Below are 144,179 nucleotides of genomic sequence, written 5' to 3'. Positions count from 1 at the left end.
ATTTCTTGAATTTTTTAAAAAACCACTGCTCCTTTCCTTTTGGATGAGGAGGCAATAGGGTCTTGAGAATCACCAGGACAGCCAGACTCTGTTAGTTTACTTTCAGGTGAATACATTAGGTTCTGGGTAGATAGGCAGAGCTACTATACACTGTGCCTAAAACATCACAGTGGAAAGGTGTATGTGTGTTTGTTGGGGGTGGAGGGGCCTGGTCCTGAGATTTATCAAGCCTGCCTTGTGGGTACTGACTTGACTGGTTCATCTACTTTAGGGACGATGAGAATATACTCCCCTGCCCCAAATTATATTTTATCCAGGTGACATGGTGTCTGACACTCCATCTGTAATGGTTAATTCCTTTGGCTTTCTTTCCTGCTTTTAAAATGAACATTCTCTTGGTTTGTGCAAAACACTAAACTACTTTACAAAGGCAGATACGCTAATGTAGGAAACTGCTTTGTTTTCCTTTGGTTGAAAACAACTAGTGGAGCTGCAGGAAGCTTGGAAGTTCATCAGTGGGAATGGAGGGAGACTGCCAAGAAGGTGAGGGGAAGGGGAAGGGCCACACACACAGATTTTGTCCACTTGGGAATTTTTAATGGGATTGACCCTACCACTCAGTAATAGTTAAAAATGAAACAAAACAAAAAACAAGGGTTTTGAGTGTTGTTTGAATCCAAGTGTACCATTTCAGTAGTGGAACTGAGCAAGACTTATAAAGCTGGCGTAGGGAAGGGTGATTAGGATTGCAAACATAAGCATGAGGTGTAAATCATGACATTTATTTCGGCATGGAAGCCAGATCGTTGTTTGAGGAACACCTTTCGAAATCCAAATGTAGAGGGCAGAAAATGGTGTTGGCTTTTTACACTATTTCTCTCTTCTTGAGGTAAGTTAGAGAGTTGAATTACGAAGCATTAAAAGATCATTTTTTTTTCCCACATTCAATTTTCTTCTTTTCACTTAGAGAAAACCTTTTAGGCCAAAGACCATTGGAAGTGGCCCTGGTTCCTCCATGTTTAACTCACTGGCCCCTAATTTCTGCTGGACCTTCATTTCAGTCGACTGTGTTTCAGGAGGGAAGTGATTCTGGTGACCTCACTGTAGGGAGACAGGAGCCTCTGGCAAGTTACCAAACTGCCGGCCTATTCTCATGAGCCAGGCTCTTTGCTTTGGCAGAGGAAAGCAGTGCTGTTGTAGGTCAACAGTCAAATGTGTCCCGGAAGTTGTTAAGTGCGTGGGGCATTCTAACCACTGCTGCTGGTGGAGAGACCTGGCTGTTGCCTGCATCTCCCTTTCAGAATGTGGCCCTGATGAAGCTCTGCAGGTAGAGTTCTGGTTTCTAAGAAGGGTACAGGGCCTGAGGACATGCTGGTATTTCTTCCTTATGCTGCTGCTGAGGACACAGAGAAGGGTGTTCTGGCCAAATTAGCCAGTTATTGGTTCCCCAAATAACTTTGGTTTTAGACACCTGACTTGACTCTGTGAGTGAGTGGGAGGCTGTTTTCTCTGACTGTTTTTGCATCTTGGCTTTCATGTCTCTACATGAACATTCAGCCCACAAATTTCTGTTATCTAATCAGGCGCATCAGTCCGTGATGGAGATGAGAGGGGAGGAACACCCCTTTGACTCAGATTTTGCACAAACAAAATTCAGTCTTGTTGGCAATGGCAGGAAGAGCACCCACGGCTGCTCAGATCCGATCTTTCCCTGACAATCTGCAGGGCAGTGCAAGTGGGTGAGGAGTTTTTATGGCAAGATAAGCAATGCAAGGGCCCCGATTTGGTATACTAAATAAAATTAAAATGTCAATATTTACACATGACCTTCAAGGCTCTTACACTCTTGCTTTCTTAGTATTCAGTACAGACTGCATTTTCTTTAGTCCGTTACCAACAGCTTGGAAATTCAGTTAGAGGACATAACCCAAATGTTCTCCAAATGTTGCTTCCAAATGGTCATCTTGAAAAGTGCTGTTTTAAGGCATGCAACCTTTCTGCACCGAGAGAGGGCTGTCGCTCTGCCTACCCAACTGTAGGGGAATTATCCAAAGATTAAAACCACTGATGATAAAGATAGTGCCACACAGCATATTTTAATTTGTTGATAATGAAAGCACAAGAGGCCTTTTTACAGGCTTCTTGAAGCCTCGCTATTGTGTATTGCACATTCAACCCCGGCTTGCGTGCTGACACAAACAAATAAACGCGATCATAACGGTTGAAATGTAGTTAGAAACACAATTGAGAACATCTGTATTGTAAGCAGAAATAAATTAGAAATACTGAAGTGTTTTGTAGCTGTGAAAACGAAGGAATAAAAAAATAACCCACAGTACCTGGATTAAGCGGGTATAAATAATGTATAAAGCAAAAATCTCATTACCCCCTGTGTAAACTCCCCCCCAGTGAAATATATTTTATGAATGTAGTAACACTGTAATAACCAAAGCATTTGTTTTTCCCCACAAACTTTCCATTTCATAACTGTGAGATTGTTTAGATTTACCGGTTTGGGCCACGACACCCCTGAGTTTACCGGTTTTGGTCTCTTCCTTGTGACCTTCGGCTCCAGGATGCAGCGCAGCTCCTCACTGCACTATTTATCAGAATGTTGCTCTGTGCGCTTGAAAGTTTCCCCAAACAGAGGTACATAAAAACAAACAGAGGTGAAACACAAATCCCCTCAGCCCTGGAGGAAAAGGCCTTGAAGCTCTTCCAGTGCAGAGGCCACACAAAGGACAGGCTCCTACCTGTGCACATCAGCCACGCCTGGGGCGCCTCCTGGAGTCCAGGCTGCTGGCAATGGAATTCATCATGTTGGTGATGTCACTATAAGTAAAGTCGCAGCTGCCAGCTGAGCTATGGGGCACTTTGAGGGATGGCCAGAAGTTTTCTCCTGGATGCCGTCTTCAGCATACCCGGGAACCAGAGAAAATGCAATTCTTCGCATGCCCATCTCACTCCTGCAGCCTGGGGTCCCTCTTCAGTTTCTTTTTTTCTTTTTCTTTCTTTTTTTTTTAATCATAAGCACATAGTCAGGCTCTGGGACATCATGGAACCCAGCAGCCTGCTGAAAGGTGAAGCACAAGTCTAAAGTCCTGTTAGGTATGAAATCCAGCTCTCCTGGATTAGGCAAGGGGAAAACCACATCTTTAAGATATACTAGGACAAGAAGTAAAGTATAGAGAGCTGGCTCAACGAAATTTTGTGTATAATAAGAGCCATCCGATGACTAATTATCACCTGTCTCAGAGACCTCATGATTATTTCTGAGCTTTAACCAATGAATTAATGTGGGTTCTATCTGGCTCTTCTAATGTCTTTGGAATGGTTCCTCAGGGAACCACAGCTATCCATACAGATAACAACCTGAATACAAGCCCATTGCCCGATCAGGTGCTGCTCTTACTTGCATGACTTGGTTCTATTCTTGCCCAGTCCCACTGGGATAGCAGTGGTAGCTAAACAGCTAAGCAGAGTGACCTCATTAGATTCTCCTCTAGTATAAAGTCACATGTTAACTAATTTTTGGACTCATAGTCAGAAACTTGTAATTTTTCCTCATTTTGGTATGCAGCTATTGCACAGTGGGGGAAATATGAGTCAAAAGACTTGCTCTTACATTCCATCTTCCCCCTCATTGCCTGGGTGTCTTTGGACCAGTTAATCTTTGAGCCTCAGTTATCTAGAAAATGGGGACACTACTGCTTTATATATTTTTTTTAGTGGGACCAAGATAAGGTAATATAAATAAAGGGGCTTTATTTATATATTGAACGGCATGATGTTATGATTACTAAAAGGAAATAGCTATTCTACTTGCATTACAATGTGGTTTGAGGATCAAATTCAATAAAATATGTGAAGAGGGCTTTGAAAAGTAGAAAGAGCTAAGCAATGCAAAATAAGTCACTGCACTTGAATGTAATGGCTGGTGTCATGTCAGCTGGATTAACTGTGGTCACTAGTTCTCATATACCCATTTGCTAGAGTAGCTGAGTCCTCTGGACTACGAAAAAGGGCACAGAAGCTACAGATAGGAGATCTGGTACTATCTTTACCACTACCTTTTTATTGTGAGCACCTCAATCATTTTGAGATATTTGTCTCATTTCTTTTACTTTGAATATGCAAAAACAACAGTCACCTCCTAATATGGCTGTTGGGAAAACATAACTGAAATGGATTCAGAAAATAGCTTTTAAGGACAAAGTTATGTGAAGGACATAAATTGTGCATGAAGTCTTTCAGCAATGAATAGGCACATCTCCACATACCCCAGGATCTTAAGCTGATAATGTAACAACAAGAACCTATTGAATCAGGACAAGGTGATGGTTCTGCTCCTGTGGCAATCTAGGTCTCAGAATCTGGTATGCAGGCAGGGTGTAGAGAGCAGATTGCATTTTCAGGAGAAAGGTTAAGCTTGAATGTTTTGGACAGGAGGTGGTTAGATGCATTTTTAAAAAGTCCTTGAATTTACCTGATGATTTTTGTGTCCTTGCGATGGTTGTAGCCCATTCCAGGATATGAATAAATTTAGCAACACAAAGGAGGTCATTTAAAAATCTTTCCCTCGGATGCTCCACTTCCTCTTCCTTCTAGCTTTCTCCTCTTCTTCACTAATTTTGGCAACCTGCGAGGCTGCCCTTTTGATCACTGGCAGTTTAGAATAGTGATAAATGGTTTTGGAAAATGTTTTGAAACTTTTATAGGAGAGTGGTAGAAAGATGGAGGTTTCTAGAAAACCCTTAATAGAAGAGATCCATTTTATTTAATTATTTATTTATTTTTAGTTTTAAAACATTATTTTATTTTGAATGCATTTTAGACTTTAAGAAATTGCAAAAATACTAGAAAGTGTTATTTTAATCCCTCACCCTGCTTCCGCTTATGTTGACTGTCTCTCATCATCTTAATACAATTATCAAGAATAGAAAATTGACGTTGGTACAATATTTTTAACTAAGCTACAGACTGCATCTGATATTCACCAATTTTCCTGCAGATATCATTTTTCTGCCACCCGAGTACTAACCAGGCCCGACCATGCTTAGCTTCCAAGATCAGAGAAGATTGGGTGTGTTCAGGGTGGTACGGCCATAGACCCAAATATCATTTTTCTGTCTCAGGAGCCTATCCAGGACCCCACATTGTATTGAGTTGTATTTCTCCCTAGTTGACTCCAATCTGTGACAGTTCCCTAGGCTTTCCTTGTCCTTCATAACTTTGGCACTTTTTGAAGGATACTGATTGTTACCAGTGGAAGGTATCCGAGTTACCGGCGGCAAATCCATACGGGTCTGCAGCAACCTCAATTCTTGCCCCCTCAAAAGAAATAATTTGACTGAGGGGCATAAAGCAGAAAAAGAGATCAAGGCAACTTTCAGAGTAGGAGCGGGAGTTTATTTAAAAAGACTTTAGAACAGGAAAGAAAAGAAAGTACGCTTGGAAGAGACCCAAGTGGGCATGTGAAGGTCAATTGTAGTGTTTAACCTTGATCCTAGGACTTTATAGGCTGGCCTCTTTCCCATGATTCTTCCCTGAAAGGGGGCTGCCCTCATGCACAGTGCCCTCCTTACCCTTGGGAGATGAGCATGTGCACTGTGTTTAGGAAGTTGTATGCATGCCCATTGGAGGCTTTCTTCCCTTTTCTCATGGCATGACCCTGGAAGGCCATACTCTGCCATTTTATCTCCTAATGCACATGCCTGGGAAGTTGTGTTTCCCTAGTACCTACATTAAGTTCACACTTTAGTGCAACAGGTGTGGACAATCAGGAAATGGCCTCTCCCTGGCACTGGCTGCCAATTTATCACTTTTAGAGAGGCAATGTGATAATTGCCAAACCATCACCTGACATTTTTAGTGGGTGGGGGAAGAGCCCTCTCCTGCCCTGCTTATGCCTGTCTACCTATAAATACACTGATTAGTAATTTGGTAGAATGTCCTTCATTTTAGGTTTGTCTAATGTTTTGTCATGATTAGAGTGAGGTTATGCCATTTTGGCAAGAATACCGCAGAAATGATACTATATCCCTTTTCAGCACATCATGCCAAGGGATTCATGGTGTTGATATGCCTTATTAATGGTGATATTTACTTTGAGCACTCCATTAGGTTAGTGTCTGCTGGTTTCTCCATTATAAAACCACCTTTGCAAAAATCATAAGTTAGAAAATTATGACAGTGAAAGAGATCTGATCTAATTAACCCCCATCTTGCTTTTAACCTCCAAAATGCCTTACTCATTTCTGGGCTTAGGCCAAGTTAACTTTGGGAGAAATTTAGTTTATAGTTTAAAAGATTATATCCCTTCCTTAAAACTAAACCACCCTGTGTAAAGCTGATGAAAGACCACCAGGTTAGGAGGATGAGAGGAACCTGAATTATGTTAACATGTCGATATAAATGATTACCAGCTGTTATTCCAGAGGTCACAAGATTTGCAACTTCCCAATTACTCGTGCAGATAACATCACTATTGTAGAACCTAAGATTGGCCTTTTGAGATGACTTTTCAGATTTTTGTGTTTCTGAAAATGGATGGCTCCACCCAGACCCACCAACTGGTCCTGGCTCCATCCAGAAGTGGACTTAGCAGCTCATGAGGACTATTTTCCACACCCCTATGATTGCACCCCCAACCAATCAGCAGCACCCATTCCCTAGCCACCCCCCTCTCCTAAACTATCTTTGAAAAACCATAGTCTCCAAATTTTCAGGATGGCTGATTTGCATAATAATAAAACTCTAGTCTCCTGTTTAGCCAGTTCTATAGGTGTAAAACTTTCTCTATTGCAATTCCCCTGTCTTGATAAATTGACTCTCTCTGGGGAGCAGGTGGGAAGAACCCATTGGGTGGTTACAACTATACAGTTACTGTATTTCTCTTTGTAGCTGATAAGTGTTTTGAGGGAGATACTTTGAGTTTATTCAAATCCTGTTTATTGTTCTTGATTTTTTTTTTTCCATAAAGGATCAGATACCTGTGTGTTTTCTTATATCTGATTTCTTACACAAAGAATCACATAACCCAAAATCACATCTTTTGGGTTTTGGGTTTTGTTGTTGTTTTTTTTCCCTTACTTAATATGTCATGGAAAGCACCCCATATCCACTCTAGAGACTTTCCCCATTCTTTTATACATTTGTATAGTACTCCATGTTATTGTACCAGCTTAGTCAAGCACTCTTCCATGTATGGGCATTTAAGTTGTTTCCAGTGTTTTGCAATTATAAACAATACATAATGAGTAAGTTTATGCATATGCATTTTTGTATTGTCAGAGATACATACCCTAGAAGTGGGATTGCTAGGTGAAAAGGGAAATGCATGTGCACTTTGGTTAGATATTGCCTAATATCCCTCCAAAGGGGTTGTACCGATTTGCATTTCTAACAGGGAAAGTGCCCATTTCCCCATAGCTTCACCAACAAGCCTTAACAACAGAATGTGTTCTCATATTTGTTTTATTTTCACCAATTCAATAAATGAGAAAGGGATTTCCTTAATTATCAGTGAGTTTAAGCATTTTCTGCATGTTTAAAAGCCATTTTGAATCTTTGTCTTTTTTTTCAAATGAATTATCTGTTTATGCCTTTTTCTCATTTTTACCTTGGGATTTTGTCTTTCAATTTTGAAGATTTTTTTATGCATAAGGAATATTAGCCTTTTTTCTCTAGTTTATGTTACAAATATTTTCTCCCAATATGTTAGTTGTTCTTTGATTTTGTTTATGGTGGTTTTTGTTACACAAAAAATGCAGTCAAATTTAGTAATCTTTTAAAAAATTGCCCCTGGATTTTAAATCATAGTTAGAAAGCCTTTCCTTACCAAGGCTAAATAATAATACAGCTATTTATTTTCTATACTATGTGGTTTTAGTTTTTATATTTACATCGCTAATCCACTTGGTGGTTTACCCTAGTGGTCTGAGGTACTACTTTCGTCATATACTAAATTTCCATATATATTTTGGTCTAATTCTGGACTATTCTCTTCCACTGGCTTGTCTATTTCTCTATTTATGCTCCAGTACCACACTGTTTTAATTATCCAGGCTTTAGCAAATGTTTTAATTTCTGATAAGCCTAATCACCACAGCTTTTCTTTTTCAGTGTTTTTCTACCTCGTTCTTGCATGTCATTTGTTTTCGTATGAACTTTAGTATCAAAATCTCTAACTCCAGAAAATAACCTGTTCGTATTTTGATGGAATTGTATTATATTTATAAATTAACTTGGGGGAAGTGGTATTTTCATAATGTTGTAATACTATCCAAGAACAGGGGGATGTCTTTCCTTTTATTCAAGTTTTTGTTACTGTCTGTTAGGAGTGTTTTGATATTTTCCATGTATAGGTTTTCATACCTCAAGTTAAATTTATTCATAAGTACTTACTATATTTTGATACTATTTAAATGGTGTTTTTTCTACCATTATGTCCCCTGTTTATTGTTTGTTTATATGAAGGCTATTGATTTTTATGTTGATTTTACATCCTTCTTCAGTCAATTATTTTATTTTTTGAATTGGCTTTATTATTGATTCTCTGGGATTTTTCCACATATATTATTATATCATCTGCAAATATAGAATTTTACCACTCATTTAGTCACTCTTTTGCCTTTCATTGATTTCTCATATCTAATTGCACTGGCTAATATCTCTAACAGTAGCAGAGATAGTAGAAATTTATGTATTGCTTCTGATGTTGGTAGAAACATCTCTATTGCTTCTCCATTAAATAAGATAATGACTTCAGGACTATGAACCCCCAAAATTTGAGGCAGGTATCAGTTAATTTAGAAAGTTTATTTTGCCAAGATTGAGGATGTGCACCTGTGACACAGCCTCAGAAAATCCTGATAACATGTGCCCAAGGTGGTCAGGGCCCAGCTTGGTTTTATACATTTTAAGGAGACATGCGACATCAATCAATATATGTAAGAAGTACATTGGTTCTGTCTGGAAAGAAGGTGACAACTCAAAGCAGGGAATAAGCTTCCAGGTCACAGGTAGATGTGAGACAAATGATTGAATTCTTTTTCGTTTCTGATAAGCCTTTCCAAAGGAGGCAATCAGAATATGCATCTATCTCAGTGAGTAGAGGGATAACTTTAAATAAAGAATGGGAGGCATATTTGCCCTGAGCAGTTCCCAGGTTGAATTTTCCCTTTAGCTTAGTGATTCTGGGGGGTCCAAGATATATTCCTTTTATAGGACCAATCATCATGTTGAGCAAGTATCCATCATTTCCTACATATAGGAGTCGTTTGTGTTAAATTTATCCTACATATAGGATAAGTATGTGTTAAATTTTGTCAAATGCTTTCTCAGCATTTTCTTGGTCTATGGAGATGATTATATGTATTTTTTCCTTTAGACATTATTATGTGTAGTGGGATGAATAATGGCTACCCATAGACATTGGGTTCTAATCCTGGGAACTTGTAAATGTTACCTTATATGATAAAATTTTGGCAGACGTAATTAAATTAAGGATCTTGAAATGAGAAAATTATCCTGGATTATCTATGTGGGCCATGTAGGAGGATAGAGTGAGATTAGACAAACACATAGAGGAGAAAGTGGCATGAAGATGGAGGCAGAGATTGTAGTGTTGTAGACTCAAGCCAAGGAATGCTAGAAGACACCAGAAGCTAGAAGAGGCTATCTTCCCAAGCCTATGGAGAAAGCATGGTCCTGTCAACACTTTATTTATTTATTTAATTTGGACAGAGTCTCCCACTGTCACCCAGGCTGGGGAACACTGGTGGAATCACACTCTTTGCAGCCTCAACCTCCTGGGTTTAAGCAGACCTCCTGGATTTAAGCAATCCTCCTAACTTAGCCCCCTGAACAGCTGGGACTGCAGATGCATGTCACCATTCCTGGATAATTTTTAAAATTTTTGTAGAGATAGGGTCTCACTATGTCGCTGAGGCTTGTCTTGAACTCAAGTGTTCCTCCTGCCTCAGCCTGCAAAACTGCTGGGATTAAAGGCGTGAGCCACCATGCCCAGCCCCTGTCAACACCTTGATTTCAGACTTTTCACCTCCATAACTGTGACAAAATAAAATTTTGTTGTTTTAAACCACACTTTGTGGTAATTCATTACAGTGGCCATAGAAAACTAATACAGGTTTTGGTACTAGGAAGTGGGATGCTGCTGTAACAAATACCTAAAATGTGGATATGGCTTTGAAATTGGTTAATAGAAGGAGGCTGAAAGAGTTTTCAGGTGCATAATAGAAAAACCCTAAACTGTGTTAAAGAGACTGTTGTTAGAAATAGGAATGATAAAGCACACCAGCTGAGGACTCAGAAGAAAATGAAGAGCACATTATAGGATACTGGAGGAAAGATGATCTTTGTCATACAGTAGTAGAAAAGTTAGCTGAATTGTGACCCATGGTTGTGTGTAAAACAGAACTTGAAAGAAATGAACTTGGATATTTACCTGAGGAGATTTCCAGACAAGGTATTGAAGGTGTAGCCTGGTTTCTTCTTGTCATTTATGGTAAAATGCCACAGGAAAGAGAAAAATTGAGGAAAGAACTGTTAAACAAAAAGGAACCAGCACCTGATGATTTGGGAAATTCTCTGAATTGCAATCAAGGTTGCAAATGATGCTAAAAGGGAGAAGTTCACTGTTAGGAAGTGTGATCTGGAGAGAAGGCCAAAGGTGTGGCTGGACAACCTCTTGCTAGTGTTGAAGAGATTTAGGTGTATGAGTTGTGGATTCACTCAAACATCTCAGCAGAATCCAGGAATAGAGATGGTGTTATTCAGGAAATTTCTGTGGAGGACCCTCTTGTTTCATGGTGGGAATGTCTATAATGCACACAGGAAACCCACATGGTTTTTGGGAATATTATAGTAGTAGAAGCACTCCCAGCTTGGACTACAAATGACAAGGACAGAAGAAAGTTAAAGAAGGTTGTTGGACTCAAAATATTATATAGGCAGGAAACAAGCTGATAAAACTACCCAGGTGCAAGCATATGCTAACTCTCAAGAAAAAGGATGACTCTGAAGGTGGATCTACAGGCACAGTGGCTGCATCCATGGGTGTAGAGGGCAGAGCAGTGGGTGCAAAGGGTATGTCCTTGGGCCACAAAGGATGATTATCCCCAAGCCTTAAAACCTAAGAGATTTCTTCATGCTGTACTTCAAAATTGCTTTGGAGTTGTGACCACTTTCTTTCTTCTATTTTCTCTCTTTCTGAATGAGAATGTCTATATTATCTTATGCCTACTCCACTATTGTATTTGAAAGCAGGTAAGTTGTTTTATAGTTTCATGATAGAGAGGAATTTTGCCCCAGATAAATTATACCCAGAGTCTCACATATACCTGATTTAGACAATGAGATTTGTAACTTTGGAGCTGATGACATTTAGATGACATTTTGGACTCAAGTTGAGGTGGTGATGGGTTGAGAGCTTTGTGGACTTTAGAATGGGGATAAATGTATTTTGCATGTGAAAATATTTGCGTATTTTCCAGAGAATGGAGTGTGGTAGAATATTTGTGTATTTTCCAGAGAATGGAATGTGGTAGGCTGATAATGGCCCCAAAGATAGGTCTACCTTGTTACTCTTTGAAACCCACAAGCATTACCTTCTTTGGACAAAAAGGGTCCTTGAAGATGTGATTAAGTGACGGATTTTGAGATGGATTATCCTGAATTATCTGGTGGGACCTGAGTGCCATCACAAATGTATTTCTAAGAGATGGAAGGAAAAGACTAGACACACACATAGAGGAGAAGGTAATATGAAGATGGGGTCAGAGATTGGAGTGAAATGGCCATGAGCCGAGCAATATGTCTTGGTCTATTTTGCATTACTATTACAGAATATTTGAGACTGGATCATCTATAAAGAAAAGAGGTGTCTTTAGCTCATGCTTCTGGTGGCTAGAAAGTCCAAGAGCATGGCACTTGTGTCTGCTCAGCTTCTGGTGAGGGCAGTGAGCTTCATCAAGACATGGTGGAGAAACAGAAAGTGAGTAGGCACGTCAAGGAAAGACCAAACAGAAAGAAGAATCTCACTTTATAACAACCCACTCTCTGGGGAATGAATCCATTCCCATGAGAGTGATAACTCATTCCTGCAAGATCGTATTAATTCATTCATGAGAGATCTGCCTCCTTGACCCAAACATCTTCCACTATGCTCTACTTCCCAATACTGTCTCACTGGCAATTAGACCCTAACTTGAGTTTTGGTGGACACAAAACACATCCAAACCAAAGAAGAAGGTGAAAGAATATGATAGGCACCAGAAACTAAAAGAGGTAATAAACAGATTCTGTCCTATAGCTTCCAGAGGGAGCATGGCCTTGCTGGCACCTTGATTTTGTATTTCTGGCCTCCAAAACTGTGAGAGAACACATTTCTGTTGTTTTAAGCCACCAAGTTTGTGGTAATTTATTATTGGCCATAAGAAACTAATATATAATGGTATATGATATTAATGGATCACCTATTAATGGGTCACCTAATAATGGATCACCTAATCACACTTGCATTCCTGGCATAATTCTCACTTTATCATGTGTATTTTTATCTTAATGTGTGTTGGATTATATTTGCTAACATTTTGTTTAGAATTTTTGCATTGATATTTATGAGTGATGTTCTGTAGTATTTCTTGATATTTTCTTTATCTGTTTAGGTATGAGTATTATAGTTGTTTCATAAAAAGGATTAGGAAGTTTCCCTTTATTCTGAATGCTTTGGAGCAATTTATATAGCATTGGAACTAGCTGGTATTTAAAGGTTTGGTAGAATTCTCTTATGAAATCATCTGTGCCTAGTGATGTTTTTGTAGGGGGAGTTTCTTAATAACTTTTTCTATTTCTTATATGGAAATTTATCTGATTTGTAACCCTAATGAGATCAATATGTATTTTTCTAGAAAATTATCTACTTTAACTAGGTTTTTGAATGTATTTGCATAGAAGTCTGCAAATTAGACTCTTACGATTTTAAGAATTTGTTCTCTTTCAATGATGTTTTCCTCTTTTCATATCTTATTTTATATATGTGTACATTTTCCCCTTTTTGGATCAAGTTAGCTAATGGTTTACTTATTTTGTTAACTTTTTCACAAAATCAGGATTTTGATCTTTTAACATCTACTTAATACCTATACAGCAATATAGGCATATCGACTTTTTTCCCTTCTCCTATAGTATTTGTACTTTATCACAATACACAATAGCTGTATTTTAGTCTTTCACCTCAGTTCCAATCTTTTAGTATTATACATACATGTATATATATTTAATTGCTTGCTATCAGTCCTATAGTTGCTTTGCCAGGTATCATTTAGTTGAGTGAAATTCATTTTTAGTAGATTCTTCAAGAACAGTTTATGGGTATATAATTCCATAAATTCCTATATATTGAAAATTGTTATTTGATACTCACAGGATAGCTTGGCTGCATATAAACTCCTTTGCTCACAACTTCTTTCATTGAGTTTTTAAAAAATGTTATTCTATTGTTGCCTTCTTTGTATGTTTGTTTTAAAAACTCTGTTGCTAGTTGAATTTGTTTGCCAACATAAATTATTTGTTCTTTTTGCCTGGAGGTATTGAAGATTTTATCTTTGTTTTTGAAATTTAGTAGTTTTACTAGGCTATGTATCAGTTTTGATCATTCTAGGTTAATATTTGATCATTCGAGGTTAATAGTCCCAGGTATCAACGGAGGCTTTTCAAATATAGTCTCAGGCCTTTTCAATTGCTTGGATTACAATTTTAAAGAGTAGCTGTTTTTTTTTTTTTTTTTCCCTTCTTTAAAGAATGCAATAATACGAATTTTTCTGTTTGCTTGTCTTCTATTTCCACCATTTTTTCTCTGATCCTCTTTATATCTTCCTTTATGTTATTTTCATTTTCTTGGTTGTTTCCTGGCCTTTCTTCAACGTTCCTTATTAGATTTTCTTTTGAGTCAGTTTTCCCTTGGGTATGTTGTAATTTCTCCTTTATTTCTGAGGTAATATTGTCTTTTCCTTTGCCTTCTTTCCTGAGTTGTTTTTTTTTTTTTTTCATTCCTCCCTGCTTTTTGTCCATTTCTGTTCTTAGTATTTGAATTTCTAATTTGAGGTGGTTTTTCATATCCACAAATGCTTGTTAGGATATATATAATTCAGTTTGGAGTATAAACTTAAAATTTTCTTCTACTTCATGTTAAATTTTCCTCAGGTGATTTGTGTGAAAATTCATTCTGCAATTGTCCTTTTTGGATTTTACTTGTCTGTTATTCAAAAACACATTGTCATATTGGAGTATTTTACATGATCTTGGTTAAATGGCACCCTTTTCTGTTAGTCTAGTGAAATTCTGGTACGTTAGCAGGTTTTCGTTTGTTTTGGTGGTAGTGGAGGAATTGTGAGTCCTCCAAGTTTGTTGATCTATTTTTTTCTTACAGGAATCTACATTTTTCATTTTGTTCTGCTTTACTAACCAACTTCTAAAGGGCCAAAATGTATATGAACAGGTGCTCAAAATGACTAATCAGAAGGGAAATGCAAATTAAAACCACTATGAGATAATCACCTCACATCCATAAGGATGGTGGCTACTATCACAAAGAGAACAGATAACAAATGTTGGTGAGCATGTGGAGAAAAGAAAACCCCAGTACACTGTTGGTGGGAATGTAGATTGGTACAGCCATTTCAGTATGGAGGTTTCTAGAGAAGTTAAATATAGAACTGCCATATGACACAGCAATCACTTTTCTGGGTATGTACCCAAAAGAGATGAAATCATTGCCTCATAAAGATATCTTCACTCCCATGTTTATTGCAGCATTATTCACAATAGCCAAGATATGGAAACAACCTAAATGCCCATCAAAGGATGAATGGATGAAGAAAATGTGATCTATATGTGATGAAATATTATATTGCTTTAAAAGAGGAGCCATTGCCATTTGCCAAAACATGGATGGAATTGAAGGATACTATGCTAAGTGAAATAAGGCAGACCCAGAAAGAAAAATGTTGCATGATCTCACTTAAATGCGGAATATATATTAAAAAGCACACACAAAGATAGAGGATAAAATGGTGGTCACTACTCGTGGAGGGGGGAGAGGAAGTGGGGAGATGTAGGTCAAAGGACACAAAGTAGCAGATATGCAGGATGAGCCAGTCTAGAGTTCTAATGTGCAACGTAAGGTCTAAAGTTAATAAAATTGTGCCATATTAGGGATTTTTGTTAAATATATTTTAGCTGCTCCTATAATGTACAAAAAAGTAACTATGTAACATGATGGATGTGTTAATCTACTTCACTATAGTAACCATTGTATCTCTATATGTATCCTGTAACATCATGTGGTAAATCTCAAACATAAACAATAAAACTTACTTTTTTTTTTTTTTAAAGGATCCCTCTTTCTCCTTTTTCCTTTTTCCCTTTCTCCATGTCACAGAAGCTGTGTGTTTGGAGAACTGTCCCTTTAAATCATGCTTACTCAATTCAAAAGGGTACTGTCTGTCCCTTTTAATTGTGTGCCTGGCCCTTTAAGTAGCTGCCTGCCCTTTAAAAGGCACACACTTTGAAATTCTATTCCTGAAGTCCTGCTCTATGTAAGCTTTCTGGTGCCCTCTCCAACTCTCTCTAAAGTGCTCTTGCCTGTGTACCTCCTCTGTCTTCCTAGCAATTTTTATTGGTAGGCCTCAGCTTGCAGGAAAGCTCTATAAGTGGAGAAAGGGAGGATTTGTTTCTTTTTCCTTTTTACTCACTTAAAAAAATACACTTGGCATTCTCTCCAAGCAATATTGAGAGTGTGGTTTTGCATAGTACTTTCATAGTTCTGAAGCAATTTTGTATCGTTTGGTAGGGTGCAGTGGGACTGGGGAGGGGGGCTGCGGGTTGGGAGGTTACTTACTACACACCTGTTATTGTCTTCAGCTACTTGAAAGTCTCCAAAGAATGCATGTTCATATGTTAAAAGAGCAATCTCATCCATTGCAATGGCTTTACTTATCAGCCATACAACTGATGGTTTTCATCTATGGATTTTAAACCCAAACTTTTTTGTGAGCCTCAGATCCATATATCCAACTATAATCACACAATCTCAAGCTCACCATGTTCAGAATTCAACATTTTTCTTTCCCCAGAAGCCTGATCTGCCCTTTCCCCTCTCACACATTCTGTTTCTTGCTGATAAGTTGCATGTACCACTCAGGGACACAAGTCAGGAATTTGGGAGTCATCTATAGTCATCTATCTCTCTCACCCATACATCTAATTGGTACTTAATAAATGATATTGGATAAACGTCCTTATAATTTCTGGAAGAAGATGAAAAACAAATTTCTCTCCCTTGACATCACCTGGCCTAAGGTTGGATGAGGTGTTCTTTGCTACTCAGATGTAAATCTTGCTAGTGATGGAAGTAACAGCACAGAATGCTTATAATTTAAAAAGGCATTTATAGGAACGATAAACTTCTTATTAGAGTCTAAGATCTTGGAGGCAGGTACTATATCTTATTCACTTGATAATCTTTCACAAGTGACAGAAAGCCTAATAAAGGTCACAAGGATATTTTAACTAAATAAATGATAAAATGAATGAATGACTATCACCTGTGAAATAGAAAAAGAAAAAAGTGATCAGAAAGGTCATTGAACAGAAGCAAAGCAACTCAAAATCCTATAAGCATTAAGAATGTTACAAAAATGAGCGACGTGGCCACTCAGAAACTTGGGTAAACCAGGAGATCTAAAGGGGGCTTCTTACTCATTTTTCATGCATGCACCTGGTGAAGCCTGTGGACCCTCCTCAGAATAATGCTTTAAAATGCATAATACAAAATACATGTAATTACAAAGGAAACCGATTACATTGAAATATAATTATCAAAGTATTAAAAAACACTCAAATGGGTGATGTAGTAATATATGTGCTTCCTTATTAATGCATTAAATAACAAGATATGGCAGACTAATAACTACCATATTTTCAAGTAGCCATGGATATAAGCAATTTTTCAAGACAGCTGAAAGCACTTTAATATGATACAAAAATATTTGTGATTTCTGTTGGTGATACAGTTAAGACACTGCTAATACCATACTAGTTTCTTGCCTATATTTATAGTTGAATAAAATGCTAAATTCCAGTTAGACATTGGTAAAAATAAAGATGCGATATATTTTTTCCCATTCAAGTTCATAGCCATCTAAATTCTATCCACTCATTTCCATCCATCCTTAAACTCCAGGTTAACAATCGCTGGTTAGAAGGTGCAGCTGCTACTCAATGCTCTGATTACAGCCATCTAGAACTGGGAGCTCAGAGGCCTGTGAGTCCTCAGATTTTTGTGACCTCAGACCTAAGCCCTGAGGTCCATCATGTTACATTCTCTCTTTAAGAGTTACCCTTATGAAAAAAAAAAAAAAGACCAGAATGTGAGGGTTGAGTTGTCCCTTGACAGGCAGAAAAGTCTATTTTGCCCAGGACAAAATGGATTTGCATTTTGTAAAGTTAAAGGTAATACCTATAAGCCATTCTCCTCAAACACTAGTCTGAAGAAGCTCTCAGAGGCCTGGGCCATGATGGAGCAGAATATAGAAGGTGATGGAAGAGGGCTGGAACCTGGAAAATAAATTCTACAACCTGTAGATAATTTAAAAAAAAGGTGGGGGGGGGTAAGTACTTGCCCCTGGTTGATAGAAAATGTCACAAACACAAAAACATAATAAAGCTGGGTCTGAGTCCTTGGTGCCTTCCCTTCATGATTAATGATTGGTCTCAAATAGGATGGGTAAGGGAAAGTGAAGTTCCTCTTGAAGTAGCTTTAAAAATGCCACAGCTTAAAAAAATTATTGTAACATCAATTTAAGAAAAAAAAAAACTCTGCTAAAATGTAAAGGTCAAGAAACATTTGGGTGTTTTTAAATGCTGTCTTGAAGAAATTCTTATAAAGGTTAAGATGTCATGTAGTTTCAGAGTTATGGGCATGGGGGGAGTCCAGCACAAAAACAGCACTACCTCGGGGCCCTTGGTGACTGTGACCCACGCTGACAGTGGGCAGGGGCAGCTGGCAGATCACAGTGTGTCACCATGTCAGTGGGAGAAGCCACGCACGGCTCTCTCAGAGCCTTTAAAGAAATGGGAACATGTCCCTTCCAGAGCTCTGTTCTGACTACCCGCAGGCCTTAAGATGATCTGCCCCTCATACTCCCAAACGGCAAGGTGTCTCCTGCTGCCAAGACCGGCACTCAACACAGCACTTAAAATCACCCAGGTGAGGGAATTCTGAGCGCCTGCTGTTTCTCTTGCCTTCTCTCACTGTGCCCTGAGCTACTCAATTCTTCAGCAGAAGTTTCAAAGATTTATGGGGGATGGGAGAATCCCCTGACTTCCACATATAAAGTGTCTGGAGACATTGCAGAGGTTTCCATGACTCCATGCCTAAGTGTTCTGGGAAAAGATGTCCACTTGGTCTCAGGTGTTCTAGTTGAAAGCGCCTATCAGGCCCCTAAGGAACAGTCTCTTGGTCAAGGCAATTCTTCCCAGGGAATACAGAGTAGAGTGCCTACACACCAGTGCATCTGAGCAGCACTTCACCTTATGGGGCTTGGGGAGTCTCCTGATCACTGGGTAGCAGTGATTCTCCACCAGTCCCCATGGACATGATAGTCAGATCACCTGGAAGATATCCACTTGTATCTCTCAATGTGGTCTATGGAGCAGAAGCTTTAGCATCACCCAGGAGCCTGTTAGAAATGCAGAACTGGCCGGGTGCGGTGGCTCATGCTTGCAATACCAGCAATTTGGGAAGCCGAGGCAGGTGGATCATGAGGTCAGGAGATTGAGACCATCCTGGCTAATATGGTGAAACCTCGTCTCTACTAAAAATGCAAAAAATTAGCCGGGCATGGTGGCACGCGCCTGTAGTCCCAACTACTTGGGAGGCCAAGTCGGGAGAATCACTTGAACCTGGGAGGCGGAGCTTGCAGTGAGCCAAGATCGGGCCACTGCACTCCAGCCTGGGGGACAGAGCGAGACACCGTCTCAAAAAAAATAAAAATATAAAAAAGAAACGCAGAACCTCGGGCCTTGTCCTAGACTTACTGACCCTGTCCCGGAGATATGTATTTCCATTCAAAGTCTAAGGAGCACCGCTTGCTCAAGATCCTTCTGCATCCGAAAGTGCATGTACGTGTGTGGGTGCACACAGGGGCCAACTCTCCCACTGGAAATTGCTGCTGAATGATGAGAGTCGGTCATAGCCTTCAGAAAAGGATGGAAAGTATCATCATAGAGGATTCTAATTTGTCTTGCTGACACCTATGAAAGGAAGCAAGAGCAAATGTGGGTAGTTATCCTAGTGAGACAACTATCCACATTTACCTGGACAATGTAAGTTCTCTGAAGAGCAAATCAAGTCATTTGACCCATTAGGTCACCTGTCTCCAAAATATTCCTTGTGACACTCACTGATCTTATGTGGCAGGGCTGGACCCAGAGGTAGGTGGGCCAGGCCTTTGCAAAACATAACTTGCAGGGCATCAGGAAGTGATTCTCAAAGTGCTATCTGAGTGACTTACTGAGTCTGAACTCCACCATCAGAATTGGTCATTTGGGTTAGCTTTGGATTTTTTGTTAAATATTGAGCCTACTATTGCTGCTCAAACTGCTTCCCCTCATGTAGGTGAAGTGCTTTCTCATCTCTCTCTGCTTGTGTCTCTCCCAAACTCTCTTCCAGAGCCAGCTCAGTTACCCTGACACTTCCTCCGATTACTGCATAGTCTTGTTTCTGATTATACTAATTTTATATTACATTCATTTGGCTCTGAAAAGATACTCTTGTCTTCTTCTTCTTTTATTTTTTTCTTTGCAGCTCCAGCTCAAAGAAATCCTCTATCTTATTATAGTTGGCCCTCTTTATGCGAGGGTTCTGCATCTGTGGAAAATACTATTTTCGATCTGTGGTTGGTTGAACCTGCAGGCATGAAAGGCCAACTCTACTACTCCATTTTATATAAGGGACTTGAGCATCTGCGGATTTTGTTATGGAGGCGTGGTGTCCTGAAACTAGTCCCCCTCAGATACTGTGGGATAACTGTATTTCATATAGGCTATCTTTCCAATTAAATTTGCAAGTCCATTGAGGGCAGAGGCCTATCCTATTTGTTGTATCCTAGCCTTCATCTCAGGGTACTGTATCTAGAATGGGGTCCAATAAACTTTTCCTTTTTTTTTGACAGAGAGTCTCACTCTGTCACCCAGGCTGGAGTGCAGTGGCACAATCTTGGCTCACTGCAACCTCTACCTCCCGGGTCCTCCCGGGTTCAAGCGATTCTTGTGCCACAGCCTCCTAAGTAGATGGAATTACAGGGGGGTGCCACCATGCCTGGTTAATTTTGTATTTTTAGTAGAGGCAGGATTTTGCCATGTTGGCCAGGCTGGTCTCGAACTCCTGACCTCAACTGATCCACCTGCCTTGGCCTCCCAAAGTGCTGGGATTATAGGCATGAGCCATTGTTCCAGGCCCCAATAAACTTTTAAAAGTATATATTAATAGTATCATTATCAGTTGTTAATGGTTCTGTGTGCTGGTGTTTTCCACGTGCTGGGCATTTCCCACACATCGGCTCACATGATCTTCACAATTATCCTGTGCAGTTCCCGTCATCCCCATCCTGAGAGGAGGAGATCAAGGCCCAGGGACCACAGGGGATTTGGCAAAGTCACAGGGCTAGGGCAGGGCCAGGCCAGATTTGAACTCAGATGATCGGCACTGTCTATGCTCTTTTCATTAATATTATGGGAATTAATGTTCCCTTTGCTGCCTGGTGAGAACACCTCAAATAAGGGTGCTAGGAGGAAAAGGCTGATTTGGGAGAGGGACAGAGGACTAGGTCCCAGTGAGAAAGCATTGCATATATCATATCAGGAAAGTTGTTTATTTCTCTGCATCAGTTTCCCAGTCTCTGAAATGGGAGTGGTTATCCCTAAGTCACTGGAGATCCAAAAAAACTCAACAGACTAGTAGGGTTCAGGAAGCAGCAAGGAAGGAAAAGGGCACTGCCTGTGAATTCTGACCTCGGGGACAGTTCTGGGAGTTGGGGTCCTTAGATGCTCCCTTGGGGGAGGTTTTGTTTACAGCCAACCCAGTGCAGGGCTGTGCTTTTGTTTGTTTGTTTATTTATTTCTAAAAGGGATAGAGGCTCCTCTAGGCTGGCTCTCATACCTGGAGGAGCACACAGAGGTCTATCTCCCACCTTATGACATCAGAAAGGGCAGCTTTACTCCTCACCCTCAGAGCACGGAAGCTGGAAATTGCTCCTTAATGAAACTACTCGTGAGAAAACTCTCGCTAAAGGGGTCTGGGTTACTTCTTTGACACCCACAGCAAAAACTTTTGCTTTTTTCATAAATCAAAAAACGAAACAAAACCCTCCCAAACTATGATATTCTGGCTTCAGGAAGAAGTGGACCTAATGTAATTCTTCTCTCAATCAATAGTCAATGAGGGATTTTAATTCATGAACACAATTAACATGATTACTATGACCCCTATGGAGTCATTGCATTTTATTGCTCATTGCATGAACTGGATTTCCATATTTAGGAAGGAAAGCAAATAATATCAGGAATCTTGTGTAGCTACATAAAATTCTTTCCTAAATACGTAGTGCTTTTCTAAGGGTCCTTTTTGACTAAGTGATTCAACCTAATGTCAAAATGTTTTACAGATATATATTCATCCCCCCAATTAAAACAAATGTTAAGTAAAAGGAAACAAAGTGAAGATGTTCAATGTTTCTGTCAGAGCTGACCACGCATGTAGTCTTCTTTGAACTGGCCACAAAGGGAGATTCTCACTATTTGAGCAATTCTTACCATTAGAGCAATTTATTTGGAATAAGGTATTGTCTCTAGAAGGAATTTATTAAAAATACAGGTTATGTGGGCCTAGTAACACAATTCCCACAATAACCATTATTCTAGCTGCATGAATTACTTTATCAGATTAATTAGCTGTCACCTATCAGACAATATGGCTCTGAGGAAATAAGACATATTTTAATGGACATCATTGTCTTAAATATGCAGCAGTTCTATGAGACTGGCTGGCTTGCCTGGGGGCCTGTGCTGGGGGTCTGGGAGGCTAGAAGACCAAAAGTCACTGAATAAAAAGAAGAAGCAGAGGAGCGAGAAGTGAGGGGAACAGTAAAATCCAACTTCTAGTCTCTTCACAATTTTGCCTCATGTCACCCTAGTCTTATTTAAATGTTTTAATATACAAATGACCAATATGGTCTCTTTTTTTTGGCCCATACCTCCAAAAAATAAGTTACTTGTACCAAAATTAAAAGTGAAATGATCCCCTGCCCATTCCTTTCAGGAATGTTCATCGGTATCTTGTTCTTTTCTCTGGGCACACAGCTGAGCAGAATTTCCCAGCTCTCTGTGCCTAAGTGGGGGCAAGCAACTGAGCGCTGGACACCAGAGTGTGGCCATATAACACTCCACACTGATTTCTATCTTCCCTCTTTCCTCCCCTGAATGCCCAGAAACCAAGGACTGCAAGACACAAGAAAGATAAAGGAAGCCCTTGCCAGTGGAAGCCTGGGTCCCTGTGTTACCACTTGGAACCGGATTGGTTTGTCTTAGTCTGTTTGTGCTTCTATAACAAAATATCACAGCCTGGATAATTTCCAAGGAACAGAAATTTATTTCTTACAGTTCTGGAGGCTGGGAAGTCCAAGATCAAGGTGCTGGCAGGATCAGTATCTGGTGAGGGCTGCTGTCAGCTGCCTTGTTGCTGCATCTTCAGAAGGGATAGAATACTATGTCCTCACTTGACAGAAGAGATGAAAGGGAAAGGGAATGAACCCACTCCCTCAAGCCCTTTAAAAGGGCCCTAATCCCATCCATGAAGCCCTGCCCTCATAACTTAATCATGTTTTTTTTTTTTTTTTCTTGAGACAGAGTCTCTTACTCTGTCACTCAGGCTGGAGTGCAGTGGTATGATCTTGGCTCACTGCAACCTCTGCCTCCTGGGTTCATGCAATCCTCCTGCCTCAGCCTGCTGAGTAGCTGGGATTACAGGTGCCCACCACTACACCTGGCTAATTTTTATATTTTTAGTAGAAACAGAGTTTCACCATGTTGGCCAGGTTGGTCTTGAACTCCTGGCCTCAAGTGATCCGCCTGCCTTGGCCTCCCAAAGTGTTGGGATTACAGGTGTGAGCCACTGTAACTGGCCTTAATCACCTCTTAAAGGGCCCATCTCTTCATGCTATCCCATGGGCAATTAAATTTTAGCATATGACTTTTGGGGGATACATTCAGACCCTAGTAGTGGCTAGCCAGGAACACCCACCTTGGACTTGGCATTTGTGAAAAACAGAACTTGATTGGGCTAAGCCATTGAGATCTAGGGATCTTTTATTGTGTCATGCAGTATTATTTACCTTTACTACTACAACTTACTATATTGGTGTTTGTCATCACTCTATTGCAGGATACTTAAATCTTTTGTGCAAAAGAGGACTTTAAAATGATTTTTAAAGAAAGAATAGGGGCCGGGCGCGGTGGCTCACGCTTGTAATCCCAGCACTTTGGGAGGCCGAGGCGGGCGGATCACGAGGTCAGGAGATCGAGACCACGGTGAAACCCCGTCTCTACCAAAAATACAAAAAATTAGCCGGGCGTGGTGGCGGGCGCCTGTAGTCCCAGCTACTCGGAGAGGCTGAGGCAGGAGAATGGCGTGAACCCAGGAGGCGGAGGTTGCAGTGAGCCGAGATCGCGCCATTGCACTCCAGCCTGGGCGACAGAGCAAGACTCCGTCTCAAAAAAAAAAAAAAAAAAAAAAAAAAAAGAATAGGATATATATCAGTAGCTTCAGTTTGCTAAGGACTTTCTATCAGACACTTTAAGTGCTTTGCATTCTTATTAATCTTCATAACAATCTTTGGGGGTAGATTTACTATCCCCATTTTACAGATGAGGAAATAGACTTAGAAAGTTTATTGAAGAACTTGCTTCAGTCAGACTGCTAATGAGTGATGGCACTGTGATAGTGATCCATCCAATCGCGTTCACACTGAGCTCCTTATCAGTGTGTGATTCTATTCTTATGGTTACTCAAGGAAAACAGGATGAGGCCATGGAGCGACACGGCAAGATCACGCCATGAACTGAGGAAAAGTCCTGGCCTTTAGAGGAAAAAATTATCATATCTCTCTGCTCACAAAATAGTTGAGAGAACGTTTTCTTTATCTCCATTCCACACCTAAAAAATATGGAATTGATTTTCTGTGATTTCCCTTTTCTGCCCTCCATTGAAAGCCTTGATTATGCCCCAGTTTTCTGCAAGGATAAAATTCTTACTGCTGAGTTATATATTCTGCAGATGAGGAGGTTATAACTAGGTTTCAACTGTGAAGCATTTATTCCTCCATTGATACATGTGTATAACTCCCATCAGGGGAACACTTTTCTTAGAGGAAAAAATACTTAGTTTCTATAGAGGCAAAACAAGGAAAAAGGTGGACATGACGTGTGGTAAAAACAAGCACCCTGAAGGGCGAGGGAAAAGAAAGAATGAAGCTAAGTACATATAGTTTATGTGTTGTTGTTGTGGATAGGGAATGTTGAATTTCAAGTTTTCTTCTTTAAGCAGAGAATTCAGAATTTTGCCTGACTGATCGCTATCATTATTGCTGTCGTTGGAATTCAACAAGAGAATGCATGTGGAAGGGGCTTCATAAGACAGTGGTGCACCACACATGAAAGATACTATGATTATAGCCTTTATTATTAGGATGGTGCAAAAGTAATCACGGTTTTTGCCATTAAAAGTAATGCAGAAACTGCATTGTGATAGGATGTGGCAAAGTAGAAGTAGGTGGTAGCTTAGAACATAGGCCATGGAGGCAGAGTCTGGGCTTAACACTTTGGTGCTGCTCTGCAACAGTTTGGTCAAGTTACTTAAACTTTCTAAGCTCCAGATTCCTTCTTTGTCAAATGCAGATAATGTTATCTTCCTCATTGTGTTTTGAGAATGACACAGGATAATACGCATCTGTGAAAGGTTACTTGTTTTAAGGATGGTGATGCTGACTCAGACACGAAAAACAAGGAAACAAGTGAGTCAATAATAAAAACATACAGTTACTTACATGCTTTTATTACATAAGTTAGCATCAGTTTTATGGATTGGAAGGATAAAAACAAACTCAGAAGGAATCCTACAGAGATTTGGCTAGGCAGTGACTCAGAGAGCAGGTAGATAAGGCTCCCTGCGGAGTTGGGACTTGAATAGTGGGGAGGTAGAAGGAAACCACAAGTGAATCCAGTCATTTTGCATGAGGTTCAGTGTAACTTCAGATTTGGTTCAGGTTTCAGTAAGCACCTGCTCGCCAGAGAGGGAGTGAGGCTTCCATAGTACTTGGCTGGAAGCAGAAATGGGCATGTAGGGGAAGACATGGCTCATTGTAGGCCTGAGAGACCGAGAGGACGGTTAAGACAGTCTGATGAGATCCGCTGGAGGTTCAGGGAGGTCCCAGACCACACTGGGCTTTCCCTGTAGGCCAATCCTTCATGTTCCAGTTATTGAACGCCCATTCTACTGTAGGAACTGATCATAGTTATTAGAGTTCAGAAAATAAAGTTTCCCTGTTATTTATTCTGGAATTTGTCTTATCCTTTCAATATTCTACAAGTCTCCCACCAGTCTGCTAAAGAATATCACTTCTCTGAGGAACAGAATGGTCTGCTTCTGATACTAAAAGTAAGATGTTTGTTTTTGAAGCAACATAGATTCAAATAGGGATAACAATTCTTTGTGGAAAATAAAAGCATTTTTATATTTACTTGAGTAAACAGAAAAAATAGTGCAATTGAAATGATTTCCCACCTGCCAAACAAAACAGTTTTCTTTTGTAAGTCCTATTCCGTATACGAGGGTGGTCAAAGCAAAAGGCTGCACAAAGGGAATAGTGATGAATTCAGCTAGTGCGAGCCACTGTGCCTGCCGACAGCTCACTCGCTCCATTATATTCCACTGCGGCAAGAGCAAGTCACCCTGCAACCTGGACTGACAGGCTCAGCTGCTTGGCAAGAGTCAGTTCTCTTCTCAAAGAGCCATGTTTTTCCTGGGAGTTAATTTGTGGGCGTTTCATGTTGGTTGAATTGGGCCTAAAGTCAAAGCAAAACTTTGGAGAAGCTGTGATGCATCCCAGGTTAAACCAGAACTATTTATTGCAGCTTCCCTTTTTGGCCACGTAGTTCTTGTCCTACAGAGTGGCTGGGATTTTCCACTGAAAGTATCTGCTTATATCTTGGGAGGTGGGTCGTGAGGACCTCTAGCCTTCTTCTTTTCCTGTAGCTCTCTTTGGATGTCTGGACAAGCTGACCCACCAGTGCTCCGCAGGACCAGCCACAGGCAGAACGCTGCAGGACATGAAGTTTGCCTTTTACAGCCCCATACCTGTACTATTTTCACCTTTCTCAATCCCTAGGGCTTCCCAGACCTACCCAGGGGCTTCTGGCTATGGTGCCTGGCTCCTTCGCTATGACACTAAACCTAGGCCCGCCTTGATTTTTAAAAATATAGCAACAATCACCACCACAATTACCATTTATTGGCCCTTTGTTATGTGCCTGACATTATGTCGCACGTTGTATTCATATTTTTCTCCATGACTATGTGAGCTCAACAGCTATAAGAAGTGGCTATACATGCAGTGAATACCTTTGGTTCCCTCTCTGTCTCCTTGCCTACTCCAGGAGGTCTCGTGCAGGCCAGTTGGCATGACAGCTGTGTCCCTTTGCCTGGGGGGGTGCCCTCGCCTACTGACAAGATGGTAAATTGAGGGCTAAGCTAGAGGTGCTCAATCCAAGAGTGATCCTCAGCCTTTGAGGGGTAGGAATTTCTGGGAAAATTTATTGACTTCCTATTCCCCACGGTGGGACAATTCTGGGGTAGGTCCCCAGGTCTCCCAGAGGGTCTTCAAAAAGATGGACAGCAGTGGCCTAGTGGTAACCTCATGGCAACCACTTCTATTGGTTTGTCCCCTGTCCCTCCTGTCTCACCGATTCCCTCTCATTGCTCTCTGGGATTTCTGCCCAAACTTGTTCTCAATCCTTGTGTCATGATTTGTCCTTGAAGGAATCTCCACCAAGATACTGCACGATTGTCCTCCCAGAACAGGAGAGAAAGAGAGCTTGGGGAGGCTGACGTGCATGAGGACATGTAGCTGGTGAGTGGCCAGCAGGACTTGAATCAGGACCATCACTTATGTTTCCATCAGAATCAGTCTGGGCATATTTTTCTAGTTAGTTAATCAAAATTAATTAGTGTGTAGCTTTTTTGAAAATGATTTAAGCCTTTAGAACATATCCTAATACTTCCTTCTTCTATCAGATCTATTTGTCCTGTATCTCATTCCACTGAGACTCAAGATTTAACCAGCAATATAATTATATACAAATATAATAAATTAATTAATATTGCAGCGCTATAGCTGAAAGTGATGAAATGTAGTATGCCTCTAGATGTATTCATACTTTACACTAGACTTTTCCAATTGCAGTGCCTTAACTTAAGGGAAGAACTGTTAGTAGAATTTCAGGCATCTAAGTAGTCAAGGAAACCCCTCTCCATGCTCTCCAGTGGACTTTTCCTGAGCCCCTTATACATCTTTCCATTTGCTAACTCTACCTGCTGACACTGATGCTTTACCTAATCATCAGTGGGATTCCTCTTGAATTGGAAGGCAAAGTTCAACCCTGAATGTGTGCTGGCCTGGTTCCTTCTCAGTGACAAACACATGCAACTGTCTCTTCCTTACCTCTCTGGCTCATCAGGGGACATGGAGGAACTGTTTACGTGCCTTGGTTTCCTAGCCTGCGAAAGGAAGATAACCCTTGCTCCAACATGCTTTTCAGCAGGTGATGTGAAGATAAATGTGATAACGTCTACAAAGTCCTCCGAATTCTTGGGATGAAAGGCGCTATGTAAATGGGACACAACCCTATTATGATTAAAGTTTAATGCAGCAGCTCTCAGGCCTATACAGGGAATGCAGTCTGGCTGGAAGGTAGGATTACCGAGTTGTCCCCTCTAATCATTGTCCCCATGGATTCACCATCCAGCAGCCTCATCTTAGAAATGCCCATCCTTTCCGTTCATTCAATTTGGTTTTTATTTTCAAGAGACCAGTTACACAGTTACGTTTTGCCCTTCACATTCTTCAGCTATGGGGGTCAGGTTTTAGAAATCACATATGTACAAACATACATCACCACCTAATTTATGACCCAACTCCTGGAGGGCCTGAGGACTAGATCAGCAACTAGACATTCAGATATAAATTCTGCACTGAAAACAATATTCTTGAACCTCTGCATGTTTGTGTGTGGCCTGAAACACAATCAGGCATCGGCCATTTTCTTTTCTTTTCTTTTCTTTTTTTCTTTTTTTTTTTGAGACAGTCTCGCACTGTTTCCCGGGTTGGAGTGCAATGTCGTGATCTTGGCTCACTGCAACCTCTGCCTCCCGGATTCAGGTGATTCTCCTGCCTCAGCCTCCTGAGTAAATGGGATTACAGGCACCCGCCACCACGCCTGGCTAATTTTTTGTATTTTTAGTAGAGACGGGGTTTCACTATGTTGGCCAGGCTGCTCTCGAACTCCTGAACTCGTGATCTGCCTGCCTTGGCCTCCCAAAGTGCTGGGATTACAGGCGTGAGCCACTGCACCTGGCCCAAGCATCACCCATTTTCAAAACAACAAGCTATACAGTTTTCCTTTCTGTGACAGAATTGGAGCTACTGGATTTCTCAGTAAAAGCAAAACAAAACAACCATAGAAAAATACCACCGTCTCCTTCTCAAATTAATTCTTTCAGTTTATGCTCCTAACTCCATAAAAATGTGGTTTAGCTTTTGAAGTTTTTATTAATATTTATAATGCCCTTTTGGTGCCCTTGAACCACACAGAAATAGAGCCCTGATATAAATACCTATCTTCTAGGTGGATTGTGGTATACCTAAACTCAGCCATAAACTTTGAAGTTTTTATGTATTATATATTTGACTTTGCTTTGTTTCTCTTATTTCTTGATGCGAAAGTTTATATTTTAAATACTTTTTAAAATGCAAATTTTAATAGCTTATATTTTATTTTCAAAAGTAATGCAGGCTTGTAAAAATATACCGACATGGATATAGAAACGAAGGGAAAAAAACCTCTTCTTCCAGACATATGTCTAAAATCCTGTTGCCAAGGGTAAATCATGCACTTTAAGTCCTTTTAAATTAAGGCCTTGTTAGTTTGAGGGATTGAAATTGTCTTAAGAAGCTACTAACTAGTCATATTTCTTTATTTCTAAATATCGAAGTAAAAAAACTGTGAAAGATTTCAAAAATACAGAAAGCTATACGAAATTATAATCACCCATAAGTCTACTGCCAAAAGGTAATCAAGTTGTAACATTTTAGTGTACTTCTTTCAATATTTTTTCTCTGCCAATATGGCAGAGATGGTACAATGGTCCCTTCAATCCCTCCATATTATATTGTGACAATTTTCTAATGTTAAGAGACATTTTGTCATTGGGCGCAATGGCTCATGCCTGTAATTCCAGAACTTTGGGAGGCCAAGGCAGGAGGATCACTTGAGGTCAGGTGTTTGAGACCAACCTGGCCAACATGGCGAAACCTCGTATCTATTAGAAATACAAAACTTAGTTGCGCATGGTGGCACGCACCTGTAATCCCAGCTACTTGGGAGCCTGAGGCAAAAAATAAACATTCTTTCAAAAAAACATAATTTTGAATGGCTGTAAAATATTCCTTTGCAAATGCTTCGTATTAAACTTTTTCCAGATAATGAGAGGGGATATTTAGCCCTCTCACCTCATGTTTTCCTTGTGAGGGAGGGGCTCTTCTTCAATGACCAGGAAGGAGACATATAAATGGAACCCTCGTTTGTCAACTCTCTGAATCCCCTCCCTCCTTCCTTCCAAAGGCAGAGTGACTCCTCTGGCTGCTGAGATGGAAGAGGTGTCAGTTCCGTCACTCTCCACAGCAATCCTGCGACGCCCTGAGGCTTTGTGTTTCATCTCCTTGGAATGGCTGGTTGGGCCCCACCATGTGGCCAGCTTCTCTGTCTGTCAAGACTCACTTATTCTGGCATGTTCTTGCTCCTGCAGAGGGCAGGCCTGCAGTTGGGGATGGAAGTGTTTAATTCTGAAGGAAAAGTGGTAGGCTTGTAGCCACAGGTTGAGCTGCTTCTCTAATGTAGTTTAGTCAATCTTTAGGATTATAGATAGATGTTCATCAGCTGGATTCCTGTATTTGTCTCTCAACTTGCTCCTGACTTAGATGAGGGGAGATAGTGAGTCAAGAGAAAAAAATGTAATGATTCATAGTTATAGCCCTATATCTCAACTAATGTTACTATAGCTGACATTTATTTAGTATTTATTCTGGATCAAGGTGCATTTCCTCATATAATTCCCCCAACAACCCTGTGAGGTCATGGTATTATTGTTATCATTTTACAGATGACGGAATTGAGGCATGATGAAAGCCCCTCGCAAGTGAGGGAGCTGGGATTTGCTCTCTTGCTCCTCGCCACTTCACTCTATCGTCCTTCATCTATTCTACATCATAAATAACACATTAACTTTTTGCACATTAATTGTAGCTTGACTTGTAAACTCTACCTGATGCTGTCTTCTATAGTTGAATAAGTCTGTTATTTTTTAAATAATATTTTATTGTAGTTATTGAATGTCTTTTAATATCATTTATAATGACTTTTGGGATATACAGATTTTTATTTTTATGCAGTTAAATCTATTCTTATTTTCCTTCATGACTTATTCCATCTTGATTTTGTGTTTAGGAAGTCTTTGCCAACCCGATAAGTAGATTTTCACCTATATTTTACTTTAGATTCTACGGTTTTATTTTAAAAGTATAACTTTTACCATCCAGAAACTGTTTGGTATAAGAGAACTGTTCTAAGTTTTTTGTTTTGTTTTGAAGAAAAAAAAAACACACGAACAGTTGGCTCAACACCATCCTTTTTCCAAACCTGTTTCTGGTTTCTGTTTTTCTCCATTGCACTACCTGCTAATTTTTCTGTAATCTCACTCTGTTTTTATTTGTTTGTTGAAGTTTTTACTGTAGCTTTATGGCATATTTTAATATTTAGAAGGTTGAGTCCCACCTTGTTACTCTTTATTTTTAGAAACTTGTTATCATCATGTGATATTCTTCCACATACATTTAAAAATTATTTTATCAAGTCTTTGCCCTAAAATCTTAATGGGAATATAGTTAGAATCTAGTTTCATCTGCAACTCAGTTTGGAAATATTTAATATCTTTATAGAATTCCTTTTTTCCATCTAGGAACATGTAATTTATTTATTCTTAAATATTTTCTCTTGCGTGTCTCAGGTACTGAATTTGTCCTCATGAATGTGGCATTCTTTCTTGTTCAGGTTATTTCTATTATTTTATATTTTTGGAGGCTATTGGGAATAGATTCTTAAATAGTTATTGTGATTTCACATTGTTTGAAACAACTGGTTATTGTTGGCATATGGACAATGTGGACAATTTTTTAAAAGTATTTTTGTTTAGTTTGTAGTTTCTTTATTGACTTCATTAATTTTAAAGTTTTTCCTTTGATCCTCCTGAGTTGTCTGTGCATAAATATATCATTGAAAATAATGATTTTCATTGCTTGCAATTTTTAGATATGTTTCATTTTTTTTTTATTGACTGGAACTCCCAGAATAATGTTAAATAACAATTATAATGAACATCCTTGTTTTGTTTAAATTTTAATGGAAATGCATACAGGGTTTCACTGTAAAACATGACAGTTCTTGGTGCTTTAGAATAGATATTTAAATAAATAATATTTCTATTTGTAAAAAATGTTTTCTTTTTAACAACCAGGACTAGATGTTGAATTTTATTATATTATTTTTCTTTATCTTATTATATTTTCAAACATTAAACCATCCTTGCATTTTAAGAATAACATTTAATGATGTGTCGGGAGACAATTCTCCATGGGTCTCTCACATTTCTGTACTCCTTGTGAGCAAAGGCACTGACTGCTCTTTGTTTGGGAGTATGTTTTCAAGGATAGAGGCTTTTCCTCCATAACAAAGGGTAGGTTTGCTTACAGACTTAAAAATATAGTGTCTCTCCCTGGTGCAACAAACAGACATTCTTACTGGTCCAGTGTAATAAAGTCTCCCTCTGGAACAGTGGGCAGTGGGCAGATGTTTATTGCCCATTTTAAAAGATTTGAGTTTCCTGTCAGGAGATCGAGACCATCCTGGCTCACACAGTGAAACCCCATCTCTACTAAAAATACAAAAAATTAGCCAGGCGTGGTGGCAGGCGCCTGTAGTCCCAGCTACTCGGGAGGCTAAGGCAGGAGAATGGCGTGAACCCGGGAGGCGGAGCTTGCAGTGAGCCGAGATCATGCCACTGCACTCCATCCTGGGCAACAGAGCAAGACTCTGTCTCAAAAAAGAAAAAAAAAAAGATGTGAGTTTCCTGAGCTCAGGCTTCCTCTCCTGTAATGCAATCCACTGAACGTGCAGGTGTCCACCTGGTCCCATATCACATGGCCCGCCTGAGAATGTGTGGGCGAGGGGTCAGGAGCAGTGATGAACATACTGATGCTCATGTTGTTTCCTGTGTATGCCAAGAGCAACAAAATCCTTTGTGTCTGACCCTAAAGTCTCATTTCTTCTGCCACATGAAACTGTGGTAGGCTAACTTGTTAGCTTGCAAGTAGGGTAAGATGTCAGACCCTTTACAGTTGTTTGTTTTTTGAAGACAGGGTCTCATTCTGTTGCCCAGACTGGAGTGCAGTGGCACAGTCATGGCTCACTGCAGTCTCAAACTCCTGGGCTTAAGTGATCCTCCTGCCTCAGCCTCCAGCGTAGCCGGGACTACAGGCATGCACCACCATGCCTGGCTAATTTAAAAAAGAAATTATTTTTGTAGAGATAGGGTCTTGCTGTGTTGACCAGGTTGGTTTTGAACTCCTGGCCTCAAGTGATCCTCCTACCTCTGCCTCCCAAACTGCTGGGATTATGGGCATGAGCCACCACATCCAGCCAGTTCTTATTGTTTTAACACATTCAGTTTTTTAGAAATTTACTTACGAATTTACATCTACCTTCATAAGTAGTATTGGTTTGTAATTTTTTTCTTCCACACTGTCTTTATTAGCTTATTATGGTTATGCTAATGCTACAAGGAATTTGTAAGTTTTCCATCTTTTCCTGTATTGAAACAGTATATATGATGTGCAAACTATTCCTTTAAAATTTGCAAAGACTAAGACTGAGCGTGGTGGCTCACACTTGTAATCCCAGGACTTTGGGAGGTAGAGGTGGGAGGATCACTTGAGGGCCGATGGCTTGAGTCCAGGAGTTCAAGACCAGCCTGGGCCACATGGTGAAACCCTGTGTCTACTAAAAATACAAAAATTAGCTGAGCATGCTGGTGTGTGCCTGTAATCTCAGCTACCTGGGAGACTAAGGCAGGAGAATCACTTAAACCCGGGAGTCAGAGGTTGCAGTGAGCCGAGATCATGCCACTGTACTCCAGCCTGCGTAACAAAGTAAGACCCTGTCTCAAAAAAAAAAAAAATTGCAAAGACTAGTAAAATGGTTTTGGCTTAGAAACTTAATTGGAATTATTTTTTCAACTTTTTTTCTATTGACAAAAGCCTATTCAGATTTACTACTTATCAGGTTAATTTTAGCTATTTATATTTTCTCAGAACATAAGTGAATTTAAAAAATTTAACTGTATATAATATTGTTTTATCATTTTAAAAGTCTCTCATATCTATAGTTATATATCATTTCTCATTTATTTGTTGTTGTGAACTCTCTCTCTCTCTTTCTGTCTCTCTATTTTCTCTGGACTTCCCAGAATTTGCCAGAATACTATAATTTTTAGTGTCTGCTTTCATTAATCTTTGCTTTTATTTTTGCTGGATTTTTTTTGCCTTCAAAAGCTAACTTCATCTTTTGACCTCTTAAATTTAATTCAGCTTAATTATTTTATGTTACTCCTGCTTTAATAAAGCAAGCACGTAAATCTGCTTTTTCTACTGAATAGTTTTAGTTCTGTCTTATAAGATTTGATGTGTAATCTTCTAATCATTATTTTTTGAATAATCTGTAATCATAATTGTTCTTTTCTCTAGTCCAATAGTTATTTATATGTATGTTTTCTAATTTACAAATAAACACTTTCCTATTTTAAATTCTTGTTACTATTTTCTAGTTTATTTAGAATGTGGGCTGTGTGCTTTTCCTTTATGGGATTTTATCAAAATTATAATTTTGTTCTATTACACCATTAACTTCCAAAAATATTCCAGAGATGTTTGAAAAGTACATGTACTCATGTAAGTGTAAAAATTAAATTATGACAATTAGACTAACTGAAACCTATTAGCTAAATCTGCTTTATTTTAGGCCTACTTGATTTACCAAGGCATGAAAACACTGTCTGAAGATGCCAATTGTGTATATACCTATTTCTCCCAATACATTGAAGAGCTCTGTACTTTAATACTAGTTTCTAAGTACATAATGGTTTCTACCTATTATACTTCGATTGTGAAGTCTAACTTTTTTGGCATTCTAAATTTACATTCTTTGTTTTATCTAGTGAATTTTGCCTACACTTTGCCTTTTTATTTACCTAAACCTTTTTATTATCTTTTTTATTTACATAAACCTGGTAGATCTTTGCTAATCTTTTTACTTTTAAGTTATACATATAATTTTTAATCCAGTATATAGCTGGAATTTTTTCCAACTCAATTTAAGAATCTTGATCTTTTAATAAATAACTTTAATATATTTATATTTATTTTCATAACTAATATTTTTGCTTTTATTTTTTAATCTTAAAAAAGTTTTTTTAAAATTATTAAAACAAATTTCTGTGGGTACATAGTAGGTATATATATTTATGGGGTACATGAGGTGTTTTGATACAGGCATGCAATGTGAAATAAACACATCAAGGGGAATGGGGTATCCATCCCCTCAGGCACTGATCCTTTATCTTTTGAGTTTCAAGCAATCCAATTACATTCTTTAAGTTACTAAAAAATATGGAACTAAATTATTATTGACTACAGTTACCCTATTGTGCTATCAAATAATAGATCTTATTTATTCTTTTTATTTTTTTGTACCCATTAAACATTTCCATCAGCCTCCCAACCCCCAACTATGTTTCCCAACCTCTAGTAAGCATTCTTCTACTTTCTATGTCCATGAGTTCAACTGATTTGATTTTTAGATCTCACAAATAAGTGAGAACTTGCACTGTTTGTCTTTCTGTGCCTGGCTTATTTCACTTAGCATAATGACTTCAAGTTCCATCCATGTTGTTGGAAATGACTGGGTCTTTCTTTTTTATGGCTGAATAGTACTCCATCTTGTATAAGTACCACATTTTCTTTACCCATTCATCTGTTGATGGACACTTAGGTGGCTTCCAAATTCTAGCTATTGTAAACAGTGCTATAACAAACAGTAATGCAGATATCTCTTCAATGTACTGATTTCCTTTCTTTTGGTTATGTAACCAATGGTGGAATGGCTGGATCTTATGATAGCTCAATTTTTAGTTTTTTGAGGAACCTCCAAACTGTTCTACATAGTGGTTGTACTAATTTACATTCCCACCAACAGTGTATGAGGGTTCCCTGTTCTCCACATCATTGCCAGCATTTGTTACTGCCTGTCTTTTGGATACAAGCCATTTTAACTGAGGTGGGATGGTATCTCATTGTAGTTTTGATTTGCAATTCTCTGATCGTCAATGATGTTGAGCACCTTTTCATATGCCCGTTTGCCATTTATTTGTATGTCTTCTTTTGAGAAATGTCTATTAAAACCTTTTGCCCATTTTGATTGGATTATCAGATTTTTTCCCATAGAGTTGTTTGAGCTCCTTATATATTCTGGTGATTAATCCCTTGTTAGTATTTCCTCCCATTCTATGAGTTGTCTCTTCACTGTGTTGATTGTATCTTTTGCTGTGCAGAAGCTTTTTAACTTATATCATCCTTTTAAATCTTGTTTTATGCCTTCTCTCTCTCTGCTTCTTTGAGGCTGCCTTTTTTCTTTCTTTTGGTATATGAACTAGGTTTTCTTGTTCTTTTTCCTCTTATGATGATTGGAGTATTTTTATTTACCTAAAATTTTAATTAACATACATAATCCCACATTTCTCAAATCATGCCAAGAATGAAACAATCTCTTGACTTCTTATTTTGTTAAATAATAAAATTAGCATATATCAACTGTTTTTTTTAATTAACTGTGCTCATAAAAAATAATTTCATTTTCAGGTATTTGCCATAGGACAACTCTGAGATCTTTGCTTAATTTCAGGAGCTAGCCAATATTGCTATAATTATAGAAAATGTAGCTAGAAAATTTTAGATCCTCAATATCATCTCTTCCAAATGCAGTATTACAGTAATAAAGCCACTGAAGCCTTGAATAGTTTAAGACTTGTTGTAGGTCCCAAAACTAGCTAGTGGCAGGATTAGACCTAGAACTCAGATCTCCTGCCCAAACTAGTACTATTTCTACTGTATTAAATATTTTATGAGCGGCTATTGAGACAGTGAACTAGCTTAAATTTATCTGGGGTTAGCAAAGACATGGATAGACGAAGAGAGCTCTGAACATTAGAGAAAGGAATGATGGAGGAAGTCAGGAGTATCTGATTTTGAAAGGGAGATAATATATGGCTTATGACTTCAAAGGAAATAAATATAAAACAAAACACAAGCTTTTCTTGCCTCCCTCTGTCACCTCAGAAGGGGTTTGGAGTTGGTGAAGAAATTCTGCAATGTGATCATGAGTCTAAGAAGAGGACTTAGGTTGAGTCTATTTGGGTTATTTGGCTGGTCCTGTGCTCTGGATTTTCCTTCTGTTCACTTTTGAGTTTTAATAAGAAGCCATCTGGTAAAATACTTTAGACTTAGGATGATATTTAACATGTAGAGCAGGCTGGTTTAAGTGAATACCCAACCACCAAATAATAAGATAAGAAAATAACCCAAACAGCATCATATTTTAATGTTTCCTGATTGACATTAAGATGCTGGTTAGTTATCTTTTAGTCTAAAAATGTAATTTTGGAGGAACATCAGCTCAGAAAATCTCTGGCATAAGGAAATAGGTCAGCTTTTCTTCCAACATGAAGGATTTCCAAATTCAGCCCAGAAAACTTAATAAAATGTACCTAAGGGAAGTAGAAGACAGTGAAACTGGAGTTCAGCTTCCATGAACATGGATACACCCTTTGATCCCTATGTTTCCTATGACCCTCTGGGCAGAGCAATCAGACAGCTAGTCATCTATGTAGGATTCAGTTTATCATTCAGCTTTTGTCTTAACAGTATATAATAAACACTTGGTGAAGTTTTGAGATTAGATCTCGAAGAATGCCTGATCCTTGTGGTTTCTAAAGCTTATATGGGAGGGCGTCCATGTGTTTTTAAGGACTGTATTGCTCTTACATTTCACCCCTTTCCTCACATGTCTTTTTCTGTCAAGAAGTTGAGTGTGGTTGTAGATTATAATTTAATAATTGTCCAACATTCTGTAGACAGAGTTGTTAGCGCCATTTTGAAAATAACACTTGAAAAATAATTACTGAGGTTCACACACAGAATTTTTCTCTAAATTGGCAAATGATTTCTGTGCATTTACCTGCTGGCTTGCATAATCCTTAAGTTTTAGAAATGGTGACACTGGACTGTGCCTACATAACCTTCAGCCCTTTACAGATGGTATTGTTGGTCCTTTGATACATATATGTTTACTGTGATGGTCTGGGTGATATTCATGCTTTAATGCTTTAAAATATGACCAATTCCTTTCTGACTGGTGGCATCCCTTCTACACTGACTTCAGGTGGGTTTGACAGTGGTAAATAGCTATAACTCATTTCTTCATTTAGATATATTACTGTTTTTGTCTTTGGACTCTCTTCAATACATTTTGCCCCTCATGTTCAATTTTATTACCTGTTTAGGAATCATGTCATGATCCCAGCTCAGTAAATCTATCTACTAGGATACAAGTTTGGTGTTCATGTACTGATCATGTATTTGGGTCTTATTGATCATACTTTTTCTGACTTTGGGGTGATTCTCAAGTTGAATGTGATTATCCCTACTAGGGATGCCACTACTAAGTAGGTTAATTCTACTGCTTTCTAGACTTTTACTACAGTTTTAAAACTGATGCCATGACGACAGCATTCCCTTTTCTACAGGAAAATAATCTGTAAAGATTTTTTTTCCACCTACACACCATGTAATAATATATGGCCAAGAAAGGCAAACTTGGTGCGTTACAGCTCTGCCTTATCAATGAACTTACTCCATGGAACAGAGGTCATGAGGCAGGCTTTGGTCATCCTCTTGGTTTCAGGGCATGGTTATTTTGCCAACCCTGCAAAGTGGTCTGAAGCAGTGATTCCCAAGCCTAACTTCTCTCCTGAAAAAGCTGGGAAGTGTTCACAAAATAGATCCTCCAGCTTAAACCTGATTAACTAAGTCTGATTCTCAATGTTCCTAAAATCTAAGCTTTGAAACAGCTCTTTAAGCAATAACAGTGTTGTTGGATAGTGAGAAAAACTACTGCTCTAGACGCTCTTGAATTCTGCATGTGTATATGTGCATATGTGTTGGAGGCATTAAATAGTAACACCTTAGAATCAGAAGGTACCCTTCAAGCTCGTGTCTCACTTCATGGAAATGATGCAGAGGTATTTGTAGGTTAAGGGACATGTCTAAGTGCACATAGCTAGTCAGTGGAGAATTGTGAAAAGCAAAGGAAAACAAAAGCCAAGTGTCCTGATTCTTAGTCCAGACTCATTTTCTCTAAATTAAGCTATCTTTGATATTTTCATAAAGTGCGACCATTTATAAGTTCAATAATTTTCCCAAGAGAGATAAGTTAAATATAAGTTAAATGTCTTTTTCTCCTGAGCATTAGAGCATAAAATGGAATTTGAAAAGCAATGAGTTAACTCAACAATACAGCCTCACAACATTAGTAGCTGACACATGTTAACTGATTATTGAAAAAGTCATTTGTGGCACAGGTTGACATAAGCTGGTGTATTGAGAGAGCCAGAAGAACGGTGTGTAACTAGCACAGGTTTTGGAATCATAGGCCTCGGATCAAATCCCGGCTTAACTGTGTGATTCTAGACAATCCTAGGCCTCAGTTTGTGCATCTGTAAAATAGGTGTAATATTTTCCTTTTATGGTTAATGTTAGGTTAAATGAAACATGAATACATGAATGGAGCCTGGCACATAGTAACTACTAATGATTAATCTCTTGTGCTTATTAAATGCCAGCCACTTGACAGATTATTAAAACTCACACCAACCCCACAAGTGAGTACTGTAATTATTCCCATCTTAAAATGAAAACTTGAGACTCAGCTATGTTCAGTAACCTGTCTGGGGTCATGCAGGTATTTAGAAATTGAGACTGGAGCTCTGCGCATCTTAAATTTCTCAGATTCTCCTCTCTTATGCTATCTTTCAATAAATGACAGCTGTCATTATTGCCCTCATCCTCACCCAGAAGCCAGTATAATTCAGTGGCTAGGCACATGGCTCAGGTTTGAAGTTCAAGGAGCTGGATGTTTCTTTCCTTTAGATAAATGACAGCCATGTGACCTTGAGTGGGCTCCTCAATTTCCCTGTTTCTTGGTTTCCTCATTTGTAGGATGAGGATGATAATCTAGGTTATAGGGTTGTTGTGAGGATATCCAGTAAGCTCTCAATACTTCTGTTGCTTTTTACATACTAGCCAGTCTAACATGCTAAATGAGAATGAATTCTGGGTCTTGTCTTGCCCATGTTTTTGAAGCTTCTACTAAAGGTTTTTATTTTTTAGCACTTTCCCTGAATTTCAGGTGTGAGTGCAGTAAAGGTGTTGGCTGAAGGCGGATGGAAACAAACATTAGTTACACCTTCAAGATTTCTCCAGTCAGAGTTTGGTCTTTCCTCTAGTAGGTGGTAAACCCTCTTCAGTTATATGGCCCTGAAAATCCTTGAAGCTCCATATATTGAAGGGAAAATGGGCCAATATCTGAACAGCATCTCACCACCCCTCTTGTGATGTGCTTGGCAAACATGCTCACAGAGACAGGGGCTCCGGATTTTTGGAGTTCTGTCTGCTCTGAAGAATGGAGCCCAACTCCAAAGAGGCATTGATAGTGGGAGCTGACGCACAGATGACTGTGTGGCGTGATAGCCGAGATACTCGACCTTTCACTGTGTACTGTCCATTCAAATGAAAGGTTAGAGTTAAGAGCAGACACTGCTAGTTCTACCAAGTGATAATTTTTTGTATGCACTTGTGCTCGTGTGTTTATATGCTTTTAGCTTTCTTTTTGATAGTAAATATAAGAAAAGACCTTTCAAAGACTATACATGCTAACTTTCTGAGAGGGAAGAACTATCATTAAAAACATAAACATCTGAGTTCAGTAACCTGAAGTTCAGCAAGTTTTCCAGTCTCAGCTTTCCTAATAAGAAATAATGCACATGTCTACATCTGTGCTTTCATAACACTTTATTCTGTGCTACAGAATAAAGTATTTTAACACCCCTTTCTCTCTCTCCTTTATGCACAGTGTATTTCTCATCATGAACCAAGATGAGGCAGAACCACAGCCCAGGGGTAGTTTCCATTTCAAGCTAGCTGTTTTCTGCATCCTCCCACCTCCCTCAAGAGTTGCGGGCTTGATTGAATTAACTAATACCAGTTGTGCTTTACATATCTGAGTTAAAATATATGTGTTACATGTCAAGATTGTGCTAAAATGTATTATTGAAATTTTATTAACAAGCATTGCTTTAATTTAGTACTGAAGAAAGTCTACGTTTATTGGACAGCAATTTTATACCTGCATATGAATACCTGAGTATGCAGAAGAATCAGATATGTGATTAGCCAAACTTACAAAGGTGATAGAAACTAGGTGATTATTTAAATTGCACAAACCCCTTATTTTACTTAAGTTTCTATAAAAGTAATAATGTGTTACATTTGCTTAATGAGAAGTGCTTTGCAGATGCCTTTGACATATATTATCTGATTTGTTCCTCTCAAAATTCTTATGAAATAAGGGGAGAGTGACTATTGTCTGCACATTTTAGGGATAAGAAAAAGAGAAAGCACCCTTAGCACATTTGAAATGTATTACCTTTACAAAAAGGTAACTCATCATCACCTCTTTAGAAACACAATTCAATGTGGAAAGTATGCCTACCTCTGTTTACTCATATGCATGTATAGTTAGTGTCCTGGTTATCTCTTGCTATGTAACAGATTATCCTAAAACTTAGTGGCTTAAAACATCATTTTATTATGTCTCACTATTTTTTTGGTCAATAGTTTGAATAGGGCTCAGCTGGGTGATTCCTTTGTTCCATGTGGAGTCAGCAGAGATAACTTGATCGTACCCAGCTGCCAAATGAGCTGGTCTGGAGATTCCAAGATGGCTTCGTTTACAAATTTAGTGATGGGGAAAGCTGAAAAGCTGGTCTTGGCTGGGACTGGCAACTAGAGTGCCTACATGTAGTCTTTCCAACATGATATTAGGGTAGTCAGGGGCTCAGTGTTCCAAGAGAACTTAAGTGGAAGTTGTTGGTTCTTAAGGCCTGGATCCAACAACTGGCCCAGCATCACTGCTGCCATTTTCTGTTGATTAAAGCAAATTGTGGAGCCCACCCAGATTTGAGGGGAGGGAATATCTGCCCTACCTCTTAATGGAAGAGTATCAGAGAATTTGTAGCAACCTTTAATCTGTCACAGTGCACATTTTGGCCATTGATTATGTTCCTTGCCTATGCAAAATACATTCACCCTTTCTAAGAACCCCCAGACTCTCAACGCGTGATGGCATCAGGACCCAAGGAGCATCAGGATCAGGCTCAAGATGCAGGATCTTGTCATCCAAATCAGGTCCACACATGGATGAGACCCTTCAGGTATGTTTCTTCAAGTATGTTTCCTCTCGACCTGTGAACTAAAGAAACACGTTATTTGCTCCTCCATCCCCAATACACAACGTTGAGATGAAGGTAAGAAAAATGCAGTTGGCATTCTCATTCAAAAATAGAATGAAAAGCAAAAAGCAGCCCCTAGTCTGTAGTATTTCTGAAATCTTACTGGTCACATGTCCACATTCTTTGATTACATCTCAGTCCTGCTTCCTAGGAATTATGCAGTAATATGACGCAGTAATATGACAAAGTAATATAACTAATTATTTAACGACAATAATTAAACATTTCATTTCTAAGCTCACCTTTTTCTATACAATATCATACATGCATAAAACAAATCATCTGTCACTTTTCGCATTCCTATCAGAGACCCAAACCCAGCCAAATCCGTCAGTTCATTAGGTATATCTATTCTATTGTCTAGATCACAACAGGCAACAGTATTGTCAAAATTTCTGCCACTTCATAACCAGGGTCACTTTTTCTCCAGCCTCCAATAGTAATTCCTATACTATCTTCCTCTAAGTATTCACTAGAAGTCTCCTTCAGGTTTTTCTGTTCTCATTAACAGTGTCCTCAAGGTATTTGCAGTGTTTGCTCATTGTCTGGTTCCAAAACCATGGCCACATGTTTTAGATAGTTATGGCAGGACTCCACTTCCAGGTATCAAATTGTGTTCTTATTACCTGCTGCAGCATAGCAAATTACTCTAAAACTTAGTGGCTAAAAATAACAATCATTTTATTATATCAGGACCTTGTTGCTCGGGCATTTGGGCATGGCTCAGCTGGGTGATTCTTCCACTCCATTTCAAATTGACTGAGGACACTCAGTGGTTTTCAGCTGGTGGGTGGGCTTGTCGGGAGGGTCAGGATGGCTTTCCTCACATGATTGCCACTGGCTAGAAGGTAGGGCTCAGCTGGACTTGTTGACTGGAGTGTCTACACATGGCCTCTCTAGTAGGGTGGCTTTAAGGTAGTAGAACTTCTTACATAGTGATTAAGCGTTTCCAGAGAGAGTGTTCCAAGAGATAGAAAGTGAAAGCTACCAGTTTCATAAGGCCTAGACTTGGAATCTGGGCTGGCTTCACTTTTGCTATGGCTTTACTGGCCAAACAGTCACAGAGGCCACCCAGATTCAAGGCCATGGGATATAGACCCTATTTCTCTGTGGGAACAGAGTCAAAACTTTTTAATATGAAAGAAAAATAATGTTTAGTTTTTCATCTTGAATTGCTTACTAGTGCTTACAAGGCTGGCTGACTCAATGAACTAACTCAGGTTTAGGAATTAGACATTCGAGCTTCTGGTTCCATGTCTCCCATTGCTTGGCTGTGCTTGAATGGAGGTAAATAACCTTTAGGCTTTAGTTTATATCATAAGCAAAACGGAGATGATGATAACTGCTGGCACCTGCTGGTTCAGGGAGATGTTGTGCCTCTTTTTATTTTTTTTTAAATCAGTATTCAAAAAGTATTCTCTAAAGTACTCTAGGAAGTAGAATAATAAATTGCCATGACAAATTGGACCATTACAAATTCACCACATATGTTTTTATTAAGAGAGAAAACTGGGTCTCAATATTGTGTAACATCAACAGGTATACGTAGGAACTCTAGTACTCACAGAAGTCTCACACCCCAAACACACCAACCTGTGCCATAGCATATGCTTCCTCTGTCTTTCCTGTGTGCCAGGCAATGTATGTTTTCTCACTGAATCTTTGCCACACTTTTTGGAGAGTTAGGTGCCATTATTAACATGTTAATCATGTTTTCTGAAACTTTTTTTTTCCTGGAGTTTAAATTCTAACACATCTTTTGCATACTTATACTTAATACATCTTAAAGAATCTAGTGAAACATTTAGTAGAGTCTGTAGGGGTTTTGTTTAAATTCTATGGAAATCATCCCTTTTTATTTTTATACAAATATTCTTGCAAAATGAGATAAAAGCAGATTTATGAAGACATCAAGATGACATAACTAAGATGAGATACAAAATAAAAGCAGAGGCATTAGCAGAAGCTAGTTTTACTCATGGAAGCCAGAAGGAGGATGGGGTGGTTGGTACCCTGGGAGGAGACATGGGCTGGGAGCCAGGGCATCTGGCCCTGCTGTGCCATTAGCTTGGAGCTAGGTGTGCAACCTCAGAAAGCTTATTTCCTCCTCTAGGCCAAAGGTTTCGTGTCATATGAGAGTATTAAAGTACATTAACTCTAAAGCTATCACAACTTTAACATTCTCTTATTATTCCAAGTAAAGGGGATGAAACACTAAATCAACATTTCCAGGCATTAAGAAGGTGATTTGCAAAAACATTTCATTTATTCTTTCAACAAGTCTTTGTTGAGCCTCCTATGTGCCAGGCCTTATTCTAGGTATTTAGGGGTACAGTAGTTAATAAACACTCCCTTCCCTCATGGAGCTTACATTCCAGGTTGGGGGATACAGACAATAAATAATCTCAGTATGTCAAACATATGATATGCCAGACAATCATAAGTGCTTAGCGGAAGATAAAGAGGGGAAGGTGGGTACAGCATGCTGGCTGGGGTTTACAACATCAGGTAGGCTAGTCTGGGAAGAGTTCACTGAGTAAAGATCTGAAGGAAGTAATGAGCCATAATGACTTTGCTTCCTAGTTCATGGAGAAAATGAAAGCATTTTCAGGGAGAGGAAACAGCCAATGTAAAGATGTTGACATCGAAGCATGTCTGATGTTCTCAAAAAATAACAAGGAAGCCAGTATAACTGGAGTGGATGGAATAAATGAGGAGCAGGGTACCCGGAGGCATCAGAGAAAAGATTCTGGGAAGATGTTGAGCAGAGAGTGCCATTTGACATTTTTTAATCAAATAACTTTATTGCTATATAGAGAATAGACTAGAAAAGGTCAAGGACGGAAAGTGGAGGACAGTTAGGAGGCTACTGCCCTAATCCATAGTCTGATGGTGGCTCAGACTATAACAGCAGCAGTAGAAACAATGAGAAGTGATGGGATTCTGGATATATTTTGAATGTAAAACCAGTAGGATTTGTTGGATGGTTAGAATGGAGGTATGAAGAAAGAAGACTCAAGGAAACTGCAAGGAGTTTTGACTTAAACTAAGAGATGGGGAAGACTGTGGGAGATGCAGTTTTTGTGATGCTGCTGTAGGCTATTAGGAGTTTAGTTTAGACATGTCAAATATTAGATGCCTGTTAGGTATCCAATCCATGCATGTATCATGTCTTATAAAGACATGAGTGTGGGTTTCAGGGGAGAGAGCCAGGCTGGAAGTACAAATTTATTACAGCGCTGAGATTGGATAAGCTTCCCAATGGAGTAAGCATAGATTAAAAAAAAAAAAAGACAGGTTCAAGGACTGAGCCTGGGGAGTCAAACTGCAGAGATGAGAAGAAGCATCGAGGGAAACAAAAAGGAGTGACTAGACAAGTAGTAATAAACCTGAACAAGCAGAGAGTCTGGAAACCTAGTGGAGGAAAAAAAGTGTTTCAAAGAGGAGACAGTGGTCGTGCCCAGTGCTACTGATTGGTTGCCTAAGATGAGGACTGAGAAATGACCACTGGCTTAGCAAAGTAGGGGTTTTGGTACCTTGATGAGAGCAGTGTCTGCAGAGAGGTGCAGGTGAAAGCCTGATTAGAGTGAGGTCCAGAAAGAGCAAGAGGAAAGAAATTGGAGACAGGGGTTATGGACACTCTTTCAAAGAGTGTTGCTGTTAAGGAAATGTGAGAAAGGGGAATCGCTAGTGGGAATTTGAGTCAAGAGTCTTTTAAAAAATATGAGAAAACAAGGTGTTTGAATGTTGGTGAAAGTGATGAAATAGAGAAAAAATAGGTAAAGTAGAAGAAATAAAAGAAAATCACTGGAATCGTGTCCTTCAATAGATGAGTGAAATAAGATGTAGTGGCAAGCTAAAGTTGGTTTTGACTAGACACATGGCTAGGAGGAAAAGTTGAGCAGATGGGCACAGATGCAGGAGAAGAGGAGATGTTGCTGGAGGCTGATTGGAGTGTGCTTTTGATTGCTGTTATTTTCTCAGTGAACTAGGAAGCAAAATAATCAGCTTGGAGTGAGGATGACAGAGGCATTTAGAGATTTGAGAAGGGAGGAGTAGGCATGAAACAGTTTTCAGAGGAGTAGGAGAGTTAATGGACTATGGAAATATTGTATGTTTGCTGGAGAGTATTAAGGACATAACTGAGGTCAATACAGAACTCTTTGGTCTTCTGAAGTCATCTATGGCCAGTCCTTTTCAAACTGGCGTTCTTAGAGCAGGATATTCCTTGCAGCACTAACTGAGAGGAGAGGAAAACCTGGAAGTGAATAAATGTCCTAAGATGCAACTGTTGTAACATAGCCACTTCTTCTAGAACACCACCAATATTTCCTTGGGAAATATTGAGATTTCTTTCCCTAACTTCTTTCTTCCTTTCTTTTCTGGTCCCCTTCCTTCTTTGTGCTAAGATACAGCTAGAGTGGTTGTGTATGGGTTTCAGGGAGCAGATCCACTTCCTGTACCTGATGAGTTTGTTTTACTGTTGTATTGGATAGCTTTTTCTATGTTATACTCTGGTAACATACAATCACAAGTTCTCAGTGGCTTACAACCATCTGAATTTATTTCTCTCCCTTGTTACATGTTGGCTGTAGGTTAGTTGCAGCTCTACGTATCTTGATTCTGAAATTGAGTCCCTATTTAGGTCGTGCTATTCTTTGGGCAGAGGGAGAAGAACAATTGTGGAGCCACACGATGGCTCTCAGTTTCTACCAGGAAGTGGTAATTGTCACTTTTGCTCACATTTCACTGGCCAAAGCAAGTCACGTGACCGAGCTTGATGTCAATGGGATGGGAAAGTATAAGCTTCTTTTAGGGAGGAGAACTTATAATTTGGAACGATCATATAATTAACTGCAACTTTTTCCATGTGTGGCAGTAAAAAATCATCCTCAAGCAAGACAGTGGGGCAAATTATCTCTTCCCAACCATGATCAGCACTGAGCCCTCAGGAGTAACCCCAAGGTGACTTGACACTTGGTATGAATTTCTGGGTGCAATTTTATGTCTGGCCCTGTGGGCTAGATTATTTAGCTCCAGAATTTAGAAACTATCTTACCTTCAGGGAGGCAGGTCATGTATTTAAACACATATATTTTAGTATTATAGTATAATAATAAAAGCAGCTATGCTAAATTTTACAAAGTACATCTTATAAGCTGGAAGAGAGAGGCCCATCCAGATCTGTCTTTGGAGACTTTCTTAAGTTCTACATACTCAAGATCAATTTTATAATAATATAAATATAATAGGAGAAAGAGCTCTGCTTGCAACTCAGTAAAATAAAAATTCAGAGATGATAGGAAATTCCATATTTATTCTTGGTCTAGCAGAAGGAATTTTATAGCTTGAGAAGGAGCTGGGATATTTCTCTAAGACACTGTATAACCAAATCTCGGGCCTATGATTCACCACTTCCCATACCAAGTATGGTGCCCTGCAAAATGCCACGGGTTGTTCTGAGTGATTGCCTCGCCATGGCGTGATAGACATGAGAAACTCAAGACGAGCAATGAAAGTATCATGACTGACACAAATACCAAGTATGTTGGCTTAAGTATTTTCATGTTTCTTCTGTTAACACAGAAGAGACCAGGTTCTGCTGCTGTGTGTTTAGTTTCATTTTAGTGAGACTTTTCCTCTCTGTTTATGAATATAGGATTCTGACAGCTGACAAATGACATTCCAAGAACTTAGCCAGAGCTCAAATTGTGCACTGTTGTGGGAATTTCTCCTCATAGATTTGTCCAACAACTCTGCTCTGGAGAAAATGCTCAGGTGATGCATTCCCAGTGGTAGCTCAGTTCCCATCAACTCACCACCGGTGCCCTCATTAGGGTGTTTTTCTTTCTTCAGGTACTTGTTTTCGGTCCATCTTCACCTCCCACCACAGTGCCTTTAGTGTCCGTGAAGGGGACTGGATAGCTCTCCCCTGAGACTACCCTGGGTTTATTTTTAGCACAGGCAGTTTGGACAAATTACTTTCCCTTGCTCACTGCACCAGGACTGTCTTAACTCTGACACAGAATTCTGGACCTCTCACATTGGATTGGGAACGAGTGGGTAATCCATGCCTTCACTTTAGAAATGGAGGAATCACATTACAACGGGCATAAAAAATTTACCACGAGTTACCCAGACACCCAATTGAAAGAGCTTTTCTTTGGTCTGTTGGTCTCAGATTTGTAAGTTGTTTAACAGTGTAAAAATTGCAAGTTAGTCTGACTAAATTGGACAGATTGCAGGTAAAAGCCCCGCTCCCTAAATCCCAATTGATCCCCTGAGCCATCTGTACTCCCTAAAAGTGTTATTATTACTTTCAAGCTACATGCTCAAAAATTATTTCCCTTGGGAACACACACCTAACCCAGACAAAAAGATTACTACTTTTTTTCTACTCATTCAATACCCTTTGTCCCAGCTATCTTGTTTGTTTCTTTCTTCCTATGTCTCATTCAACATTATATTCACATGCTATGATCTCCCCAGTCCCCTGTCAACTATTAGGTTGAACCACATGAAATTGCCAATATTCAGCTGGTTTTGACCAATGAAGGTGGTGATTTCATATAATTCAAGCAAACCCTATTAGAATGAGGTAGCAAATTGTGAAAATTCTCATGCAGAACAATGCGAGTTATTGACCAAGTCAACTACGGCTCCATAATATGGAATCGAGTTGGATGTGTATCCAAGCTCTAATACAATCTATTGTAAAATGCAGGCTAATTAGCATATTAAATGAGAATTTAATATTTGGAATATTAAAAGGGAATTTCAACTTCTGATAGGGAAAAAATGTATAACTGATGTGCACTCAGGTATGTTAATATGCCAAGATTCTCTGTGTGCAATGGCTGTGACCACTACTCAAGCATATGCAACTTGCTCAGGTCTTTGAAAACTAACTCTTTACATACTTTCTCTCCTCCACCACCCCCAACTTCCCCACTCTCTTTCTCTGTCTCTAGTCTGTCATGGTCAGACTTCTGAAAAGAGCAGTCTACACTCACTTTTCTACATTCTCTTTCTTACTCATCCTGTAGCTCACTGTAATCTGGTTTCTGTTCCCAACACTCCACTAAAACAGTGTCTGCCAAGGTCACTAATGAACTTTGATTGACAAATTCAATAGAAATGCTTCTGTCTTTCTCTTTCTTAACTTCCTTGTTGCATTTAACAGATGTGCCAAGATTTGCTTCTTAGTATTTCCTCTCTTTCTCTGTCTTGCATGATCTCCCTTTCTTTTGATTTACAGATATTTTCCTCAAACCAAATTTTCAGCCTTTTGAGGGCATAGGATTTGTGTCTTATTTAGCTGTGTATCCCAGGGCCTAGTTTAGTATAGCCTCTGCAAGGTGCTTATCTGTATTTGTTGAATGAATGAGAAACAATGAATTAGTGAAATGACAGCACTTTGTTAATTATTAGTCATTGCAAATATTTAGTTTCTCTTTGGTTTAATCCCTATTTCTAGCAACTTCTCTACCTGACTTACTGCCATACATATTTTTAATAATGTATAGCTGGAAGGGTGCCACAATCTTCATGTTTTCATCTCAGAAATCCTACTTGATAGTTGGAGGCAAGGTAGGTAAGACTGAAATCCCTACTGGTTCCTTTTCACATGGCTTCCTCTAATTCTGAGCACTTATAATATGCTGGGCCATCACTCATAAATTTTAGTAACTCCTAGGAAAAAAGATCTCTGTGTCCTTTTTTTCTTTTCCTCCCCAAAACATGTCACTTTGAGATCCAATAAAGTGTATAAAGCAAAAGGCCACCTGTTGCTTGCTTGACATACGACCTGAAAAACGGGGGATAAAATCTAACACAAGACTCAAGGAGAACAAAAGAAACACGCCAATAGAAAATATGATACACACACACACAGTTTATGCAAGTTTAATTTCTGTTGTTTTGGTTGGAAAACAGCTGCAGGTGTCCTCTAATTATAACCCCATTTTCACAAATATCAACTGTCATATTTAATCTGCTGTATTCACCATATAGCCTACTGTTGCAGCACATTTCTTTCATTACAAATTTAGTAGCAGAGTTTCAAATGCTCAAACTAACATTCAGGCTAGTCAATTAACGCATTATTTACAAGTTAAATGTTATTAAAAACAGGTTCTTAATTTGCTAATGATTTACTAGACCCAAGGCAATATTCCATTGTTTTTGTTGTTGTTGTTGTGGTTGAAAATGGAAGAACATTTATAACAGTTGGGATGGGAGGGATGTCAGGGATACTTTGGCCCTTTCTCATCAATTTCTGAATTTCTTTTCTGCGTTCTTCCTTCTTGCGTGCTGTGTTCGATGCCTATATTAACCAGTTGAAGCATGGTTGAGAAGAAAGACTTATGAACAACAAGACCAGCATAAATACTATTGTGAGGAGTGTTTTAAAAAATCACCAGGCAGTTTGGAAAGACTAAATACACATGTTCCCCATACAATTCAGCATATTTTGATTTACAGTCCCATTCCAGCAGCACAACAGGTTAAGAAGGTTAGAAGTCAAGGAAATTAAATGTTATTGGCATTCCACTCTTGTCAGACTACACACACTGAATATATGTCTTTTCAAATACACTTTGAAAGAGGTTAGAGTTTCTAAGGTTCTAGGGCCTCAGAATCATCCCAACAATCTGGATTTTGTTCTTTGTTTTAGTTTTCTTCCTCTTTTTTGTTTAACCTAGATCATGTTTTAAATCCATACCTTTCATGTTCCATAATGTCACAATACTTATTTATGAAAGATAATATGGGGGGGGGGTTGAGCTTTTAATGAAAAATAATTCAGGTTCCATGAAGCTAGTTACCTCATCTTTATGTTTTTCTCTTCAGCTGTTTCCTTGGCCTAGAGGAATCCATTTTCTCCTCCCCGCTTTTCTCTTAAAATTTTTAAAAAACCTAACCTTCTTAATAAAATCTTGTTAAATTTAAGTGTAGCTCACAAGAGTCATTCACTTCTCTGAATTCTATTTATTCAATTTTTCGTTTATTTATATTATTATATCATATAAATTTAAGTAATACAACATGCCATTTTGATATATATACATATGGTGAAATGATTACTACGGTCAAGCAAGTTAACATAGTCACCATCTCACATAGTTACCTTTCTTTTTTTACAGTACAAGTACCTAAAATCTACTGTCTTAGCAAATTTCCAGTATACAGTATAATATTATTGACTATGGCCCTCATGTTGCACATTGCCTTCTCTGAATTCTTACAACTCTTCACAAGAAAGTGTTATGTAGTCACTCAAATTTATATTGCCCTGTATTTTCCTTACATGTAATTGTTTCTCTATAGGACAAGCTATAGAGTCAGAAAGATCTGCTATGAATTGATGGTGTTACTTAGGCCAAGCTATTTCTTTTCCCCAAGTCTCAACTTTTCTCATCTCTTAAATGGAAATAAAAACTTGTATTGACTAGTTGTAAGAACTGGTGAAAACATGCGTGTGAAGAACCTGGTTAAATGGTAGCAGCCTGATACATGGCAGGTCCTGTTGCCATAATGAAATAAGATGATATATATAAGTTGCCAGGTACAGTGCCTGGCTCATGTTTGGCACTCAATAAAATTTAATTCCCTTTGATACAATGAATACATCACAAGCATTTCTTGTTTTCATTTTTACTCAGAGTAAAGTTTTCTCAAGGGCAAGGACTAATTTTTTTTTCAAACTTTTCAGTTTGTGTGAATTAATGTTCCATCCTCTGTATTTTGGGAGGTATTCTGCATATCTCTCAGGAAATCCAGATGGAACTGAGTGCCTGCTGCCCACATCAGTAACCCAGGTAAGGCACTTTTTTGTTGGGTCTTCTTTGTTTCTCTTCTTACTCTCCCTATTCTCACCAATCCTGGGATCACCTTCCAAATAGACTACTGGTATCCAAACCCTTGTCTCAAGCTCTACTATTGGAGGAACCCAAACTAAGTAAGGGAAAAATTCAAATGACAGAGAAAGACAATAGTGTGCAAAATAGCAGAAGAACTTTCAGAGCTGTCCAAGGCAGCTAAGACAGGAAAATGTCAATGGAATAGGACAAGAATAGAATTCATTCATTCACTTATAAAAAAAGGTACTTATCGAGCACCTAGTATATACTGAACATTCTTAGGCCTTAGGGATATGGTAGTGATCAAAACTGGCAAGGCATTTATATTGTAGTGAGGGAACATGCAATGAACAAGCAAATCAACATGCAAAATCATATCAGGGAGTGAGAAGAGCTTTGACAGTAAATGGCATAGTAAGAGACTGTGTGCAGGAAACGTAGCTATTTTAGACAGTGTGATCTATTTAGAGTGAATAAAGGCCTATCTGGGAGGGTGATACTGGAACAGAAACCTGGTCAACGTGATAATGACCCACCTTTTGTCCACTGCCTACCTTCTCCTGAAGTGCAAGGAGAAAAAATCATGTGTGCTTGCCTGGGTATGGATAATAAGACAGGATCAAAATGCTGCTAGTTAGAAGAATGGGATGCGCATATTTCTCAGTGTCTGATCTTCCAGGCTGAGTGCTGGGCTACTCCAAAATGGACCTTAGGACTGGACATATGCCTACAGCTCGTGGGTAAGGCCTTTCTGTAGGAATACCTCGGGGGATTTCATCATTTTATCCTTCATTAAAAAAAAATCTTTTCTCCTTTCTTTCTTGTTCGGAGTATCTTTTTCTTCAGTTTCTCAGATGAAAAGAATGCCTTTATTTATATAAGACTTTATCCCATTTGATTCCCACACAACTTTGTCCATTAAGTATTTTTATTCTTTTTTATAGATGAGGAAACTGGGACTTGGGGGCTTTGCTTGAGAGAGCTGGGACACAAACTGAGTATTTTGGCTTCAAGTCCATGATTCATTTCAATGCTGAGTCCACTGGCCCCTTAAACAATCTTCATCCTTTCCCTGCCACCCCATTGATGGCAACAGGATTTTTATAAGCTGATGATCTTCACCTACAGGATCCCATTCCTCTGACGTTTCATCAGTGGGCACAGGATCAGATCTCAGTAAATCTAGAAAATTAGAACTGGAAAGTCTGAGGATAATTCTGTCAAGAGATCTTACGTATTTAATGTTCTAACTTAGTCCAAGTGCTATACTTGATAGTATTTTCTCAGTGCCACATTAAGATAACAAAGATTTTCTTAAATGTAATATTTACCTTTAAGTATGTACTAAGGTGGCTGATTCTTAATGCTCCTCCTTTTGAGAAAACTTAAGGTGAAATTGAACATAATTGCTCCTGATCCATTTCACTCCACCTAGTGGGCCTTTTGTTCGTTTGCTTTTCTTCCAGGACATCCCACTTGATTCTGAATCTGTAAGACTCCTTCCCTCAGTGATGGATCCTCACATCTGGGGGAAATCATAGACAATTTCTTCTGTAGGGCGAACTCTACTATACAGTTTTTGATGTCAGGGTGAATACTTCCTTTGGGTTGCAGTCAGAAACTGTAGATTTTTAAAAATTTAAATTTCATTATTCTATATCAGTATTCTAAAGTATATACAGAAAGCTATTGCACTGTTAAGGAGATGGCACTTAACATTTTGGAAATTTAAGGTGATGAATGTCCATATAAGACTATCTCTCCTGGTATAAAGGTTGACAACGCTGAACATTTTTAAAGGTTCTTTTTGATGTACAAAGTGCACCAATGAGTACTTTTTAATTCTTACAATAATTCTGGGTGAGTTAGGTATTTTCCAATTCCCATTTTATGCTTCAGTAGCCCTTTGTACTTCTCCTTCAAAACACTTTGCTCACTTGTAATTATTTAATAAATTAGTTGTAATTATTTGTTTAATGTGCAGGAGTTACAAAAGGCAAGCTTTAGAACAAGACAGACCTGGTTATGATTCCTGGCTCTGAAAGCTGTACACCCTGTAACCCCAGACAGGTGTTTTAATGCCTCGCTGCCTCTGTTTCTTCCTCTGTAAAATGTGAACGATAACAGTATTGGCCTCATGCTTTTTTTTGAGTTTTAAAAGTAATAATGTGGACGAAGATCAGTGCAGTGCCTGGCATGCTGAACCCATTCCATGACTGTTAGACGTAGTTGTTATGATTCGTATTAATCCACTTTCACACTGCTATAAGGAACTACCTGAGACTGGGTAATTTATAAAGAAAAGAGATTTAATTGACTCACAGTTCTGCATGGCTGGGGAGGCCTTAGGAAACTTACAAACATGGCGGAAGGGGAAGCAAGGCACTTCTTATATGGTGGCAGGAGAGAAAGAGAGAGAGTGAAAGGGTAAGTGCCACACACTTCCAAACAACCATATGTTGTGATTAATTAAAAAGTACTCATTGGTGTGCCTTGTATATAAAAAAATATACACTCACTATCACGAGAACAGCAAGGAGGGAGTCCGCTCCCAAGATTCAATCACCTCCCACTAGACCCCTCCCCTGACATGTAGGGATTACAATTCAAGTTGAGATTTGGGTGGGGACACAGAGTCAAACCATATCATGATTGTTCTATCATAAAGAGATGGCCACATGTGTTTCATCATGGACAGTGCTCATTAGCCAGTTGTCCTGCCATAATTATTAGTAGTATTCCCTTTGCTTCAAAAGTATCCTAGTTTGCAAAAAGTATAGAAATGGAGGACAGATTAGTGGCTGCCCAAGATTGGAGAAGGTTAAGGGTAAAGGGTGCAGAGGTGGATGTGGTTATAAAAGGCAACACGAGAGATCCTCATAGTGAAGGAACTGTTTAGTATCTCCACTGTGGTGGTGGATACCTGAACCTAAACATGTGAAAAATTGCATAAAACTAAACACACACACACAAATGAGTACAAGTTAAGTTGGGAAAATTCAAATAAGATTTGTACATTGTATCAATAGGTATATCTTGATTATGATATTGTACTATTGTTTTGCAAGATGGTACTATTCAAGGAAACTGGGTAGAGGGTACAATGAGATTTCTCTGTATTATTTCTTATAACTCCATGTGAATCTACAAGGATCTCAAGATTAGGAAAGATATCCTAGTTTGGAAGATAAACAATATATCCCAGTAGTAATGTCCATTGTCCCACCAGGGCCTGACTACCTTCTATAAAAAGAAGTGCCGTTGTTCCCCTCAAGTTCCTTTATTTGGTTTTATTCTTCTTCACAGTACCTACCTCCACTTGGCAGATTACATTTATTTTTTCATCTTTCAACGTCTATTTACTGAATGCCTACTAGATACCAGGCTTGAGATCTAGCAATGAACAAGATCTCTGTGAAACTTATATTCCAGTAGGAGAAATAAATAATAAACCAAAAATATAATTGATAAATTATTTAATATGCTGGGAAGCAATATGTGTAATGGAAGAAAGACGTAGAGTGATGGATTAGGGTTCTCCAGAGAAACAGAACCAACAATTGACTCCTGTGATTATGGAGGCTGAGAAGTCTCAAGATCTCAGTTGGCAAGTTGGAGACGTAGGAGAGCCCATGGTGTGTTTCTGATTTGAGTCCAAAGGCCTGAGAACCAGGAGAGATGATAGTGTGGTTACAGTTCAAAAGCCGGCAGGCTTGAGGCCCAAGAAGAGCCAGTGTTGCAGTTTAATTCCAAAAGCAGGAAAAGGCTGATATCTCAGCTGAAGCAATCAGGCAGAAGGAGCTCTCTGTTACTCATGGGCAGGTCGGACTTTTGGTTCCATTCAGGCCTTTAAGTGATTGGTTGAGGATTATCTACTGGGGAAAGAAATAAGCTTTATTCAGTCTACTGATTCAAATGTTAATCTCACCCAAAACCATGCTCACACACACACCCAGCATAATGTTTGACCAAGTATCTGGGCACCTTGTGGTTCAGTCAAATTAACACATATTAACTATCTTAGCAAGATGAAAAGCAATGCATGCAGCATGGTGGTTGAAATTTTAAATAGGGTAGTCATATAGTCTCAATGAAAAAGGAATATTTGAGTGAAGACTTGAAGGCATGAGAGAATAGGCCATTTATTTGCTTATTGCCTGTCTCCCTCCATCAGAACGAAAGCTTCATGAAGCCAGAGACTTAATTTTTATCTGTTATATCCCTGGTGCCTGGTGCAGTGTAGGTACTCAAAAATATTTGTTGGGTGAATGAGTAATGATTGAGGATGGGGACTGGTTTGTGTCTGGTTATATCTCTTGTCCTTAGCACAGTACCTGGCACATCCTAAGCCATCAAAAAGTGTTGGTTTTATGATTGTCTTTGAATTCTATGATTGTTTATAATATACAGTAAACTTCACTGAGGACACTGACTCACTTGCTTAGTTTGATATTGTGGCCCCAGCACTGCAGCACTTAGAACAGTGCCTGGAAAATACATAATAGTTAGTCAAAAATTGTTATTGACCAAATGGGCACAGATAAGGAGACTGAGGCTCGGAAATGTTAAATGAGTTGAAAATGTTCTCACAGCCAGGAATAAACAAAGCATGGGGCTTAACTTTGTCTTTTTAATTCTCAAATTACAATATTTCATCTATATCAAACTGCTTTAGAAATTGTCCTGGGCTCTCTCGTTTGGCCACGGCCTTTCTTTCACCTACACCACCTCTCTTCCTTGTCCACTCCAGGCTGTGTTGTGTGGCCATATCTCCCTGAGTGACAAGCAGGCTGGTTATGTGGAGTTGTCAGCACACAGGCCTCCCAGAGGACGGCCTTCTCCTCCAGGTGCCGCAGTGTCAGGGGACACTCTCTCACATTAGCACAAGCAGAAGGTAATGCAACCTTTTGGCGACCATTGACTTTGTCAGACAATAGTGCCGTTCAGTTTGAAAGACTCCACCGGGAAGTTGCAGACTTTTAAAACTAATTTGGTGTTTATTCAACTTTGCAATCACTTCTATGTACTATCTGTGTTTCACACACCGTGAAACGGCGCTACACTGTGCAATTGAATTAGTTGTACAGTGACTCAAAGGCATTAAACAATGACTTTGATATTTTAAGTACTGACTAGGAGGGATTTTTAATTCCTTCCTCATAATGAAAGCAGCAAAAAAACCCAGTTACACAATCCTGGAACACTTATTCTCTTTTCTATTCTGGGTGGACCCCACTGAGACAGAAAAAAACCTCCGAGCATTTAGTTTGCTTAATGGCAGAAGAAAAATTAAACAAGCATAGACGTGCAACCTTAATGACACCCAGCAACACTAGAATAACAGTTCCCAGCTTCTAAAACCTGTTATTTAATATAATGGGTAAATCTTGTGGGAGCTTTTCAGGTGCTGCTGAGTCTGAAAAAGCAGCTACTTTGTGAGGAGGGGTGGGGGCAGAGGCAGGGAGAGTGTCTTGCTTGTGCTCACTTGCTTAGGAGGGTCTCGGTGCAGAAGCCAAGCCGGAGGGGTGCAGGCGAAATACAGCACTGGCAGGAGAGTCCCTGAAGGCTGTGACCCTTCTGCGGACAACAGCATCACCATGCTAGGCACAAATTGTGTCAGTTCTGCCAGAAACAGTAAGGGACTTTTCATACAGTACCTTTCTGGAGATGGTAGTGACAGAAAGGAAGAAGAAGGGGGGGAAAACAACACAACAAAAAACGAAAACCATAGCAAGTGAATTAGTACCATGAAACTATGAGCATTAACTGGTAATAGTTCAGGGCAAAGCACCTAAGTGATGATTCACATCTGACAATAAATACATGAATAGCTGTTGAAAGCCTGTTTGATTTTCACAAAGAGGTTTAAACAAACATTTGTTTGTTCATTAGTCTTAAGCAACACTTTTATGGCAGGGGATGCATTAAACCTAACATATGTCTGCGACCAAGATACTTGGTGGTTTTAAAGATGAAGACACAAAGCCATGCATATAGTTTATGTGGAGCGGCCTTGAACTACCTGTAATGGAGTGAGATACAGTTATTATGTATTAATGCTGTGAATCTTCATCCAGAGAAAGAAAACAAACAGGCGAGAAGGAATGCAGCATCTTTGAAGATAAAGACTTAGAGGGCCCCATTCTGCAATTGGTATTGAGTTTGCATAAACTCATTTTGTTGTTGTTGTTGTTGCATAATTTTTAAAAACGCAACTGGTTTAAATCTGTTCCCTGAGGTAATTTATGCTAAAGCAGTATTCTAACACCATAAATTCCCTGCTTATGGCAATCTCTGCTTGGGTGTCAGGTCGGTGTAGGTTACTGAGCAAATGGCCGCTTCAAAATTTTTAGGGTAATTGCCTCTATAACTCGTTTAGCATAGGCCCTGTCAGGAAATCTCTAATTGTAATTGACGCCTCTGCTTCCTTTTCTCCTCCTTCTTTTTAACCACATTGTTGTACTAAAAGCTTCACTCTCCAGTGCAGAAAAGCATGGGGCTTTTCATCTTCTGTAGCACTTGGATTTTGTCCTTATTAAAGCCTTCCCTCATGAAAACGTGATGTCACCCCTGACGGGGTCCAGAAGATGAGTGGTTGGTTGGGTGTACCTCTGCCCCAGCCCAATCTCTATCCTTGCCTAGGAAACCTTCAGTCCCGAGAAGGCAGATCTTGATGGGGTTGGGATAAAATGAAGAGCAAATTACCACTATTCCAATTCTCCTAAGTTTTGTATGAATGCTGGGTTGGCTGTTGATTTCTTCCAGAATGGTGTGAGCAAGGTCAACAGCATACTTCTCTCTCTTCTCTCAGCTCATGTGTATGGGCATGATGCCTTGGTAGGAAGGGTATCACTGGGATTGTATATTACAATATTAATGGTCAGGGGCTTCTGTTGATTTGTGTCTACATATGAGGATTTTTCACCAAATTGCATAAAGTATGTTAAATAATCAACTCCAAAATCCAATTCATTAATTATCTTGCTTAAAATATACTTCAAATATATCACATTTGACATCTTATGTCATTGATAGTAGAAGGAAATGATAACACTTAAAATCAATAAGTGTTTTTAATTTATTTTGCTTATTATGGTTGTCATAATATTTTGACATGGAGGGCTGACATGTCAACCACGCTGTTATCAGGCGGTAAGGCAATGGCATTAAACTGTCTCACCGTCCGTGCTACTATTTCAGCATAAAGTGGGCCCAGGGGGAAAATATAGCTAAAATCTCCAAGGAAGTATCTGCTTATGAAGTCAGTACAGGTCATCACTGAATAAAGCAGCCTGAGCTCAAAACAAAAGCTGAGGGAAAGTCTACACTCTAATCTGTTATCTTTTCTCCCAAAGGATTCAACAATAATAAGAGCACTAAAAATGTGTGAGTGCTGTCTGTGTGCCGGACTTGTGCAAAGTGTTCCACATATTTTATCTCATCTCCTTTAAGAGGTGAGGTACTTTTACATAGCAAAACCCAGGTTTGAATGAGAGTCTGTGTGATTCCATGCCTGGCTCTATTCTCGGGCACCAAAGCCATCACTATTCTGTATGGTTTGGAACGAAAATGGATTCTGACTTCCGGATCCCACTTTCTGCCCAGAATCGTGTCTTAGTCCTAAGGCCTGGCCACCTCCTACTGCTGGATGGTATTGGAGTAGGACTTGCATGTGGACAGTGGGTTGTTACAACATGCTTTTGTACGCCTGGAGAGGGTAGGCTTGAAGGCAACTAACGCTATTCTCTTTGTCTCTAAGCATTAAGAGATTAAAGGCAGATTCAAAAGAAATTGTAAGAAAGGAGGACTTGAGAGCATGTGTTTTTCTGCTATTTAGGACACAGGCAAAGCCAAATTTTTTTTTTTTTTAAGGCTAAATGTAGGTTTGACCCTGCTTGAAGTAAGCACCAAAGCAATGAGTAATAGATGAGACTTGGAATCTGACAGCAGCAGCATTCTCTATGCCCAGCTAATTAAAGGCCAGTAAAGAGCTCCTGGTGGGCAGGGCTGATGTCTTCTATACTGTAGTCCCTGTTTTGTACAGAATGAGTGCCCAACCAGGATTTGTTGAATGTAGTTTTTCATCCATAGCCAGGAATCAGCAGCTTGTTCTTATCTTAACTCCTCTTTTCTTGGCTATTGGTTTGCTTATAAAATGTTTTTGCTTTTCCTGAAGACTTAAGAATTAGCCTTGAGGACTAAAAGGTAGTCATTTGTTAACATAATATTTATCTAATGTTATTTTTATGGACAAGGCTCTGTATTAAGCACTAGGGATAAAGCAGCAGTGGGGCCAGGTACAGTAGCTCACACCCGTAATCCCAGCACTTTGGAAGGCCGAGGCGGGCAGATCACTTGAGGTCAGGAGTTCAAGACCAGCCTGGCCAACATGGTGAAACCCTGTCTCTACTAAAAGTACAAAAATTGCTGGACATGGTGGTGGGCACCTGTAATCCCAGCTACTCGGAGGCTGAGGCTTAAGAATTGCTCAAACCTAGGAGGTGGAGGGTGCAGTGAACCAAGATCATGTTACTGCACTCCAGCCTGGGCAACAAGAGTGAAACTCCGTCTCAAAACAAAACAAAACAAAAGCAGCAGTGAACAAGATGGTCAAGCATGGAAGACAGACATCAGTCAACTGATCCGACAATTATCTGTTTACCATGGTGATAAATCTTATGAAAAAGTATAGATTGTTATGGGTGTTTAGGAAAATTTGACCTAAATTAAGAGATCTGTGAAGGCCTTCTTGGAGAAATGGTGTTTGAGCTGAACTATTTATTAAGGATGAACAAGAATTAATCGGCCGGGCGCGGTGGCTCACGCTTGTAATCCCAGCACTTTGGGAGGCCGAGGTGGGCGGATCACGAGGTCAGGAGATCGAGACCACAGTGAAACCCCGTCTCTACTAAAAATACAAAAAAATTAGCCGGGCGTGGTGGCGGGCGCCTGTAGTCCCAGCTACTCGGAGAGGCTGAGGCAGGAGAATGGCGTGAACCCGGGAGGCAGAGCTTGCAGTGAGCCGAGATTGCGCCACTGCACTCCAGCCTGGGTGACAGAGCGAGACTCCGTCTCAAAAAAAAAAAAAAAAAAAAAGAATTAATCAGGGCAAGTGGAGTAGGGAAATGGCAGGAGGGAGGGTGGTAAACAAGCAATGCAAGGAGAGAGAGCGCATTGGTGAGAATGCTTCATCAGAAGGAGCTTAGTAGTGTTCTAAAATAGAAATCAGATTAGTGTGGCTGAAATGCAGGGTGGAGAACTATGCAGGAAGATGAGACTTAAAAAAAAAAACAGTTAAGACTTTTTGGTTGCAAACATAAAGGAATTTATTGGCTCAATAAACAGAACGCTTCAGAGGTAGCTTGGCTCTACTCATAACTTTAACAAGAGCTCTTTATTGCTCTCTAGTTTTCTTGGCCCTATCTCCCCCGCATATTGACTTGTGTCTCCTAAGGTAGCGAAGTAACTGCAGCAGCTCCAGCTTTCATACCTGCCTTCCATACTATCCAGAAGAGAAGGAAACTTGTTATGGTATTCCTAGTATGAGGCCTGAGAGTCACCCTGATTGGAGCAGTGCCCTGTCTTGAACCATGCACCATGTTGAGGAGACAGGAATGGCCTGCTTAGCCTGGCCTGGGCCAGATGGTCTATCTCGGGAGCTTCGGGAAGAGTCAGCTTCCCTGGAATCACAGAGATTACAAAACGGAAATCAAGGCTGCTAGGAAGTGCAGAATGGATGATGGGGGGGCCACACTGATCACTGCAAGGTTGAAAAGGTGAAGACAGGCCTGTGCTATAGGATTTGGGACTTCTTAAAATGACGGGAAGTCATTAAAGGATTTTCAGTAGGTCAGTGATGTCTTTGGATTGGTTATTCAAAAACATCATTGTGAACTCTACCTTGATGTGTCCATAGTTTTTCTTTCTTTCTATTTTTTTTTTTAATTGAAATGGAGTCTCACTCTGTCGCCCAGGCTGGAGTGCAGTGGCAAGATCTTGGCTCACTGCAACCTCTGCCTCCCTGGTTCAAGTGATTCTCTGGCCTCAGCCTTCCGAGTAGCTGGGATTGCAGGTGCCCGCCACCATGCCTGGCTAATTTTTGTATTTTTTAGTAGAGACGGGGTTTCACCATGTTGGCCAGGCTAGTCTTGAACTCCTGACCTCAGGTGATCCGCCTGCCTTGGCTTCCCAAAGTGCTGAGATTACAGGCGTAAGCCACCACGCCCGACTGATTGTCTGTAGTTTCTAAGAAAACCATTGTCAGATAAATAAATCATTATGTTAAGAGCAAAATGCAACTCATTATTTTTCTAGTTTTCCTATTAATAATAATAACTAATTCTTGGCCGGGCGCGGTGGCTCACGCTTGTAATCCCAGCACTTTGGGAGGCCGAGGCGGGCGGATCACGAGGTCAGGAGATCGAGACCACGGTGAAACCCCGTCTCTACTAAAAATACAAAAAATTAGCCGGGCGTGGTGGCGGGCGCCTGTAGTCCCAGCTACTCGGAGAGGCTGAGGCAGGAGAATGGCGTGAACCCGGGAGGCGGAGCTTGCAGTGAGCCGAGATTGCGCCACTGCACTCCAGCCTGGGCGACAGAGCGAGACTCCGTCTCAAAAAAAAAAAAATAAAAAAAATAAAAAAAAAAATAACTAATTCTTATTAGTCTTCTAATGTTAATAACAGGCTAATAATAGTAATAAGCCCGCCACAGTGAAAAGAGATTTGCAAGCATTATCTCATACAATCTTGACTATAATCCTAGGAAGTAAGTTTGATTATTATCCCCATGTTACTGACAGGGAAGCTGAGGTATGGGGAGATCAGGTAATTTACCCAGGTTACATAGCTAGTAAATAGCCAGACAATAGCTGTATGAATCAACATATTGTGTTATTCCCACTAAACTCTGTGATGTCATGGGGGTGGGGAAAACTTTTTATTTACAGTTGCTCCTTGATAAATTGATTCCAGGATGCCCACGGATACCAAAATCCTCAGGATGCTCAAGTCCTTTGTATAAAATGACTTAGGGTTTACGTACTACCAGCCGGGCGCAGTGGCTCACTCTTGTAATCCCAGCACTTTGGGAGGCCAAGGTGGGGGAATCACGAGGTCAGGAGATCGAGACCATCCTGGCTAACACAGTGAAACCCCGTCTTCACTAAAAATAAAAAAATAATTAGCCCGGCGTGGTGGCAGGTGCCTGTAGTCTCAGGTACTCGGGAGGCTGAGGCAGGAGAATGGCGTGAACCTGGGAGGCAGAGCTTGCAGTGAGCGGAGATTGCGCCACTGCACTCCAGCCTGGGCGACAGAGCGAGACTCTGTCTCAAAAAAAAAAAAAAAATTGTGTACTACCTATGTACCTCCTCCTGGATACTTTAAATCATCTCTACATTACTTGTAATACCTAATACAGTGGAAATGCTATGGAAATAGTTGCTATATTGTATTTTTTATTTGTATTATTTTTATTGTTGTAATGCTAGTTTTTATTTTTTATTTCCCAAATATTTTTTATCTGAGTTTGGGTGAATCCCCTATGTGGAACTCATAGGGATAGGGAGGGTCAACTGTGTTTGGCAAATAATTCTGGACAAAGCCTTGTGCTAGGAATCAAAAGTATCAACTGGGCAGTCAGATTGCATAGAATCTGCCAGAATTTAAAAAATTATTTTAGTAAAATATACATACCATAACATTTGCCATTTTAACAATTTTTAAGTGTGTGATTAAGTGGCATTAATTACATTTACAGTGTTGTGCAATCATCACCATCATCTATTTCCAAAACTTTTGCATCACCCCAAACAGAAACTCTGTAACCATTAAGCAAAACCTCCTCCCCCTAACTCCTGGTAACCTCTAATCTACTTTTTGTCTTTATGAATTTGCCTATTCTAGATATTTTAAGTGGACTCATACAATATTTGTTCTCTTCTGTCTGGTTTATTTCACTTAGCATAATGTTTTCAAGGTTTATTCACGTTGTTGCTTGTATCAGAACTTCATTCCTCTTCACGGTTCAATAATCTGCCAGAAATTTGAAAAAACTATTTTTGTTAGTTCAGTGATTACAAAATATTTGAAGTTGAACAACTATAATTTTAAGCAAGGATTGCACTCTAGTTTTCTACTATCCCTATGATACCCTATTGTCTTAAAATTAGTAGCCTGCTTGCACTTATTAACACTGTCTAGCCCAATTCAGAAGGCATCTGTGGTTGCAACAATCATCCCTGTGATTTGGACTGACAAGCTATTAGAGATTAATTACACTGAGTCCTCTCCTAAAGAGGGTAGAAACTTGTCTTTGTACTTCTTTTTGCCATCACCTATTAGCACTGTGCTTTCTGTAGTAGATGCTTACTAAATATTTGTGAATACAAATTTAAATTCAATTTATCAAATCTGTATCAAGTATTTATACTGTTCTAGGCACTGTGCTAATGGTTAGGGATACAATAAGGAAGTAGTTCCTGTCCTCTTGGACACTATGCTACAGGTGGACGATAATGATGATGAGAGCCAGCCATCTTAAAAATAGCAGTGTCTTCCATTTTTATAGTTTTTTGTTTCTAAACATATATTAGCCCATTTATTGTTGTGATGTTTGGCATACATTTACTTTTGAAAACTAGTGGCTATTTTTTAGTTTATTCCAAATGGAACAAGTTGGAAGAGATTATTGGTTAACCACAAGATTTTGAGGTTTGATTTCACGGGGTAGTAAATGATGAATTAATTCTTTAAGAAAAAGGTTTCTTTAAGTCTAAAAATAGTTCTTATAAGGTCATTGTTTCTCACCTAAGTTGGAAGATGTGCCAATTTCTGCTATGCTCTAAGAATCTTTAACTTTCCTGCCATTTCATGAACTTAACTCTTTTGATAGCTCCAGGATTTAAGTCTTAAAGGCAGCTTAAAACAAAGCCCCGAGCACATTGCCCTTGTCTTTTCATGTGTACGACTGTCTGTCCCTAGGTCGGTGACCGATAGTTGTGAAGGTTCTTAGAGAGTGAACAGAGTTTCAGAGCTTTCTTGAGTGGGTGTCCTGAGTTCACCAGACTTGCTGTCACCTGGAACTGTTCTACTTATTTGGTTGTCAACAGCATCCTAGTGGAAAAGAGGATAATGCAACCATAGCTGCCACACAGCCCTCAGGAAGTTTCCATCTTGCTATGTAGCTGAAAGTGTTGGTCTCTGTCTTCATTTGTCATGAGCCTCCCAACTCTGGAGATCAGTGGAAAGGACATAAATGGAAAGAGCCAGCATTTAGTCAGTAAGGTGGCAGAGATGAGATGGTGTCTTTCAGAATTTTCTATTAAGCAGTTAGTCCTGTGTCATTACCAAGTAAAGATTAAAGAGGCCTATGAAGAGCCACAGACTAGCATCATTTAAAGGATCCAAATGCAAACCATAGTTACAAATGTGCTTTTTGTCAAACATTAGGAAAGAAAATGTACGACACTACTAAGAAAATGGTGCAGAAGGCAGAGAAGACTCTTGGATTGGGAGGAAATTCCAGTTCAGTCTGGTTTATAGAAACTTCAACCACAAGCTCTTTTCAAAAGAATATCAGGATTCAAGCATTACATCATCTAAATAAATTCTCATTGGATGTTCAGTCCCTGACTGGCTGGAATCAGGTTCCCTTTATTTAACCCTTTCCTAGCCAAGACATAGCCTGTCCTAACTTTGAGAATATATCTTTCCTGTTATTTGCAGCAGCATTTAGCATTTGAGCAGAACGCATGTGAAGAAAGTTGCTTTCTATAAACCTCTCACCTCAGTTTAAGTTTTTATACTTAGAATGTCAAAAAAGTTATTTCAAATGCTTTGTTGCTATGTAATTGCAAAAGCAGCATTACTGAGAGAAATCCTTCAATAAAAGCCTTTGGAAAATAGAGAACGTCAAGCCATTACATGATTACCTTTCCTACACCTCAGTCCTCTTTCTCTTATAGTTACACTCCTACCCTCTGGTTCAACATTTTTGTCAGATTATGTGTTTTACCTGGTCATTATGGATGGATATTAAAATTACATGCTTATAACTAACAACCATTTGCAAAAAATGAAGTAACATACCATGCACCAAAGAGACATGTAAGTGTTTTGGCTAAAGGGTGACAATTTTATCTGGGTATTTCACACTTTATTGAGGAAAGAGCGTTGATATAGTTAATGATTTCAAAAGTATACCACTCTGGAATTGTCCTGCAGTCTTCCTGTCTTTTCACTGGATGCAGAAATGGAATCAGAGAGACACAGACAGTAATTGTGGGTCAGACTGATAAAATGACTCATAATAGCTTTGGCGTTGTGAAACTTAGGGCTGTTATCTCGAGTTCATATCACTTTCCCTCCCTTTTAAGAGTGTTATCGGAAATATCCATTTCTCAGTTAATAAATTAAAAATCCTATTTCGATCATTTTTGGTTTTTATAACATCCCTGGAGATAAATGGAGACAACCCCAGGTATTGCAAAACCAGAACAAGAATCACAGGTTTAGAGGCATGAAGAATTGTACAGGATGGAAGAACATAGGGAGGAGAACATGGGCATTCTGAGCTCACACCTGTTTGCGGGAGGGCTGGATGCTTAGATATAACTGTGCCAGCCAGGAGAGAAGGAAGGAAGGAGGTACATCTTGGATTTGTCAAACATGTTGTGCTTACTCTCTCTCCTGGCTTCATTACTACACAAAAGATGATAAGACTTGACACCACCAGTCAGGATTTGGTCTTCAAAGATACCAAGAGGAGAGTGGGAGAGTGAAACCCCCAGGGCTGACCTTCAGAGGAGATGAGAAGCTCAAAGAGTGAGTATGAAAGGGCAGAAAAATTAGAGTGGTTGGGGAGTATTAGCAGTTTCTTTACCTTTTCTGATACAGGGCCTCACATGTCAACTGATGCAGAATTGGCAGGGTGCTCAGGATGATACCATGTTTAATACTGTAAAATTAAGTGTGTTTGAAAGAGCAAAGTTTATATATTCTTTACCTGGCTCAACAAAATTCCCTTGTCACCTCTGAAAACCATTTTCTAGAATGCAGGCTACCTCTAGCCCAAAGCTTAAAATCATCAGTCATATTGAAAAGAAGAATGAAAACAAATCCTCACACTGCTGTGTATTTGATTCTGGTTTAGAAATCCATTATCTTTAAAATATACCCATGTTGTAAGTCAGGTTCCTCAGGAAGAAGTTTCTGGGAGAGCATTGGGTAGTGAGTGCCCTTGCTTTGCAGGGAAGTAAGGGAACAGGACTCAGGAGAGCGAGAAGTCAAATAGTGATGCAGTTACAAAAAGCCTTGGCGTCTTGTGGCCCTGCTCCTTTGGGGACCTCTGGAGCTGGGATAGCTCTGCAGAGTTGCCCTGTATTGGGGCTAGGGGACCACCCTGACTCATCATGAGATGTGGGTGGCCCTAGGGGATTGGGTTTCATCCTAGGTAAGGTGGCTGTCTAAGGCAACTCCTAGAGAGTGACTCAGCTGAGAACTATACATGGTCAACTCTTTTGGTGGCCGAGGGAATGAGTCTTAGTCTCAGTAGGGTGGATCTGGGCAGCACACCACAGCATCCACTACAATGAAGATGAAGGGTCTCAGCAAAATTCTGGGATTATTCAAAATTATCTAAGATTATTCAAAACTCTTAAGATTTTTCAGTCTTTTCAAAAATTGCCAAAGTAAGCTCAGGGTGCCAAATTGCCGGTGTAATCTCTGAGCCATTGAAGTTTTCTTTATCTTTGAAGATAAAGCAAATTGATACGTAGCACTCCACTGCATCTTTAAAGAAAACCTCAGTGGCCCAGAGAGATGGCATATTTCTTAGAAAATATAAGGCAAGGCTTTTGTTTGGAACATTTCTACTCATCAAATGAATAGCTTTTCCATAAAATAGATAGTAGTAAGAATACAGGGGCTCTTCTGGGTTTTGATCTGCAGGATGGTGTGGGACAGGGGTAGGGGTGTAGTGGCTCCATCACAATTTTCTTGGAAGAATAGAAAGTGGTTGGCTTAGGCTTCACTACTCCAGCTTGAGTCTACATTCTTAGAGGATGAGCTAAAGGCTGCATTCTGGACCTTTCTGTGTAAGAAGTGGAGAAATCTGCTGCCAAGTATGGGAGCACTGGAGCCTTAAAATGGACTCCAAATACTGGTTGTGGATTTGGAACAGTGCCTTATATGGCCTCATTGTTCAGAGCTACTTCAAGGAGTTAGGGTATCATTGTGGCATTGCCTACAATGCCACAGTCAAGGGCTGTCTGAGATTCAGGAGATGAAGCAAGGAGATATCTGTGCCTAATGTTGAAGAAAAGCATTTTTATGTCTGTTAACATTTATGGTGTCCGATTGAGTGGGTTAGCAAAATAAAGACAGATGGCAACAGATTAATGTGAACACTTACAATACCTACAATATTGCGCCCACTCCAGCTGAAGCTCTCCAGCTCAACTTCCTCTACGACTCACAGTCAAATGTCACTTAGTGACCCCGAAGAGAAGAACAATTTATGATGGATCAGGAATCAGGATTAACCATACATTTATCATGGAATAAGGAATCAGAAACTTCATTTAATGTATAACTGTGATGTTTGTCTGGGGCTGGTGGATCATTACTTTGCAATCACTCCTTGTGTTAGGAAGCAGGAATTGATTAGCCCAGGGTCATTAAGTCCATCCCCTGCCTCCAGGCTGTACAGTTTGTATAAATGGTTCCAGCTGGATGTGCCTTTATGCTATTCTTAAGGAGCTCCTGAAGAGGAAATTACAAGATGTCCCAGAGGGGCACATTGTGAGGGTCTCACAGCCTTAAGCGCCAAGGAATTCTTTTCCGTATTTGAGGAGCATTGGACCAGGGAGTCATGAAACCTGGGCTCCCCTATCAATTCAGATATTTGGTAGTGGTTAAACCTCGGGGTTAACTATTCTTTGACTTGGTTTTCTTTTTCATATGTAAGATGAGAATAAAAGCATTTCTCTTGATACCCCCATGAGACTGTTGGAAGGATCAAAGGAGACAGTGATATGTAGAGCACCATTGCATTTCTAAATTAGATTGTGATTTACCAACTTAAAGGTAGAAACTGAGATCAATTAGATACAATTAAAGACCGATCAGGCCCAAGGAGAAGTAGAGTGATTAAGAGTGAAAAGCCTCAGTGCATTTAGATTGAGAGAACAGGTATAAGATGGAGTCTGTCATGCTTAAGGTTGGACATTAGGTGCATTTGACTTGGTCGTGTTCAAGCCTACTGTCTTCATCACAATGTGATACCAAAAATTAAGTTATATAATATGGCTGTCTCGATTGTCATTGTTGGGTTTAAGTACTCCTTGGAATGATTTTTGCTTCTAGTTTAAGATGCTCTGTGACCCAGTGTGCACTATCCCATATTTGGCTGAATCCAATTACTAGTAAGATAGTGTGGGTGTTTTGGTGTTGAACCAGAAACCCACCCACTCATTGCACATGTGTTTCCATATCACATAATGAAAAATACATTGTAACTCCAAGCCTTTGATGAATGATGGTCAATTTTTTCCAACACTGGAATTTGTCTAATGCCTGATAAATGTCTTTCATAATTCACTGAAGCCTTTTGAGTACAAGAGAACATTCATTATAAAGCAGAAGTATGAATTTTCCCTGGATATACCATCTGACATGACCCATCTTTGCTTTGCTGGCATTTGAGTTGGGGCCCTTTTGTTGTTGCTGCCCAGTGGGCTATGCTGCTACAGTGGAAGACCTGTGACCCTCTCTCCTTCGATACTTGGACACAATTTGTCCTGTCTCTTTTGCCCTTGGAGAGCCTCACTGCTGGTCTGCATGATACCCGGTATCATTTTGATGATAAATGAAGGCCTTTCTTCAAGTACAGTATCTCTGCCCTGCTATGGTATGGTAGTTTGGGGGAGGGGCGTAGGGGTCCTGGCAGAGGAGATATTCAAAAAACAGAACATAAAAATGCAAAAAACTCCTATACTCTCAATACAGTGTATGGGTGTTGTTTCTCAACTTTGACATGACCTATTGGGCAGGAAGTGTTGATAAAGAGGTTGTAAATGGGAGGAGCTGGAGAGTAAAGGCAATTTGGGAGCATGAATAAGGAGGCCTGGGCCAGATTCCAAGGCAAGAGTTTTAAGCAGTCATAGAACATATGAAATGTACTGGAGTAAGGGAACAAGAGCAATGCAGAGAGGAACAGGGAGCAAGGGAGAGCTGTCTTGGGAGGGTAAGAGAAGGGTGTGCCGAAAGAGCATCTCAAGATTGAATTTTGTGTGGAGTGAACTCTGCTTGCTCTCCTTCTAGAGATTAAAACAGCTACCATTTCACTCTGCCAAATCAAATTTTACTTTTTTTGAACTCAAGCCACAAGCATTTGCTCATCCATTTACTCAATAAATATTTATTGAGTGCTTACTATATGTCAGGTAATGTTCCATTGTGCTGGGCATATAGCAGTAAACCAAACAGGCAAAGTTCCCTGCCCCACTGGGGCTTCCATTCGTATGATATGTCATGGCTCTGGGCTACCCATCACAGACAAATAAGGATCTACACTCATTCTTCGGATCATGGCTACTACTCTGTTAAAAGCCAAAATTCTGAACAAACAAGACAATCCCTTCTCTGAAGAAGCTCATCGTCCAATAAAGTGATTTATGCATGCACAATTGGTGATAAAAGGACAATATAGCACATGGGAAAAGATTTGAAAGAATGAGAATTACTCCCTCCTAATTTTGTTTGACCCCCTACTTTGAGCTCTTGCCCTTAAACCATATAATTATATAATGCCTAACAGATCACAAACTGCATTTGACATCTATTATCTGACTGCATTCCCTGAACAATTACTTATCTTAGATAAAACAGGCATTATTGTTTGCAAATTTGAGAATATAAATGCTCAAATGTGAATGGTACTTTAAAAAAAATGCAGAATTCTATATTTCGCTTTCCATTTCATGTCAGACCACATGCCCTGACTTTCCTAACCTCTCCTCACTATTGGGAGACTAAACTATTGAGTGTAAGAGACTGGGTAAGCCAGTGGCAGTGAGCTGGCTCTGAGAGGTTACTAATCATGGCTAACCAAGTGGGTGCAAAGGGAAGTATGGTGTGGTGGGTGCTGGAGAGGCATTTTGCACTGTAATTGGCCATGCATGCCCAATTTATGTGTAATGCAATGTGGGGGAGGAGTGTTATAAGATATTAAACATTTCTAGTGCACATTTTTTTCCCCTCCACCTACGGACAACCTTTAATGTGCACAGATGTATGGCTTTTTCCTGTCAAGCAGATCCTACCAAATGAAGGCTGAACAGTGAGAATGGAAGGCAGCCAGAAAGAAAGAGGGCAGGTTTCTTTGCAGTCCTCTTTTGGGAAGTTCTTTCTCCTTTCCCAAAATGCGGGGGCAGGAGGACTAGTTCTCCTCGGATGCTCTCAGGACAGATGCAAGAAATTACTGCAGTCCAAAATCAGGAAGACTGCTGAACAAAGACAAGTTTTCCCCAGCAATATGCATTTAGAAGTTTGTCAGTCCTTTTTATCCTTACCATCATGCTGAGAGTCGCGGATAGGGTGAGGTACTGCTAGCCCCACTTTACAGACAAGAAAACTAAAACCGAGATCTTAAAGAGTCTGTAGAGCTTACAAATGAGTTACAAGTAAAGTGGAGATTTGAATTCAACCGTCTGACATTTAAGCCACAGGTTTCTTTTTCTATGCTACAGTTTTTCCCCCATGAATAAAAAATGAGGAGGAATTGGTGGTTAAATTAAACTTGGTAACTAGTTATATACATGTGTAAATTTAATTATTTGGAAGCCAGCATGAAGTTTACTCACAGTATTATTTTTGTTCTTCTCAACTAATTGTAGCTCTCAAAGTCTTAGGGTAACAGTTTTCAACCTTGCTGCACATCTGGAACTTCTCAAAAACACGGATGTGTGTGTACGTGTGTCCATGTACATGTGCATGTGCTTGTGTGTGTGTGTGTGTGTGTGTGTGTGGGAGGTTGCAATGGATAACCAGGTTTGGAAACTACTATTAGGTTTGGTGCTTAAGCAGAGTTTAGCTTTGATGTACGGCTTGACCAGGTTTCCCCAAATGGTGTCCAAACAGTGATCAGGCTCTTAGCTTACCAAGGCCCATATTTGGTTGGCATACATAGAACAACCTACCTCTAGTAGGCAGAATTTTGTAATGACCCTCAATGACCCATGTCCTGTATATTCGTCTCCCCTTTAGATCTGTGAATATGATGGTGATATAATCTCTTGATTGGGTTACATGAATAACAAAGATCAGTGAATTTTGCAGACTCAACTAAAGCCTCCAATCTGTTGACTTCAATTTAATCAAAAGGAAAATTATTGTGAGTGGGTCTGACATAGCTAAATGAGCCATTTAAAAGAGGATCTACATTAAAAAGAGTCAGAAGAAGCAACAGAGATGTTGGCCTGTTAGCTGTGAATAAACAAACTATTATGTTGTGGATAGAGTCACATAGTTAGGAAGGGCAGGTGGCCTCTAGGAGCTGAAGTCTTCAGTCCTACAACCTCAAGAAATAGAATTTTACAGAATCAATGAACTTGGAAAAAGACTCTGAGACCCAGATGAGAGCAGATGACCTCTTGATTTCAGCCTGTGAGACACTGAGCAGTGAACCCAAATAGCCAGTGCCTGGACTCCTGACCCATGGGAACTGTGAGATAATAAAGTTGTGTTTTTTTCCGGGCTCGAAGTTCGTAGTAATTTGTTACACAGCAGTTAAAAAAAAACAACCCAAATACATTACCAAAATCAAAATAAAGATTTTCTAGGACAATGGCTAATAAACTGCAAAAATCTTGGAACTATTTCAGTGCTTTTTAAAAAAACTTCAAAATTCTAGGCAAAAAGAACCACACAGTAAAAAAAGTCTCAAGGTTAGACATACTTGCATCCAAATCTCCACTCACTTCTAACCCACATATGTGTGTGTGTGTATGTAATATGGATAAGCTAAATTTTATTAAAAAACACGTAATTTACATATCACAAAATTCATTCTTTTAAAGTGTACAGTCAACTAATTTTTAGTGTATTCACAAGGCTGTGTATCTATCATCACTATCTAGCTCCAGAATATTTTAATTCCAGGCCGGGTGCAGTGGCTCACGCTTGTAATCCCAGCACTTTGGGAGGCCGAGGCGGGCGGATCACGAGGTCAGGAGATCGAGACCATGGTGAAACCCCGTCTCTACTAAAAATACAAAAAAATTAGCTGGGCGTGGTGGCGGGTGCCTGTAGTCCCAGCTACTCGGAGAGGCTGAGGCAGGAGATTGGCGTGAACCCGGGAGGCGGAGCTTGAAGTGAGCCAAGATTGCGCCACTGCACTCCAGCCTGGGTAACAGAGCGAGACTCCGTCTCAAAGAAAAAAAAAAAAAAAAAAAAAAAAGAATATTTTAGTTCCCCCAAAGGAAGCTCTCAACCCCTTAGCAATCATTCTCCACTTCTCCTTCTTCCTAACCCTTGCAACCACTTATCTAGCTTCTATCTCTATGATTTGCCTATTCTGGATAGTTAATATAAATGGAATCATAGAATATGTGGCTTTTTTTTTGGTCTGCTTAATTTGGCCTAATGTTTTCAAGTTTCATTTATTATATAATAAACAAAATATGTTATATCTATTCTATGAATATTATTTAGCCATAAAAAGGAATGAAGTACCTTTTGCTTTATGGATTTTATCTTTTGGTTGTTAGGTACATATATGTTTATATTATATCATCTTGATTGACACTTTTATTATTCTAAAATGTCCTTTGTCTATAGTAACCACTTCTAACTTAAAGTCAATTTTGACTGATATTGGTATAAGCCACTCCAACTCTCTTCTGTTTACTGTTTGCATATTGTATCTTTCCTATGGTTTTACTTTCAATCTATCTTCATCTTTGAATCTAAATACGTCACTTGTAGACAGCATATAGTTGTCATTATAGTACTTTTGTTAAGATATGTATCAGCCTAGTGTACTGCCAAAGAAGTCTGGCTCTCCTCAACATTTGTGCTTCCTCTTCTAGAGTATAGCGTTGTTGAAAGGAAGTTATTTTTCAGCATAGACTGTATCTTCAGCTTCATCTCTCTTATATCTAAGGGATCATCTAATTGTTTTTCACCAATGTATTGTAAGCACTGTGTTGATGCTGAGTCAAAGAGGTTAAGAAATAAGTGTGCTTCTCTTTCTTCATTTCTCAGTTTGATGCAAAAGAGCACGTTGATTTTGGGAGCCATGTGTTTGAAGATAGTGAAGGTACAAGATGGAAGGAGTCTGGGAGCCTGGATGATACTTGGAAGAACATCTACTTTGGTGTTTTTGAGTGAGAAGTAAACTTTTGTTGTATTTTATCCATTAATGCATTTTGTTAGAGCAGATAGGATCACCCTAATACAAAATATGGTCTGATGAAAGCACTGGTACTATAGGATAAGACTAATATCTGCTCAATACATGATCCTCTATGTGGTAGTGACACTTTTGGTAAAATTATTTCCCTGAATCATGTGTATTTGAGGATCTCAGAGTGAGGATCTCTACTGTATAGTCAGCTAATCTGGGCATACATGGACCTGTCTATCTGGGCTGGTATAATGATCTGGTAAAACTCTTTTGGATAGCGGGGAGAATTCACAGCTGTCAGGTTGGGGCTGATGACTTGCTTCCCGAGGAGAAGACCCTCCCAAGAACAAATGGCTAGCCTTTAACTTCCTAGCTAATACGTTAGACTGAGGAACAATGGATTCCTTTTATGTAGGTCCGGGAAAGCTTCTCTAGGCCAAGGTCAGACTCTTAAAAGAGACTATGTTAAGATGGAAATATCTGGGTAGAGGATTGATGTCAGTTTTCACATCTGGAGAGTCATTCTGGGAGTCAGGAATGTCAGAGAAAGTTGGGAAAATGCTATGAGGTGGGAGCAGAGGACACTTGCAGTGATTTGGGACACATGTGAGACACACCAGGGACCCCTTGAATCAGAGAGATATGGGCTAGGGATTCTCGAGATTTTTCCAGTGAGGGTTACGTAAGGGGCACCTCTTTTGTTGCTTTATTGTGACATACATTTCTGATTGAACCGTCAGGCTTTTGAAACCTGAGGAAATGTGGCCTATACATATGCTATGATGAGCTGGGTTATGCAGCTTATAATGGAGGCAGAAAAAGATGCTGTGATTTGCGTCTATTCTTTGCTCATCCTCTTTCATTGTCTGAAGTCCACTTTTTCCCTAATCGTATGACCACTGGGACTACAGACCCCATGGATGGAGTTCTGAGCAATCTAGGGGAATGCTGTAATAAGAAGCTGCTTCCTATTGATCTCCCCCTCCCAGTAAGCTCTGTATTTGGATTGCTTTGGATGTGGGGGGAGTGGGGTGAGGGCAAACATCCAGGAACTTACATTTCCAAGAGCTTTGTGGCTTATACTCGGAAACTCAGTGAACTGATAATGATGGCAAGCAGAGGTTAAATCCCCATCTCATCATCAAACTGGGAAGAATAAAGGATTTGTATTCAGTCACACAATGTGGAATGAGGGCAGCTCTTAAAATGATTGCTTAGGGTGCTTTTTTCTCATAGCCTCTATCTGTATGTGATAAAATTTGCTCAAAAAGAAAATTTTGACTAGATATATAATAAATGAGAAATGCCCTTGGGAAAAGGGAAACACCTGTTTTTCCCCCACTCTGTTCAATTCCTACCAGTTAATTCCTCAGGAATATTTAGGTGGCAGACATCCACAATACAGCACCCTGCCTCCCCTAGCCCCTCCCCAACACAAGTCCCTTTGGCATTTCAAGTTAAGAGTTATTTTTTCTTCTTTGGCAGACCATTTTACCTTTATATTGCCTAAATGGGGCCATAGGAGTACCCTGTCCCTGAATGTACACAAACCCGTTTGAAAAACCTGATGTGGAAATGATCCACACAAACGAGAGAACGCCTTTGCTTTTGACCATACATGGATCCTGGCACTGTGTGTGGGGAATTCTCCTGGGCTGTTACGCAGCCTCTGCCCTGTGCCCTTGGTGGGGAGGCGGCTGTGCTTTCTTTAGCATGGGTGCTTTCAGAGGGTGACCGCTCAAAAACCTCATATACTTCCCCTCACGACAGAAGGGGCCTGCCCCGGGATTTTAGCCAGCGCAGAAATGACCCAAAGGGAGTTGTTTCTGAACATTCTCTTCCTTGAAATCCATTTCTATTTCTCACCATAGCTTTGCAAGAACTTCTTTTATGACAGCCTCCTGCAGAAGTTTAAAAAATTTTCTTTTCCACTTAATTTACTTTCCAATGTCTTACTCATACTTGGCTTCTGTCTTTATTTTACTTCTTTGAGAGTTGAAGGTAGTAATATTATTTAACAGCCATATATACACCTTCCCACACAGGGGCTACATCCTTGTTATATTACAAGCCCACAGCTCCTCATTTTATTCCTCGAAATCAAGAGGAAAACCCCCAACAGAGCGTGCTAGATAATTAGCTTGGCTACCGTTTGCTGCAGAACACATTTTTGGTTGGCTTTGGCCTTCAGGCCTCAGTGGAGGGGGCAGTCGGAATGACGGCAGCCTGCTGCAGCCAGATCCCAGCTACCTCACCACAGCCCCTAACTGTTTATGAATTAAGCTTTTGCCAAACAAATCTACACGTTGTCTAAACCTTCCATCCCCAGGGTGCATTCCAGCCCACCCACGAAAGTGCAGCGTGGGGCTGCACTTTGAAACATCTTATTCCATCCTTGGCAGAGTTGGTTGGGATTCAAACTTTTTGGTTTTTATCTTTATTGGCAGCATCAGCTAAATCTGGGATTGTTTCTGATCCCCTTTAAATGGTGGCACAGGTGTCACATGTCAAAACTGAGTTCACATCTCTTTATCCCATAACCTATCCCCTGAGAACGTGTCCCTTTCTGCTCCACAGCTAGTCCCCCACCCTGCAAGACAGGAAAGCCCTAGTGGAAAGTCCTCCTACACACACAGTGGATAGAGTAATCCAGCAGGAATAAGCCAACAGTTGCTGCTGGGTATTTGAACATCATTTAGTGAGTGCCTAGAATTCATCTGTAAATGCACATTGTTAATTTAGGGCCTGCTATTCATTAATTAGGGGTTTAGTGGCAAGTGCCATTGAGCTATCTGCAATGTTTAAGGTTACATCAAGCCCTAGTAAACGGCTTGCTGATAACAAGATGCATCCATCTTCATTACTTGGCCACTCCTGTCTGACTTTGCTCAGCATCTTCGAAGGGCTATGCCTCTTGGAACTGAAGAATTAAACTTTTATCCAAACCAGATTCTGCTCTTTCACCTCTTCTGATTCCTTGAGTACTTCCCATTTATTCTGCCTAAATGACATCTGATTACCTAACATGGAGTGGAGCAGGGTCTTAACCTAAAGCAGTCTGCAGATCTCAGTTCTCAGCTGGAAAGTTCCAGCGGGTTAACGCTAAGGAAGCCCTCACATTTCCATTTCATCTGATACTGGGCTCAGTGTAAAAGAAATAGTTTCGAATTTTTCTTCTCATAAGGTTGCAGTTCCAATACAATTTTTTTCTTAAGCCAGAGAAATACAGGAAATTAATTTTAAACCTGAAGAATAAATGTCCCTATTGGTTCGAGTTTACTTATGCAGTTTTTCTCTCTCTGAAAATATGTATTATTTGAGGCAATCATGGTGCCAAATGAAATAATTCCAACCACCTAAAGAGCCTTACATGTTGAATCTCAGCTGTACAAACGTACGTAGTCATGTTGGAGGTACACGCTCACTCACCAGAGGGGCTCCAAACCTGGACTCCTTTTCCATTTCTAGGCCCGCAGTTGAAGCAGGCAGTGAGAGCGAACATTTACAGGGAACTGCTCTTAAAGAAAATTGTGTAAGTGCAAGTTTATTTATCCTTCAAATGCTGGGTTAGAGGACTTGCATAAAAACTAACTTCCATTGACAGAGGGTCTCTGTAAGTAGTTGATTCCATGAAAGGAGACAGCTACCTGGCATGGCTGTTTAACACATTAGGGTGCTTGCAGGGAGAGCCTACTGCTCCCCTGAACCATGGTTCAATTTTAAGCATCACTGACTAGGATGGGTTATTGTAACTATGTTGAGAACTGAGCTTGGAGAGCCTGATGCTCAGTGTATGTGAGGGAGAGGGGAGGAGGAGGAGGAGCTGCCAACTGGAATGATAGCCCAAGGGAGGGTATCTGAAAACCTCTGCACCACTGAGCTGGCACACTTATCACAGGGTGATAGTCTATACCGGGGGCCTGCAGTGCATTGCTGTTTGTGGTGCATGCAGAAACATGCAGATTCCCCTCTCAGAGAGAGTAGGAGGCAAAATGTCAGTTGACTGACATTCTCAACAATAAATAGGTCTTTCTCCGCTCAGCATGCTGGAGTGTGGATCTGTGGATCCCAGCCTGGTTGACTAGGTTGGAGTAGGAGGTAGCTCTTCGCAGAGAAGGCTCCCCTCTCTGTTGTTACCATGAGCCCACCGGGGGCAGGCATTCAGCTGGCGGGCCCCCGTCACTTCTCACAGGTTAGCAGCAATGCCATCTTGTTTTCTCTCCTTTCAGTTTTTGTAACTAAATTCCACAAACACTAAGGTTAAAAAAAAAAAAAAAAAGAGTTGTATCTGCAGAGCATCTTCTTGTTCTACATCTTACTAAACACAAAATAGAGACTATGATGAGAAAAAAAGCAAAGCAAACAGACGACTTGGTTTATAATGTTTAGTCATGAAGTTACCCACATTATATGTGATTGAAAGAGACGATCTTAAGCCGAGGATTTCTTAATTTACCAGAATGATGCGCTGGACACTTGAAGTAAGAGCCCTTTGAAGCTGACGTGCTGCAGGATAAAACACACTCTTTCTCTGAAAAAGAGAAAGCCAAGATACCGTGGGGGCACAAGGAACAATGGAGCCAATGAAACGGAGGTCAGAGCTGAAGGTTTCTGCTAGAAGCAAGCTATATACAGGTATTTTAATTTTTTTTCATTCAGCCAGAAATTCTGCTGTAGGACCCAGAGCACTGCATGCAGACTGAGAGTCAGAAAAGCACTCAATTGTTCAATTTTTATCATTCAATATTGTATTAAAAATTTTTAGGCTCTTCGGGTCAAGGCGACTTTTAAAAGGTTAAAAGCTATTCAAAAGGGTTACCATATCCATAAAAGCAAATGAGATTAAGCCTAAAGATTGATGGAGGAAAAACAATAATTTAGATAAAACTGCCACCGCCTCAAAAATGTTTTGACTTTTACCAGGGAAAACGAATTCAAAGATTCTTGGATTGGTTGTCATATTAAAGAAAGATTCATTAAATGTGAAGCAATTATTTTAGTGCTTTTTATTGTTTGGTGTGTTTTAGACTGGGTTCCACCTTTGTTCTGTTACATTCTTCATAATGGTTTGGGAGGTGTAATTGCATGGCTTCAACGTCCATCTGTCAACTATTGACCTCACTGGTTGTACATCTGTAACATCAGACACTGTTGTCATGGAAAGAATTACGATGTTTCAATCCAACGTATTGCAAAGTTAGCAAACCCATAACATGGTCAGGATCACATGGAAGGGTTTAGAAAACCTGTTTCAGAGGCCTCAGAGAAAAATGAATAGGATATTCCCCATTAACACTTACCTCCACTACTTACCATTAATTGAGAAAGTTATTCCATGACAATGGAAGACCGCAATTTGAACCTTGAACTCTTCTGAAGAGAGTACTCCAAACCAAAATGTTGGGGTTCAATAACCGAGACAAAAACCATTACATGCTTTCAATATGAAGTTACATTCGTATCACTGATTGACTTGGTGGCAACTATGGAATGTCTCTCCTTATGGGGCCTCTTTAATTTTTGCTCAAAGTACTTCAAAGTGTGCTTTTGTCCTCATCTCAAAAAACTGAACCTGCTAGAAAGCGGGTCTCTTAGAGCTCGTAGACTAGCCAGAGGGGATTACAGCAATCAGAGTTAGGTGATATTTGCTCAAAAATCTATGGATATAGAATAACAAATTTTCCTGACATGAAAGTGAAAAGTTGATACAAAAATTTAATTTGATCTGCTGAGGAAAGTTGGTCTGGCCTGATAAAATTAAATGGATAGAAATAATATTTTGAACACTTAAATTTTATTTTGTCTTATGACTGAACAAATAAGTACTCCAAGAAGAAGGGCTAAAATTCCCATTTCGTGAGAAATATTCTCTGTAACAAAGTTTTTGGGCCACATATTTTTCACTTTCATAAATTCTAAAAGGAGAATAGTTGATGTGGACATTAAAATAATTGGCTTTCCTGGATCACAAAATGACAAAGCAAAGCTGATATATCTGATAAGAGTTTAAAAAGCAATGTGGTTGGCCCTGCCTGAAGAAAATCTACTATGTGAAACCAAAAATTTACAAATGAATAAACGAAGAGATGATTATTCATATTGTAATGCAGTCTTTAAAGAATTCCCCTAGGATTCTTTTAAAGGCTGAGCTCCACTAGTTCACGTAAGTGTTTGTCTGCAGATCATTAACTATTTGACAGGCAGGCTGGAAATGCAAGTAGCGAGAACCAAAGGGAAGAGAGTTCAAGTGGCAGAGGAATAACTGACACCTGAGGATCATCAAATCTCTAAACAAACATTGATAAAACAATCATGAAAGTCAAAGCAAAAAATAGGATATTCACTTACAAGACATGCTTTATATACTAGAGCTGTTGGAGGCACACTATTTGGGTTCAAATGCTAGCACTGCCACCTGTTCAGCTGTATGACCTTAGATAGGTTACACAAGCTGTCTGAATACCAACCTTGTGTGTCTGGAATTGGTGGGTTCTTGGTCTTGCTGACTGTAAGAATGAAGCCACGGACTCTCGCGGTGAGTGTTACAGTTCTTAAAGATGGTGTTCCCGGAGTTTGTTCCTTCAGATGTTCAGATGTGTCTGGGGTTCTTTCCTTCTGATAGGTTCGCGGTTTCGCTGACTTCAGGAGTGAAGCTGCAGACCTTCGCGTTGAGTGTTACAGCTCTTACAAGCAGCGCATCTGGAGTTGTTCTTTCCTCCTGGTGGGTTCGTGGCCTCCCTGGCTTCAGTGGTAAAGCTGCAGACCTTTGCGGTGAGTGTTACGTACAGCTCATAAAGGTAGTGCAGACCCAGAAAGTGAGTAGCAGCAAAATTTATTGCAAAGACCAAAAGAACAAAGCACCCATAACCTGGAAGTGGACCCGACTGAGTGGCCAGTCGGGGCTGCGGTGGCCTGCTTTTATTCCCTTATCTGGCCCCACCCACATCCTACTGATTGGTCCATTTTACAGAGAGCTGATTGGTCCATTTTATAGAGAGCTGATTGGTCTGTTTTGACAGAGCACTGATTGGTGCATTTACAAACCTTTAGCTAGACAGAAACGTTCTCCAAGTCTTCTCCTGACCCAGAAGCCCAGCAGGCTTCACTTCTCAATGGCACTCGCCACGTGACTTTACGCATGTAGCTCGGGCACTGTGGCAGCCCAGAGGGAACTAGTCTCCCTATCAAGCCCAGCAGGCACCAGCTGGCCGCACTGAGTGCTGGGCCTGCCGAGCTGGTGCCCACCCGGAACCTGGAACCGCGCAGGCCGCGAGCACCGCGCGCAGCTCTGGCTTCCACGCGTGCCTCTCCCTCTACACCTCCTCGGAGCAGAGGGAGCTGGCTCTGGCCTCAGCCACCCCCAGAGAGGGGCCCCCACAGTGCAGCAGCAGGTTGAAGGGCTCCTTGAGCGCGTCCAGAGCGGACGCCGAGGCCGAGGAGGTGCCCAGAGCGAGTGAGGGCTGCTAGCACATTGTCACCTCCCACTTCTAGGGTTGTATAAGGATTACATGAGTCAATATATATAAAACATTTAAACAGTAGTCTGGCACATAGCAATTGCTACACACGTTTCTAAGGTGATTCTGGACAAGCTATTTCAAAATATCCGTTCTTTACCAAAGTAGAGCTTATGAGCACAATCATGAGACTGGATATAATTTCACAACAACAAAATAATTTCTAGCCCCCAAAAGAAAAAACAAACCAAAAACACTGAGAAATAAATTCTACTTTCTAAGTAGAGTTCTAAGGAAGTCAATCTGAAGTTTGACTTTCTTTAAAATTATTGTTCTAACTTCAGTTTTCTAGGAGTTTGACAAAATTTTTAAGTTTGAGAAGTACATGGAGGCAGTCAGCAATCTAGTATCTGTTGATTTTTCTATGTTAAAAGGCTCTGATTCACCTATTATTACATTTGTCATCTTAAGAACAATAGTGCACGGGTTGAAATAAAACATTCTTATTTGTGGGAAAGAAAACCTTTTGCTTAGTTAATTTTACTTGGTTCACACACGAATGGACGCGTTCTTTGTATTCTACTCAATGTCTCTACTTATATATAGCTTTCAGCTTGAAAGGACATTAATTGATGTTTTCCAAAGGAACAACCAGTTACAAGGTGTCCACATTTGCTCTCTTAGTTTGATGAAATGGTTGTGTAAAACAGGTTGCCAAAACAGAAATATCAAAAATGGACATGAAGGTCGGGGTGTGTGTGCAGCGAGTATGGCACTAGGAAGCTGAGTTGGGTGAACAGGAGGAAGCTCACAGGCTCGCTGTGGCTGAGGGAGCCCGCTCTGGGATCCTGCAGTCCACAGTTGGCTATATCATGTCAGTCCTGACATGGCACACGAGAAGGCCCAGACTGTTGTAAGGGCCAGAAATGACACTTTTTAAAGATTATAAACGGTCTCCTAATTATTCAATGGATTCTTCCTTTGTGTTCCCTGAAACTCCTCTTCCACTCAGAACAAGTTTCCTTATCTGGCCAGCCCTCTTCTTGTGTCATAAGACGCTCAACTATGGCACACACTAGCCCGTATCTTGGTTGGATACAGGTTAAATGAAAATATGCTTTCTGCTTCTCACACTTAGTTTATGTGAGTGAAAGCTGATGGAAATGCGTAAGTAAATAGTTTTTAAGTGCAGGAGATCAAATTACCTCCTTCACAACTTGAAGTTCTTGACAGCTCTGGAAATACTATGCTTTTTTCAAATGTTAAAGTGGGGTGATCTTTACCTACTCTCACAGCAGATTGCCAAATTGTCAGCTTTCAGTGTATTATTTTTTTGAAAAAAATTAAGTGATTTGATTCATTTTGGGGGAAAATTTCTCAAGTTCAGAAAACTTAAAACCATGAAATTCTGTAAATGCTTTTATTTCTGACTTGAGTTATATAGAATAAGGGACAGAACTTCGTTTAAGTGGGAGCTAATTTAGTTGCCTTTAGTTAAACAACTGTCTCTTACTGCAATGGTCCCCAACCCCAGGCCATGGACGGGACTATCAGAAACCAGGCTGCATAGCAGGAGATGAGTAGCGGGCAAGCCAGCGAAGCTTCATCTATAGTTACAACCACTGCCCATCACTCACATTACTGCCTGAGCTCCGCCTCCTGTCAGACCAGCCACAGCATTACATTCTCATAGGAGCACAAACCCTGTTGTGAACTGCACAGGTGAGGGATCTAGGTTGTGTGCTCCTTATGAGAATCTAATGCCTGATGATCTGCCACTGTCTCCTATCACCCTCAGAAGGGACGGTTTAGTTGCAGGAAAACAAGCTCAGGGCTCCCACTGATTCTACTTTATGATAAGTTGTATAATTATTTCATTATATATTACAATGTAATAATAATAGAAATAAAGTGCACAATAAATGTAATGTGCTTGAATCATCCCAAAACCATCCTCCCTGCCCCTGGGTCTGAGGAAAAACTGTCTTCCATGAAACCGGTCCCTGGTGCCAAAAAAGGTCGGGGACCACTTTCTTACTGTGTATTCCCTTTTTGTCCAATGGCTGTTATATGTTAGTACCAAAAAAGCAGATTTTGTTACACTTGCATACAAATCTCCCAAAGCAGTCTCCCAGGCTTATCTTTCTCTGTTATATTTTCTCATGATACATTTAACCTTCCCAACACTTGACACAAGTGTAACTGAACAATTTATTTATGTAATTATTTGTTTAATGTCTGTCTTTATGGAAGACAATAAGCTCTCTCATGACAGGAGCATGTCTGTCTGATTCAATATAGACCAAGGATCACACAAACAGTAGGTGCTTAGAAAATTTATTTAATAAAAAACAGACACTGGTAAATATTTTGTGCTTATTCCACTTCATGTTAATTAAGAATCTATATCATATAAGTCCCACTGAAATTCTTTTTTATTTAAAAATTTTAACTTTTTTCAATTTTATTTATTTTGTATTGCTACATATTATATGTATATATTTTTAGGGTACATGTGATAACTTGATCCATTCAAAAATCAAATTAGGGTAACTGGGATACCCATCACCTTAAACATTTATCTTTTCGTTAAGCTAGGTACATTCAAATTATTTTCTTCTAGGTATTTTGGAATGTACAATTGATTAATGTTAACTGTAGTCACCCTACCAATTTATTGAACACTACGTCTTATTCCTTTTATCTAAGTGTATATTCATATCCATTAATCAACCACTCTTTATCTCCCTCTGTCCCCTACTGTTCCCAACCTCTAACCAATATGTATTGGTTAAAATATTCAAACATGTATAGAAGGGGAGTGAATGAAAAGTAAAATTTATCTTTACTGCCTCCTACTGATCTGTAAAGATTTCCAAAGGTAATGATTTTAACTGCTTCTTTTTTTAGCATTCTGACATTTACCATCCTATCTCTAAATCATATGTTGTATTCTTGATTTTCTTAAGATTTGAGATCATATCTATTGATCTCCAAATGAAAGTTAAGTTTTGTGTACTTATACTCTTTCCCTTCTTCTCACTTCCCTTCCAAGTTCTGATTTTTTTGTTGGTTATTTTTGGAAGTAGTGTGTTAGTTTTTATATTGGCCCTCTTTATCACTTAGTATTATCCTTAACCTATGTTTTTCAATCACCAGTTTTAGACTGCCTCTATTTTCCCCATACTAGGTGAGATGAGAAAATCAGCTCACCTAACCTTTATTTCTTTTTTTCTTTCTCCCTGCTGACTTTTGTCAGTGGAATCATTACATTTTACATTTTTTTAAGTTTAAAGCAACTTACATGTAAACAGAATTCTAATAATTTACACTTACATACTGATATTTTTATATTTGTGTCACTTATAGTTTGGTTTTGAAAGTATAAAAAAGTCTTTCACATATTGTCTATAGTTTGATTTAAAAACATAAAAATCTGAAATATATAAAAATTATAGTGATATAAATATTACTCTCTGTAAAACCATGTCGTATGATTAGGCACATGGAAAAAGCAGTATAATTTCATATCATTCCAAACACCAACTAAAAAGGATTATATATACATATATATATGTTTACATAATATGCTGTCTTTATAATATTTATGTATATTACATCAACAATTGCTCAAAATGTCATAGTTTACTTTCCTTTATATTTCACCATGAATTTATTTTACATCCATTTTCTCATGTACATTACCATCCTCAACATCCTTAACTCACCTCCAATTAATATAAAATGATTTTTTTTAATAAAGTCCGCTAGTCTCCTTCTAATTTGTCCTCATTACTTTCTGAGATTTCTTTCATTGTACCTCTGGGTCAGGTTACACTGTCCTTGTATTCCTTTTCTTCTTCTTGGTTATTTTTTCATATTGCTGGAGTACATCTTCAAAATATTTTCTTTAGAAAAGGGATGAGAAGTAAACTTTCTAAGTTCTTTCATGTCTGAAAATGTCTTTATTTTTTCAGTTAAATTTTATCTACAACTGCACTTCATATAGAATTATATGTTTAACATTGCTTTATAGTCTTTTTGTATACTGTGTTGTGTGTTGTTCATAGGACATTTGTGTTAATCTGGTGCTCATTTCTTTTCGGTTAATCACTTTTTTTTTACCTCTCTGAACTTTTTTTTTTTTTTTTTTTGAGACAGAATCTTGCTCTGTCACCCCCAGGCTGGAATGCAGCAGCACGATCTCGGCTCACTGCAAGCTCCACCTCCCAGATTCATGCCATTCTCCTGCCTCAGCCTCCCGAGTAGCTGGGACTACAGGTGCCTGCCACCACGCCTGGCTAATTTTTTTGTATTTTTAGTAGAGACGGGGTTTCACCATGTTAGCCAGGATGGTCTCGATCTCCTGACCTCATGATCTGCCCACCTCAGCCTCCCAAAGTGCTGGGATTACAGGTGTGAGCCACTGCACCTGGCCCCTGTCTGAAAGTTTTTACAGTTTTTCTCTTCATGCTTGCTGTTCTGAAATTTTACAATGATGTATTTAGTGCATATATTTTCCACTGAACATTTGGTGGGGTTTGTCAATAACTGAATTTGTATTTTTTCCAGCTGATGGAAAATTTAAGCTATTTTCTTTTATTATTTCTTTGATTATTTCAACTCCTTTATTGTTTATATTGTCTCCTTCTAAAACACCTCTACAGATAGGTACAGGATATTCTGGATCTGTGCTCTAGATCATTGCTTTTCAAATTTTAATGCATTAAAAAATAGAAACTCTTTTGTATTTCTAACAACTCATAGCAGCCTCTTTTTAAATTGTAAATACAATATATTCTTGAATTTCTGAGGATACTAATTAGGATTTTTAATGTTTTATATTATTCCTTGCATTATTACTGATTCTTCTGGGGTCAGTTTTTCTATTTATTCACTTTTATCTTTCTCTTTCTTCTACTTGGTTCCCCTTAAACATCTGGTCTTGGCTGACTGCTAATTTTTGTGCATAAAGGACTACATTCATCAATGCAGAGAGTTGGCATGGGTAATTTTTGAAGTTAAACAGATCATTTCACCCAAAAGGCCACTGCCCTGAATGGGAGGACTGCCAAGCCCTGTGTCAAAGGGTGAACCTTATTGATAAGTGGCTTTTTAATTTAATTTAATTTAATTTATTTATTTTGAGATGGAGTCTCATTCTGTCACCCAGGCTGGAGTGCAGTGGCGCGATCTCGGCTCACTGCAAGCTCTGCCTTCCAGATTTACGCCATTCTCCTGCCTCAGCCTCCCAAGTAGCTGGGACTACAGGTGCCTGCCACCACACCTGGCTAATTTTTTTTGTATTTTTAGTAGGGACAGGGTTTCACCATGTTAGCCAGGATGGTCTTGACCTCCTGACCTCGTGATCCACCCGCCTTGGCCTCCCAAAGTGCTGGGATTACAGGCATAAGCCACCACACCTGGCCAATAAGTGGCTTTTTATTTTTAGTATATGAACAGGCCTGGGGCACCACAAGTGTCAAATAAGTAAAATGCTTCATATATGAAGGAAGAAGACGAGCTACTAAGTCCAGATTTCTGAGGACAATCTTCCAGTTACAAACCCTTATAGATGCCCCTTAGCCACTTCTGTCTGTATGTGCTTGGAGACCTACCGAGATCTTTTAAGGAAAATGATTCCCAACTCCACTATATCTTTTTTGGGTTGTAATTTACTCTACTAGATTTTATTTAGCAATATAATCCAATCCGTCTCCTGTCTTCCAAGACTTCATCAAACTTTCTGGCCTGCTAATGTCACCTTCTTTCCCCTCCCTTTTTTTTGGTTTTGTTTCAAGTCCTGCTAAGGACTTATTTATTCATTTTTATATGGATATTGCCATTTCGATGAGTATTTAGAATGAAGAAGAGGCAACTGCAGGTCTGTCCACCATCTCAAACTAGGAAACTATATAGCTATCTCAGAATTGCTCTACATTGTTATCTGAACTTGGGTAAAACTCTTCTGGGTGTTCACAAGTAGACCTAACTGTAAATAGGTAAATTCCCATATAATTTCCCCTAGACCTTGATAATTATTCTTCACGGATCAAGTAGGATTTAATAGTGTTAAGGGCTTTAGATAATTCTAAATTGTTCCCTGAGCCTCTTGGCAGTTTCATATGTGTATAGAAGAGTGTGATAACAAAACAAAGTAACTATAGAGATGTACGTAAATGAAGAAGGCTAAAACAAAAACTAAAGTTGAAGCAGAATTTGAACCAACTTGGAATTTACTTTGGGGTGTTACATATTTTTATGCTAGTTGGGCTTGACCAACTCTATCTTGGATTTGCCAAGAAAATAATTGATGTGATCATGGAGCCAAGAATGATAACATGTGAAGATCTGTGGAGGATTGGCAGGACCCCAGATCACTGGGAAAAAGCCAAAGGAGTACCTATTTTTAAAAGGCAATAAAAAGTTGCTTGAGAATAAATGACCTTTTACATAGACAAAAAGCAGTGCATACTGATTAACTCAAATAAGTTTTAGACAGTCTTATAGAGTAATGGCAGTAATGAGTAGAGGAAAAATATATTCATATATTGCATCAACGTAACGTTAAATATCCAAAATTGAATAAAAGTTTTTAAATGAAAAAATATTTATTTATTATCACCATTTTATTAGGATTTTAATTCGTATCTTGTTAAGCATCGAGATAATTTAAGATGTCTGGATTTTGGCCACATTTCTTCATTTTTGTCCAAATTATGTGTTGTCATTTAGATGCTTCTAATAACACAGAAATATGATGTTAAATTGAAAATTTTGAGTCATTGTTCAGATGCCAATTTCTTTCTTGATATGTATGCAGGATATATGTTAAAAATTTGCATATATGACTGAAACCTGGTGGTGGCTGTCTTACTCTAGAATTTAAAATTAAATTTAAAATAAATTCAATAGACTAAGTAATTGCTCTAAAATCAAATCAAATAAAATGGAACACGTGCTGATATAAGATGTTTTAATTAAGAAGGAAAAAAGTATGTCCATAAAGTAGAAGTTGGGAAGAAATATTAGGTAATCAGAAGTCTCTCAGAGTCCCTAAGCATAATTATCCACTGACTCTATAATTTGATGGGATCTTTCACACCTCTGCTGATCTTTATATATAAAGCTTTCACTTCTGGGATCTACTTTTGTTGTTGTTTTTTTTGAAACAGAGTATTCCTCTGTTGCCCAGACTAGAGTGTAGTGGTGTAATCTCGACTCACCGCAACCTCTGCCTCCCGGATTCAAGAGATTCTCCTGCCTCAACCTCCTGAGTAGCTGGGATTACAGGCATCCGCCACCACGCCGGGCTAATTTTTGGATTTTTAGTAGAGATGGGATTTCACCATCTTGGCCAGGCTGGTCTCAAACTCCTGACCTCGTGATCCACCTACCTTGGCCTCCCAAAGTGCTGGGATTACAGGCATGAGCCACCATGCCCAGTCAGAATCTACTTCTTTTTCCTTCCTTATCTTGAAAATTATCTACTCATCCTTCAAGTCTGAACCCTGTGAAGACTTCCTTGCCTCATATTTTGAGTTAATTTCTCTGTGTTCTTGTTTCTTTGGTATTTTATACATTCAGATGCAACCCACATTTGTTGTACACCTATTACTTACCAGGTACTGCACCATGAAATGATAACTATATGGTAGGGGCACAACCTCACTGTGATGACCCTTATTTAACCAGTTGAGGAAGCCCAAGTCCCAAGAAGGTACATGAATTGCCCAAAGTTACACAACTAGCAAGTAGCAAATACAGATACAGATTTACATTACATAATTATATAGTTCTTTCTCCATCACTGGTCTTTAAACCCTTCAAAGGCAGAAAAATATCTTATTCCTCCCTTGATCCTAGTAGCTGCACAGTGCCTGGCACATGGTCAAAACATATTTGCTGAGCAAATAAATTAATGAATAAACAATGTAGTGAACTTGCATTAAAGGCAAGCTGCACTCCAGTAAAGTGTAAATAATTTACTTTTCTCATTTCTTAAAAAGTTGGCATTCAGTAGATATTCATTAACATTCCCATCTCTATGCTTTACCAGATTTTTATTTTGGTAGAAGCATAACGAGTGGTGATGAAAATATGGACAAGAAAAACAGTTATAAGAGCTAGGTACGCTTAAAGTAGAAGCACCATGCTGATGGTTTGGTTCAGGCCCCAAACAATGTTGAAAAATAATCAGTTCACTTTTTATTAGAGATGTACTTATATTTAATGTGTATAAGGCACTTCATCAGTCATCACGGGAGCACTAAAGTGTAGACACAGCCCCTTACTTCAAGTTCCTAACTTCTGTATAAGACAGCATATAAGAGATATGTGTTCATAATGACAAGGTAAGTTACACTGTTGTATGACTCCAGTGCAACTGGAAACTGAGGAAAGATTCTGTAAAGTGTTTAGATATAAGATAAGCCTTAGAGCCTAGTAAGTAGTAGGTGCATAATGTTTGTTAAATGTTTAATGGCATTTTGAATGTTGAAGTTTAGGGAATGCTGTGGTTTGAAAGCATCCCCCAAATTTTATGTGCTGGAAATTTAATCCTCAAATTTATGTGTTGGCATTTGGAAGTGGGGCCTTTCAGAGATATTTAGGATTAGATAAGGTCATTAGGATGGGGACCCTATAATGAGACCAGTGACTTTATAAGAAGAGGAAGAGAGACCTGAGCTGGTACACTCTTGCTCTTGCCAGATGATGCCTTCTACTATGTTATAGTTCAGCAAGAAGGCTGTCAGCAGATACCAGTGCTGTGATCTTGGACTTCCCAGCCTCCAGAATCATGGGTGAAATAAACTTCTATTCTTTATAAATTACCTAGTCTCAGGTATTCTTGGATAGCAACAGAAAATAGACTAAAATAGTAAATTGGTACTAAGAGGTAGGTCTGTGGCTAATAATGAATATATGAGCTTTAGAACTGGATAATGGATAGAAACTGGAACAGGTTTGTTGAATGCTAGAAAACAAAAAAAGCCTGTATTGCCATAAATGGAGAATTAAGGGCAATTCCGGTGGAGGGCTTAGAAGAAGACTAAGGAAAAGTCTGGAGCTTTTCAGAGATTACCTAAGTGGTCATGACCAGTATCTTAATAGAAATGTAAACAGTAAAGACCATTCTGATGATGTCTCAAATGGAACTGAGGCACAAGATATCAGAAAATGAAATAAAGACCACCTTTGTTGTTAAGTTGCAAAACATTGCTACATTGTGTGCATGCCCTAGAATTTTGTGGAATGCAGAATTTAAGAGCAATGAACTAGAATATCTGCTGGAAAAAATTTCTAAGTAGCAATGCATTCAGGCTTCTGCATGGCTACTTCTAACTGCTTACAGTGAAACAAGAGAGCAAAGAGATGACTGAAAGATAGAATACATAATTAAAAGGGAAACAAGTGGAAAGACTTGGAAAATTATCAGCCTGGCTGTGTGGCAGAGAATGAAAGGGCATTTTCAGGAGACGAAATGGCTCACGCTTGTAATCCCAGCACTTTGGGAGGCTGAGGCGGGCGGATCATGAGGTCAAGAGATCGAGACCATGGTGAAACCCCAACTCTACTAAAAATACAAAAAATTAGCCAGGCGTGGTGGTGGGCGCCTGTAGTCCCAGCTACTCAGAGAGGCTGAGGCAGGAGAATGGCGTGAACCCGGGAGGCGGAGCTTGCAGTGAGCCGAGATCGCGCCACTGCACTCCAGCCTGGGCGACAGAGCGAGACTCCGTCTCAAAAAAAAAAAAGAAAAAGAAACCAAAGGAACCAAAGATGTGCTCCAGTGACCATTTGCTAAGGAGATTACATAGAAAGGATAATCAAGACAATGGGAGAAAAACCCTGAAGGCATTTCAGAGATCCTTGAGACTGCCCCTTCCATCACATGCCCAGAGCCCTAGGAAGGGAGAATGATTTTGGAGAATAGGCTGCTTCCCAGGGCCACATCAGGACTATGCTCCCCACACATATTTGGGCACAGTACTTTTAGCTGCCCCAGTTGTGGCTCAATCGCTCTAGGTGTGGCTCAACCTGCTGCTCCAGGAGATACAAGCCATAAGCCTTCATGGCATCCATGTGGTGCCAGTTCTGTAGGTTCACAGAAAGCAAGAGCTGTGGAGACATGGCAACCTTCACCTAGTTTTCAAAGGATGTATCAGACAGCCTGGAGGCCCAGGTAGAGCTTTGTCATAGGGGTGGAGCCACTGCTGAGAGCCCCTATTTAGGGCAATGTCAAACGAAATATGAGATTGAAGCTGCCACAGAAAGTCCCCACCAGGGCAAGGCCTATTCAAGCCATGGGAATAGGACCACCACTGAGACTCCAAAGCTGTAGAGCTACCAAAATGCAACACCAGCCTGAAAGAACTGAAGCATAGGCTAAGCCCAGCAAAGCTACACAGGCAAGGCTGCCTGAATCTTTGTGGCCCCAATGCCAACAGCAGTGTGTCTAGGGGTAAAAGATTATTCTGGAGTCTTAAGATTTAATGTCTGCGCTATTGCGTTTTGGACTTGCTTGAGGACATATTTTTGCTAACTTCTTGCCTATTTCTCCCTTTTTGGAATGAGAAGGTCTGTCTTATGCCTGTCCCAACATTGTATTTTGGAAGTAGATGACTGGTTGATTTTATAGATTTATACCTAGAACGAATTTGCCTCAGGATGAAGCATGCCTTGAATTTCATTATTATTATTATTTTTTTTTGAGATGGAGTCTTGCTCTGTTGCCCAGGCTGGAGCAGAGTGCTGCTATCTCGTCTCACTGCAAGCTCCGCCTCCCGGGTTCACACCATTCTCTTGCCTCAGCCTCCCAAGTAGTTGGGACTACAGGCGCCTGCTACCATGCCCGGCTAATTTTTTTGTATTTTTAGTAGAGATGGGGTTTCACCATGTTAGCTAGGTTGGTCTCAATCTCTTGACCTCATGATCCACTCACCTTGGCCTCCCAAAGTGCTGGGATTACAGGCGTGAGCCACCGCGCCCAGCCAAATCTCATTCTTAACTAATTTAGATAAGACTTTGAACTCTGGAGTTGGTGCTGGAATGAGTTAAAACTTCAGGGCTATTGGGATAGAATAAATATATTTTGCATGTGAGAAAGACATGAATTTTGGGGGCCAGGGGTAGAATGCTACCATTTGAATGTGTCCCCCTAATTTCATGTGTTGGAATCTTAATCATCAAATTCGTATGTTGATGACATTTGGAGGTGGGGCTTTTGGGAAGTAATTAGGATTAGATAAGGTCAACAGGATGGGGCCCTTATGAGAGGACTAGTGGCTTTATAAGAAGAGTAAGAGAAACCTGAACTTGCACGCTCTTGCACTCTTACCAGGTGATGCCCTTCACCATGTTATGATGCAGTAAAAATGCCCTCACTGGATATGACCCCTCAACCTTGGACTTCTCAAACTCCAGAATTATAAAAAATATATTTTTAATTGTTTTTGAAATAAATTAGCCAACCTTAGGTATTTTGTTATAACATTCCCACTACTACTTCTCAGCCTCTGGTATCCATCATTTTATCCTCTATCTGCATGAGTTCAATTGTTTTAATTTTTAGGCCCTCCTAAGTGAGAACATGCGAAGTTTGTCTTTCTGTTCCTGGCTTATTTCATTTAATGTAATGTCCTTCAGTTTCATCCATGTTGTTGCAAATAACAGGATCTCATTCTTTTTTTATGTCTGAATAGTACTCTATTGTATACATATACCACATTTTCTTTATCCATTTGTCGGTTGATGGATGCTTAGGTTGCTTCTAAATCTTGGCTATTGTGAATAATAATGCAATAAACATGGGAGTGCAGATATCTCTTTAATAATATTGATTTTCCTTCTTTGGGGTATATGACTAGCAGTGGCATTGCTGAATCATGTGGTAGCACTGTTTTCAATTTTTTGAGGAACCTCCGAACTGCTCTCTATAGTGGTTGTAAATTAGTACAACCACTAATGTACTTATTTACATTCCCACCAATGGTGCGCAAGGGTTCCCTTTTCTCCACATCCTCACCAGCATTTCTCATTCCCTGATAAAAGCCATTTTACTGGGGTGAGATGATATTTCACTGTGGTTTTGATTTGCATTTTCTGATTATCACTGATGTTTAGCACTTTTTCATATATCTGTTTGCCACTTGGACACCTTCTTTTAAGAAATATCTATTCAGATCTTTTGCTCAGTTTTTAATCAGATGAGTAGATTTTTTTTCCTATTGTTTCAGCTACTTATATATTCTGATTGTTAATCCCCTGTCAGATGGGTAGTTTACGAATATTTTCTCCTAATTTATGGGTTGTCTCTTCATTTTGTTGATTGTTTCTGTTGCTGTGCAGAAGCTATTTAACTTGATGTGATCCTGTTTGTCAATTTTTGCTTTGGTTATTTGTGCTTGTAGGGTATTACCTGAGAGATCTCTGCCCAGACCAATGTCCTGGAGAATTTTCTTAAAGTTTTCTTTTAGTAATTTCATAGCTTCAGGTGTTAGATTTAAGTTTTTAATCCATTTGTTTTCATTTTTGTATGCAGTGAGAGATAGGGACCTAGTTTCATTCTTTTGTGTATGGTTATCCAGTTTTTTCCAATACCATTTATTGAAGAAACTGCCCTTTCCCCAATGTATGTTCTTGACACCTTTGTCAAAAATGAGTTCACTGTAGATGTATGGATTTGTTTCTGCATTCTCTATCCTGTTCCATTAGTCTTTGTGTCTGTTTTTATGTCAGGACCATGCTGTTTCAGTTACTATAGCTCTTTAGTATACGTGAAGTCAGGTAATGTGATTTCTCCAGTTTTGTTCTCTTTGTTCAGGATAGTTTTGAGTATTCTGGATCTTTTGTGGTTCTGTATAAGTCTTAGGATTTTTTTTTTTTTTTTGTAGTTTTGTGAAGAATGTCATTGGTATTTTGATAGGGAATGCATTGAATCTGTAGATTGCTTTGAGTAGTATGGACATTTTAATGATATTGATTCTTTCAATCCATGAACATGAAATATCTTTCCATTTTTTGTGCCCTCTTCAATTTCTTTCATCAATGTTTTATAGTTTCCATTGTAGATACCTTAATTTCTTTGGTTAATTCTCACATATTCTATTTTATTCATCACTATTGTAAATATAATTACTTTCTCGATTTCTTTTTCAGATTGTTCACCGTTGGCATATAGAAATGTCATTGATTTTTGCATGTTGATTTTGTATCCTGAACCTTTACTGAATTTGTTTATAATTTCTAATAGTTTTTTTTTGGTGGAGTCTTTAAGTTTTTCCAAATATAAGATCATATCATCTGCAAACAAAGACAATTTGACTTATTCCTTTCCAATTTGGGTGCCCTTTATTTCTTTCTCTTGTCTAATTGCTCTAGCTAGGACTTCCAGTGCTATGTTGAATTAAAAGTGGTGAAAGCAGGCATCCCTCTCTTGTTCCATATTTTAGAGGAAAGGCTTTCGGTTATTTCCCATCCAGTACAATACTAGTCATGTGTCTGTCATATATGGCTTTTATTGTGTTGAAGTATGTTCCTTCTATACTGTTTTTTGAGTTTTTTTAAATCATGAAGGGATGTTGAATTTTATCAAATGCATTTTCAGCTGCAATTGAAATGTTCATATGGTTTTTGTCCTTCATTCTATTGATTCGATGTATCACATTGACTGATTTGCATATGTTGAACCATCCTTGCGTTCCTGGGATAAATCCCACTTGGCCATGATGAATGATCTTTCTAATATATTGCTGAATTTGATTTGCTAGTATTTTGTTCAGGATGTTTGCATCAATATTTTTCAGAGATATTGGCCTGTAGTTTTCTTTTTTTGATGTGTCTTTTTCTGGTTTTAGTATCAGGGTAATGGCCCTGCAGAATGAGTTTGGAAGTATTCCCTCCTCTATTTGTTGAAGTAGTTTGAGTGGGATTCGTATTAGTTCTTCAAATGTTTGGTCAAATTCAGCATTGAAACTATCAGGTCCTGGGTTTTCTTTGCTGGGAGATTTTTTTTATTATGCTTCAATCTCATTACTTGTTATTAGTCTGTTCAAGTTTTGGATTTCTTCACGTTTCAATCTTGGTAGGTTGTATGTGTCTAGCAATTGATCCATTTCTTCTAGGTTTTCTAATTTATTGGCATATAGTTACTCATAGTAGCCACTAATGATCTTTGAATTTCTGTGATATCAGTTGTAATGTCTCCTTTTTTGTGTCTGACATTATTTATTTGGATCTTCTCTCTTTTTTTCTTAGTCCAGCTAAAGGTTTGTCAATTTTGTTTATCTTTTCAAAAAAACCACCCTTTCATTTCCTTGATCTTTTGCATTTTTAAAATTTCAATTTCACTTATTTCTGCTCTGGTCTTCATTCTTTTCTTCTACTAATTTTGGGTTTGGTTGGCTCTTGCTTTTCTAGTTATTTAAGATGTGTTGTTAGGTTATTTGAATTTTTTGTACTTTTTTGATATAGGCCATTGCAGCTAAAAACTTTCCTTTTAGTACTGCTTTTGCTGTATCCCATAAGTCTTGGTATGTTGTGTTTCCAGTCTCATTTGTTTCAAGAAATTTTTCAATTTCCTTCTTAATTTCTTCATTGACCTATTGGTCATTCAAGAGCATATTGTTTAATTTTCATGTATTTGCATGGTTTCCAAAATTCCTCATGTTATCAATGTCTAGTTTTATTCCATTGTGGTCAGAGAAGATATTTGATACAGTTTCAATTTTATCGAATTTTTTAGGACGTGTTTTTTGGCCTAACGTAGGGTCTATCCTGGAGAATGATCCATGTGCTGAGAAAAATATATATTCTGCAGCCATTGGATAAAACGTTCTGTAAATATCTATTAGGTCCATTCGATCTATAGTTCAGACAAAGGCCAGCGTTTCTTTGTTGGTTTTCTGTCTGGATGATCTTTCCAATGCTGAAAGTGGGGTGTTGAAGTATACAGTTATTACTGCATCAGGCTCAGTCTTTCTCTTCTGCTCTAATAGTATTTACTTTTTATATCTGAGTGCTTCTGTGTTGGGTGCATATATATTTACAATCGTCATAGTCTCTTGCTGAATTCACACCTTTTTCATTATGTAATGACCTTCTTCATCTGTTTTCATAGTTTTTGTCTTGAAATCTACTTTGTCTGTTAGAAGTACAGCTACTCTTGCTCTTTTTGGTTTCCATTTGCATGGAATATTTTTCCATCCTGTTACTTTCAGTCAATGTGTGTCTTTAAAGGTAAAGTGGTGTTTCTTGTAGGCAATAGATCATTGGGTCTTGTTTGTTTTTAATCCTTTCAGCCGTTCCATCTTTTAATTGGTGAGTTTAATCCACCACTTACATTCAATGTTGTTATTGGTAAGTTAGGACTTACTCCTGCCATTTTGTTATTTGTTTTCTGGTTGTTTTGTAGTCTTCTCTTCCTTCTTTCCTTCCTTCCTGTCTTCCTTTTAGTGAAGATGATTTTTTTTTCTGGTGGCATGTTTTAATTTCTTGCTTTTTATTTTTTGTGTATCTCTTGTATTTTTTTAATTTGAGGTGAACAAGAGGCTTGAAAATAATATCTTAAAGCCCATTATTTTAAACTGATGACAACTTAACAATGATTGCATAAACAAACAAATAAAGAGAAAACTAATAAAACCTTTACACTTTAACTTTGTCCCCCTGCTTTTTAACTTTTTGTTTTTTTTTTCTATTTATATCTTATTGTACTATGTCTTGAAAAGCAGTTGTTGTGGTTGTTATTTTTGATTGGCTCATCATTTAGTCTTTCTACTTAGAATAAGAGTAGTTTACATACCACAGTTATAGCACCATAATATTCTGTGGTTTTCTGTGTAGTTACTCTTACCAGTGAGCTTCATACTTTCAGAAGATTTCTATTGCTCATTAATCTCCTTTTCTTTCAGATTGAAGAAATGCCTTTACCATTTGTTATACGATAGGTCTGGTGTTGATGAAATCCCTCAGCTTTTGTTTATCTGGGAAAGTCTTTATTTCTCCTATGTTTGATGGGTATTTTCACTGGCTATACTATTCTAGGTTAAAAGATTTTTCCCTTCAGCACTTTAAATATGTTATGTCACTCTCTCCTTGCCTGTAAGGTTTCCACAGAGATGTCTGCTGCCAGACACATTGGAGTCTCTTTGTATGTTATTTGTTTATTTTCTCTTGCTGTTTTTAGAATTCTTTCTTTATCCTTTATCTGTGGGAGTTTGATTACTGAATATCTTGAGGTAGCCTTATTTGGGTTAAATCTCCTTGACATTTAATAACCTTCTTATATTTGAATATTGATATCTTTCTCTAGGCTTGGGAAGTTCTCTGTTATTATCCCTTTGAATAAACTTTCTACCCTGAGCTCTCTCTGCTTCCTCTTTAAGGACAATAAATCTTAGGTTTGCCCTTTGGAGGCTGTTTTCTAGGTCTTGTAGGCAGGCATCATTCTTTTTTATTCTTTTTTCCTTTGTCTCCTCTGACTGTGTATTTTCAAATACACTGTCTCACAAAACTCTTTCTTCTTCATGATCAATTCTGCTCTTAAAATGCATTCTTCAGTATGTCAATTGCATTTTTCAACTCCAGAATTTCTGCTTGATGCCTTTTAATTATTTCAATATCCTTGTTAGATTTATCTGACAGGATTCTGAATTTCTTTTCTTGAATTTTGTTCTCTTGAATTTTGTTGAGTTTCCCCCAGACAGCTATTTTGAATTCTTTGCCTGAAGGGTCACATATCTCTGTCTCTCCAGGATTGGTCCCTGGTGTCTTACTTATTTCATTTAGTGAGGTCATGTTTTCCTGGATGGTCTTTATGCTTGTGGATGTTCTTTGGTGTCTGGGAATTGAAGAGTTAGATATTTATTATAGTCTTCATTGTTTGGGCTTGTATGTACCTGTTCTTGGGAAGGCTTTCCAGGTATTCAAAAGGACTTGGGTGTTGTGATCTAAGTTTTTAGTCACTGCAGCTGTATCTGCATTAGGGAGCACTCCAAGCCCAGTAACACTGTGGCTCTTGCAGATTTGTAGAGTTATCACCTTGGTGGTCTTGGATAAGATTTGGAAGAATTCTCTGGGTTACCAGGCAGAGAGTCTTGTTCTTTTCCCTTTCTCCCAGGCAAATGCAGTCTCTCTCTCTGTGCTGAGCTTCCTGGAGCTGGGGGAGCGGTGACACAGGCACCCCTGTGGCCACTACCATGAGGCTATGCTGGGTCAGACTTGAAGTCAGCACAGCACTGGGTCTTGCCCAAGGCCTGTCATAATCACTGCCTAGTTACTGTCTAACTTTGCTCAAGGCCCTAACACTCTACAATCATCAGGTGGTAAAGCCAGCCAGGCTTTTGTCCTTCCCTTTAGGGAGGTAGGTTACCCCCAGTCCTGGGAAGGTCCAGAGATGCCATCTAGGAGCCAGGGCTTACAGTTGAAAACCTTAGGATTCCATCTGGTGCTCCATTCTACTATGGCTGGGCTGGCACCCAAGTCACAAGACAAAGTCTTTCCCACTCTTCTCTACCCTTTCCACAAGCAGAGGAGTCTCTTCCCATAGCCACCACTGCTCCGAACCTGTGACGAGTACTTCCTGACTAGCTCCAATGTTCATTCTAGGCCCAAGGGCTCTTCAATCAGCTTGTTGTGAATGCTGCCAGGCCTGGGACTCTCCCTTCAGGTCAGTGGGCTCCCTTCTTGCTCTGGGCTAGTCCAGAAATGACATCTACAAGCCAAGGCCTGGACTCAGGGACCCCAAGAATCAGCACAGTGCTGTACCCAGCTGTGTCCAAATTAATACCTAATCTGCAAGACAAAGTTCCCTGTATTCTTCCCTCCCCTTTCCTCAAGCAAGAGTCTCTCTCCATAGCCACCACAGCTAGGAATGCACCTGGCCACACCTGAAGCCAGCATGGTCTTGCATCTTATCCAAGGCCCATGGCAAGTACTGCCTGGATACCACTGCTGATTATTCAGGGCCCAAGGGTTATTTAGTCAATAGATGATGAATCCTGCCAGGACTGGGTCCTTCCCTTCAAGACAGCTGGTTCTTTTCTGGGCCAGGGTGTCTAGTAATGTCATCTGGGAGCTAGGGTCTGGAATGGTGCCCTTTCTTGCTATAGCTGAGCTGGTATCCAAGCTGCAAGACAAAGTTCTCTTTGCTTTCCCATCTCCTCTCCTCAAATGGAGGGAAGGCGTCTCACCCACAGCTGCAAGCTGTGCTTCTGGGCTTTGGAGAGGAATCGTGCAAACACTCTCTTGGCCACCCTGGCTGGTGTCTCACTAGCTTGTGTGTCTATCAAGTGAACTGGCTCTGAGCTTAGCCCAGCACCAGGAGTTGCCCCAGAATTGCAATCTTTGTGGCCTAGACTGCCTTTCAAGTTTTTATAGGGCCCCAGAGCACTTTAGCCCTCAGTAACGAGGCTTGCCGCAACTCAGACTCCAACTACTGGGATAAGTGATTACCCTCTGGCTAGGATGGATGTAAATGCTCCCTCCATGGTCACTGGCTGAGTTCTGCCTGGTATTGCTTTCTGCTGTGACAGGCAGCACTGGGTTCCAATGCAAAGTCCCACAGTCACTATCCTCTCCCTCTTCCAAGCACACAGATTCTCTCTCCATGCCACACAACTGCTGCTGGGGGATGGGGGAAGGGTGGGATCAGCAATTCAAGACTGTCTTTCCTACTCTCTTCAGTACCTCTTTCAGTGATATGAAGTTAAAACCAGGTACTATGATCACTCAGCTGAGAGTGGATAGTTGTTCAATTTGTGTTCAATTTGGTGTTTCTGTAGGGAGGATGATTGGTGGAGGCTTCTATTTGGCCATCTTTCACTGCATCCTCTTCCATAATTTTTAAATTTTTTGTAGAGAAAGGATCTTGCTATATTGCCCAGGCTGATCTCGAATTCCTAGCCTCAAACAATGCTTTTACCTTGGCCTCCCAACATGCTGAGATTACAGGCATGAGCCACCATGTATGGCTGCGTTCTATATTTTGTTTGTTTGTTTGTTTTCTTTCTTTTTTGTTTTTTTGAGACGAAGTTTTGCTCTTGTTGCCCAGGCTGTAGTGCAATGGTGCGATCTCGGCTCATTGCAACCTCTGCCTCCCAGGTTCAAGCAATTCTCCTGCCTCAGCCCCCCGAGTAGCTGGGATTATGGGTGCCCACCACCACACCTGGCTAACTTTTTGTGTATTTAGTAGAGACAGGGTTTCACCATGTTGACCAGGCTGGTCTTGAACTTCTGACCTCAGGTGATCCACCGGCCTCGGCCTCCCAAAGTGCTGGGATTACAGCTGTGAGGCACCGCGCCCAGCCGGCTGCATTATATTCTTAAAGAAGAATAAAAGCTCAGAGTTGGGAAGGAATTTTAAAGGTCTTAAGAACTACCTACTCTTCAGTTCTAATGTCTGTAATAGTGGTAATTACCAGAGGTTTAATGTAAATGCTAGATTTTAAGCATACATTCTTCACTTTGTTTTTAGAAAATTTACCGAAACAGCAATAAAAGAAAAACACATATATAACGTAAGTGCTTTCATGGTTCTAGCTCCTGACAAACCACCATAAGTGAGGAATTAAAGCTGTAACAAATGATTGAACAGCTGTATAGTAAGAAATAAATTGACAATTAGTTCAGAGAAATTTTTGTTATTGATATTAGATCTTAGCTACTCACATGTCAGGATTTGGTAAATAATTTAAAAAGAATGATCATATTGAGAGAATTTGAAAAATGTTACAAAGTACCTACTAGGTAGCCCAAGATAGTGTTAAGATAATCACGACCCTAGCATTCATCAACTCTAGGCATTCCCTGACTGGATATGAGAATGACTGGCTGAATATGAGAAGGTCCCATTCCGTGTACCAAGATGACTTTCTCAAACACTATTTCAAAATAGAAAACCTGGATGGGATAGAAAGTTCCCACGGGTTCTGAAACTCTCACCAAGAGCTCTTGCAAAATTTGGCAAGAATCATAATTTACATTTACTTAACCATTCTCTGCCAATAGAGCTGTAGTCTCTGATGTTGATGTTGGAAATAAACACTCTAAAGTAATTTCTTTTTTACCATCAACATTTGTAAAAGAGAGACTCAAATGCCTCAAAACAATGCTTATCTAACAAAAATTATTTTGTAGAATAAATGTTTGCTTCTAGACTGAAAACCTGCCACATTTCATGTTAGCCTAATATGTCTTCAAAGTGACAAAATACTTGACAATTGACAAATGATTAACAAGAAGAAAAAAGTGTACTGAAACACTCATCTGTGGAGATTTTAAAAGGGGAGGAGTGGATAGATAAAGACCCAGGTTGAACTGTTTGTCTTGCCTTTCAGAATAATTGTATTAATTATTTTGGGGACAATTGAGGAAAAACACTGAAAGGCAGAGTCCAGTTGGCTTCATTTCTCATTAAATTCTTTAAAGACCTGCGCAATTAATCTTCCAGTTGCTCTCTTCACTCTGTGTGCATTTCTTCTCTCCTTTTACCAGGAAAGCTGGTTCTGAGTGCTACCCTAGCCTAGGCCTCCCCTTCCCACCAGCACATCTAGGAGGCTGTGTCTTTGTCTTACTCCAATATCCAGAAAAGAGAAGCTCATTGCTTATGCTGCAATTTTGATAACCTAACTGGCAGAACAGTTATTCAAATTTTAAGCTTCTGAATGCAGCAAGATCAACCTGGCCTATCCACATAAATAATTTTGACATGATAAGTATGCGAGAGCGATGATAACCGATAAGTGAAGCAATTACCTTGCTTTTTTGGATTATATTAAATGAAGATTCTGATAGAGTAATGAAAAGAGACAAAGCAGACAAAAAGTCGGCTGCAGAGCTTTTGGGCACTGTGTTATCTCTATTATTCCATATTGAAATAGAGAAGCTATCACCAATCATGCATTTCTATGTAACTTCTGGCTTCTAACGGTGAACAATGAATAAATTGTCACAAGACAGTAACTGATAAATTGGGATTGGCAGTGCTTTTTAAAAAGCATAAATAAATTTACTAGTCACCTTTTTCTTTTTCAAAGCAGTTTTTAAGGGGCTGTTTGAGGTGGGTGGGCGGGCAGAATCTATTACAACTTATGCCCATTTCCTACCCTTATCCTAGCCCTTTCTCTGACACTGTTCTTTGTTTAGTAATCAGTTTTAAGGAATCAAGAATGTATCCTGGCATTATTAACACATTTCACCAATCTATGGCCCTCTTAATTGGGTATGTGGCTTGAGTGTCTGGAATTCACAACATTAAGTTAGTGTAAAAAGTTTGTTTTTGGGAAAGCAAGTCTTTCAAATAAAGGTAAGTATAAAATATGGACACTTAGTTCCGTGAGCCTTGGGTTCCAGCAGAAAGAAAGTTGTTTAGCAGCCTACAAATGCTTTCATGATGACCCAGTCCTGTATCTGCATGTAGTGTGGAAATAATATTCCCCTTGTCAGAGAAGGTAGCAATAGCCACTTCTATAATCATAAACCTCTTAAATTACAGAGACCCTTATATATGAGTAAATGAAGTTTTCCAATTCAAATAATTCCAACTCAATATCCTGGCAAAGTCTGTTCACCCAGCAAGTTTGCAGTTTTAATGGTGACTTGTTTATTTATTTATATTTTCTTTTTCAGATGGTCTGTGGTATGAGAAGGCTGGGTTTAGGAATGAATAGGATTCAGTTCTTTTCTCAATTACAACCTGGACTGCCTAAGCTAGTTATATTAACATACGATCCACCATGGTGTGGAGGAGGGAGCTTGAATATGGAGGTGGAAGGGCAGTGTTCAAGTTTCAATGCTACCACTTACTTGTGGGAACTGAGTTTTACTCTAAGTGTCTCATCTGTGAAATGGGACTAATATACTTTGAAGGAAAGTATGGTAGTGACAGTGTATTCTAAACAATTAGGTACTGTTTAAATGTTAGTATTTATCCGGCTGGTGAATACTGTCTTAGTTTGTTTTATGTTGCTATAAAAGAATACCTGAGGTTGGGTAATTTATAAAGAAAAGAGGTTTATTTAGCTCCCCATTCTGCAGGCTGGAAAGTGCAAGAAACATGGTGCCAGCATCTGCTCAGCTTCTGGTGAGGGCCATGTGCTAGGTCAAAACATGGTGGAGAAGGTCAAAGGGGTGGTGGACCTGTGCAAAGAAAGAAAACCCAAGGGGTTCTGGCTTTCTAACAACTCACTCTCAAGGAAACTAATCCATTATTGAGGGAACTAATCCAGTCTCACCAGGGTGAGAACTCACTCACTACCTGGAGAAGGGCACAAACCATTCATGAGGGATCCACCCCTGTGACCCAAACACCTCCCACAAATCTCACCTCCCAACAATGCCACATTGGGGATCAAATTCAACCTGAGTTTTGGTGGGGACAAACAAACCATTTACAAACCATAGCAAATGCCACATCTCAAGGTATAAAGGAAAGACCAGGTCCAATGCTGCCGTTGGCTTTATCAAGAAAGTTGGAGTTTCAGGCCAGTCAGTTGTAATGGCAGGGTGGGCTGACATTTCCACGAAACAAAGAGAGTGGGAATAAGTATCATTAGTCAAAGGCAAGTTAGAGTTTGCCTTTGAAGACCAGGAAAACAACAACATGGAGATGAAGCCCAGTGCCTGCACCAGACCGGATCCTCGATTGTTTTTCACAAGTTCTTTACTACATGCCTGCAATTCTAGAGCTCAAACTTCTAGACCTCAAGTTATGCAAGTTAATGAGAGCTAGGCTGAAAGAATCAGAGGATATAGGGGAGAAATGGAAGGATGAGATAAGGAAATATTGACATTGTTAACCCCAATGCAAAGTCTGGTTTTACATTTGCTTGGCAGTTGTTTCATTTTAAGAACACATTTAGAAAGCTGACTTCATATAACTATTTGTTACCCATCCTGGTCTTGAATGTATAATTTCTTCCCTGCAATAAAAAAGATTGGTTGTTGGTGTTACTTGAAATAAAGGCAAAGATTTTTTTGTCAATTTGTACACAACTACCACTAGCCTTATCCTCAAATTTGAGAAATCAGCAATCTTAAAGTATAATTTGACTATGATTGGTCACAACGAGAGAGGTAGGTATTCATCAGAGGGACACAGGTAACCAAAGAGGTAGGTATTCATTAGAGGGGCACAGGTGTGCCCCTATGGCACAATGCCAATTGTGATGCTTTGTCAAGAGCAGAAGCCAGGAGCCCCCAAAAGACTCCCCCTACCCATACCATCCTGGCCACTGGAGAACCCCATGCCTCCTCCAGAGCTCCCTGCCACCCAACAACTAAAGGTTAATGATGGGCACACCTGGGGTCTCCATGTGTCCATTCTGATTGGTCATTACCTGTTTCCTACTTGTTATTAATTATATAAACATCATGGATATCTATTTAGTATTACAAAGTCAAGTACTAAGAACAGACATCTATATTTCGGCCTACAGAAATGAACTTTTGTCTGTTGCCTTTAAAAGAAGTCGAGATAAGCCTAATAGAATTCACAAAGGCAAACTTAGGGACATTTAATACTTTCAGTCTATGTATTTTATGGGCTACTCTGGGTATGCTTGATAAGGATTCAGAAGTTTACCACTTGAATGGGTATTATACACATGGAGAAAACTGTAATCATAGGATTTTTGCACCCACTGACAAAGATCCTTTAATCAGCCAAATATCCTGCAACCCTTTTTATGGTATTATGCCTTTGACAACTAACCTTAAAAATATGCAGTAGATCCAAAAGAATTAAGGTTGAACCTGTCCACACCATTTAGAACAGCATTGATGTACTTACAAGATCTGAAAAAATCTATGTCAGGCTTGTACATGTCCCAGAACATAAGTAGGGTTTCCATAAAACCTAGACAGTATTCCAGGACAGTCTAGGATCCCAACCAGTAACCGTACTTACAGATTATGTACTTTGTGAGCATTTTATATTGAAAGAGGAATACAAATAAGAACTTCTGATGAGGAAACGAGGGATCAACCTGGCCGCTATTGAATCAGTGCATCCTGAAGTCTGAGGTTGTGTCTCCATGCAGCCCAGCAGATGCAGCTGGCTCACACCTTCACTGAGTTTGTCCACACTGATTTGGTCACATGGAAGGTGATAGCTGTGGTGTGGGTAGGACACCGGAAGTTAGGAAGAGGTAAGGATATTTTTTCCCACTAGGGAGAGTATAAATATAAGGATACCATCTTTCCTGCTCCCTCAAGGGTCTATATTCCTTATTCCCATTGTCTAGCCTACAGCAAACATTCAACATTTGTTGAAAACATAAGCGTTCTTGGAGATGAAATGCTGTCTTTTTTTCGTACTGCATGTTGTTTCTACTTCTTGAGATGATCTTTTTCTCATTCCCATTATGCCAACTCCTTCTTCTTCTTCATTATTTATTCATCAAATATTTATTGAGTGCTTAGTGTAAGCCAGGAACTGTGTAAGGAACTGGGATAGTGCTCTGAACTAGACCTGGCTCAAATGTCACCACCTCTGGGAAGCTTTCCCTGAGTTTCTTGGGCAGGAGTTGCCCCATGATAATTTGTTATATTTATTACATTCCATTTTAATTCATGGTGTCTGGTTCTTTCCCCAACTCTAAACTGTGCTTTTCTTGAAGGTGAAGAGTGGATCTTGATTATCACTGTATCCTCATAGCTGAAAAGAAGTGTACATATAGCAACCCATCAAAACATTACTGGTGATTATGGTACATTGATTGCAAAAATGACCAAGATTCTTTTTTTTTCTTCTTTCCAACTTTTATTTTAGGTTCAAGGGGTACATGTGCAGATTTGTTACATGCGTAAAATGCATGTCATAGGGGTTTGATGTAAAGATAATTTTGTCAACCAGGTAATCAGCATAATACCCAATAGGTAGTTTTTTCAATCTTTACTCTCCTTTTACCCTTCACCCTCAAGTAGGCCATGGTGTCTATTGTTCCCTTCTTTGTGTCCATATGTACTCAATGTTTAGCTCCCACTTATAAGTGAGAACATGTGGTATTTGGTTTTCTGTTCCCGTGTTAATTTGCTTAGGATAATGGCCTCCAGCTCCATCCATGTTGCTGCAAAGAACATGATTTCATTTTTTCTTGTGGCTGCGTAGTATTTCATGGTGTATATGGACCACATTTTCTTTATCCAGTCCACCACTGATGGACATTTAGGTTGATTCCATGAAAAATGACCATGATTCTTCACCTCTCTCTGCAGCCATGGCCTTGTCATATAACCTGGTAGGTCCTTCCTACAAGAGTAGAGCTTTATTTTCCACTTCTGGCATCTGGGTTGGTATTGTGACATGTTCTGGCCAATAGAAGATGGCAACAATGATAGTGTGCCAATTCTGAGCCTACACCTCAAGAAGGAGCAAGTCTGATCTAGCCTGGTGATTGATGAGGGATCCATGGCTTGGTTACCTTTGCTTCCCCAGTTAACAGCCAGCCAAATGCCATACATGAGTAAGGCTATTCTAAGCTAGCAGCCCTCAGTCAACTCACCAGCTGGACACAAATAAGAATGCACCACGAAGATATGCTGAGCCAGGCACAGATTAGCCAACTATCTGGTTGATCTGCAAACTCATGAAAAATAATAAGTGCTTATTGTTTGAAGCCAGTTTCGGTGTGATTTGTTATGCAGCAACATCTAACTAGTACAGTGCTTTTTCTTCTTCTAATTTTTTTTCTTCCTCCTACTTAAAAAAGAAAAAAGATTGTGTGTAGTCTTGACTAGAAAGCTTAGCATTTCATATGGGGAAAAGCATTCAAGTCTTTGTCTTTCTTAGCTTAGCCACTGCCAATCTTGGCCCTTATAAAAATCATGAACCTACTGAATATTAGAGCTGCCAATGAGCTATTTGTCATCTTAACAAGACAATTCTTGAAAAGGAAACTGAGTCAAAAGAATTGGTGTAAGTTACTCAAGGTTGCCTAGCCAATTAAGAAGTGCAGACTCTATTACAGTTTATTTTGATAAGGTACCAGAGAAGAACCACTGGCCTCCACAGCTATGGCACATTTCTCACTTCCCTACCAAGCTTTGATCACTAAAGTCTTTCATTTATCCTCTTTCTTTTAAAGGTGCAGGTGGCACAAACTGTTCATAAACATAGTCATAGATGCTATAAGTATCCAAGAATGAGGTTACCAAATTACTCCATTACTAAAGAAATGCAGTATGTCTATTTTCTTCTGCCTCATTTATGGTGTTTTTGGATCCTCACTGCAGACTACTCTGATGCCAAGACTTCCCCAACAGACAGATATGTGCACGTGTATGCCTCCTCATCTCCAAACTTATTAGTGCAACAAAACATCAATTCCCCAATTGGCCGAATGATGATTAAATTCTGACTCGGAGGTCATGATCACTCCCCTGTTTTGTTTGCCAGAGGAATTTCATTTGCTGCTGGATCATGTGATTCTTGGGTGACCAAAATCAAACAGAACTCAAGATAAGACCTCTTCAAGGATCGTTATTTTTCTTAGTAAGAAAGCTAAGACCTTCATCTGAAAGATATTTTGGGACCTAACACTTTTGTGTATGACTTAGTAGAATATAACAGAAACAACCTTTGCTGAGTAGGTAAAAGAGTGATGGGCTGGAGGTTGGCAGGAAAGAGCTGAGAGTTGTAGGTGAAGCATGTGAATGTCGATAGATTTTTTTCCCAATGCAAGTCAATGGTGAGGAAGCTAGTATGTATACTTAGTCAACATTTATAATTGACAGCAGTTATGAAGGAAAAGCATTTGGTATTGATCTTCTCTTAATCAGAAATCAGAATGAATTTTATCTCATGACAAAGTAAAATGAACTATTTTGTTAATTACTATAATTATCTTTCCCACATTTATTTTGACAGCAGTGTCAGGGATAGAAAACTATCTCCTTAAATTGCCTCTTGCCTATTATAAATTACAAATTCTTACAATTTTGATAAATGATTTTATTCTCTCCTTTACACTTGCTTTGGGGCCTTTTGCAATACACGACTTTTCAGAGAAATGCCTTGGTGATTAAAAAGTAAATTCAAAGAAAGGTCATATCAAAAAGACTACTACATGGAGAGGCCTTGGAACTGCCTGCCAATGACAAGAAGTCTCATTTTTCCTTGCCTTTTCACTCTAAGGGTGTTCCAGAACTCAGGAATGCTGGAAGAAAAATTAAGAGATCATTGTGATTGGTTAAGGAGTTTTCCACCCAGGATTACTGTAAATGTGACTTTTAGCCAAGGCTTAAGTTTTTCTTGATGATACGTCATAGTTAAGACCCATTCTTAAGTAAGTAGAAGAAAATTTTCAGGTCACCATGAACAGTCAAACTTAGGAATAAATCTTGGTACATTGTTCAGGCAAATCTCCACCAGTTTTCATAGGGACCTCAGACCTCCCTGACTCAACCATTGTTCCTCTCTTGGGCTTTACACACCATCCTTCACTTCCCTCTTCTGGTACCTTCAGAAGGCAAAGAGCTTGGATAAGAGAAAGAGCCATGAACTCTGTCAGGACCAAAAGGAAAGATACTGTTTGTTAATGTAAACACTTTATTATCCAGGTAGGCATGACTTCTCTGAGGGTCATGCTGGCAGCATTTTGCCAAAGAACAAATTCTTCACTAAAATGCTAATCCTCTGAAATGGGCTTGTTCCATCCAGCTTGCGAAGCAGGTAGAGTAAAGGTAAATGTCAAGCTAGCTGTTATTTTTATCATGATGGTCAGAATATAATGAAACGTATTCATGCATGCATTTATTCACTTATCAAACAGTTATTAGGCACCTACTATGTGCTGGGCATGATGGTAGGTATTACGGGGATCCACATTTTGCCTTGCGAGACTCTCAGACCATTAGGGGAAGCAGGCACATAAACAGAAAATTACAGAACATTGGCAAGAACAGTTTTTTCAGCTCTTATTGGCTCCCTTTTAGTAAAACTAATTTCTGTGACTTACTTGGTATTCATGGGAAGATGGATAAAATTTGCTTAGGAAACCTATAGGTTGGAGGGAGTGCCCACAAAAACATAAAGAGATAAGTGGGAGGCAAGCCCATGTTGCACAAGAGAACATCAAGATGCACCTCATCCATATTTGGGAGTAGCAGGAGGAAAGAGCAGAAAAGGCTGGCTGAAAGAGGTGACTCCTGGAATAAATCTTAATATAAATGTGAATTGATTTCCAAAGCAGTACCACTAACACAGAGAATATTAGAGAGAGACTAATGTTGCATCTTCATGGAACCTCTGTCCTTATTAAGCAACTCTACGTATAAGAGCATCAGGGTCAACTGAAACATGTTTCAGGGTTGTCCATTTTATACTCTGGCAAGTCCATGGAGAATTTTCTGTAGACTGTTCAACTTGTTCGTGCTGGCAAGTCAATGAACTAATCTGGCCTATTCAAATGGGAGTATAAAGTGGTTTGTATTATGTTTTGTAGTTAATTTTCATTTCTATTATTATTATTATTAGTGTTCTCTGTTATAGACGCATGAGTGAAAAATTTTTTTTGTTTGCTCCCTAATGGCTCAAGACAAAAGAGAATTTTACAAACAAATAAAAAAACTTTAAATTGCTCAACCCACAGAAAATGTAGAAAGGCCTGTTCCCTGATAAACACATTGGCATTTTCATCTGGAAGGTTCTTGTTTCCTAAAGAATGGCTTTCTTGTTGTTCCCAAGTAGTTCTACAATACTTTACAATATCACACAAAACACTGAAAAGATAGGTAATTTTCTCAGTTAAAATGAGACTTTAAAATTTCCTTGGTCTTTTTACTGATTTTTCTTGCACATTTTGCACATTTTATACATTTTACATTTAATATACTCACGAAGGCAGTTCTGGCTTATCTATGAGTAACTAGGCTCTACCTTGGCTCAGACATTCCTAAATCCATCTATTTTCAGAATTTTAAAGTACCTCTTATCATTTCAGAATTCAGATTCAAAGTCAGAGAAGGGAAGAGAGATATTTGTTCTTGGCTTCAGTCCCATTCTGAACAATATGAGGTTGATATGGAGCTTAGAGAACGAATTTGGGATGTGTATAGATTTTATTTTAAAACGACTTACATTTACTTACATTTCCTTTTTCATGAACAAGCAAATGGTGGTTTTGCAACAGTCCTCAACTAAGAACACACCTATCGTGAAAAAAACACTCTCTTAGCTCTTAGTGGTCTCTTTTAATAAAATAAAACTGTGTCTTGCTTGTTTGTGGGAAGATTAAGATACCTTGCTTAGAAATCTTCTTGTATAGGCCAGGCGCGGTGGCTCACGCCTGTAATCCCAGCACTTTGGGAGGCCGAGGCGGGCGGATCACGAGGTCAGGAGATCGAGACCATCCTGGCTAACACAGTGAAACCCCGTCTCTACTAAGAATACAAAAAATTAGCCGGGCGTGGTGGCGGGCGCCTGTAGTCCCAGCTACTCTGGAGGCTGAGGCAGGAGAATGGCGTGAACCCTGGGGGGCCGGAGCCTGCAGTGAGCCGAGATCGCGCCACTGTACTCCAGCCTGGGCGACAGCGAGACTCTGTCTCAAAAAAAAAAAAAAAAGATTATACTTCTTATTCTTAGACCACATTGTTTAATCGCCACAGCTCGTGTCTTCCTCTGCAGTAAGAGGTAGTAAGGTAAAGGGCTTGTGGCGTTTCCTCACTTCGTGCCTAATGTTAACCTGAGAGCGTGTCTTAAAAGTTAGTCCTACCGAGGAAGTGTCCATGAGTGTTTCTCAGGTCTCCCTTTGTGTGTCCTGTGGCTGAATCCTGTTGGATCTCACAGCGCCTGTGGACCCCTCTTCCCAGCAAAGCTGCACTTGCTAACATCCTAATAATTTCTTTCATGGTCAGGCTTTTTTATTTCATTAAGGCTCTTCCTCCACAGGCTCTTGTTTTCAATCAAGTTTTTCTTCAGTGAGACGTGAGAAAGTGTCCTTTCGTTTTCTCTGTTGTTTGTACTTCTCTTCACCATCACCATGGGGCCATTTCAAACTATCATTTTTAAAGGTCACTTGTTTTGTTCCACATGCAGTTGAGCCTGACAATGGGTTAATGACACCCTAATAAGCTGTATTAAAATTATATCCTGTATGATCATAAACAACTATTGAGTCAAAGGAGAAGAAAGCAAACAAGCTCCTTCCAAGAAATCAACACTGAAGATATTAGTTAGAATGTTAAAGTATATTAGCCAATTACATAAAATCCTTTTATATTGCCTTGCTTCATTTCAAACATGGCATGGGCTATTTTGTCTGTGAACTCAAGTGGAACAAAAAGCTACAGAATGCAATTTGTGTCAGGAGCTGGACTACAGAAGGACAACTAATTCTAATTAGTACGAATTCCCCATAGGCCAGAGGGAGGCCAAGTGCAGGAACCAACTGCCTAATGCTGTTTCTATCTTGCAACAGGTGGGCCAAGGCCTTCTAAAGGTTGTCATGGCAATAGCTAATGGTAGACCTTTAGCCGGACACCAGTAATTAATTGCAGGCATGTCCAGCCTTTGAATGTGATATCTTTTAATACATTGCTGAAATAAAAGAAGATTGGCTCTTCTAATTGGTTAAAATTAAAACAGCAGAAGCCTTTGCCAAGGACTGCAAAATAATGCAAGTCTGATTTCAGCCTCTCAAACTTACATTCTTTGCCTATCGCTACATGAAGGAGTAAAGAGAAAGGTATTTACTTCTGATAACACGAATATTCTGTCAAATGTAGGCTCACAAGCAAAATATTCATGCAATGCACTGTCAGATGATGCCTGAGACCTTTAGGAAGCATGTCTTCAAAATTCTGACAAATTATCAGAAATGTTTATCTGATTTCCCAGTCCTGGGTGTTTATAGCCTACAGAGAAGATATCACACACTTGGTAGTGATTCTGTGTGATGGTCCTGTGCTTGAGGGGTGACCTCCTGAGCACTGTTGAGTTTGGGGATGTGGCCAAGGACTGGGGAGTGAGGGAGCTTCTTGTAGGGCGAGGGGTCTGAATGAAGGCACTGCACTGTGTGCTATACAGGAGTCTGCCGATGCCCAGCCACAGGCTTAAACGCCACTCATGGCCTGCACTGGCTAGCCATTTGAGAAACAGGGCATGGCGCAGTTTTAACAAAGTGCCTGAGAACAGAGTGAAAAGAAAGAATATTCTTTTCCATTTGGGTTGTGAACTGTGCTGTTCCATATTCTGGAATTATAAAATAAAAATAACCATAGCAGGAGTAATAACTAACATGTATTGAGTCTTACTGTGTGCCAGGCATTGTGCTGAGTACTTTGCATGCGTTATGTTATTTGATTCTCATAACGACATTAGAAAGTAAGTACTATTATTATTCCAGCTTTAAAGGTTAAGAGACTGGGATTAGAGAAGCTGACTTGCCCATTGTCTTCCAGATATCAAGGAACAGAATCAGGATTTGAATCCAGGCCTGACCCAAGTCTTGAGCTGTTAACAAAAGAGAAGGCCATTAAAAAATGAGTTGAGTTGTGTTATTTATTGTAGAAAATAACCAAACTCCCTTTTAAATCATTCAGACTAAAACACATTATGTAATCTTTGAACTCTTAGTTATGAATCCTGAACCTGAGTTCCTGAACTATGGTCCAACTTGTTGAAATTATTTTTTCAAGATACCTTTTCTTAAATGCTTATATTTCTAATTACAGATCCATTCCTCCTTCTTCCCTTTCTGTTGAACATAATGGGAAATGCAATTATTCTTTTCCCTTGTTCTAATGGTAAAAAAGTAAATGAATGAGGAAGCCTCCGTCCCCCTCTTCATTATCAGCCAAAAAACACATTTGAAAATTTCCAGCCTCTTTCTTTTATGTCTGATATTTCAAAAAATAAATGTTTTAGTGAAACAAAGTCAAATTTAATCCATTTTGAGAAACTGATGTTTTTAAAATATGAGGTTCTAAGCAAAATGATGCTGAATTATATATTTATGGATATTAACTTGTTTTCGTGTATAGTACAACTTTCCTGAGTAAACAATTTCCTTTTGGCTCCTTTGGATGACAAAAATATATGTAGCAGTATTTTTTTTAGAGATCTCACTTCTTTAGGTGAGCACTTGAGTTGGAAATATTTATTCTTACTACTCCCCAAATACAAGTGAATACAAAGTATAAGTGGAAAAGTAAAATTAAGGCATCTTTGGTAGTTCAATTCCCCGAAAAAATGTCCTAGCACAGTTCTTTGGCCACCTTATTATGACATGGTAAGTGGGCAACAGCTTCTGCACCATGTAGGACATGCCCCCTATATTGGTATATGTATGCATTCATGCATATCACCTTTACTTACACATGTTCAAAACACAACAGTTTTTTGTTCATTGTAGCAGATGGAAAATTTCTGGGCTGTGGACTTCGAAAGGAGAAAGACTTTAAAATGTTACTGCTTTAATACTGTTCCTTCATTAGCCCCTACTGCTTGGTAAATAAGGCAGCCATTGGGTTATCAATGGGTTTACTTTTACCAAACAATTGGACTGAAAATACTCCAGAGAGTTATGGCCTCCCTTACCCTGTTACTAGAATCATTGTATTAATAAAATGCTTCTAACATGACCTCCCAAGATTTTTTGACTCTTATTGCTTGGGTGGCACTAGAGGCTAAAATGGGGCTCCCTTTAATAACACATTTGCATAAGTTGATCTGAAAGATCCCCATGCGATTACATGACTCCAGGGTTGGCCTGTCATCTCAGAAAAGCCTGAGGTACTCGTCCCAAAGAGATCAAAACTCAAAAATTAACTAGTCTTCATAAAATGAGAACATCTCTAGGAGCAGTAAAACAAATGATTATCATTTCTTTTTGGCGTTGGACTATGCCAAGCTAGAGAAAAACAGAGCTTTCAAACGTTGACAATCTGGTATATTGAAGTATGACCATTATTTTTTATTTTCCACATTTTTGGTCCAAAGACAGTTCTGAGTAATTGATTCCCATAATGAGCTATGGTTCGTTAGTCAATTTAATTTATAATTGAATTGGATGGATGTAACTCTGTGTAAAATTGTCTCTGAAGAATCTGTTTTGTTCGTCTGTTCAACTTCTGACAGGGATGGAAGAAAATCTAAATTATTCCCTCCTGCAAGGGGGAAAAATTCAGAGTCTCAGCCTCCCTGGTGAAATTAAGAGAAAAAATATTTTTAATAGTTGCCATGCAAAAATATTATGGCTTTACTAAAATTTATACAAGCATGTCAATTAACACATTCATGGCAAGGATGGTGGATTCAGGAATCTGAGTAAATGCCTTGAGGCAAAGACCTTTTCTGAGTACTGGGAAGGATTTCTCATTATTAGAATGAACACCAGGTCTCTCTGCATTTATTTTTATCGGTTATTGACAAAGATTGTCTTATTGCTACAAAAATATGTCCAGAAAACTATAGCTCTAATTCTCCAGGTGTTTTGCAATCATCACAACTTGTATTTTCTATACATTTCCAATTATGGCATAATTTGGGGAACAATTATTAAAATAATCACGTAGGGCTTTTTTTAAGTTTTGAAAGACTGTCAGAAAATTTTTTAACTTTAATTGTTAACAACAGGCTTTCATTTTTGCTCAAAGATTTTCTCTTATTCCCGAAGCCCTTCACATTTAAAACTTTTACAACCATCTTAGCACACACTCAAAACAAAGCCATAATTATGTAAAAAGAAATGTTTTACAGTTAATGCCATCTAAGACACTCACCAAGTGCCAAAATGCATAGGATTTTGGTAAAAGGCAATCTGTTCTTTGAGGATAATGCATGCAAACTACTCTTGTGCAAAACCTGAGGCAGGAATAGTATACTGCCTTAGATCACACCTATGGAGCTGACTTTGATACTATGCCCAGAAGTGGGTTACAGGCTGTGATTTGAATGAAGTTTAATCATTTTTAGAAGCGAAGGGCCTTTAGGGTACTCTAGTTCCATAAGACTTATTATATCTAAGAAAGACAAAGACGTAGGCTTTATTCTTCCTTGTTAACAATGGTAATACAGTAATGATCTTTAATGATGGACTGTTGTATGAAATAGACTGACTGGGAAGAAAAGCTAGATGAAAACAGCTGTCATTTCATATCGCCAAACGCTGTTCTCACGTGGACAAAGAGATCATGAATTCATGTCCCATAATGTGATGGGGAGGTATTATATCACTGTATGTCCACTGCCATTTCTATGTGCTTTCATCTAATCCCCTGCAAATGTTAAAAATATATATTTTAGTTAGTTACAATGAAATGAATAAATGAGGTCGAATTAAGGCAGGTCAGGATATAAAGTTCAAATGTTACAGTTCTCAAGGGACAAATCTTTTACAGTTTCTCTCTGCTCACATACACCTGGCTGTTCCCATTTCCTGACCTTTGCAAGATTTTAACCAGTTTTTTTTTTCTTTTTAAAAAATTTCTGACATGGAAAACAAAGATATTTCATTTGGAAAAATATTCCCTAAATAAGCTAGGCTAAACAAAGCAGGAATTAGCTTTATCAGGTGCACAAAATCACCAAAGATCACTTACATTCATAATTGTTACATTTCTCCTGAATAATTTTGAGTAGCACTCATCTTTTATGTAAGTCAGCTATGTAAAATAGATTGAAAGGTGAATCTAACAAAATATTCAAACCCACATCAATCATTCATACATAACGCACAGTTCATTGAAGGCCGGCTCTGGAGCCCAGATAAGCAGTGTCACAGTAAGTTATGTTCTATGGCAGCAGAATCAGTTGTGATCAATCACACAGTAACCAGTGTGAGTTACATTTTTGCTTTAGTCCTTAAACTCTTTCGAGTGTACTTTGAAAAGTATTGTTTTTATCTAAAGTAGTAGATCAATACCTGTGATCAATAAGCATTCATTTCCAAGTAACAAGGACAATGGTGAGTGAATTCCTTTAAACATTTTCATAGCAAGGAATGTTGGGTTGAATAGTAGATCATTAATATGTCAAATTTTAGGGGGAGCTCTTAAAAATCTCTTAGAAGACAACTCTCAAAGAATGCCTCTATTCTTTGACAACTGTTCCGTTTCTAAGATTTCCAGTAAAATCATCAAAACTTTGTATATTGATAGCTCTGGCAGTTTCAATCCAGATCCAATAAAATGTAATGCATTAATTAATGACAGTTTTGGCTTTTGTGAAATTTGATGACACCTTTTGTATGATGAAGTGAAAGCCCTTGAAATGGCACTGATGAATATTACAGTGAAAAATATGGGGTGATATTCCTGAGCCCACCCTCACCTCCAGTCACCAGACCATTGAAGGGGCCCTGCTTACTTGTCTTGAAGTCAGGAAAAAGAAGGAAGATTTTGACACTACTGACCTGAGTTAATCTTTTACAATTCACATTGGTTTACACACTATCTTTTTAAACCAGTTCCCAGAGAGCAGGATTAGAGCTTATATTTTATTGTATTCAGGAATTGCTAGTGTATTTTTTCCACTAACAAAGATATTAAGGGAATAAACAATGGAGATATTTCTCCAGTGTCTTAAAGTTTTTACTTAAAAGCTGCTTTCCATTAATTCGGCTTGACTTCTGCAACAGGGTTGCAGGGAGCAGAGGGTTGGCCTGGATGAGATGCATAAAACTGGCAGGCATCACAGAGCTGTATGAACCGTAAAGCAGCGTTGAAAGCAGTAGCAAGCTTCAGGCTTTGAGAGCGTTGGGAGGGACAGGGTGGAAAGTGGAATGGGGAAGAAGGAAGATATTTGTTCCTTCTCCATCAGTGTTCTTTAAAGCTCTTTTGACTGAGCACCCCCTCAATTAAAAAAAAAAATCAAGCATACACTTATACATGTTTGTTTACAAATTATATACATGTGATACTATCATCAGTTGACAAATCAAGGTGCAACACCCACACAAAATTTATCATTGATGATAATAAATGTAGTACTTAAAAAATGATTTTGGTTACTTTCGGCCGACTTATTGTCACATAAAATTATATTGTCCTTAATTTGGTTAGAAATGTGGCTATCGAAGAGTTCTGATAGGAAGAGTAACCAGCTTATACGTTACTGGTATCATCACAGATCTGTGACGTTTTTACAATCTGCATTAGTTTCAATCTGTAGTTTTTGCAGCAATTTAAAAACATTAAATCATTGTACAGGATATAGACATTGTGAAGTTAGTATCATTCAAGTTATGTAACAGGCTCTACAAATCCATTATATTCATTCGTGTAACCTGTGGTAACTGTGTGCTGTGTGTGTTATCACTTCCTGTCCAGGATCCAGTGCTTACCACACCACTCAAGGCTACCTGACACACACATCGAGGTGGGCACGAGCATCAGTCCATACAGCAGATGCTTGTAGGACTTCTTTTTATAGAAATATAACTATAAATGAACATTCAAATATTTCTTCCTGCATAACTAAAGGTTATCCTATATAGCCTGTTTTGGAAACCACTGTGCTAGACTATAGAGAGAATACCCAACTGTTCTCTAGGATGATTTCACCTGACATGAACACCATTGAGACTGAATTCTATACTCCCAACTAGGGGAAGGTAGGCTTCAAACAGACAAAAAGAGTCACCTCTGCTTCCTCTCCCTTTATGTAATACATAGGAATAAGAATTTATTTATCCATTTATTAATTCCATAACTATTTACTGGGAACAATCTGTAAGCATGGCATTCAGTGTCTCTGTCCATATGGAATTTATGGCCTAATGGAGAATATGTAAGCAGGGAATTACATGTTGGAATAAGTGCACTGATGGAAGCAAGCACAGGTGCTCAGGCACAGCAGGGACAACTCACCAGGATGTGTAGGAACAGGAAAAGTTCCTTAGAGAAAGTGATACTGGAGTTGAGACCTTCAAAATAAGTAAGATTGGTCCTAAGATAAGAAGGAGCAAAAATGCCCTTGATGGCTGATGTTTGGAATGTAGAGAGTGGGAAATTAGACTGAAAAGGTTAAAAGAGAGGTTAGATTAAGCAAAGTCTTACACGATCTGTTAAAGTGGGAACTTTATCCCGAGGGCAATGGAAAGCCAATGAAGACATGTCAACACAGGGCAGATATGATTAGAAAAAGTCCAGTACAGGTAGTATTTATGATGATGCCTGGCATATGCTGAGCACGGAACAAGTGTAAGCTCTGATTAGCATTCTTATCAATATCAATATCATTATCAAATTTGATTTATTATCACTATTATTATCAGATTTGATTTGTGGAGTGATCCTTTTAGTTGCAATTTGGCAAATAGATTGAAGGGACAAGACATTTTATCTGAGCCCTTTGTTCTTAAAAATTTCTTCTCTTCCTGAGATTTGTCCAGTCTATTTCGTTCTACGCTTTCTCTTTTAAAGACTTTTATACACACGTGCTCCTTGACTTAGATGGTGTTATGTCCTAATAAACTCATTGTAAGTTGAAAATACCATAAGTTGAAAGTGTCGTTTTCAACTTATGACAGGTTTATCAGGATGTAACCCCTGATGTAACAACCCCATCGTAAGTCAAGGAGTGAACTGAATGAGTATTGTTTTTGCACCATGGTAAAGCTGAAAAATCCTAAATTGAATCATTGTAAGTTGGAGACTGTCCGTAATTTTAAATTTTTTTATGTATTTATTTATTCTTGAAGTGGATTAAGCGGGAAGTGGCAAGAGGGAGCCCGGGGGAAATAGAAATGGGTGAGCTGGAGAAGTGTTATTGAAGAGGTTTCTTTGCAGAGAACCACATATTTCACGAGGAAAGCATTTCACACTGGGCCGGTTACGTACACATACTTAATAAATACTTGCTAACTGACACAGTTTTTCTTTTAACTTGAGGGACCTTCTCACTCTTGAATGACTTAGGTTTCAAACATGGATGACTGACTTTTTTCTTAAATGAAAATCCCTGTTTCATCCCCCCTCTCCTTTGCGGCATGTGGGGTGTGTGTGTGTGTGTATGTGTGTTCGGTAAGTTTATACAATTGCATGGTCAGTTCCCTTGGCCTGCCTTCCTGGAGCAATTAAAAATAATTACCTTCTCTTTTAAAATTTGTGTGGAGCATATTAGACTGTTATTGCATTAGCTTCATAAGTTATATTCCATTGAGGTAAATTCTTCATTGAGCACTGAGGATCAAACATTTCATTAGATTATGTAAATATTAACAAAGGTATTGTTAATGGTGTCGCTGATTATTTTGAAGATAATTTCTCTTTGTGTCATCAACATCTGTTCAGGAAAATTTAAAGAGATTGTTTTTCTTTGATGCCTTTAGGCTGCCATTTTGTTAAAGGGAAGCAGCCTCAAATCTTTCTTTTGTGTGTTAGTCTCAGTCCAAAAACTGTCCAAATGAATACAGATGTGGAGTTTCACATTCTTAGTGGGGAAGATGGGCTATAGAAAATTATCTTAGAAATGGTCAGGGGAATTGATAAAAAGTACCATTTTTTAAGGAACAGACACTGACTCTTAAGGGGATAAAGGACTAGGCACAGTAAAAACCTAGCTGTGTTTTAGGCATTTCATCATACAAGGAAACAGGCAGCTTATTCCCATTCTTGGATACACTAATACCTGCTGTGCTGAAATTAAACATCACATGAAACAGGTATTTAGAATGCCCATCAGAAAAAAGATTAAAAACAGTAAATCTCAGGCCCATGAGGCCCAGACTAAACCTGGCTAGCAGCCTATTCTGCAACAGACTTCCTGCTTTTGAAGACAGCAAACTTCAGCCCGGCCAGGCAAAGATCAAGCAGAAATACTGCAAAGGAATATTTTATTTTATTTTTCTTTCTTGCATGAAGGATACTGAAGCCTCAGTCCTTGTCTTCGCTAAAATAAGATGTAGTCCCAAAGGAAAGAACTTAATTTCCTGAGACGAGAGTGTGAAAAACCTACCAAAGGAAATAATGTGCAAGCAAGATGAGCACCTCTTCAGAGGATGTGGGGGAAAGTCCACATGGAGATGTCTGAAGGCTCTAATCTGTATGTGCGGACATCATCTCCATCTGTCCAAGTGTGCGGTTGTGTGGTTCTACCACCTTCACTGACTTAACCACAATGAGAGATGATTTTCCACCAAATAAATAGCGAAACAAATATCAGATTGTAATTCTGCTTAACAAGTCTGAAAACGCACGAGAAAGGCAAACATAATTTAAAGTTGGCATTAGAAAGCTAAGGGTATATAATTTGGAATAGACGATTTTTTTGTGCACGTTGTCAAGTTATAGTTTATCTCTGACTTTTATGAGTGCTTTCCCTTTTGGGTGCATTTTCATCCAATACTGTTCCAGATTTATATGTGTAATATAACCTAGAGAATGATGTACAGTGTGCAATGCCGGGATTGTTGGCACTATCCATTTACAATAATAAAAACTTAAAAAGACAAAATGTGATGATAATAGTAAACAAAAAAAATCAATGCTTTTCTAAAAGCTGTTTCTTTCTAACTTTTTGTTCTGTAACGGTTCTTCTAGTGGGTAACAGTTGATTGTTTTAAATCCTTTCTCTTTTTGCCTTAACTTCTATTTTTTCTTTCTTTTCATTGGGACCTTTAGGTCCCTAACTCCTCAAACATTTCCTTTTGTTTTCATATTTATGATAAGCTTTAAAATTATTACTTTTTCATGGTTAAATCCTCAATTTTTCATATTTTTTGCTATTACCTTTAGTTTTGCTGTCCACATTTGCTGAATGCCTTCAAAGCTCACAGTTCATTATGCCTTTTCCTCCCAACTTCTTTCATCAGCTCCCTGTTCATTTCCCCTTTCTCCCTTCCTGACTCTCTTCCTCCTTTCCTTCTTCCTTTCTTTCCCTTCTTTCTAGCAGTTTATTTCTACTACTTCCTCTTCTATTTATTTTCCTTAAAATGTACTGTATTGTAGAGATTAACCTGGAAATGCTACAAACGTAACGTGTTTTTTTCTTTGAATAATGAGAACATGAGAAAAGTACAAGGTGGTTATAATGAAAATGAAAATAGCATTATCCCTGCAAGAACTATATTATGCAATATTAGAACAAAGCTTTGAATTGCAGTGATCAGCGTCTTCTAAAAATGCATAGATACTGGACCACGAAACTGTACTTCTTCTAGGAACTCTTAGTTTGTAAACATGTCATTTTGTCTCAACCTATACATATCTAACAATGCTATTAGAATCTACCAGCTATTATAAATTTATTAAATTTACTTACATTCACAAAATGTTGTGCTGTCTGAATTTGAAGGTTTTCTACTTGGGTTGCTGATGGCCTACTGGTCTTCAGACACCATAGGCACATATCAAAGGCAGCTATATATGTTAGAGCTGTGAAGTTAGCTCAGATGTAGGGTGGACATTGGGAATACTTGATGTCAACCCTGGAGTCTAAAATTGGACCCACTCAAGGCATTAGCAGAGGAATTGAGCAAATTGTTTTTCTCTTTTTTTATTTGTGGTGCAGAGATGAGGGCAACCAAGAAGCCACTACTCCTAATTGCTAAATTTTAGCATTAAAATAATGTAGTTGGGGGGAACAGAGATAGCAAAATCAAGGACAGACTATTAGATTTCTTTTTTCTCTTTTTCCTAAAGTTGGGTTGGTAGATCTACCGTGTTGACTCTTTTTATACTTTGTTTTAGGGAAAAAGAAGTTGGGAAGTGTGTCTTAGCATGTAGAATGTGTGTGTGTGTGTGTGTGTGTGTGTGTGTATGAAGTTTACTTTTATTAGTATTATTTTTTCTTTGCAGAGTCAGTCTTGCTCTGTCACTCAGGCTAGAGTGCAGTGGCACAGTCATAGCTCACAGTAACCTTGAACTCCTGGGTTCAAATGATCCTCCCACCTCAGCCTCCTGAGGAGATGGGACGACAGGCACTCACCACCACGCCTGGCTAATTTTTTTTTTTTTTTTTTTTTTTGAGACGGAGTCTCGCTCTGCCACCCAGGCTGGAGTGCAGTGGTGCAATCTCGGCTCACTGCAAGCTCCGCCTCCCGGGTTCACGCCATTCTCCTGCCTCAGCCTCCCTAGTAGCTGGGACTACAGGTGCCTGCCACTGTGCCCAGCTAATTTTTTGTATTTTTAGTAGAGACGGGGTTTCACCGTGGTCTCGATCTCCTGACCTCATGATCCTCCCGCCTCAGCCTCCCAAAGTGCTGGGATTACAGCTGTGAGCCACCAGGCCCAGCCACGCCTGGATAATTTTTAAAATTTTTGCAGAGATGGTATTTCATCATGTTGCCTGGGTTCAAGCGATCCTCCCGCCTCAGTCTCTCAAAGTGCTGGAATTATGGGCATGAGCTACTGCATCAGGCTGTGAAGTTTATTCAAACTCACTGTGGCCTCTAACACTCCCTTGGTTTATAAACCCTTATGCAAGAACTAATGAGAGGTCTAGACTGTGGATGCTTTGGGGGCATGGGTCATAGTCCCTCTCCTAGTTCTTAGTTTGGAGGCGGGTGTAACCCTTTGGTAGTTGGCATGTCAGTCAGCTTTTATCAGAGGAGGTTCTCACCGCAGAAGCTTGTTTCTCACTCTGCCGTGGCTTTAAGACACATGACTGCTCCGTAAGACTTCCTCATTTCAGAATCCAGAATCAGAAGTAGCAGCCCCCATCTAGGATATTGCATTCCTCTGATGGAGAAAAAAAGAACAATAGAAAGATGAGAAAACACACGTGTCGGCCCTCAGGTCAGGTATACCTGACATCTGCTTTTATTTCATTGGCCAAAGCAAGTCACATGACCAAGCCTGAGCCTGGACGGGCAGAGTACTTCTCCCAACAGAAGCACTATACATCACACGGCAACAGGTTGGACATGGATATTCTTAAGGGAAAGGGAGTGCATTACTGGGAACAATAATATGATTTCCATATACAACAAATGCTATTGAATTGAATTATAATCAGCAGTTAAATGACCAGTATATTCTATTGATAGCTTGTTAGACAGATGAGCGTTAAGATCAATTTTTTCTTTGTTTACCTTCTTTGGCGAGATTCTCTGTATTAGTCTGTTTTCATACTGCTATGAAGAAATACCTGAGACTGGGTAATTTATAAAGAAAAGAGGTTTGGCCTGGCGCAGGGGCTGACGCCTATAATCCCAGCATTTTGGGAAGCTGAGGCTGGCAGATCACCTGAGGTCGGGAGTTCGAGACCAGTCTGACCAACATGGAGAAACCCCGTCTCTACTAAAAAATACAAAACTAGCCGGGCGTGGTGGCACATGCCTGTAATCCCAGCTACTCGGGAAGCTGAGGCAGGAGAATCGCTTGAACCCAGGAGGCGGAAGTTGCGGTGAGACAAGATTGCTCCACTGCACTCCAGCCTGGGCAACAAGAGCGAAACGCCGTCTCAAAAAAAAAAAAAAAAGAAAAAGAAAAAGAAAAAAGAAAAGAGGTTTAATTGACTCACAGTTCTGCATGGCTGGGGAGGCCCCTCAGGAAACTTCCAATCATGGTGGAAGGCACCTCTTCACAGGGCAGCAGGAAAGAGAATGAGTGCCAGCAAGGAAATGCCAGATGCTTATAAAACCATCAGGTCTCATGAAAACTCAGTCACTATCATCACAAGAACAGCAAGGAGGAAACCGCCCCCATGATCCAATTACCTCCACCTGTTCCCTCCCATGACCCATGGGGATTGTGGGGATTACAATTCAAGGTGAGACTGGGGTTGGAACACAAAGCCACACCATATCATCCTCCATTTACAGGAAGAGTTTAGTAATATTATCTGATTGAGTACTTAGCACTAATTCCACGAATAGATCAGTGATCATGAAATGTTTAAAGAAGAACGATAATATGACATGGTTAAATTATAGAGTGGTGCTTTTTTTTTTTTTTTTTTTTTTTTAGAATCAGAAAGATTTTTGGTGGAGGCCTCAGGCTAGATATTGCTCTACTCTAAATTCTGAGGAGTCTTTTGGAATCCTATTCACTGCAATTGCCACAGAGGGAAGATAACATGATTTTACACATTGTCTTCCCAAGGAACATGCACCAGCTTTTGCAAAGATATGTGTGGCAGCTGAAAAAGACTGAGGAGCTGAAAGTTTGGACCTTCTCTTTTCCTGACAAGGACACTTTCTAGCCCGAGTGCCTGTCTTTCCCAGCACTGAGCGGTTTATCCATGTGTTCTTGAATTAATCTTTCTCCTCCACCACACTCCATGAGGACTGATGTCCTGACACAGGGTAGATGCTCAATAAATATTTGTTAAGTGACTCAATAAATGTTGAGCAGTTGCTGACACGGAGGCTGAGAATTCTCTATGTTGGCATATCAGTCTTAATAAAGGAAATGACCAACCTGGTCTAAATGCTTATGGACTATACACTAGCATGTGCAATATTGCAAGGGATCAGAAGTCAGGTACCAGGAGAATGAGCATAGATTTAACTCAGCTTCCAAGTGCAAAGAAAGTTTAGTTTATCCCAGATCCCATATTGTACTTCGATTTGTATATTAATTGTAGCCTATTGTCTATGGCCATATCTATATTTAAATTATTTAGCTTACTCAGTATATTTCATTACAAAACACGCTATTAGGCATTCTAAATTGTTTTCCCTTTTTAGAAAAAAGTATCTGAATTGTACAGATTGTTTCTAGTATGGCTTATAAGTTCTAAAATGGATGGAGCTGTGTCCAGGTAGTCAGAGAGGGAAGATTCCAAGGTAAATAACATCTCTCGCAGCGTCTACCTGAGCAGGATCTTAGCCCAGTTGGGTGGTCTTCACCTACACAAACACCTTGCACACAGTTAGCACTCAATAAATATTTGCTGAATTGAATGGGAAAGTTCTATATAGGTAGTGGCCATGGAACAGAAAGGCTAATTCACACCCGGCCCAGAAATCCAGACTGATCACCAGCTGAATATATCTGAACAACTCATTAAAAACCAGGGGAAATGCAGAAGAGTATTTCTTCCCTACCCCATTACTCTGTGGGAAATATAAATGAAATAGATCATTTACATAACGGCATAATGTGCCTAGATATAACAGATTATTTGCATAACTGCATAATGCCACTAATCAGGAAAAAAGCCTTAAATATTTCTGGGATATGAACATACAGAATTATAGAAGGTATGCATATTAACCAATAATCAGAGCCTTCTCTTTTTTGTAACTTGTGTCCCAATAGGGAGAAACAAATCTTCTACAGAAGTGAATGAACCACCCCAGCAGCAAGAAGTGAAGCTGGGCATTTTTGGAAGACATAAAACGACACAATCTGGGCTCAGTTTCTCCAAACCACCGTTCTTTCCTGCATACGGAGCAACTAATGGGGACCTGGTTAGCAGAATACAAGAGCAGAGCAAGGCCTTTTGAAAATGATTTCAGGGTGAGTAATAAGGAAGGAAGGACAAGGCTGTTCTCTCAGGTATCAGTGCCTTACCTTTCTTGTTAATCGTGATAGCACTTTGAGGCAATAGCAGGATAAGGGAAGGGAAAAAAAAAGCACGGTTTAGTGGGCTTTAATATTTCCCCCCACCCATAACTAGAGTACCTATGCTGTTTTATATTTGCCTTAGTGCAAAAGTTCTTTATCATGCACAACTCCACTGAGTTCATTATATTTTTTAATGTATCTCAGACTCATTTCAGATCCTGATTTCCCAGTACAAACTAGAGTAGCAAATATATAATTATTCTCATAAATAACTCAGCACCTTATATTTCAAACAAGTTTTCCCACAAGGCACAAGTGCCCTATATTAAATTATTTTAAGTGTAAGTTGATTAAGGTAAAAATTAGTTGTTATTACCTTATGGACATTTTAGTTTTAGCAGCAATTCAAAGCCAGGTCTATCACAAGTAGATTTGTTGCCGCCCACAGGTATAATCATCAGGAAAATTAATAATCATGTTCAGTATGACTATAAATCATTGTGGTTTAGGCAATTAATTTATGTAGAAAAATGAAAGATCTATAAGTATTATTACTGTGCAAACTACATGTTGTGAAAACCCAGATCCAACATAGTCAAATTGCAAATGCAGGGTTTCTAATTTCAGAGTGTGATAATATGGGGTCATCAGAGGCAGGAAAGCTGACGATTCTGAATAAATAATGTGGTAATTTTTGGTGGTTTATGAATGTAGCTTTTAGTGCATACAGTATTCAGAACCTCTAACCCAGATGCAGTGGAAAGAGTTGCTAATTTCTAGAAAAGGCAGAGAAGCCACTAGAAGAAGATGAACACGGGGATGTTTGAATGAGTCTACCCTCACGGCTTGGCAAATATCCTGAGAATCATAATACAAGGCATGCTCCTTGCAGAATTGCTTCCAGAAGACTTCTTTTACTCTGATCTGTCTGTTTAGTGTGCAAAGTCAAAGGACCCTAGTAAAAAATAGTAACATCCATTCATTTGTGAATACTAACGGTATATCAGACAATTTCCTAGGCACTTATTTTTAAATTTAATTCTCACAACATTAAGTGTGTATAATTATCTATATTAATATATGAGGAAATAGGCTCAGAATGGTTAAGCAATTTGTGAAAGTCAAAAACCTGGGAGATGGTAGAGTCCCAATTCCAAACCCAATTGAGCGCCCAAAGTTTATGGTTTCCTTCTCTAATCTCTTCGTGTTTTTTCCTTACTCTTGTTCTGTCCTTCTCTTTTCCTCTACCTTTTATGTGTCTGTTTTATGACTTTCTTGTTCAGATTCTTTCCTTACTCTTCATGCTTTTCCCTTTTCATGTCTGAGGTCTCCTACCATGCCCATGAGCATTTTGTAGCCAATTGACGGCCCTTAGGCTCAAAAGACTGCAGACCTTTTGTGCAATTACGGCATTGGTAGATGTGATGATTTCAGGAACAACTTCTTTTCCTTTTTAGTTTTAGGTGTTCTGTCTTTTTCCAAGCCTGTCTCAGTCTGTATATTACTTGCCCCGTTGCATCCCACTTTATTACAATTATCACTATAAGAAGGCATCAAGTCTTTGCTTTATTTGTGTATTACATATCCTAAGGTAGGCTCTGTCTTAATTTATGGATTAAAGACATCATGCAAGTAAAAATGAAGAAGAAAACGGAGAAAAAAAGGAAGAAAAAAAGAACAGTAAAGAGGAAGAAAGAAAGCAAGAAAGAAAAAATTGTAGAATGACCCTTCACATTAAAAAAGGTTGGTCACTTTCTAAAAGATTCACCATAGATTTCTTTCCTTTTTTCTTTTTTTTTTTTTTGAGACGAGTCTCCTCTGTCGCCCAGGCTGGAGTGCAGTGGCGTGATCTCAGCTCACTGCAAGCTCCACCTCCCGGGTTCACGCCATTCTCCTGCCTCAGCCTCCCGTGTAGCTGGGACTACAGGTGCCCGCCACCACACCCAGCTAATTTTCTGTACTTTTAGTAGATACGCGGTTTCACCGTGTTAGCCAGGATGGTCTTGATATCCTGACCTCGTGATCTGCCCACCTCGGCCTCTCAAAGTGCTGGGATTACAGGCGTGAGCCACTGCCCCCGGCTGAGCCACCTCTATTATTAGTTCAATAATACCTTACCTTATACAATACGACTTATAGCTAACAATATATTTACCTATCTAACTTATTTGCCTCTCAAAACAACTGCATGGGATGGGTGGAAAAAAGACCTTATTTCGATTTTTCACTTGAGGAAAGAATTTAGACTCTAAGAGATTAAGTGACTTGCTTACGCCACACACAGAGAGGAGAGGTAGGAAAGGAACTCAAACCCAGTTCCTCTGACTCCACTGCTGAGGCTGGTTTGTTCAATTATAGGCACACACTTCTTCTTTGAGATTCTTGTCCTAATAGGTTAAAAATTATCCCAGCTTCTTTCCCCATATTTCTGTTGAAATTTATCTGATTAATGCAATCATAACCCTCCCAATTATTCAATCCAATGGACACTGTTTAATCTTTACCTTACCTGATGTCTAGACTTTAGCATCCAGGACTACACCTGAAATTTCTTCTGTGTTTCCAGAGACTCTTTTCTGTCCCTTTTCTCTTCCTACATCTCAGGTCATTCTTTCTCACTCTCTTTTACTGGTTTATCGTTCTTCTTTATACATTTAAATGCCAATGTATTTTGGCCATTTCTCATTTATGCACACTTCCTGTACAATCTTCTCTCTTCCTAAAGAGTCAACTAATGCTTATTTACAGAAGGCAAATGTATATTCATTCTTCTACTCCAGATTTCTCCCCTTAGCTTCATGTCTACAGTTTCAACTGCTAAATGGATATATTCATTTGAATATCAAACAAGCAACTCAAACTCAGTTATATCCCAAACTAAACTTGTCATCCTCCCCACCAATTCCACTTTTCCATCTGCTTCTTACCTTAGTTAACAGTGCCACCATCCAGCAATACTCAGCCCGAAATCAACCTTCAACAAAGGTGAATCACCAAGCTCTACTGGATCTACATTCTAAATATATCTGATGTTTGTCCCTTCCTCTTCATCCCTGCTAAAGTTCCTTTAGTTCAGGTCCTCGTTGCTTCTGCCTGAATTATTGCAATAGCCGTTTAATCAGTTACCCTGCAATATATGTCCATTCAGTCAATCTAATTGACACACAGAAAAAAGAGGCCACAGGTTATGCCTGAGTCCTCAGGCACTAGCTACATTTTGATTTTCTACCCCCAATGAAGAAAGCGTATCAGGAGCGTGGAGAAGCCTAAAGTGAGTGGGAAAGACATCATCATCTTGGCTAAGTTTCTATGCAGAGAGACATTTTTATCCAAAGCATGACCCCAAGCCATCCCTAAACCCAACTGCTGTGGTCCGTAAGTGCTTATTATTTTTTACCTTGCTTTTTAGCACACAATACCTCTAAGCATTATGTTATTTACATTCTTTATTGGATGTCTCCTCTACATTAACCTTCAAGACCTGAGGGATCCTGTCATCTTCAGTACTATTTCTCAGGGCTGAGAAGAGTTCCTGGCTCATAGGAAGTGTGAGAGAAATGTGTATCAGTTGACATCCCTTCAGAAACAGTAAGCACACTTAAACTGGACAATTAAAGAAGATTTAATAGGGGACCATTTTCCAAGGTGTGGACAGAGTTTAGGCAAAGTGGCAAAAGGTCAGGTGGTCCTGTAGGCTGGTAACAGCCAGAAGCACTTCCACCCCTTGGCGAAGGGGTGAGGGAGGAAATCATGGAGAAGGCCGCAGCAGTGCTGGAACCAGGAGGAAAAGCTGGTAAGAGAAGCACATGACTGGAGCTGTGGCCTGCAGTAGAGGAAAAAACCAATCTGCACTGGGAGCCAATCCAGCAGGGAAAGTGAGAGGAAAATGTCCTGACCTCACTGCCATCTTGCCTTCCAATTTCCTGCCCTCCCCTCATTGCCCTAACCTAGTTGGAAGCCAAGACAGCAAGGGAGCACATGAATTTGGTCTACAGTCCATGAAGATTGCCTTGGCAGGGACAGGGCAACTTGGAGAAGGATGGAAACAGATGTGGGGAGGCACATGGAACATTTTGGCATCTGTGTTGTAAGGTGAATGAATGAAAGACAAGGTACGAGTGATCATCTTAAGTCTATTCTAATACACGTAAAAATAGCATGTCACTCAAAACTGCATCCATTTAACTACTATTAAAAAATTGCTTTATATGGGCCGGGCACGGTGGCTCACGCTTGTAATCCCAGCACTTTGGGAGGCCGAGGCGGGCGGATCACGAGATCAGGAGATCGAGACCACGGTGAAACCCCGTCTCTACTAAAAATACAAAAAAAATTAGCTGGGTGTGGTGGCGGGCGCCTGTAGTCCCAGCTACTCGGAGAGGCTGAGGCAAGAGAATGGCGTGAACCCGGGAGGCGGAGCTTGCAGTGAGACGAGATCGCGCCACTGCACTCCAGCCTGGGTGACAGAGCGAGACTCCGTCTCAAAAAAAAAAAAAAAAAAAAAAAAATGCTTTATATGAAACTTGCACCCAATGCGTATACACTGTGGCTGAGCACTGTTTCATCAGTGCCCTGCTTACCCTGGCAGCAGCTCTTCTTAGATGCAGAATAACTTTTGGGCTCATTAGCCTGGCACACTAAGGGAATCATGATTGGACCCCACTCCTTTTCCAGGCTTACTCCCTCTTGCCCTGAGCACTCTGCCCTTGCCTGCCCAGTGCTTTGGAAAAAAGACCTGCTTCAGTCCTTTGTGTTGCCATGCCTTTGCTCACGCTCTTTCTTTTGCCTGTAATTTGTTCACCTGAATCTTCTTTTCATCTTCCTTCTCTTGGCTAAAAATTCTGCTTTTTTTCCAGAATTACTTGCATATAACATATCTCATGCTTTCTATGATACCTTATTCCAGTCTGTTTTATCGTCTTTGTTTAGGTCTCACTTTATTCCAAAGAGATTCAAGGTAGGGATCCTACAGAGTTAACATCTAGTTCATTTAGACTCTCATAATGCTTTGAAATGCCTTTATTCACATTGTCCTCCTTGTATTGTATTATTTTAAATTTCTGATACAAGATTGTGTTTGAGGTCAAGGACTCTGGACTTATTTACTATGAAACTCCAACATCTAGACAATGCCAAGTACATAGTACTTGGTGAACATATAATTGTTTAATGAACAAATGAATAACAAAAAGGAGGCTAAAGTACCTAGCCATCCAGTAGGACTCCCACTCAATGGATTCTAAAGCTTTAGAATCCAAGAAATAAAGGAGAATTTATTTTCATGATTATAAAAGCTGAGTGGAAGCGATTCTTCTGATTCTTAGGTACAAGCTTTTTTTTTTTAGACGGAGTCTGTCTCTGTCACCCAGGCTGGAGTGCAGTGGCGCCATCTCAGCTCACTGCAACCTCTGCCTCCTGGGTTCAAGTGATTCTACTGCCTCAGCCTCCCGAGTAGCTGGGACCACAGACACGTGTCACCATGCCCAGCTAATTTTTGTATTTTTAGTAGAGACAGGGTTTCACCATGTTGGCTAGGTTGGTCTCAATCTCTTGACCTCGTGATCTGACCACCTCGGCCTCCGAAAGTGCTAGGATTACAGGTGTGAGCCACCACACCCAGCCAATCAAGTCATTCTTTAAGGTTCATTTATTTCTTGAAAATAAAAATAGTACAAGACTAAAATACCTAGAGAAGAAAATCAACAAATAGAGGGTGGAGATTTTAATAGAGCACCAAGGCGCACCTCCTCTCATGTATTAGATACATTCGTCAACTATAAATTAGTATACAAATATTAGTGACTTATCATCATCATAGTCATTATCACCTAGTAAGAGATACAGTTAACTAAATTCTGAAAAAATGTTAAATATTTGCAGTGAGGGTGGACCAATATTAGAATAAAATATTCTGACTTTTCCTGGCCTTTGTGGCTTTTCCTCTGCAATCTTAACTTTTCATAGACTTCGTGTTTCAAAAGTTCACATTTTGGAAGCCAGGCAGACTCCTGAAATGGTGGAAGAGGGTGGGGAGGGGAGGAGCGGGAAACAAGAAATATTTAGTGAGCCTGGAGAATGTTTGGAGGGCAAAAGTGAGGTATTTTACAAGGTCTGTAGCAGCTCAGGTCTTTAGTGTACTTTTCCTTCACTATTTTTACTTTTATATTTCTTTTAAGATAAAATGTACATGTATTGGAATTCACAGATCTTAAGTGTACAAGTCTATGAATTTTGATAACTACGTACACACATATAGCAAACATCCTTATTAAGAAATAGAACATTTCCCACACCCCCGAAATTTCCCCTGTGCTCTCTTCCCATCAATCCCATCCTACACAGGTAGTCACTGTTCTGATTTCTAATACCATAGATTTGTTTTGTCTGTTCTTGAACTTCATATAGTATGTATTCATTTGCATCTAGCTTGTGACTCAACATAATGACTAGGAGATGCACCCATATTGTGTGTATCTGTAGTTTGTTCCTTTTAATTGCTGAGTAATATTACATTGCATGAATATACCACAATTTGTTTATCCATTCTCCTATTTAATGGCATGTGGGTTGTTAACAGTTTTGGGTTATTATGAGTAAAGTAGCTACAAACATTCATGTGTAAGTCTTTTTGCATACACATGCTTTCATTTTCTTTGGTAAATCTCTAGAAAGGATATTACTGGGTAGGTGTATGTTTAATGTTGTAAGAACTCCAAACATTTTTCCAAAATGATTGTACCGTTTTACCTTCTCATCAGCAATATACAAGAATTCCAGTTATACCATATTCTTGCCAACATGTAGTATCATCAGTATTTTAAATTTTAGCCATTTTAGTGGGTGTAAAGGGGCATCTCACTGAGGTTAAACTTTTATGTCCTTGATGACTACTGATGTTAAACACCTTTTCTGGTACTCACTGAACTTTTGTAGTGTCTGTTCAAATCTTTCTGCTATTTTTAATGCATGATTTGTCTTATTAAAGTGTAAGACTATTTTATATATGCTGGATACAAGTCTTTTTCCAGATGCATGCACGTGCATACACACACACACACACAGACACACACACACACACAGTGGTGGAAGAATAGAATATTGAGACAATCACTTTAACAGTGCCTTTTGATGAGCAGATGTTTTTACTTTTTTTGTTTTGTTTTGTTTTGTTTTTGAGGTGGAGTCTTGCTCTGTCACCAGGCTGGAGTGTAGTGGCACGATCTTGGCTCACTGCAATCTCTGCCTCCAGGATTCACATCATTCTCCTGCCTCAGCCTCCCAAGTAGCTGGGATTACAGGCACGCACCACCACACCCAGCTAATTTTTGTATTTTTAGTACAGATGGGGTTTCACCACGTTGGCCAGGATGCTCACGATCTCCTGACCTTGTGATCTGCCCCCCTTGGCCTCCTGAAGTTTTGGGATTACAGGCGTGAGCCACCGCGCCTGGCCATTTTTACTTTTTATAAAGTTGAATGTATCTTTTTTTTTATGATTAGTGCTTTTTGTATCCTTTCTAAAATATTATTTTCTGGGCATGAAAGTCATGAAGATATTCTCCCACATTTTAATTTAGAAAATTTATAGTTTCAGCTTTCATGGTTATGTTTATGATCCTTCTCAAATGACTGTTTGTGCATTGTGTAAGGTTGTGGTCAATGTTCATTTTACTTTTTCATATGGATATTTATGTGTTTCAACACCAATTTTTGAAAAGACTTTCCTTTTCCCATTGACTTGCCTTGGCATCTTTGCCAAAAAACAATTGAGCAGGTTTGTGTGGGTCACTTTTTGGAACTCTTCATTCTGTTGCACTGACCTGTTTGTCTGTCCTTTCATCATTATCACACAGTCTTGATTACTGTAGGTTTAGAGTAAATCTTCAAATCAGCAGACAAGTCAAATCCTTTATTTTCTTTTTCAAGATTGTTTTGTCTCTTTTAGGTTCTATCCTCATATACATTTTAGAATCAACATGTCAACTTCTGAAAAAAAAAGGCTTTTTCTTGCCAATGAAGGCATATTTGACGGTGATTTTATTGAATCTCTAGATCACTTTGAGGGAGAATTAATATCTGACTAATATTAATATTCAATACAGTAATATTGATAGTATTGGTCAGGCACGATGGCTCATGCCTTTGATCCCAGCACTTTGGAAGGCCCAGACGGGAGGATTGCTTGAGCCCAGGAGTTCTAGACCAGCCAGAGCAACATAGGAAGACCCAGTCTCTCCATACAATTAAAAAATTAGCTGGGCAGGGCATGTGTGTAAGATCACTTGAGCCAGGGTGGTCGAGGTTGCAAAGGAGTGACCACAGCTCGCTGCAACCTTGACCTTTCTGGCTCAAGTGATCCTCGACCCAGCCTGGGCAACAAAGCAAGACCTTGCCTAAAAATAATAATAACATTGATAGTAGTGATAATAATATTGAATTTTTAAATACAAGATTGTGTGATACGTCTTCATTTGTCTTCTTTAGTTTCTCTCAGAAATACTTTGCAATTAGCAATAAGTGGTCTTACACATCTTTTGTTAAATTTATTCATACATATATAAGTTTTAATGTTATTTTAAAAGTAACTTTAAAATATGATTTTCTAGTTTTTTGCTTCTAGTACATATAGATACTTATTTGTTATTTCTTCTCTTAAGGGGCATTTTTGAAAGTGGACTTGCTTGTGAAAATTTGACTTAGAAGAACTTGGTGTTATCTAGCAAGTGAGAGAAAAACCCATTTGATTTTATAACCTAAAAGTAGGCTGAAATAGCGACATGATTCTTAACATTATAAATCCTAAACACAAGGAATGGAGATGACTTTTTTTTAGGTGAAGCCAGCATCCTCCACTTTCCCCACAGCAGCCAGTGTCATCTCTGACATCTACTTTCAGGAGCCTCCTGTTCGAGTTTCTGTTTCTCATATACATGTAGGACAAAAAGAAGGCTGTATTTTCATTAGTCACATATAACTGTCCATGTGGGTGACCGTGCAGTTCAGTGGTCTAATTCCTTAACCAAAGATGCCGCTGTGGTACTGCATGTTTTTGTGACAGATTTAATTTTTAAGCACTGGGAAGCACACTGCAAATAATCATCTGAAACTATTCTGGCACATATCCGTGGATATAAAGTTTCTGGGAAGCTAGAGTATGCAGCTATGCTTTTTAATTTCTTAAACAGATTAAATGCAGATTTGATAACAAATGAACAGCACTAAAGATGAAATTCTTTTTAAAAAAAAGCCCCAAAACACTTTATGAAATATTTAACTCTGTGGTCACGGTATTTATGATAATCTCACCTTGTACAACTTTGGAACTCCCTTCTAGAAGAAAACATATTGTTTGTAGGTTGTGTATGCCTCAAAGACACCTGGACTTTCAAAAGTCTTCTTTCTTTTTTTTACTTTTTATTTATTTTATTTATTATTATACTTCAGGTTTTAGGGTACATGTGCACAATGTGCAGGTTTGTTACATATGTATCCATGTGCCATGTTGTTTTGCTGCACCCATTAACTCGTCATTTAGCATTAGGTATATCTCCTAATGCTGTCCCTCCCTGCTCCCCCCACCCCACAGCAGTCCCCGGAGTGTGATGTTCAAAAGTCTTCTTTCTTTTGGAATATAATCTCTGGGTGAGAAAGTGAAATTGTCAATTCCAAATAAGTTTGAATTTTTTGCCACATTCTCCTCTGAAGTGTAATTGTGTACTTATACTGCAAAATACCAAAGTTAGGAGCCATCAGGGCTTTCCCAAATCAACTCCTACACCTTCCTTGGAGATATTGAACAGAATCACTGAAAATTCAATCCTTGAGATTCTCATCCATTTGACATACTCTCTGTTTAGGTGAACTGACCTTATATCCTCAAATAAGGTGTCCCACTAAATACTAAAGAAGACTTTCATTCTTTACAGTATAATTGTATAATTTGCTTCTTCCCATCATAAAATATCTACATGAAAACACCACAGAGAATTTATTATACTATTCTATGAAGTAATATTCAGTGATTCACTTTTCATTCTCAGAGGTTGTATTGTTACTAGATACCTCAGCAAAGGCAAAATTGCAATAAGCCATCCATTCAGTCTGGTGATGTTTATTTAGCTTCTTTTAGTTTATCTTCTAGAGAAGCTTTTGATTCCTAAGAGACAGGAGACATAATTTCATCAGCAGGGATTTAGAGCAAATTAGGTTTAATAAACATAGAGTTGAAATTTTGCCATTGTACCTTCTAAATAGCCATTCCAATTTGCCAATACAGCATAGATTAGTTTGAGGATGATTTCAGACTCCCCTGTCGAGAGTTTTACATATGTAAAATCTCTTTAAGGTCAGAAGTTAAGTGTGCATAGTTACAAAAGGCTTTTGGCCTCATAGGGTAATAATACAATTTTATGGTCTAGGTTAAGAATGCTCTTCCTAGTTATTAAGACTGAAGAGTGCACCTTGGACCCAGAGAAAACCTGCCCAAAGAGTGAGAAATGTGGCTACTGTTCATATCCCAGCAGCAGAGCTGCCACAGGGAAGGCAGAAGATAAAAGTAAGAAAAAGAAAACAAAAAAGCTTCCAACAGACAATTCACACATGTCACAAAAATCCACCCTCCTGTGTCTGAAGTCACACATATGTCTCTGTATTTCTATATTTAGGCTTATCTTTGCAATATCTTTGATTGTAGAAGCTATAGAGCTTTTTATTCAAATGGGTATTTGCAAACGATATGTTTTCATTTATAACATACGTCACTTCAAATCGTCCAGATAATATGAGCCCTCAGTCCACAAATGTATGTGATTTTGGAATTGTCAAATTAAAGCCTAATTTGATGACCAAATTTCCTTGTAAATGTAATTAGAAATACAAGGCATGAGGCAAACATACGGCAGCTCTAGCTGAGTTAAAACTATCTACACATCCTAAAACTTTTACTCCTTTTCACTTGAATCATCCATGTCTTATATTTAAATATGTATTTCATTGCCATCAACAATAGACTCATGCTCGTGTTGTGCTGAGCTCTCTTTAAAAATGTCACATCTTTATAGTTTTTATCAAGGTTTTTATGGAGAATGTCACATGTCCACTGCTGATGGAAGAAAGCCACACGAGCATTTGCAAAACTGGATAAATACGTTGTGCTTGAGCTTGTGCATTAGTGAAGGTACCATCAGTTGACATAATGCATAAGCCCCCATACCACAGTGGGTTGGTCATAAAGGGAGTTTATTTCTCTCCTACATGAGGTCTAAACTGAGTGCTTATGTCAAGTGGGGCAGCTCTCCTCTAAGTTGGAATTTGAGGACACAGACTCCTTTCATCTTGTAGCTCTACTATCTTCAACTTGTGATTATTAAAGTCGCCGTGCTAATTTGCATCAAGCTGGTGAATGTGGAAATAATATGATGAATACGACATGTAAAGTTTTTACAGGACTGGCTGGGAGCTGGCATGTATCACTTTTGCTCACATCTCATTGGCTAGAATCAGTCACGTGGGCACATGTAACTGCAAGGGGGTGGGAAATGTCATCCAGCTTGTGTCCAGGAGAACAGGGACAGGCTTATCATTAAAGATAGTTGTGTTAATTTCTTGTCATATCAAATTTAAAAGCTTAAGTGGAACTCTTTAATAAAAACAACTTTAATAGAATACAGGAGGGTGAAGATTATCTCTGGTTACACTAGACTTTCAAAGCTAAGCCTATTTAATTATGTTCTCTGACATTCTTTGAAGAAATGCTCCTTTATAGGTGGCATGGTATGGTTAAAAATAAAAAGGGACCCAGATTCATAAGATCTGAATTGTTTATCCCCCGCGCTACAAATTGCTTGAGTGACCTTGGACAAGTCACTCTCTGGGCTTTGCTTTTTTCTCATCAGTAAAATTGGAACATTCGATTAGTTGATTGCTGGGGTTTCATCCAAAGGACGTTCTGTTATTCACTGACTTTTTTTTTTGTTTCCCTGTTTTTATAATATATCTACAATTAGAAGAAGACTAAATGAATATTTAGTATGTTACTTATATTCTGTGATAGAGCTATTATTTCTTTCAGATTATAAGGCTTTTTTGAGTGTTTGATAAAAGTTATTGCCTTTTATATTTTCACTGTATACCAGGGCTTTTAAAGATTTACTCTCTTTCCAAAGTTCCTCACTGCCTATTCTTTGTGGCACAAAGGTTAACAAGCATACCACTTTTGCCGATATCTACTCATTAAATCATTACAATCTTAGGTTTGCAGGATAAACTGGGTCATGAAGCTTACTGGCTGTCATCCGTGAGGACAGTGAGTGAGGAATTGAACTTGGGTCTTTTCAACTCCCTGCTGTCAAATTGCCTGTAGACAATAGATGGGATATTGCTTAACATTAAAATGTTTCCTGAAGGTCCTTGCCTTCTCTATATCCAAAAACATCATAGAAAACAGATTTTCACAGTGAGAGTTCTTCCTTTTTCTCTAATTTATTTCTTCTTACATGGGTATAAATATGTGTATATATATATTTAAAATAACCTACATGCTCTCCAATTTCCTTCTCCCTTGAGCATATTTTTGAAGCTCTGATATTCTCAATAGGGGAATGGATAGGATATTTTTTCCAACTTAATTCCTCCAGACTTTTTTTATTCTGCCTAATTCTTTACAAGAGCCTATGTTCCCATGTTAAAAAATTTACGTAGGACCAGACCTGGAAGTTCTCCCACAGAGTGGCAGAAGATGACATGCTGGCATGCTTCATTTTCTTGATCAGAGATTATACGATCAAGGTTTATCCACCTTAAAACATTTTCATTTTTGTGAGTAGGGAAACACCAAAATCAACACATCACAACACAGAGACTTAAGGGTCTGTTTCCTCTTGCAGGATAAGTATCATAATAAGAGGCCAGGGCCTTTCCCTTCAAAATTTCCCAAGAGTAGATATTTCTTTAATTCCCACTTGCCTCACGGGAATGTAGATCTGGCCAAATACCTGGTTCCATGTTGTCTGTTTTTATCTAAGAACTTCAAAACACTCTGCCAATGCCGATTCATTCCCATCACACTTATAAGAAGTAATATTGTCCTCATTTTGCTAATGGGAAAACTGGGGCACGGAGAATGTAAGTGACAAATTCAGAGTGTGTGTTGAAGCACAGAATTGTACCCAGGGCTCTAGAGAGCCAGACTCCTGCTCTAACAACTAGATAAGACTTCCTCTGAGGCTGTGGATAGGGCTGACGTTTTTTAAAATGACGGTTTATTTTACTTTTAAGGCACAGAGAGACTGCTGAAGAGACAAGGAGATGAAAAAATTTAATAAGAAGTCTTACTTAGAACGTTGAATGATGCATATTGTTAGAACTTGAAAATATCTCCCACCTGTAACAATTCAAGATGCTGAAAAGCTGTGAAACTATTAACCAACAACAAAACAGGAAATGAAAAATATTCATGGGGATTTTTAAAAATAGAAATATCTTGGTCTAAATGCTAAATTTGAAAATGAAACCATACCAGGTTCTTTTAAATACGTCTTCATTACTGATTCTCACCAATACAAACACATTTGGATGCTTTCAACTAGACACGTTCTCTGCACCTATCTCTCCATCAGGATATTCCTAGTGTGACCTTTGTCATCTGATACTTTCATATGGACAAGCTAGGCTGTGTACTAAACAAAAACTAAAATATGCCAAATGTGATGAACCGTTTCAGTTTTGAAAACATCAGCTTAGGTAAGCTTTCTCAACAATAAGACATTAATAATCATCTGTGCATGATATGAAGCAACTTTTAATGATTGATGAATAGCTCTCTGATGCAAACAATGATAACAATGAATGTACATGTTCGTTGTTGTGTAGGCAGATAGAGAGATCGTGATCCAAATAAAAATTACCCTATAATTAATAAACAAGCACATGCAAAATGCAAATGTGCCTCTAGCCCTTAGAGCCAGTGAAAGTATAAAGTTCGGTAAGTATTTTTAATTTTACTGAGAGCAATCACTTATAAGATGAGAAATGAGAGACAAAAGAGTGGCTTTGTCAGAAAGAATGTACTTTAAAAAACTTGCCCAACGAAATCATGCAAGTAGGCAGATTTTCATGGACCCCTGGCTGAAAAAAAATATTCTGAGCTTCAAGAGAATTAGGCAATCTACCCGAAATACATGTTACGCTTTGTTTCTCTTAGTTTTCTTTTCATTAGAAAACCTATATGAACTGAGAAGTTCTGAGTTAGTCTCTTGAAAGGCTGATACTTGTGCCCTTTGATTGCGAAAGCTGTTAGAGGAAGTGATAGCTTAGACCATGAGAAGCATGGGGCGGTGAGGTCCATACAAAGAGTGGGGACCAGTAAGACTTGACGAATGTTTATGGGACTTTTCAAATCCATCGGGAAGAAAGAGGATACAGAACACAGCTGTTGGAATGATGCATAGAATTGTAAACCTTTTAGTAATTGTGTCATTGCCAAACTGTATTTTCTCCTTGCTTTACTCAGTAAAGTTCTACACAGTCCAGAGGAGTTCAATATGTAACAATGATAAAAATGATGGGACTTGCAAATTGACAGTGAGTTACGTTGTGGTTTTTGTAAAGCAGTGTTTCTCAAAGTGTGGTCCCTGAACCAAGAGTATCAGCACCTGAGGATGTGTCAGAAATGCAGTTTCTTGGGCCCCAACCCAGACCTACTGAACCAGGAACTCTGGGAATGAGGCCCAGCAATTTTCATTTTAGCAAAACTTGCAGGTGATTCTGACCCACGTTAAAGTTTGGGAAGCACTGTTATAAGAATCGAGCAGGACTCATGGAGAGCCAAACCAAATGGGATCTTCTTTAGGTTTAAGTCTTGGGATAAAGGCTGGGGTAAAGGTTCTTTATGTGTAGATACAGGCATGGTCTAAGCTACACTAATTTTGAAAGGTCTTTAAATCAAATGCAAATTTGCATTCATTATTCCTCCTTGACCATTTTCCTGAGGTACACTCAGGGGTTAAGTGGTGGTGAGCCAGGAGCAGCCCAAACCTACTTCCCAGAGTGCCCAGCATAAAGACAACAAGCAGGGTCTTTGGCAACTTTTTTCTTGTTAAGGCAGCCATGTCCCAACAAGAACACCTCTCAATTTCCTTTCTAGCTGCTACTGAAGCCAGAATTACACATGTGAAATGGACTAAGTATGTCTGGGTTAGACAAAGGGAGGTTTAGCAAGTCACATTTTAAACACTGTTTGGAGATTACCAATCCTTCAAATATTAGAATATCACATCCAATGTGAAATCTCTGTCTTACAGAAAGAGTCTGTGCTATAAATTTAAAATTACCCTAATATTAATAAGCCATTTTGCATCTCTCTTCATTGGTATTTTTTTCAGTGTTATCTTTGTCACTGCTGCAGAAAAATGCAGAAAAGAGCGATAACTATGACAGCACAAAGGTGCTGTTGAACAACCAGTATGGGAGAGAGTCTGGAGTATGCACCGTGACAGGTATTGGCTTATGGAGCAAAGGATCGGTGATGCCTTAGGAAAAGGACAGTGTAGTCTGGGCAGGAGAGGCCTTGGGAAATCAAGGAGGTGGTGATTTATCAATGGGTGTGATGATTTGGTGCCTACGTGCTTCGTGACAGCCCTTACACAAGAGAAAGAAAATTGGCACTATTTTTTTTAAAAGTACCATAGGATTAAAAGACTATCAATATTGACATTTCAGCCCCACAGGTCTCTGTGTGCTATTTCTTTGATGGGGTCTGAGTATAGCCTGGATGGTCTTTGCCTTTGTTTGGCAAGCTGTTTTCTCTTATCACAACAATAATTACATTGTATTATAGGTATTTGTTTATTTGTCTTGGTCTTCCATTGGACTGTAACCTTCCAGAGCACAAGAGCTCACTATTTCTGTCTCCTTTCCTTCCTTTCTTCTTATATTGTCCTGGCATCTAGAGTATGTGGTATTGGTAGGTAATCAGTAAATGTATTTGACTGAATAAATAAATGAATGAACAATTGCAAAATGACTAGCTCTGGATGCTAAGAGCTGATAGGCAAGAGATAAACAAGGAGAGGCCTCTCATTCCATCACAAGACTGGCTGAGTCTAGGTTCTGGATGACACCATAGAGAAAACAAAACAGATTCCCTGGGGTTTCTGTGGGATACAGAGGCAAGTAACAGAAACAAAGAGAATTAGTTCTGTAGGAGCTGGGACCAGAAATGGCATCTTGTTTGGGGTGTCAGGACACTTCAGAAAGGAGTGGGGTTCAGTTGAAACAGAACATGGGACTTGTGGGAGGTGGCAGAGTGGTAGGCAGAAAAAAAACATCCATGCCTCTCTTCCTTAGGTGCCTTGTAGAGTTCACAAGAAAGCTGGGTTTGAGTAGGGAATAGTGTGGTGGAGTCACAAGGAAGCTTGAGGAAAGACATGTTTGGGCCAGGGACAAGCTAGACTCAGTGGGGACAGTCACAAATTAGAACATAGTGTCTTTAAAAATAACACTCAATTGAAGATAGAAAGAGTCTGTGTGTGCACTAGTCACCTGTTAGTCATTTATCTATATGACACTGGTTCTCTTAGAAATCATCCTGTTTGTAATATATTTTGTTATATTACAAACAACTGACCTAATAGAGAAGTATTCATCAACTTTGAGTAGGAGTGACTTGAATATCATAGTCAATTATTGAATGTTTGTTGAAAGAATGTATGAATCATGGCAAAGGTTGTATGTGTCTACTAAGACGAGCCCAATAATCTCAGGGTGGTAGTGGGTTTTATCACCTATCAGCCAGCGGCCCTAAATGCCCCAGGTGACTAAGTCAGAGAAAACAAAACAGTAAAGCAGGAAACTTTTGACTAGTACCAGGAAGCACTCTTTGCCATGAGTCTGATAAAACATAGAAATTGGCTACCGAGAGAGCTGCTGCTCACTATCTACGAATATATCAAAGAGGATACAAGACTTCATTGATTCTGAAAAGTTTGTTGTGTTCTTAGCCTGGAGGCAGGACTCTGGTGCACTCCATTTGGAATTGAGATGTTTTTCCAGACCTCTGGGATCACTCTCATTCATCATATGGTTTCTTGTCCCTTGCCTCCTTCCTCTCAGCCTCACCTTTATTTCCTGCTCATTCTCCTCTTTTCCTTCTCAGTAATAGCCGTGTCTCTGACCTTCTGTTTCTTTCTCACTACGACCCTTAAGTGTTCCCAGACTTCTTTCTCTATGGTAGCTGTTTTGGGGAATGTGGCAACTGGTCTAGCTATGCCCCAACAGCAGCCACTGGTGATGGAGCTTGTGAAATACGCTTCAAAGAGCCTGCTCACCCTGGGGCTGGAGAACAACACTAGGCTGGGCTTTGGCAGGTGCAGCCCAGAGGGGGCTGGCAAAGCAGAAGGCAGCCTACACCAACCAGTAGGAGTGGCTCTGGGCCACTTCCCAGAAAGGGACTTCTACCAACTCAGACAATCGAGTCAATGGGTCCACCCACCACAGGCAAAATAGATTGCTTCCATTGTTTGCAAGCAGAGTTGAGCAATGGAAATGGAGGGAGCGCCTGGGCAACAGGAGATGCTGGTTTTCAGTATTTGTTCATTCTTCCATTAGTGCCCCTGGGTCCTTCTGCTGTCACTCTACTCACAAGAATCCAGTGCCTTCCTGCTTCCTTGGGTGCATCAGGCCCACTTTCCTCCCCATCACTTTGGCTTTTCCTCTTGGGACAGTACCTCATGCACTGAACGCATTCATCATCACCTCTCCCCTTCCCTCTGTCATTCAAACTCATCAGTCTGTGTCCTCTTTCCATAGTGCCTGCTCTTTCAGGTGAATTACTTTGAGGATTGGGCTCTGAATCTTTTGTCT

The sequence above is a fragment of the Hylobates moloch genome, unplaced genomic scaffold (assembly GCF_009828535.3).
Source record: "Hylobates moloch isolate HMO894 unplaced genomic scaffold, HMol_V3 SCAFFOLD_5, whole genome shotgun sequence".
NCBI classification, from domain to species: Eukaryota; Metazoa; Chordata; class Mammalia; order Primates; family Hylobatidae; genus Hylobates; species Hylobates moloch.
This window is presented reverse-complemented; position numbering follows the sequence as displayed.